Source organism: Apostichopus japonicus, chromosome 9, assembly GCF_037975245.1.
Source record: "Apostichopus japonicus isolate 1M-3 chromosome 9, ASM3797524v1, whole genome shotgun sequence".
Classification (NCBI taxonomy): Eukaryota; Metazoa; Echinodermata; class Holothuroidea; order Aspidochirotida; family Stichopodidae; genus Apostichopus; species Apostichopus japonicus.
This window is the reverse complement of record NC_092569.1, coordinates 10,277,863-10,400,579: the sequence shown is the minus strand read 5'-3', so window position 1 is coordinate 10,400,579 and position 122,717 is coordinate 10,277,863. Positions and strand designations below refer to the sequence as shown.

At 37.7% G+C, this 122,717-nt stretch overlaps 4 protein-coding genes across 8 annotated transcripts; 1 reads left to right on the top strand and 3 right to left on the bottom strand.

Moving 5' to 3' along the window:
• Window positions 1-2,412: 2,412 nt before the first annotated feature.
• LOC139973611 (alpha-amylase-like) lies at window positions 2,413-6,574 on the bottom strand. Its single transcript, XM_071980414.1, has 2 exons — window positions 6,435-6,574; window positions 2,413-3,433 (listed from the first exon to the last, which is right to left on the bottom strand). Exon 2 carries the CDS (start codon window positions 3,428-3,430, stop codon window positions 2,780-2,782), a length of 651 nt encoding a protein of 216 aa, XP_071836515.1. The 5' UTR covers window positions 3,431-3,433; window positions 6,435-6,574; the 3' UTR covers window positions 2,413-2,779.
• An 8,730-nt stretch (window positions 6,575-15,304) lies between these two features.
• Window positions 15,305-77,151, top strand: LOC139974195 (heparan sulfate glucosamine 3-O-sulfotransferase 1-like). 3 transcript variants are annotated; one of them, XM_071981163.1, is made up of 2 exons: window positions 15,305-15,579; window positions 65,716-77,151. In XM_071981163.1, the coding sequence occupies exon 2, from the start codon at window positions 65,720-65,722 to the stop codon at window positions 66,869-66,871; it is 1,152 nt and encodes a 383-aa protein (XP_071837264.1). In that variant the 5' UTR covers window positions 15,305-15,579; window positions 65,716-65,719; the 3' UTR covers window positions 66,872-77,151. The 3 variants fall into 3 exon arrangements, with proteins under 3 accessions (XP_071837264.1, XP_071837261.1, XP_071837262.1); XM_071981160.1 differs by lacking the exon at window positions 15,305-15,579 and adding an exon at window positions 26,890-27,604; XM_071981161.1 differs by lacking the exon at window positions 15,305-15,579 and adding an exon at window positions 62,098-62,249.
• On the bottom strand, window positions 76,783-105,076 carry LOC139974194 (nucleolar protein 10-like). 2 transcript variants are annotated; one of them, XM_071981158.1, is made up of 18 exons: window positions 104,918-105,076; window positions 103,964-104,009; window positions 102,069-102,167; window positions 100,490-100,567; window positions 99,813-99,850; window positions 99,040-99,176; window positions 97,873-97,938; window positions 95,306-95,452; window positions 94,842-94,920; window positions 94,052-94,201; window positions 93,566-93,685; window positions 92,784-92,910; window positions 91,186-91,367; window positions 89,846-89,929; window positions 81,663-81,839; window positions 80,970-81,187; window positions 79,891-79,987; window positions 76,783-79,101 (listed from the first exon to the last, which is right to left on the bottom strand). In XM_071981158.1, exons 1-18 carry the CDS (start codon window positions 104,981-104,983, stop codon window positions 78,994-78,996), a joined length of 2,019 nt encoding a protein of 672 aa, XP_071837259.1. In that variant the 5' UTR covers window positions 104,984-105,076; the 3' UTR covers window positions 76,783-78,993. The 2 variants fall into 2 exon arrangements, with proteins under 2 accessions (XP_071837259.1, XP_071837260.1); XM_071981159.1 differs by having other exon boundaries at window positions 81,663-81,836.
• A 2,732-nt stretch (window positions 105,077-107,808) lies between these two features.
• LOC139973777 (uncharacterized) lies at window positions 107,809-120,385 on the bottom strand. Of its 2 annotated transcripts, none has more exons than XM_071980642.1 (6): window positions 120,195-120,385; window positions 119,082-119,335; window positions 118,101-118,154; window positions 112,156-112,245; window positions 111,307-111,441; window positions 107,809-110,928 (listed from the first exon to the last, which is right to left on the bottom strand). In XM_071980642.1, the coding sequence occupies exons 1-6, from the start codon at window positions 120,202-120,204 to the stop codon at window positions 110,767-110,769; spliced, it is 705 nt and encodes a 234-aa protein (XP_071836743.1). In that variant the 5' UTR covers window positions 120,205-120,385; the 3' UTR covers window positions 107,809-110,766. The 2 variants fall into 2 exon arrangements, with proteins under 2 accessions (XP_071836743.1, XP_071836744.1); XM_071980643.1 differs by having other exon boundaries at window positions 119,082-119,339; window positions 120,195-120,383.
• Window positions 120,386-122,717: the final 2,332 nt, after the last annotated feature.

The window sequence follows — 122,717 nt, the reverse complement described above, 5'->3', positions numbered from 1 at the left end:
GGAGGCAAAAACTTCGCTCAACCCCATGACTTTATGTTGTTTGTGATGATGCTGACTTAACGAAATATATATCTTTGTCCTTAAACAGACAATCCAGCTACTTTGATTCAGTGCATGGTTCCAGATGTCAACGGCCCTTTTTCTCGAGATCCACGGATGGAAAGTTTAAAAAAGTGACCTTCTCCTGACAGAAATGTTCTCAGTTTAAATGTTCCATAATATATCAACATGAATTGAATTCCTTAAGATTGTCATCGAAACATGGTCTTTCCTGTAGTACAGGGGCGTATCCAGGGGGGGGCGCAACAGGCGCGCGCCCCCCTATTGGCGGTCACCAAAAAAAAAAAAAAGTTTAGCAAAAAAAAAAAAAAAAAAAAAAATTGATGACGACCTTTATGTGAGATGTCGGTGATCGCTCAACCCCCCCCCCCCCTCCCGTATGCTTTATTTTTTGTTTGCCAAAAAAAGGTTCTGGCGAAGTTCGGCGGCATAATAGTTTTAGAAACATAGATGGTAATTGTGTTTGTATTATCACTATAAACACTAAGTGACATGCCAGCCATACTAAATTGTGCATTTTGTGTCCATATTTACTGGAAATGTTGCTTATTATTAAGGTCGAAAAATGGATCACATATGGCCATGGGCGGCGATCCTGGGTGGAGGGGGGATATATCCCCCCATGAAAATGGGTGGAGGGGATGTAATGCACCATATCCCCCCCCCCCCACCAAATGCCAGGGATAAGAATATTTTCATGCCTACATTTATGCATCTTCGTTAATGTACGGCTCTTTTTTAGCTTCATTTCTCGCCTACCATAAGCGCAGTGCGATCTTTTCAAATAAAGCGTCTTTATAAAGCAAAAATAGTTGACTGTAGGCTTCATTGGCCCTATAACAACAAAATGTATTATTGCGCCCACGGTATTGATATAGTACATATATGCACCCTCATAGTATTCATATAGGCCCTATAGTAGGCCTACACACGTACATGTTCCCTCGAACAGCTGAGAATCTCATGTAACCAGGGTAATGCTTAATACACGTTTCACCTGGATGCCCTAGCAATCGGTACCTAGGAATGTCACTATGTGTAATTGTGTATTGCATGTCTATAGGCCTATAATAGCCTGCATGAGGCCATTTTCTTCATCGAATAATATAAAAGAGCTCTCGAACATTCTAACGTTGCGCCTGAAACAAGATTGACAGGGGCAATTTTCCCAAAATAACACCCGAAATTTAAAAAAAAAGTATTTTGGATCCTGAATATGAGAAATTTCGGACATGACATCCCTATTTTAAAGTTGGGTATATGCCGCTTGGAAACCTCGGGAAGTGCCGTTTCCGGCCATCTAGAGGGTTTGTTAATCCCAAAATTTTCTTGTACGCTTCGCGCCAACTCATGATGGCGCTACGCTTAGATAGTCAACAAGGTCATATCCCCCCCCCCCCACTCGGAAGTACTGATCGCCGCCCATGCATATGACACCATTTTGCATTTCAGCCCTTCTTCGAAAGCAAAAATTGTACACCCCTCCCCTTAGACCCATCCCCCAGGACGGCGATCATTCATGCCTGGCGCCCCCCCCCCTATTGGAAAATCCTGGATACGCCCCTGTAGTATGATATGTGCTTAGACCTGACGCGAATATAACGTTCATCTACGCTATTTGAAAACTAACATGATTGCGTCAATGAGGTCTTACGATGTCGTAGGCAAGGGTGGCCATCCGGGTGGGAGGTTAAGGCATATAAGTATAGGCGTATAGGAAGCAGTTTAAGGGTACGTAGAAGTTACCTACTCCATATAGGAATATATATATAGCTATTCATTTTACTGTTTATTCTCGTTGTTTGTTTTGATCTCAAAAGGTTGAACAGCATGACCCTTTAATCAATTGGTCAAAATTAAGAGATATTGTTTATTCTCTATAAATAAATGGAAATAAATTCATGTTGTCAGAATCTGATACTAATGATTACTCTCAACATTTGTTGCAACGATAGATTGAGAGGGAGGAGTTGAGGTGTGGTGGGGTGGGGTGCAGGGTGGTGCACCGTCGTTGAGGTTCCAAATGATCTAAACTAATTAACATGACAGTAATCACCAACAGTTAATTATTAAAGTATGGGGCATGCCGCTCGGTGGCATGAAACCATTATTCGGGAAAAACTTTAATAGCTGTGCATCACTATAAAGGGAAGTAAAACACATTCAATTTATCAAAAGAGCGTGATAAACCATTTCACTCGTTCACCGCTTTTGCAGAGGATGCATGATTCTTTGGTGAAGAGCGGCCACCCTTAAGTACCTACGCCCCGACCTCTGATTGTATAGAAGTGCCTATGTCAGTGTCTACCACAGAGGTTTATTTTACAATAAGAAAGCGCAAGAAAAGCTGGAGAAAGTTTTACCGTGGTTATATATTTTTGGAAATAACAACCAATCAAACATATGAGAAGTGTCTATGAAAAGAAAAAGATATGGATCTTTATAATTCGATGACATTTTCAACATAGAGTAACATAGAGAGGAACTGCAGCTGTGTGGTGGGGTGGGGGATTTTGGTAGTTTTAGGAAGCAAGTATATAGCACATTTATAACTATTTGAAACGTTGAGGAAGGGGGGGGGGGGTGTGGAAGATTAGGTTTGATCATGCAATGGGTGATTGTCACCTTTTTTGATATAATGATGAGTACGATGAGTTTCATACTTAGCGTTACAAATATCAGTTAAAAGTGCATGAAATCGCCAAAACATGAACATATTTTATTCGAAGCTGTTAATATAGCAGTCGTTTGATTCAGAAGTAAACACATTGATGAATCCGCAACGTCCAAAGTGGTTGTGAGATGTGTAAGGACGCTCTTCATCACCAGCATCGCCATCACATATCTCATTCTGCCATACGTCACCCTCCCAGCCCTCACCTGGCAAAAACCTCTTCACTTCGAACCATCCATTTTCGGTCTGACTACAGTCCATGTTTACGTCAACCATCCAGTAGTGGTCACCCCATTCATTCAACTCGCTGTAGCCGAAACCATCTTCGCTGACTGTGGCCGAGTATGTCTCGTTATTGGTCGTCCATACCATTGGTGTCCCGGATGCTGCGGTTCCACCAAAGCTACCCTGGCCATTCTCTGCTCCATACCAGTCAAGGTAATTGTCGCCAACCTTCCAGGCTTTGAATTTCTCGTTTTCTCCTCCATCAAGTCGGTGTTCGATGGGGACAGCACCTGTTTCTTCACCGTTGTCGCTACCGCCACGGAGGAACAAGTCTTGTCCGTAGGCAGTTTGCCTTTGGATGAAGATGACGGTCCTTTGAAAATCGTCTGTAGGAGCTGTCGTTTCATCTTCAGCCAAGCTCAATTGAACACAGGCAATGAAAGTAAGGACGAGTATTATACTGGAACCCATTTTCTGTTAATAAAAAATAAAAATAAAAGAAGAGAGAAATGAAATGATATGATATGCAATGAGAATAAAAAATGAGTAACGTCCCCGATATAGTGCTAAATTTATTACTAACAGTAACCGATAGTGCCGATTATCTGTCGACGCCTTTTTTAATTCAAAGTGAAAATCAAACGACCAGACATTTAAAATGAATGAAAGTCGAATTCACGTTTGCCTGCGATCGGTAGCGTCGAGAGTTAAGTCGGGCTCGGGGGACGGTTATGTCCCTGGCCCCGTCTCCTTAAGTAAATTATGAAAAAGAGGATACGTTATCATTTATCCCATATTTTCCCGGGTTCCTCATTGATCCTTACATGTAGGCCCTTGCCATTTCTTGTCAGAGGGCTTGAATTGCCCGGATCTGAGCTTAATACCACGAGATTATGAGCTGGCGGACGGAAAAAAATATGATAGGCTACGTCGGGTACATTATACACACACACGTTGTCCAAAAATAAAATTGATTTGATTTCAAATCCACCCCCACACACACTTTTCTTCAACTCAGTTGCATATAATTTGTGTGATATACCTATGCCCATACAAAATTTCGTGAAATTACAGGGTGCCATCTCTCTAAACCAAAGATTTAAGTTAATTGGGGAGGTGGGAGAGGGGTACTGGAAAACCAAATGTTGATTGCCTGTGATATAACTTTATACTTCAATAGTGGTAAAGGTTTTTTATATTTACATGAATAACTTATTTCAAAATGTAGTTAAGATGAATCGATTGCGTGTACGATTGACTGTATATAAGAGAGGTTGATCTTCGTATCACTGCATGCAAAGTTAGTCAACTTCAAAATACCTTTATAAATTCAATTGATATATCATACAACTAAAACTGAAAACTTTGGCTTACTGAACATGAGTTGAAACCGTATGAAGTGGAATCAAATTAAGTACCACCTTTTCTTTAAAAAACTGTCAATAAATAACGATATCTCACCCCCTGCAGTACGTCGCACATGAGATGAAATAAAATACTTTGCCATGTCTTTCCCCTGATGCGGAACGATTTTACCAGCACGCTCTTGTAATGTACCGGTATATTTATATATATATATATATATATGTATATATATATGTATATATATACATATTCACATGTAGATACATATATTTATCTATATATATATATATATCTATATATATATATATCTATATATATCTATATCTATATATATATATATATATAGACTAAAATTTCACTTTCCGAGACATAGGATATATTTTTACAAGGCGTAATTAATATATATATATATATATATATATATATATATATACATATATATATATTAATTACGCCTTGTAAAAATATATCCTATGTCTCGGAAAGTGAAATTTTAGTCTGATAGACGGGTAGCTTGACAGTATTTTACGTCCCTTGAAAAAACCAAACACATAAGACGTCGATTTAATCGTTTATACTGCTTGTTAAAAATGTCCTATATCTCGGAAGTAAAATTTAAGTCTGAAAGACTGGTAGTTTGACGGTATTTCACGTCCCTTGAAAATCCAAACACATAAGGCGATTCAATCGTTTCTTACTGCTTGTTAAAATTGTCCTTTCGGAACATTGAATCGTTGACAACAGAATAATTATATATATATATATATATTTATATATATATATATATATATATATATATATATATATATATATATATATATATATATATATAAATATATATATATATATATATATATATATATATATATATATATATATATATATATATATATATATATACATATATATATCAATATTTTAATATGTGCAAACAAGTCATGAAACTCAGAAAATTGTGTTCATCTCTCAATCTGAGCCCAATCAGATAGTGATATGTCGAGATATAAGATACCTAAATGTGTGAACATGAAATGAATAAATTTTAAATCTGTAGTTTCATGATGAATTCTGATTGTTTGCATATTCTAAGTTGAAAGTTTACAGTCTTGTTCAAGGCCAAGGTCCTCTGACACGACTTTACAACTTAACCCCTGGTCATCGGTATACTTGTCACACCCACACACCGAAATGAGCACATTTAAAACAATCTCTCCTGGGGCACCACAGTGCACCACATACACGTGTCATCCGGGGACATCCTATAGGGTGCAGCCACAAACCGGTGCACACAACTAAATTCCCAAGTTACCTCACAGGTCCCCATTTATACACCTGGGTGAAGAGAGGCAATGGAGATAAAGTGCCTTGCCTAAGGACACAACGCAATCATCTGATCAGGACTCGAAGTCGAACCTGCAACTCTTAGATTACATGTCCGCCACTGTCTTAACCACTTGACCTTGCCCACCCTCCCACCCTCCCCCATTCTCAATAACAGTGTTTAACAAAAAGTTGACCATAATAAAAAAAATGCAGCCATAAAATAACAATGTAAATTACCACATTTTTTTTTTAATTTGCCTCTTCGAATATTGACTTTTACCCAAATTATCTTATGATTATGATCGAGTGGAATTCAATTATCTCACATTTCCAGATAAAATCGCACTTGGCTCTTCTTTCAGCGGCATCATTAAACTTATATAATTATAAATTCTAATTTTGTTGAACACTATTTTTGTTATAAACATCTATATTAAACAGTTACGCATATCCTCTTTGAATTTTCACGCGTTTAATGTAATCAGGAAATGTAAATATATTTTAGGATATTAAACTGTCCTTTAGGCGAACGTTTATATAAAGCCACTGCATCCGATATATAGGTCTAAAAACTTAGATCACAGGTTATAATTTCTATAGTTATTAATATACTTTATATAGAGTCACATATAGTCTAAATGTAACAATACATTCTTATCCCAGAATACAGAGATACAGCTATTAATTTTGACATCTTAAGAAATTGTATAATTCTGGATAAATCACAGCAAGAAAAGGGTTACAAAATATCTTAGTTTAAATATCATGATAGCGATAAGCAACTTACAAATCTTGCGGACCACTTTAGATATACTTCGTCGTGTACAGGATTGCAACACTGGATTCTTGTTCCGTGGCAACTCGAAGAAAGGTGACAGTTATATCATGACATGTAGTTTTATACCTAATCCCCAGGGTTAGGGCGGTGCTGTGTTTGTGAACTTTGACCGCCAATCAAATATATATCTTACGAGGACGCAACGAGACGTGTCAATATTCATATAAGTTATCCGATCTTGTGCTCGTGTAAAATATCCTGGTATATGACAACAACAACGACGAAGGTTACAACTTGTCAATATCCACGTCTACACAAATATGAGGTATATTATAATAGTTTATACACAATAATGTAACACTCTGTATATTCCAGTATATGTACCTTTATATTTGCTCCCAAGAAAAATCAAACTTACAAAGGTATATACACACACACACACACATGTTTGTATTACATTCAGACCGAGGACCCCACTGTATTTTCCATTGTTCAAATCCACGTACCCTAACCCTAACAATACCCCATACAATAGAATTCTTCCGAGGACGTGGTGATTCTTTAGAAATCACAACCGAGGACCTGGAATTCTTTTGTTCAAGTCCTCGGTCAGATAGAAAAACAAACGCACCCACACACACACACCTATATGTATATACTTATACAGATCATTTTGACCATTGATTTAACTTATGCAAGTTTGTGCAGTTTCGTATTAGTCCTTAATTATTAGTCTTATTATTCCTATCACCATTAGCCACTTGCCTAAGATCATGTGTAGAATTATGTTCCCCTTGCGATGATCACACACTCATGCACTGTCTCGATTAATGGGACTGGGGTTTTGAGAGCGGATCAGTCGTTTAGTTGTTTGATTTTTTCGTGCCCATGCAGGTTCTTTCCTGAGTAACTTTTCTAATACGTTCACCATATGAATCAGTTCATTCTTAATATTTAGAGTAAACCTATACAAATATAAAAAGAGAAGTATTGTTACTTGTGAGTTGTGGGAAGTAATGTTAGTTTAATTACACACAATATAGGCCTATGATCGTTGCTATATTTACGCTGGAAAACTATAATAGATACGGAGCACTACATGTCTGTCAGAGAAGTAACCAATGTATACCTATTTGTTTCAGGTATTTAACGAATCTACTCGGTTGTTACAAGAAATATTCTAAAACTGTCATTTTTTTTTTAAACTTTAACTTGAAGTTGACATTTCGTACATTCCCCACCAGGTAAATTCATTCATTTATTGTAGATCTAAAACGATTTGAGACATTTTCTATATTGGTTCTTACATGATTAGGCTACATTTTGTCGTGGCGAATTGATTATGCAGTTTTAAACTTTCGAATGACTCATGTGTGTATGTGACGGAATGTAAGTAGTGTATTTGTGTCAGTGTGTGTATGGGGAAGGCCGAAGGGTATGGGGAAGTTGCAGATCAAGTTGAACCATAAATGTTACGTTATGTCCGGGACTGTCTTGCAGAACTATATTGTGCCAGTTACACATATTCGTTCATGAAGCCTATTGTTGTGTAGTGTTGGTGGCGGAAAAATCGTTCCTTATTTTCGTTGAGGTGTATATACCTTTCCGTATATTTCATCGTGGTAAATTAGAGTTCTGAACGCTACACCCGTATATATAGCTGATGCCTTGCATGCATCACCAGGCCTCACGATAACAGTGATGCCTATATATTCTGTAACAAGTGAAATTGTTCGGGGTAAAATGTGTTAAAAATTATTTAAGTCGTCCACTTTTGTAAATATATATTTATACTGTATCTTTGTGCAATGCATTAGTGTTAATTTTAAGTATGTGAACCCTCAAGAAAATTGCGTCATACTGTTGCTATACCCTTGATATATACTCTGTCTGTCTGTCTGTCTGTCTGTCTGTCTATCTGTCTGTCTGTCTGTCTGTCTAAGAGCTGTGCGTTATACGTAATATAACCTGCTGTGTTTCATGCCTGTGTTTTCACGAGAAGAAAGTTCTGTACAAAGTAAAGAGAAACTCAGTTGACAGAGTCGTATCTAGCCAGTTAACCGCTAAAGATCCAAAACATCACCAACAGAATTTTCACTGTGGAATTCACTCTAAGGCGACATGAGGATAACTTCCTGTCGTAATCACTATATCACTATAGTGTAATCACTATAGTATAATCACTATGGCGACAGCAGGATATATTAAACTTCCTGTCATAATCACTATGTAATCACTATTGTGTAATCACTATAGTGTAATCACTATGGCGACAGCAGGATATATTACACTTCTTTTTTATAATCACTATGTAATCACTATTGTGTAATCACTATGTCATCACTACGGTATAATCACTATGGCGACAGCAGGATATATTAAACTTCCTGTCGTAATCACTATGAGCATATAGTGACGATAAACAATGTACATATCAGGACGAAAGTTACATAGACCTACATCTTCAAGGGGACACAAAACCCAATTAGTACCATCATCTTAAATATGGTACAGATCTTAACTTGAAGAAAACCGTTACTCTCCGACACAGCTAAGAAGAATCCTGATATACGTTTGAGAGATATCCTTGTTTTAAAAGCTCGTGTGTAACAGTTGTCGTTTTGTAAATCAATGGTATACTAGCGCCACTACGATCTGAAACTTTTTACTTTGTCTATGTTTCTTTTGTTTCATATTTTCAAAGTAGATAAGTTAACATGCATGCAGTATTAAACCTGAAACCAGTGGCATCGTTAGGTCATGTTAACAGCTTCACTATGTTAAAATTTGGCAGTTTCAAAAGTCATCTCCATAAGAGAAAAGAAACATTGCAAGCCATAGGGGAAAAAATGTTAGCATAAATCGAAAGCAAAATGTGGCGCGAAAATGTCATATCATTAGACTTGATCAAGTCGTCTGCCAGGAAGGATAATAGGACAGTTTTTTTTTTAACACGTATAGATAAACTTACACAGCTCCAAAAATAGACTGGCATGAAGCTGTGACGTGCACGTTTGCGTGTTTGCATGTAATGGTGCTGTAACATGCGGGTGCCGTCAAGGAACAGATTATGTGGATCTGAAGATAAAATGACATCAAAAGTTACATTTTATCCTGCAAGAATTTTGTTTCTTCTTTGACTTACATGTACAGCTCCAAAATAGACTGGCATGAAGCTGTGTGGAGCCTACACGCTTGCGTGTTTGAAGGTAACGGTGTTGTAAACATGCGAGTGTCGTCAAAGAGCAAATAATGTGGATCTGAAGATAAAATGAAATCAAAAGTTACACTCTTTTCGCTTGTATTTTGTTTATACCCTTTAACTTATACAGCTCCAAAATAGACTGGCATGAAGCTGTGCGAAGCCAATACGTTTGCGTGTTTGAAGGTAATGGAGTTGTAAACATGCGGGTGTCGTCAAGGAACAGATTATGTGGATCTGTAGATAAAATGAAATCAAAAGTTAAGTTTATTTCTGCTTGAAATGAAATAAACATATTAGAAGTTGCACCAGTAAGTTCTTCGAAATAGACAAAGAATAACCTTTTTGAGTGCTGCATGCATGCAGGTATAAAGTCATCATTGGAAATAACCCGTTTTATAGCTACTATCGTCAGTATGTTGATAAAGGGACTGTCTTCATATTGAAAGATTAGGCCTATCCATGCTTTGCTGGTGATATAACGTTCTACACTACTTGGAAGAGTTTCTCTTTCCGTATCACTTGCATGAAGTTGAACGTTCCCGCGAAATCTAGGGTCGTATATGCCAATTGCCTTTTTATGCGGTGAAATACAATACATAATATCAGTTGCATTGGTAAACTGATCAATATACAGGTATAGAATAACCATAACATAAGGAAGATATGGGCTAGGGTTACTGTCCTCACTGAAAATCGACACCCAGATGACATGGAAGGGGGTTCAATAGGGCAGGAGGGGAGTGATAAAAATAGGAGAGGCACTGGAGCCTATGACTTTGATTGAGGGCCAAACCAAAAGGTTACTGCAAACCTTTCCAATGGGTCTTTTTTGGTTTCGATGATAAGCGTAACCTTTGTAGTCTTACAGGCGGATGAGTAGGTGTATATGTGTATTTGTGTGAGTGTGTGACGCCTTACTTGTATAAACATGATATCTCAAGAAAGGAAGCTTGGAACAATCTCATATTTGGTGTGTAGACACCAGGGGTCAAATTTGTGGAAACCTTTTAAAAAAAATAATATACCGTATCTCCCACCGACCAGCCTATTAGGTAACGTGTGCGCTTCGCCTCATAAGAATACTAGGAGAGGCTGTTGGCAATTGGAAATTAGCGGGCATGCGTATAGATAAGAATCAGAATTCTCGACAAAATCTCCATTGACTTAAGTGTGTCGGTAACTTTTGGAGTTGCCATATACTACCGGTATATGCCTGTGCACAAAGGTGTGTTATGAACGTTGTACTGTTGGTTCTTTCAACGATGCTATTGGAATAGACCATATCATTGTGAATCATCAGTATTATATCTCTGCTTCAGTTGTTGAAGTTTTTTCGTCGTATTTTGCAATTTTAGAGATTTAGTGCCAAATATGGATGTAGTAACGATGGGGAAATGACCAGAAGCCGTTTACGAAATTTATCTGTCGCCTAGTTAGATGTTTCAGAGGCAAACCAGACGCAAACTATTGGGGACCAGGGGATAAAAGTTGCACGGCGCCTGTTTTATGTACGGCTTGTAGGTGTACCACATGGAATAGAAGAAGCCTGTTCTCTTTGGTAGAGAGATCAATCGGTATGCTGAATACAAGAAAAGGTTGACGTTCACGTTTTAAATAACAAAAGGACAATTGTTTTGGCCAAACGGGACTACATAGTATTTATGAACAGCGGCACTTCTTTGGTTTTCCACTAAACTGAGGATGGGGCCGGATGAGGAGTTCTGCCAGTGGCCCCTGGCTGCATCCCAATGTGCTTATAGTGTAACCTGTCTGAAAATTGTCATTCAGGACACTATAGACATGGCTTGCTTGTGACCTAAGTTTCCCCAATTCATGTCATTTCATTTAGACGCTGGGTGTTTTCCGCGAATACTATGGTGATTTGCTTATGGCCTCCTTACAGTAACACCTCTCGTTGCAGAGCCTTGGTCTCCGTGGTATAGTGCCCAACATGGTGCCCTCTGTATATACGTATGCCTCGCCTGGGAACTCTCTGCTCGGACACCAACAGAGGAAACTACGATATACAGAATAACGTACATGGTTTATACTGGAGTTTGCATGGTACTGGCTTGGTGATATGGGTATCAAAATTATCATACTGGATTTCCCAAGTAGGCCTAACATCGTAATTAAAATATGTGGTCTTCTTTGTGGTTGAAACGTCCCTCGAAACAGAGCTATAGACACAGGGGCGGCGATCTGTTTCAAATATTGGGGGGGGGGGGGACATTTGCTTGGATGCAGGCGAATTACTATCAAAGCGGAGCGCCACCATTGGTTGGCGCGCAGCGTACAAGAAAATTTCTGGTTTTGATAGCCCCCCAGATGACCGGAAATGGCACTTATCGGGCTTGAAACTGACCAACCAGATGTACACTTTGCCTGAGAACCAAGTATTTCCTAATAGTTTTTTTCTTTTTCATTCATAACCTTTTTTTCAAGTTTGTCACCAGTTACACATCATGTTCGACCTCATTGCATCTCCTGTGGATCATTGCTTTTGTAGGTAATTCTACGTAACGCCCCACAATACCCATCAGCCCCACTTTTCAAGGTTTTAAGCCCATTATTTGTTCAGAATTTGAATAATAAATTCACTTCAAAACATACCCATAATGTTGTACAAAATTTCATCTATGGACAACCAATATAGAAAACCCCCCCTCAACCACCAACAGACCGGTCAAAATTGCACGAGTAGAGGGAAGTATGATGAAGAATGTTGGTCAAGGAATTTTCGAAAATTCAGACACAGTTAAATTATTGGTATACAAATATTAAAACCTCTTATAACGGCTAATATAAAACTTCGATATCATAAAAAATACCCAAAAAATATGTTCGAGGGGGAGGGCGGTCTCCACCCTTCATCCCCCCCTCCCTTGGCTACGCACCTGCGGTTAGAAATCTTGTAGGAAACAGGCCAAATGGAAACCCGGTGAACCCATATCGATGTGGATCATGTACGTACTTACACAAGATGCAAACCAAATTTCATTACGGATGCGGTCCGTCTAGCTATTCATTTCGAAAAAAAAAGTAAAAACTACTTTCGGTCATATATAGTAACAAATTGTGACACGGTTAGACAGGCACCTTGCGAGGAATTTGCCAAGGGAGGGGCAAAGCTTGTACCCAGACTTTCTAAGCGTAGCGCCCCCATTAGTTGGCGTGAAGCGCGAAAGAAAATTTTGGCCGAAAATGACTCCCAGATCGCTGGAAATGGCACTTCCCAGGCCTTGTAAGTTGCATCTAAGCATTTTCTTTTTTGAAATTACTAGCGATGCCATAAAAAAATACAAAACATATGCTTAAAAAAAATATGCCACCAAATATTGGGGGGGGGGATATTAGATACTATATCCCCCACCTAAAATATTGGGGGGGGGACATGTCCCCCCGTCCCCCCATGATCGCCGCCCATGTATAGACATATACGGCTATACTGCATTACAGAGCCAACATACAGATTTGTGTCGATAACAGAGCCGTATATACGACTCTGGTCGATAATAGAGTTCCTAGGAACACTATAGTCGATAAATTCTAAGGGCGCCCTCTATTTATAAAATATTGCCTTTTCATATGTTGACATAATGTAGATAGCTTTGTAACTTGTTCCGTCCGGGTATTGCTTTGTGTGGGGTTTAAAAACGGTGAGGTTGAAAAAACGGAGGGAAGGGGGAGGGGAGGATACACCCGGAGTGATGGTCAAATTCTTCCCAGGCTGAATGCAAGGCAGCTGAATGCCATTCCCCCCCCCCTCCCGACTGACATTCGGAGGGGGATAGATGGTCCCGGCCCCCTTTTTGCACGCCACTGACCTATGTTCAATCTACAACAAGTATTTTACTACCACCCTCAACTTTTTTTCTTTGTCGTCAGCAGTTTATTGTCTAAAGGGAATGTTATATTAACACTCCCCGATGACTGAGAATGGTTTGCAGGATACGAACATCCCGAAAACTACAATTGAAAGCTTTCAGCAATTTTAGCAATCTAAAATTGATAGCTCTTGGCGCACTGATTACCTTCAAACTATACTGTACTTCAGTTCAAACTAGACTGAACGCTAATAATCTTACTAGAGGTCTTCAGTATATCGTTTTCCCTTTTTGTGGCGAAAATGATCATATTTCGTACATTATCCACTGATCTCTACCACATTCTACATATTTGTATACATTTATGTGATCTCCATGCATGGATTGGAAGCGCCTACGTATCTGATATACCACTGATGTGCGGAGATATCAGTTTGTTTTCCTCTGTGGTCTGAGGTTGTGACCTGGCCTATTCCTACTTCATTACACAGTGGCGGATGTGGAATGAAGATCCTCCGGATACAACATAGGTTTGAAGCTAGCAGCCATTAAGAGCAGACCATAACAGCCGCTATTAGTGTATACCTTAGAGCGTTGCGAACGGTTGGATACTGTGGTTATGTACGCATAAACGAAAGACACCAACTGGATTACAGGTCCCTAGCAGCCATTAGCAGCAGTCAATAGGAGCAGACAATAAGAAGGATCCACAGTTTATTGTCTTATTTAAACGTTCATAATTTGAGTTATGTAGAGGATACAGAGTCCAAAACAGTAACAGTGTAGAGCTAAGACATACCACTTTCATCAGGTATAGATTTAGCTTTGGTAAACAAATCAATTTTAGACCAACTTAACCTCCAATAATTGACCGATAAATTTACATGCAGTTATGCTCATAAAAATACTGAAAATATGATACCTTTATGAAAAAGGTAATTTGAGAGCCGATAATACAATCATAGCAAAGTCGAAATCTGTTTCTTCCTGGTGGCATAAGTCAATTATCAGTGTCAAAGCTAGACTTAGCAAGAAATGACCATAAACAATGTGATCCCATCTGATTAGCATTGATAAATCACAAGTTAATTTGTGAACTACCAACAAGGGAATTTTACTATCGGTAACAAAACTTATTTCTTGACCAAAAATGACCGTAAAAATTTTAGCGCTATTCAAATTCGAAAACTCCCTAAATTAGAGCAAAATCCCTAACACATATTCAACCCCTTTTAAATGTTTTAATAATTTGAGTTATGGTGACATTTGAGGGTCGGACGAAGTACCAGAAGAAAGATGAGACCCTCCTCTTTTACATGGTATAGGTCACTATTGGCAACAAAATTAACCATAAAATGTTACCTCTATATCAAATCCGAAAACATCTTAAATTGGATATAAAAAACCTCAAAGATATGTATTGTTATTTTCAAAATTAAATAAGTCAAGTTATGAAGAGATTTTAGAGGCAGAATATTATCAGGAGAAAGACAAGACTCTCCTCTTTTACATGGCATGAGATTACTATTCCGGCCTCTCAAATACCTCCATAACTGAAATTATTAAAAATTAAAAAAAATAATGCACATTTTTGAGGACTTTTGCTCGAATTTAGGATGTTACATTCTTCTGGTACTACTCCGGTCTCTCAAATCCCTCCATATTCGGGTTATTCAATTTAAAAAAGAAAAAAACATAGAAGCAACACCTGCTTGCTTGATAAGTTGCCCATTTGCCCATGTGGCTTCCCGTGATGTACACCGTTGGCGTGCTATAGTGTCCTTTTCGTTATTATCTGCTGCTAGTGGCTGCTATTGTTCCATGCCACTATTGGTTGCTAGTTTCCGACAGGCGAATGCTATTGTGTGTAACACCATGTATCGTTAGTCTAGCGAGATGTCCTGCTGGGAAAGACATGCCACGATTTTGTTCTTGAAGCTATATATGTTGTGATGAAAGCTGTAACGAGTGGGTTTTGTGATCGAAGTTCCCGAGGTTGCTTTTGAACTAATTCAGTCCTTGGTGAAGCCTCACTGTCTAACACTTAAGTTAGGCTAAGGTCTAGTCTCGGACAGAGCCTAGTCTAGTAATAGTCTAACACTACAGCCAGATACACATCTTCGTAAGTTGTTCAGCTTGTTTACTAAAGTTAGGCCTATCAATCTCGGCAGGAGATTTGCTATAGGCCTACAACAACGTAGCCTATGGCATGGAAATCTGCATACATTGTATTAATAAGTACTATATATTTCCCTATTTAGGCTAATGTAGTAGTGTTTGATAAGTACAGTATAGTCAGTATTGCGAAGTTCGCCATACTGCGAAGTTCGGGCACCCTAAGAAATACACGATTTTCACCATGAAAACCTAGCCTACAGGAAGAGCCAAATTTCACCAAAAAGTACGAAGCTACAGTTATTTTCTCTCCAAAATGACCCGTGTGCAAGAAATTACTTACATATTTGTCAATAAAATGACGAAGATCTATGAAGTCTGTTATAATTACTGAAAAAGCAACTGCGCCCCAATTTTATCACCATCGCCACACTGTGGGTTGCGCGGCCGAACTTCGCAATACTCTAGCAAGAAATACCAGTTCCACAATCACGAAGAATCTTCTTGGAAAACAACGTGAAAACAGTTTGCAGGAAAGAAAGTTTGGCCGTGTATCGTACTATGACAAAATTCTCCCACCATATGAAGTATATTTTCAAATGATTTATACCAGAAGATTTAGTTTTGGGGTGTTTTAAGTCTTAAGTGGCCGAACTTCGAAGTCACCATCCTACTAGGCCTGGGCCTATATACTTGGCTAGACTGACTTCGCACATGCGTCAAAGTTTACCGTATAAATCTGCTAAATGGGTGAAATAATCCACAAAAATTTCTCAATATGAAATTTATGTTTCTTAGTTTCAATGTGGAAATTTTATCCATTTTTGTTTGTAGATTAAGATTGCTATTGAAAAAGTACAGTATTTTCAATTTTCCAAATGATCACAGCAATTAATTTACCATCAGTGCAGCTACATATACATGTAAACACAGAATGCATTTTAAGGGGATACACAGTGGCTGAGGTAGGGGTATTGGTCAGGGGGGGGCGAGAATAGTCTGTAGGGGCGCTTTCGACACTATATAAGCGGAGCGCCACTACAGGTTGGCACGGAGCGGAGAGAATTTTTTGAGTAAAGATACTCCCTAGATCGCCGGAAATGACAAATAGCCTAGGTGTCATCGCCATTTTGTCAGAAAATTACACCAACAAAATGTGACAAATGTCAATAGGTATTTGAGAGCGCAATAAAAAAGTAAATAATCGTGAATAAGTAAAAAGTGGTAAAAAGCTGATAAGGGCGCCAGCAGTCCATTTGAGTCCGTCAGGGGGGGGGCATCCGCCCCCTCTGACTGTATGGACGCTCCGCTACTGGCGATACACAACGTTACCGTACCTCTCCATACTTTCTAAGAAGGCCTGATAGCCCTAGGCTATACTATAGTATAACATAAACATATCCCAAGGCCTAAGTACTAAGAAGTGTCTGAACTTAGCTGGCCTTCAGTAACACTATAATTCCACCGGGTCCTCATGTTGTGAGAAAATCTAGATGTGAATTGAGGAGAAATATATTCACAGCACCTGTTGTAATACAGTTCATGAACAAGAATGTTGATACCATCTCCTGAAGGTTTGATCGAAGTATGATGAGAGGAGAACAAAGCTCATTAAATGTTTTAAGTTTTGGAGAAGATGCATTGAACTGTAAGTTAAATCCATGATTGTCACAGTTGAAGAGTGACTGAATACTAACTCTGAGTCCTTGGCAAGGGATATTGGAGTATAACACTTCAAACTCATCCCCAAATGATCCATTGCTCAAAGGAAACAAGAATTAAGAAAAGTAAAGTAAAGTTCATCATTTTGTAAAAAAGGAGGCCTACAGGATTAATGTGCCAAATATGTATGCATATTGTACAGGTCTCTTATCAGACTTTTGTAATGTGAGTACTGTAGAACGGTATGAATACAGTTAATACTTTTAGCAAACTTCCTAGAGACATGTCAGAGTATGAGCGTACCCTAGAAGCAAAAGTATGAGTACTTTATCTTATACTGCCCAGAGTATGAGTACATATCCATGAGGGTGAGTATAAGTACTTACAGGTACCGCAATGAGGAGTGATTCGAATCACCCTGGTAATGGTTATTTTAAGTTTTTACCTTGAAATTGCCATCTCCGTACTTTTAGGGGAAGTAAGCATATAAGGGATAATGTTTATCCTATCTGCTGTGAAATTATGTAGTTTGTCATTACAGGTATCTGTATTTCCTTTTAGTTTTTTATTGTTCCTATTTTTAGTTTTGTACAATTTTGACACTTTTCTGCCTTTTCCTACATATTTTTATCACTTTTTAGATTACTTATAATTTTTTTGGCATATTATTTATAAATTTCTTACTCATATTTGGTACGAAGCAGGAGGAATGTTATGATTTTCAATGTGTAATATTTTTATACATTGGCTGAATAAATAAATAAATGATTAAATGATATGGCAGAATGTGAGTAAATACATGAATATGGACTCATTTAAAATTTAATCTAAAATACTTAGTTCCATGAAATTGACTACTTTCTTTGTGAAGGGAAAACCTCATTAGGTATTATCACACCAGTTCACATATCATTATAAAATATTCCAAGGTACCCTGTAGTTTTGTGCGATAAATTTTCTGTTAAACATTTTGCCCAAAAAACAACCTACCAACAGAAATGCTTTTTTTTTATTTGCCAGAAGCCCTATGTAGTTCCATTTCAGTGATAGTAAAGAAAAAATAAATATTTTTAATATATTTTTATGATGCTGAATGCCTCCTTCATATGCTATAACTACTGTACATTGGTATTTGACTGGTTTGCTCACCATTATGTCTGTATTTAACACAGGTCTGTGAGACAGCTCTTTGATTTCACAAATGACTAAGTTCTGTACATATAAATGTGAACCAACTTTCTTCCTAAATTCATGATATTTTGGAAATTGGAGCTTTGGGGGTTTCTTGAAAGAGGAAATTATTTGCAGCGTCGTAAATGCCATCATAATTACGGCCAAACTAATACCTATCTGAACATTCTTTTGAGCTCTAATATCATGTATTAAATAATCACACAATCGTTAACCAAAAATCTATTTTTGCCAAAGTTTTGGCCCATCTGAAGCGAACTAGGAAACAAAATATGCGAATGTTAGTCTAAAATAACAAAGCAATGATTCTTTTTCAAAGTATGCATACACAAGCGAACGCCTTGAACTCAACACATAATGTTGGGAAATCATGTGGTTCCTAGTTCCTACGCAGGGAACTGTTTGGCTGAATCAGTCATGGCTTTGGGAGTATATACTGTACCAATAATTCAATTATTTAATGTATCCTTCGAAAAGACTTGCTCTGAGCGACAAGAGAGATGAAGTCCAGTCGGACTGACAGAACATAATAGTGCTACTGTAGGCATGTTAGTGATTGTGTGAAGTATGCAGCCTAATGTACAGTTATGAATTGAAAGGTCACTACATCTGCACAGCCGGCTCATGCTTCCGATCAATTTTATGGGTAAAACAAATGGAACTCGACAGGCAATATGTTGGTCTGAATTTGTCTTTAATTTTTCTATCTCTGAGAGTGAAACAAAACTTTGGCAATAAATGTATGTATCACAATGATTCTGTAATGATTTAGTACTCAATTCAGTAAGAAAAGGATAGTGGTAGAAAGCAAAAATCAGATTTTAGTATTGTGTACAACTGGTTGCATGTTACTCTGTTACATCTAGCCTTCATTTCTTATTGCTCTGTACTGCTACTGTTTAGACTGCCAACCATCAGCAATATAAAATATAATCTAAAATGCTGCCCTCTTTTACAAAGAACTAAAGCCTTTTCATGTCCTGCATCTGTGACAGTGAGGTGAATATATTGATCTGCTTGCAGTACTCATAGTGTATTGAAATTTTATTGTTTCCTAACATGATAAGCAACAATTTTTAACATGGAAATTAAGATAAAAGCAGTGTCCATACAGGAGCAGATTCAGTTATCTTTCCTGGAATCTAGTGCAGATTTTGAATCACAGTGTCTAAGTTTCCACATATAGTATGTACACCGACCAGTCCACAAGAGATGACTCATATATATCGAGAAAAGAATGTTTTAGACCTTTGAGGCACTTGTATGGGGTTGAAATGTGAAAAATTTAACATTTTGTTCTTAATATATATATATATATATATATATATATATACATACATCTTTTTTTGGTCGTCAGAAAGTGATATGTCTGATGAGTCCTAATTTTTGATCCACATATTTTGAGTCTTGATAATAAGGGAACACGAATGAGAGTTTTAATGTCATGTGGTCTGATAGGTTCTGTGACATTAGGAGACTGAACTGAGGAGTGCACTGTGTTACATAGTACAGTAGTTACCTAACAGTATGAGATGGGACGCCATTTGTGTTGTTTATTTGATGTAAAAGAATGTCTTGTCTTTGAGCAATATGTACAGTACAGTGTTTTTTTTGGGGGGTGGGAGGGTGTAGTGGGGAAAGGGGTCTGGGCTATTAAAGGGAGTGAGGTGAGAGGGGGATGGCAGGTCTGTATCTTGATTAAAGGAGAATCAAAGACCAATCATCATCATCTTATTTTGTTTTACTTGAATTTTATAGACAATTCATATAATTTCAAATTGTACTTTCTGAGCTGCTGAACCACGTTGGGTAAAATGAAATGAAACATTGACTTGCTGTGGAATCAACCTTCACCTGATAATCAAAAGGAATTGAATGATTTTGATGGAGGTGCACAAATGCAGAAGACCCTGCATTTAACAGTACTGTACATACAGTATTTAAGCCAAGAGAACTTTTAAAGATGCAGGTGCTGTTTGCTGTGTAATGATTCTGTCAAGCAAATTCACTTGGTCACAAGGTATGCCTAAAAGATTGAAAGTTTGATTGTATCAATGTCACAGCATTTAGCAATTCCAAATCTTGAGGAAATGATGTTACATTGCTTTTCCAGGCTAACAAAAGCTCTACCCATGTCTACACAAATATGTGAGTTCTCTACTGGTCAGAACTGTATCCATATACTGTATATGGTACATTATACTTTTACATTTACTGTAACACATTGATTAATCTGGTGGGAACTGGAGTAAATGTGTTAAAAGTCCTGAGTTAAAATGAGGAAATTTCCATGATTATCCAGTTTCCAGTGAAAAACATCCCATAGTTTACATATAATTTACATTTGGTCATATGTGAGCAATTACAATCTCCAGGCTCTTTGAACGTCTAAACTTGGGAATGTGGGTTGATGAACGTATAGTGTTGTACTGTGCATAAAACCTAAGTATATCTGTTTTAATGTTGCTTCCCAACTATGACTAATGTGTGTGATGTACCTAGGCAGCTTTGTGCCCCTCAATTGCCTCTAGATATATCCATCAATGCTGTTTAATTTATGCATTTATGCTACTGTTGCCTACTAACATGTAACTGTATGCCCCAGTAGGTGACCTTCTTCGCACAGTACACCCTCTCTAGGCTCCTTCATTAACCTAATGTTACCATATGTAGTGACATGTAGATGGCCAATCAGAGATTCAGAGTGTGACTTCATCTAGCCACCCAGTTGGACACAAACACACATTTTCTTTACTAGGAACCACATTTTGATGGGTAAAACTTGTCCCCCCCCTCCACCTCCTTTTTTTTTATCAGGGATTATCTCAAAAGATTTGATAAAACACTAATTTAAAAACTGCATTTGAACATTCTTTTATTAAGAGTGGCTTTAACAAAAATTCTTTCAAGTTTGTTATCGTTTATTCCTCTTTAAAATTGACCAATTTATCTTCTGTGCATATTTAATTTAAATTTGATGAATGTATCAATTTTGTGTAATTCATTTCACTCCTCTGTTATACATATGGTGTCCTCAATAGATGCACCAACAATACAAATGCATTAATATACTAACCCATCTCTGTTTTTCCGCCCTGGCCTCGAAAATAGAAAATTCTAAGCTATTCTTATACCGTCTAAGTCTGTTTTTCATAAAGTTACCAGATTTAACTTTAGGACGTATTGCCCAAGATGTTAAAATGCAGCTGGTTATGTTGGTGTTAACACTATTATGCCCCCCCACCCTCTCTTTTCTTTTCCCTTCAAGGAAGTCTGCCTTGAAGCTAGTCTTGTTCAAACCCTGGCATTCTGCTGTTACTTTGCCCATTACAATTAATATGAGGGCGCCCTTGCATCCTGTTTCGAAAATCTGTCAAAAACGTTTCAAGGCTAATCCCCCTGACAGGCTGATTTGTGGAAGGGCACCCTCAGAAGTGTTATAATTTGACGTTATTTATATAAAAAGAATAAATGTCTTGACCAAGACTACCTTGAAGCAAACGACATGTCAAGAGTTTGACTCATTAATGTCACGACAAATCGTTCAAAGCCTATCAATCAGTTGTTAATGTCGTAATCTGCTTTTAGCCTCAAGCGGCTGAAGTCTGTACATATCCCTTTCATGGCCCTGCCTGTACAATACATCACAAGCTGACTGTCACTTCCTGGGTAGATAGGTAGGTCAGACTTACACTCTGGTATTTACCTAAGTTTGTGGAATAATTAATATAAGTATACTGTACATAGCAGTGCATGAGTTTAATTTTTGAATTGTGAGTGAATTTGGTGGCATGTGTAATATACAGTAGATGAAAATTGAACGTTTAGTGATGACACACGTGTTGCATTAAATAAAACTTCCCTAAGTCTTCTCCAAGTTCTCTGTATATTATATGTTTGTGTGTGTGTTTGTACATGGGTTTGTATGTGTGTCAATATGGTTTATCACAGGTCTATCTAACTGCAATCTCATGATGAAGAGCTACAATATATATACACTGAATGCTTGACGTGCATCACTTTGAATTTGTCAACGTTTCCAAACCGTACAGTTTATATGGCAACAACTGAAAATAAGATTGCAATTTCAAATAAAAAAAAAATCGTAGTAAGACACCTCAGACTACTGTTTTTCCAACAGGAAAAAGGTTAATGAGCCAGTATAAATGAGTGAATCTATTTAATGCTTAAGATTTCTTTGTATAGACTCATATACTTTAATAATCGATTATGTACATGTATGAAAAAGAAACTTGGAAATTCTATGAACTTTCAATTTGAGTAGTACTGCAGTATTTGAAATGAAAGTTGACTGAGTCACTGCTCCAGGTTGTTTGTATAGATGTAAGCCTGTCTGTTACTACTGAGTATGTACATCTAACTACTGTAACTTATCACAGGATAATACTGTAGGATTGAACAAATTATTCAAACTACTGTAACTTATCACAGGATAATACTGTAGGTTTGAACAATTCATTCAAACAACTGTAACTTATCACAGGATAATACTGTAGGCCTGAACAATGTATTCAAATTACTGTAACTTATCACAGGATAATACTGTAGGTTTGAACAATTTATTCAAACAACTGTATCTTATCACAGGATAATACTGTAGGTCTGAACAATTTATTCAAACTACTGTAACTTATCACAGGATAATACTGTAGGATTGAACAATGTATTCAAACTACTGTAACTTATCACATAATACTGTAGGATTGAACAAATTATTCAAACTACTGTAACTTGTCACTGGATAGTACTGTAGGATTGAACAATTAATTCAAACTACTGTAACTTATCACATAATACTGTACTGTAGGATTGAACAAATTATTCAAACTACTGTAACTTGTCACAGGATAATACTGTAGGTTTGAACAATTAATTCAAACTACTGTAACTTATCACAGGATAATACTGTAGGTTTGAACAATTAATTCAAACTACTGTAACTTATCACAGGATAATACTGTAGGTCTGAACAATGTATTCAAACTACTGTAACTTATCACAGGATAATACTGTAGGTCGAACAATGTATTCAAACTACTGTAACTTATCACAGGATAATACTGTAGGTCTGAACAATTTATTCAAACTACTGTAACTTATCACAGGATAATATTGTAGGTTTGAACAATTTATTCAAACAACTGTAACTTATCACAGGATAATACTGTAGGTTTGAACAATTAATTCAAACTACTGTAACTTGTCACAGGATAATACTGTAGGTCTGAACAATTTATTCAAACTACTGTAACTTATCACATAATACTGTAGGTTTGAACAATTAATTCAAACTACAGTAACTTGTCACAGGATAGTACTGTAGGATTGAACAATTTATTCAAATCAACGCAATACTTGACCTTATCCCATGTTGGAGGAATTTATTTAAGCTAAATTTAGCGATCGATCTTCAAAGTTTATCACTCAAAAAACAAAGATGTCACTTGAAAGTGACTTCATATACTTGTGAATTTGGTGCTCAATTTTCGGTAAATCAAGCGAGATGAAAACTTGCATTTTTTTTCAAACGTTTTGAAAGTGAAATGCACTCTGCTTTGAATGTATGCCATTTGATGTGACCTACTGTTAATTACCATATTTAGTCATGGAATGATGCAACATGTTAATGAAAGTACTGTAAAAATTCCCAACACTCACAAGGGAGGTACCCCATGTACGAATAATTAACGTGAAGGGATTTGATTAAAGAAGAAAAAACCTGTTTTTTTACATGATTTTGTATCAGTCCTACGTAGCCTTGAAAGGAATTCTATAATCAAGTTATGTGTCGAAATTCAGCTTTTCTCTCTTTGGGGTATTGCAATTGATGTACATGCCATGAAGTTAAGATGTCAATTTATTTCTCTTCTGAATTTTGCTGTAGTAGTAGTAGTAGCACGTAGGTCTAAAGAACTGAACACATGTCTCTCACTCTCTCTCCATGATGTTGTGGAAACTCTTGAGACTGCTCAGTTGGAGCATATATGGGGAGAACTTTTAACTTTCTTGCAACAATGATATCTTCAATGAAACCTGCAATTCCTGGTTGGATCATTGCTCACCAGTGTACTCACCTCAATGTTAAAGAACACCGTTGATGAGTCATGTTGTTGTTGGATTTTTCTGAAGGTTTATTTATATACTAAATAATATAAGAAGTGTCTGGGCGGCAACATGTAGAGAACAACAGAATCATTACTACTGTAGCTCCTCAAATCTTCTTTGGGTGATAAATTCCTACCTGGAGTGTGTCTCATTAGTCTTATCGCTGTCGTTGCAATCTTAATTTGAGGAGGACTTGGCAGGTCTGATAGAATTGTTGACCAAAATTATAAAAAAATGAAATGGTACTTGAATAACACAATGAGTATGGTGTGAACATCAGTAAGTATATTCAGAATGCATAACATTATTTCTAACACTTTCTACAACATTTTTTTGTATACATATTTTTCCACAATAAATATTTACATGATTCATGATTAAGACTGCATGACATTACTGTACCGAAGGTCTATCTTAGCCCCCCCCCCCACACTTTAAGGAAGTAGGGCATGAGGTTACGAGCCATTTGATCACAGAATGCACAAAACATCTTGTATTTTCTAGTTGGCTGTATCATGGACAAACTGTTGGTATACTTGATTGCAAACTGTACAGGTAAGTTACAGCAGTTAGCGTAGCACCCCCGTACGGACACTTGTTTCGTGCGCAAATTTAGTCCTTTTGGTGCCAGCTGCAGAAAGAATGTTAAGATGGAGAAAGTCTTAATGCAAATCTATTGTTATTCTCGCCTTAGAACACAATATGTCCCCCCCCCCTTGCCTCCACTACTTATAAAAAGATTTTCTTTTTGTCATATGTAAGTTGGTTTTAATCATGAGTAGGCTATAGTGATAATGTCATGCATATAGTTTACTCCACCTAATTTAAAAAAAAAAATGTTTTTTTTCCCCATCATATACAAGTTTGTTTATAATCTTGAGTAGGCTATAGTGATAATGTCAATATAAGTTTACTCGGGCATATTTACTCTCCCTTACAAAATATTTGATGGTTCAACATATATTACTTGGCAGTTCCACCCGACTTCATTGTGCTGCCAGCTAAGACAAACTTAAAAAGCCTCTTGAGGCTCACGTCTGGTACGATGCAGTCGACAAACAACTGTATTTCGATGTAATCAATACAACATTTTCTCAACCGCGGCGGCGAGCCTATGGTACCCAGTCTCTCTTAACAGTCTGTTTTATATATGATACGACTAGTAGCTCTTTCACTTTTTTCTTCTTCTGGAGACATATAATCAACTGAGTGCAAGTTCATACCAGAGCGAAGTACCGGCTTTGTTTCATTCCAGGTAAAAGAGTCTATTCGGCTCTCACATCCATCGCCCTGCAGTTGAAATCACAGCTCGAATTTAAATGAGCCAAATTGTCGGGTTTTTTCTCGTCGCATGTTGATGCCATCTCGGAGGAATTTTGACTTAATTTTAACCCAATCGCTGTCAATCTTCTTTAAGCGGGCTGCATCATCTACGGTGGCATGCAGCGAAGTTTTCTTTAGCCGTGTGTTCAGTGCATTAGCCGACGTCTACCGTAGAGGTGTAGTGTAATCGAGTGTTTCTCCAGAATTCCGCTGGTGTTTTGTCTTGGATGGGTGCTTTGCTTGATAAGTAACGCATTTTAGATTTTTTTTGTCATAATCAGTATAGGAGAGACGTAAAGGTGTTTATGACTGGTAAGTGTGTTGTTTATATGAAATGATATCATTTTGAGTGTACTGGTCAAAGTACAGAGACTTGAAAACAGATTTTCAGAAGGCATGAACATGCAGCCGATCTTATCTTGTGAAGTTGCATAATTATTGGCTAATTAGGTCATATTGCAACGTTGCTTTTTTCTTCAATGGAACAATGGAACAATGGGAGTTTTCTTGTCTTTAGCATTACATTGTACCGCAGGTGTGCACATGTGTACATAGGGATGAACTGTTTAACAAGGGAACTATTACGAGACTGCAAGAGCAGTTGTGTGTAGTGACTGAACATTGCAGTATGTATTGAATAGTGTACACCTGTATGTTGTTATAGTTGTAGCGAAACATGAAAATGCTTGAACTAGCATAATTTTTTATTGTTATTTTGAGTACACATTGTAATATGTACTCTATATGCATGAGTGCTTTTACTTGAAGTTGATGTGAAGTTTGCAGCTGTTGTTCCTTTCAATAGCACGCTAGATACAACTGTTTGTTAGATTCTGAAAGTTCTATAGCAAACCGTTATCAAAAGGTTGATCCCAAAACATTGTAAAGCATTTCCTTTGCAACCAAATCTAAATAGTGTACATAATAAGCCATTGTACTGGCCACCCTACTAAAATCGATCATCTGGGATTAATATCAATGTGCTGTTTGATGAAATGTATGGAACAAACTTCAGGTGATACCATATGTGTCTCACATACGAATTTTATATGCAATTACTCTTTATACAGTCAACTTCAGTTTGATTCAATGCAGAGCTGTGACCAATTTCGCAGTATCATCTCTTTAATGTGGACTAGCGGATAGAGAGCAAAATCTAGTTAACAATTGGGCTTCTCTCCACTGTAAGTATCTCCATGCTCAGTGAAATAAAGTTTGTTACATATCACTGCGGGATTGAAAGGAAGTCGATGATATGATTGACCCTAATGGGTTTTTTCCTGTTGCAGTTTTAATCTAGCTAATTCGCTGTATCCATTCCGTAGAATATTGTGGTGTTTCCGTTTATTCGGAGAACAGCAATCATCAGGTTGTCACCCATGTACAGTATGATACTACACAGGGCAAGAATCAGCAATCTGCCGGACTCTTCCTCTCTTTGTCTTCTCTGCGTTGGAAGTGTTTGCATTTCATGAAGAGCTCATTTGAAAGGACCAGGTGGTTTTGTTTCCAGCCTATTTGATCCTCTTTTGTGTTCTTTGGGTGTTAGTATATACGATGCTTCACCTTCATGCTACAGGACCATACTGTGCCAGTGTGCTCTATCGTCTGTGGCACAACCAAAACTCTTTCCTTCATAGATGTATACATCATCCATGTCCATCTGTGTAGATAGCCCCCTGTTGTAATCTGATTATGGTCACTTATTACACCAGATGCCTGGTTAAAAGGTAAGTTACAAACTGTATTATAATGGTTTCAGGTTAATTTTTGTGTACATACTGTAGATACAGTAGTTATGTACAATATTCAGCAGAATCAAAATTGACCATGTTTTTAATCCTGCACATTGACTACAGGTATGTCAGGTACAGTGACACCCAGGTTTGATTCATACCGAAGCGGTATCAGTGTAGTTATTCGATCTGTATTAGAAGTATACCCTTCATTGTCAGTCAGTGGGAGAGGGGGGTGGGAGTGGGGGGTGGGCGGGAAATGGTCAAGGGGAAGGATTTTACATTCAGTTGGGGGAAGAATTAGACCATTCCTTCTGGTAAACAAGATGTACAACCCTTTTCAACATTTAAAGATTAATTAGTTCAGCCTGGCATTTCATCCTAATTAAAGACCCAATTTACTGTCTAGTATATATTACTTAGAATGCACCATTTGGTTCAACCACCTCCCCCCCCCCCCAAGGGTTACCACCCTCCTTTATATAAGTCTTGGTTCGTCTCTGCTGTAATGGTTTATGCTCTTACCCTGTAAAATCAGTGGTGGGATTTAAAAATTGGCATCCTGCCTTAACTTGGAAATTGTATACATGACACTGAAGGCTACACTGTAGGTAAGATTGGATGGTCTAGTGCCATAATTACCATATAGTACTTTGTCTGCCAGTGACCACTATTTTACACAAATACCACTTTTCTTCTTCTTTATGTGATATTTTATGTGTAAAAGTAAGTTGGCCTGACGTTTCAATCCTAGCAGGATCTTCTTCACAGGCTAAAAATGCTAAAAAATCATTTTAGCCTTTGAAGAAGATCCTGCTAGGATCGAAACGTCAGGCCAACTTACTTTTACACATTCTCTTACACAGGCTCTCTAGTGGATAAGCATTTTGATATTTTATGTGCTAGAGACATATGCCTACTGTACTGTACTGTGTGTAATTTATCTACATTATATACTGCATACGTGGTTAAAAGTTAGAAATAAAAAAATAATTTCACCGTTTCCTTAAGTTCTTGCCTCTTCCCAGTGTTCTTATGGAATATTTTCCTTGTACCAAGCTCACATTACAGTATGCACAGTGTGCTGGATGTATTACTTAAACAGTACCTGATTAGTAAAGCACTAAACAGTTTGGTTTTCAGAAGTATACATATAACCCTACTATACTATAGAGGTACTGTAGGCCTATACTGAGCACAGATGTTCTTACACCCATTGAAAGGTGTGTTGCCATGGTCACACTCCTTATTTGCTTTGATGTTCAAAAGATTACAACAAGTACAGTATAAACTGAGATAATCATACTTGTAAGTGTATATTGTCTACAAACCTTCAGATACTTTGCCACACTATAAGTAATCCACAACGAAAATTTCCGGGGACCAAAGTTGCATCGTTACATTGAAATTTGGTCCTTGAAGATTCTGAAAAATATGTGTGTTTCAAATACTGCTTAAATCTGAATATAAGACAAAGACACGTGGATGATACTTGAAGAATAAAGTGTCAAAGGAGAAAAAATTATCATTGTGTAAATTGTGTAAATTGCATTGTAACATTTAGATGAACGTGTACAGTACTGTACAATATTATTCATTGGTGCATTCAAGAAATGAAACAAGATCTCTGAATAATTATACAAAGAATGGACTTTTTACACATTTATAAATAGTTGCTGAAAATTAAGGTAGAATGTTAACTGTTTGCTGGTCAGAAATAAAATCTACCTACAGTACAGGTGATATTTGAAGAACAAGAATCCTTAAGTTTAAACATTTTAAACAATATTCATGTTTGAAGCACGAGCCTAAAGGATGTCAACTGTTTGCTGTAGGAACCATGGACAAGCACTGAAATATAATCGGTATTGAGTGATACCCCGCCCTCAAACCCCACCCCACCCCCTTCCTGACCATTTCTTTATCCTCTAATGTGCTATCATTGTTATGATACTGACAGGTAATGGCCTGTAATTGTAGAAACTCTGGTTGGAAGTTGAACGTTCCATAAAAATATATTTATATACAAACTTGTACAGTACTGTAGATCTCTTACATTCAGTGATATTTCAATTTTCTTGTGACCTTCAAAAAAACGTTAAATCATATGATCCCTCATAAATATTAAACCAGTTATTGCGATCATTTGGAGTGAAGAAGAAGAAGAAGAAAAAAATAAAACATTTTAGAACCAACATAAGAAAGTAATTATCTTTCCAACGCGATAACATCAATTGATAACATTCTGGTGACTGGTATTGGCATGGGAATCATTTGGATGAAAAGTAGAAAATGAAACTGATGGATGATACACTATATTTCAGGGGTTTGAATGCAATAATAAATCTCTATACTTGCTATTGATGCATATAAATCATAAATTTTGAAAAATTTTGGTCTAGATTTATAAACTGCATAGATATTGGCGTGACTTTGAAATAATGAAACCCATAGCAGTTTTTTTCACACAGTACTGTAGCTCCTATGAAAATGTTTTGAGGAAATGTGATTGCAGAATGTATCAAATTGAGCTGTAATTGACCTTTCACTTTTACTCTAATTTCTAGGCATTACTCCATCAATGTTCTGCTGGCCAGGCTCTGCAAGTTTTCATCAGAAACAAAGATATAGCTTAAACATTAATATTTGACAAACACTTCAGAGATGATCTTTGTAGGTGGTTTCTCTCATCTCTTATTCTCTTTTTCAAAGGTTAAACGAGCTTGATACTTCAAAGCAGCTCTCTTCGTTTGCTGAGCAATTTCACACAACCGATTAAACATTTCTCAAATTGAGATTGCGTTGATGGAAATTATTGTATGACACCCCGCCCATCGCCCCTCCCCCCCTTACATTTTTGACACCATATGAAGGTCAATGAGATGATAATTACTAAATTTGAATGGATTGGATTCTCAACATTTTCTCATCCAAGGTATATTGTACAGATTTGTAAAGTATAGTGAAATTGTACAAGACATGCATCGTTATGGTATCCTAACTGCATCGGAAAATGATATAAATTAAAAGAGATAAAGAAACAAGGAAGCTGCTTTAAGATTGCTTTTACCCTTTGATTATATATATATATATACTAACACTATTCTTGTACCTAGAGCTGATTACACTATTCTTGTACCTAGAGCTGATTACACTATTCTTGTACCTAGAGCTGATTACACTATTCTTGTACCTAGAGCTGATTACACTATTCTTGTACCTAGAGCTGATTACACTATTCTTGTACCTAGAGCTGATTACACTATTCTTGTACCTAGAGCTGATTACACTATTCTTGTACCTAGAGCTGATTACACTATTCTTGTACCTAGAGCTGATTACACTATTCTTGTACCTAGAGCTGATTATATTCCAAAACTATTCTTGTACCTAGAGTTGTTTATATACTAACACTATTCTTGTACCTAGAGCTGATAATATACACTATTCTTGTAAATAGAGCTGATAATATACTATTCTTATACCTAGAGTTGATTATATACTAACACTATTCTTGTACCTAGAGCTGATTATATACTAACACTATTGTTGTAGGTCTAGAGCTGATGATATACACTATTCTTATACCTAGAGTTGATTATATACTAACACTATTCTTGTACCTAGAGCTGATTATATACTAACACTATTCTTGTAGGTCTAGAGCTGATGATATACACTATTCTTATACCTAGAGTTGATTATATACTAACACTATTCTTGTACCCAGAGCTGATAATAAAGCTGATTATATATACTAACACTATTCTTGTACCTCTAGAGAGCTGATTATATACAGTATACTAACACTATTCTTGTACCTAGAGCTGTTAGTTGTGTGCTTGTGTGCTTGTTTCTTTTTTTTTTTACTGAATAGACTATAGTTTTGCAATGTATTAATGGTACATGTGTGATACATCTATAAAGATCTCAAAACATAACTTTACTGTTCTTTTATAACCGACTGGTGCAGTAATTGGTGTATTTACTTTGCTCCTCTCCTACTTGTCTCCACACTACTTATGCACTTTCCTTATCTACCTAACCTACTATCTGGTAACATATTAGCACTGCGCCCTCAATCCTACTCAATCCTAACAGACTCCACCCACTGAATCCTCCTCCTTCCTCATTTGCCATTCAGGGAGTGACCGAACTATGGTTCTGCGGAGTTATTTTCAGGAAACATCGTGATGGTTTTAACGTGGGTGACCTTCGTTGGATCAGCAATCCCATATGAATTAGGTCTTCTTCACGATCTCGAAGCGCTAAATTAGTATCCTTTGATATTTCAATTTGTGGTGTCATTTGATATGCTACTTTACTGTCGGTTTAAATTAGTAGTCAGATATGAAAGAGAATTATTTATCAAAGTAAGAAGCGGTTGATGCTTTGATAGATCAATCCCGGTGGAATCCTCTTTCAAGGTAAACTTTGAAGAAGATCCTACTAGAATTGAAACATCAGCATTTAGATCTTCTATTCTAACATTGATGTATTAACCAACAACAGCTTTCTTCATAAATATAAAGCAGTTTGAGAACACTATTTGAATTCTCTGTACAGGGTGGTTGCAAGGTGTTGACTATACAGAATCAACAGTACATGTAGCACCGTGTAGTACATGCAGCACCAATAGCACCGTTTATCATGTGGTAGTTGACTAGTTATGCACATATATATATATATATATATATATATATATATACAGGTGACAGGTGACTACAGTGGAATTAGGACCTTAACAGGTTTCCAACATCTGAACATTCAATCAGTGTTCATAGCTTGTAGACTTAGTTAGGGTGTCTGAATATAAAGCAGGAGGCATGGGTTTAAATCCTATATATCTATATCTCTCTCTTAATATATAGACCTACTGGATATTACAAAACTCCCAGCACAACCACTTGCACCACTACAGACTAAATACCTCATTCACAGGTTGCTCCCTAGTGTAAAGATATATTATTTCCTGAATTATTCATGAGGTTTAATTTAACAAAAAAATGTATGCAACAGTGGTGACTTTCACTTTGTTTTCAGAAAAGGTGTTAACCTCTGTATACCTGAAAAATAAGGTTGTAAATAAGGTTAGTTAGTTTAGCATTGATTTGTAAAAAAAATCAGAGGAAATATCACTGTTTTTAAAACAATCTTGTACTTACTTAGATAATTGCATTATTCATGCCAATTATTGACAGCTCAATCAGAAATTTGAGTGATCTGTGACTGATGTGTTGCTACATATATAGTAAACTATATATTCTTTCTCTTAAAATTTATAAACGGTAAGTTGCGGTCACCTTCAGTGGTATGCGCAACAGGGGAGGGTCCATTGTCAGTTGGGCAAAAATGGTTCCTGAAGTTGGGGGGGCATTTCACTTTCAGCTCGGGAAGAAGAAGACCACTGCTAGGGGTGTAGACCACCCTTTCAACCACACATAAAAAAAATTAAAAAATGAAGAGAATATTTGAACAACATTGTGTTTAAAGCTAATTATAGACCTCATTTATAGTCTAAATATGCCTAAGAATGCACCATGTAACGTTTAAATATTTCTGGGGGAGGACCGTGAGATCCCCCCTACACGGGAGTCCGTTTCAACGTCCCCATGGCCATAATCCCTTCCTTTATTAAGTCCTTCTTTGACCTCCGGCCCTTGTAGTATGTAGTTTTTGCAAGTTTGCGCCATTTGAAATCTACTTCACACTAGTTCCTCGTGACTGATAATGCAAATGTGACTCCACTCTGCTTTTAATTTCCATGAGACATCATTACATAACAATGGTGGTGAAATTGGAATGAAAGTTAACTGTAATGCCTGTAATATTAGTTACCGGAAAATGTAGAATACACGAATTAAAATTCAACAAGTGAACCTTTTTCCCCCTGTTTCGCCTTTGAAAGTTCTGTACACATACGGTAGCCTTTGTTTCTTGTTCAAGAATGATATTAGTTACATAATCTCTGTCGTTTCATCATCACCCTCCTCCACCCTCCCCCCCCCCCCCTCTGTACTCATCTTACTTTTCTTCCCCCTTTTTGAGAGCCTTTTTTCTTCATCTCACACGACTTCACAGACACTTAAGTGCATGTGCACACCGCATCTCATATTCATGTAAAGTACAATTGGTTATAATATGTACTTGACATTTAAGATATGTAGTAGATGAACTTAACTATTTAGTGTATGATATTCTCATAGACTGATAGAGTTGTACTTGTGTGTAAACATCCATATCATCGTGCAAGCAACCCTTCCACCTGTCAAGATGTCAAACTGGTCACATTTTCCAGGTCTTTCCATCTCTTCTAACTTTTCCAAAAAAATGTATATATATTGGAAGGGATTCACACAGGTTTAAAATTCAGATGTATACCTAATGCAGCATATTTATTCAGATTTAGATCCTGCACGCTTCAAGGTCTTCCATGTGCGTAATTTTTTTTCGCTAAGGGGGACTTTATGCATATTCATATGATGCGAAATCGAAAGGTCTTAAAGGAAATACGGCTTTTAGAAGAAAAGTGCAGATGTTTGCATCTCACCTCACTTGTTAAGTGGAAGGGTTGCATAATTGGCCTGGAAATATATGTCAGAAGTTTCAAAAGATCGGAGAATATGTCATCTTCACCCCCAAATACTATTTACAAAGAAACAGGATTATATCAAGATGGCATTGTATTCTCTTTTATGTTGAAGTTTTTGTCTCTTTTAGTGTTTTGAATTTAAAACACCTCGGAGTTGAAAAAAATGAACACCTTTAACAAAAAGAGAAAAAAATGACTCTGTGTAGAGAAACGTTTAATGTCAAATATTGTAAAGAAAGTAGAATCGTCAAAGAATCTGTTGGTTAAGAAAGATCTTGTGTCTTCAAGCTACGAACAAAGCCAGCTCACTCAATCATGAGAATTAAATGTTCCACATTGTCACTTTCCAACCCGTGAACCCCTCAGATCTCAAAACTACCTGATGAGATTATAAGAGAGTGGAATGAGCTGAATTTGGTCCTTTGGAGACTGTTGATATACAGTCATACCCTTACATGACGAGACATATAATATCCAGTCGGACCTGTACAATATTTCAGAAGCCTGCATCTCGTCGTTGGGTATCAGACACAAAGATTGAAGCAGCTCAGCAGCTGTGGCTGCACACCTTGTGGATAAATTTTCTCACATATTGATTAACTTTTATGTTATTGGTTATAAATTCAGCCATGGTTATGATATGCAGCACTATACACATACTATTCATGAACTGATATATAATATTTCTATGAAAATTTCTTCAAATTTGGTAGCTGGCTGACTGCATACCAGCTGTGTACAGGACATCATAGTTGTCATTTTGTAATACTGTTAATGTTATTGAGTACCTGAAAGCACTGTTTCCCCCACCCCCCCATCCTATACCATGCCCCGGTTCTGTATTGCACTCTTCCTGTGTTAAAGAAGAGTTGCATTGTTTAACATGCTTGAATGTATAAGTGTCACAGATTCAAGGCATTATCAGTATTGCCCTCGAAGGGTTACATCATTGTTCTGGATTTCCCAGGACGTTTCCTCTTTTGCTCTTTCATATACTTTAAGAATCTGTTGGATTAACTGGATTTTGAAAGATATCTGGATTTTTAGGTACAGTTGGTCTGACAAATTTGTAATATTAAAGACAGTGTTAACAAACTTCCTTGAAGGTGAATTGGTCCTCTAGTTAACTTCAAATTTATTAACTAGTCCTAATTCAACTGATACTGCTAGATTGATCCTTTTTTTTAACATCAAGTTTGGTCCCATTTTCATGAAGGTACTATCCTTCAAATTCCATTCCCCCCCCCCATCAGAAAATCAAAGGGATAATCTCTCTAGTTAGGCTCCTTCCCCAGTCCATGACAGCTTTCTTCAGATAAAAATGCATATATCCCGCTACTGAGAGAGAGTATATTGGTCAAGTAATGTACACTCGTGTTCAGACATCACCAAAATGTACAACCACTTTAAAAGCATTTTTCCTCACTGAAATGTATTCCATTGAAAAATATGATTTTTTACTGAATTAATACTTTATTGTATTATTTTGAAATAAAACTTGATAAGTCAAGGTAATGACGTCTTTTAGGTTGCAAGTTTAGCATCAGTGGGAAGAGAAATGATACAAATTAAAAAAAAAAATCACCCCGAAACTGCTTAATTAGGAGTGTAGGAACTTTTGTGGGGGATTTGCAGGAGATTAAGTTTTAAGTCTGCAATAAATCAGGTTGGATCAAACTCTCGCTAAAATCTTTGTCGTAGCCTCGGTATTAAATATTCATGTTGAGATGCTGCTGGGTTTGGTTTTCCATTATTAGTATCCCCCTCCCCCCCACCCCCTAAGTCTGCAATAAATCAGGTTGGATCAAACTCTCGCTAAAATCTTTGTCGTAGCCTCGGTATTAAATATTCATGTTGAGATGCTGCTGGGTTTGGTTTTCCATTATTAGTATCCCCCTCCCCCCCACCCCCTAAGTCTGCAATAAATCAGGTTGGATCAAACTCTCGCTAAAATCTTTGTCGTAGCCTCGGTATTAAATATTCATGTTGAGATGCTGCTGGGTTTGGTTTTCCATTATTAGTATCCCCCTCCCCCCCACCCCCTAAGTCTGCAATAAATCAGGTTGGATCAAACTCTCGCTAAAATCTTTGTCGTGGCCTCAGTATTAAATATTCATTTTTAAGATGATTCTGGGTTTGGTTTTCCATTATAAGGATCCCCCCTCTCCCCCCCTTCAAGAAAAAATTGATGTCATCCATCATGAGACAGTATTCCAAACATCATTAATGATTCATCTGGTTTATTGTGAATGTTGTACATAATACTGCAGTTTAAAATTATGCAAAGTGTGAAACAATGTCATATTTATACGGTAATTTAATACAGAATCTCAGTAAAATCAGGAAACACTGAAGCACTCTGTTGTGATCAAAGAAAGGTCGGGTAGCATGTTGATTGGTTCTTGAAAATGTCCATATATAACTCAATATATGTGAAATTTGATCTATAAGTTGACTTTTTACTTGTTGCTTTATACAGTTGGACTGTTAGCGATGTAAGAAAGATATGTTGGTGGATCAGCTTTTTGCTTTCTCAGATTCTTCACACACTTCATGTAATACTAGTTTTAATAAACAATTGCAAAATTGTTGAAACATATTAATTTGTAAATAACAGATTGAAATGATAATCGTAAGCTCCAAGTCGGGGTAATTGTCCAGACATCATAAAATTTTGTGGAGTATACACACATGTGAACGAAAAAAGTGGATTAGATGTGAACTCTAGAAAGTACCTTTCCTGGAAATGAAGTAGATTTTAGTAAGTACTTTAACCAATCCAATCGTACGAACGAGGAGATGCGCTATAAAGAGCAGGTGTGAGCCAATAAACTGAGTAGAATTTTGCACTGTTGCTTGACATTTAATTGAAACATGATACAGAGATGTAACTCCAAGTATCATTATCAATGTAATATGAGCTTGCAAACTGTTTACGATGAGGAATAAACAGATTCGATGCCAAACAAAGCAGGTCGGTATTCGATGGTTTTGAAATGATCGCAGAGCGGCCGTATTATTAGAGACGGAATATCGTCATAAAGAACATGGAGATCTAGATATTAGGTTAAAACGGGAACATGTCAAGCTTGATTGCGAATGGATCAGCCATGTGCATCCATGTGTCTTGAGGAAGGAGATAAGTGTACATGACCAGTAGTTTGGTTAGATCTACAGTATGCCAGATGTACAGTATATATTGAGGCCCCAGCCCCAGAAAAGATTTAATCCTTCCTTGAGCCATTAACATATATGCCCTGACATGTACAGCAACTTTAATAGGATCAGCTCAGAGCATTCGGCTATTGTTACTTTGTATAGTTAATAAAGTGTGGTTTAATATTAACTTTAACCTCATGAAATGGGGTTTATTTAGGAAATGCTTGATGGATAGGCTTTATCAGTTGGCTTTGAAGCAAGGGTTCCTTTTTAATAATCCTACATGTGCTAGATGTAGGCTGATGATCTTGCTAGAATCGAGTGCTGTCATATGTAATGCTTACTACTACCTTGAGTTTTTACTTATTTCTCTGTACAGCTTGCACAGTGCTTGCTGCAGTGTAATGTATAAATGAAACTGGTTCTCCCAAGGAAAACATTCTTCATAGATTATATTTCATGATCTGATCAGTACCTTTACTCTAACCACACACCACAATTACATCATGAAAAACTGACAACAAATTGAAGAAGCAGCCCTTTTTTTTCTACTGTAGAATAGTCTATTGATTTGACCTAGGATTGGATTAGGTTACTAGTTTGTCTAAAGGGGAAGTGAAGAAAATGTAAAATACCAATACCTATGGTACATTCACATTATGGATGCATCCAATTGTGGAGTATAAACTTAGACATACATTTTAAAGAAATACAAAACATTATTTATCAATGTGCAACAATGACATCACACCTGTGTGCTCTAAGTTCACTTTTGGTACGAAAGGTGGCAACTTCAACTACTATCAATATCTCAAAAACGGTACATAGGAATTGAATGCAAATTTCACCAGAATGCTTAGATTATGTTCCTCTTTAACATGTATCCAAAGAGAAAGTTTGACCTGGAGTATTCTTTTATTAACCCATATATGCAAGTTTACTGCACATGTGTCTGTCTTGGTAGCTACCATATGAGAGAACTTAGCATATTTAATGGACTTTAGTGACTGATGTGATTGTACAGTGCTAAATGTGGGAAACTTCAATTCATCTGGCATGGATGTAGATTATGCAAATCTAGAATGGCATGAGAATCTCTCATTTTGTACTATTAGTTATTAGCTTCCTTTAAACCTAAAGTGGGTGAGTTTTGGTTGGAGAATGTGAAAGTAGAAAAATACTTTAAAGCCATCTTTATGATATATATTTGAATAGGAGTTGATGATCAGTGATTCTGAATAATTACTTCAAATCACGGCAATAAATAATGAAAGGAACTGCTTAAAAAAAACGTGTGAAGCCTGCAGACAATTAAAGACCATGTTGAAAAATCATATGTCGCACTCACACCGACATGTACAGTAAACTTTTTTTGTGACGATTGACATCAGTAGTATACAGGGAATAATTTTGTGATCAAAGTTTGTTATAGCAGTTTTCAAGTCTGTGAATTTGGTCTCTTATATTAAACATACTATTGTTCCTGTGTGTTTAAAAAAAAGAAAAAGCAAAGTGGTATACATTAACTTCTATGGCAATTTGACCATTTTGAAGAGCATTATGTGATGCGATGAAACTGGATAAATCAATACCTGGAATATATCATTAATCTTTTTCAGCATACTTTTCATTCGGACAGACATGATAACAACCCATTATTATGTTGGCCAATCACACAAAGGTAGCTGAACGTCTTTCATCACCAAAAATACACCCTAAACCATGAAAAAGTTGATGGAACACACCAATCACAAAGGTGACCAAACAGATCTTTTTAATAAGAAAAATGAGCAAACCCATCCACCCACCCACCCACTATCAAAGGATGCCAAACCAATCCATCCATTTGCCATAGTGTGTCACTTTATAATGAAGGTATATCACTTACAAAACTGTCAGCAACAAGTTTTATAAATTTGACTATACCTTGATGGAACTTGAAAGACACTAACACCTTATATAAAGATGTTTACTAAATAGGTTTCAGCAAAAAAAAAAAAAAAATCCTAATTCATATGAGATTTAAAATAATTTTAAAATCAATGGTGGAATGATTCACGGAAAATAAGAAATGTATTGTTCTGGGGGAGCTAAAGCTATATAACATTTTCCTATAGATGTATGCAGTGTGGTGTATACATACAAATATGATATATACCTGACCTCGATCCAAGACCAGCCATATTCTGCTGTGGTAATAATGAATAGCTTATAAATATACTGCTCTACTCTAGACTCTGTAGAAATTAAGTGAACAGTGACATTTACAACTCTCGAGATCCCTATGTTTCTTTTTCTTGTCGAAATAATATTGGCCTAAATCTACATACCCATGAGATGCATTCTTCATTGGAATGACAGGTTGGTTCTACTGTATGTTTGTTTCCTTGTTGCTAAATTACTTGATTGTACCACGGGTTAGTAGTGCTTGCTTTCCGCCTAAGGGCAACTTTAAGCACAAAGAGCCATGCTTCAATTTTTAAAGGTTTATCCTGTTTTTTTTTTTAGGCAATTCTTAGTTGCAGGATTAACTGTAACACCTTTAATTTACAGTGCCTCAGGGATCTGAATACATGGCCTACATACATAGGAACGGTAAGGCATGTTAACATCCACTTGACACAATTCTGTTCAAATTATGACAGACAAAACTAGGGAACTATCAAAACATGCAAACAAAGTCTGTACCCATGAGGGCTTTGAGGATCTCGAAGGAAAAATGCGTCCACAGACAAAGGAAGTAGATTTGAAAAGCAACTCGAGTTTTTAGTTAACATATTATAAGGAGGAAGACGTTACGACCAGGAACGACAAACACCGTTCCTCTCAAAATCTAGGCGAGCTGTAGACCATAGAATGATATTTGCAGGCAGAGACAGGCAGGGAATTTTTGAAAATGGTAAGAGGAAGAATTGATTGTAAGTTTACAGGAGCGATGAACTGACTGTAAGGGTGGAACCAGTTGCATGTAGAATCAAAGATTAATTCACAGCTCTCCTATAAGTTAGTTTTGTTTTACCTCCACGGTCTGGTACATTCCTTGGTATGATTAAGATTACCAGCAGACTCTTCACTATGCTCAGATTTCAGTTTGATTTATGTTAATATGAATTAGTTTACTGAGAATTGCAGACAATTGGTGGATGGGGAGGTATGTGAGGGTGATCGGGGATAGGACAAGGGCAGATAAGCTATACATGGTATCAGGTCCTGAAATCCCACGGTGACACTACATGGAGACCAGTTACAGACTACTTTGTCACGTCGTACTGTAGCAAATGGTGTCATATTGCCAGCTTTTGCAACCTGTCCTTGAGATTTCATCCAAGCAGGGGTTAAATAGAAGTTGCTAAGTACTGTTTTTTTTTATCCCTGGATGTGTCCAAAACTTATTCTTTCCTTTAAGATATATGTGTACAGTAAATGATCTTAGACACAGGGAGTGAAGGGTTTACTGTTCCCCCATGTGCCAAGGGTAATGTCATTATTGTTGTGCTTCTCAATACTTTATACAGGTGCTGACATTACAGTACCCTGCTTATACTGCCGTCTCTGTATCACTTTAACCAAGCCAAAATCTGTATATTATCTGCATATACTATACCTGTATATTATATCTGCATCAATCTGTATATTATCTTGATGTATTATATATACTTGTGTATTATGCATATATATAATATCCATATTATGTACTATATGATTCATAGCTATATACCAGGCTTACTTTATCTTGCAGAATGGTGACACACTGTTTGGACTTGACACTTCACAATTTACAGGACACAGATATATTGTACATCTCTATATATTGCTGCCATACAGTACCCTACCCTCCTCCCCCAACCTGCTATGGGCCTGTATAGTAGCTGCTACCTGTAAAAACTATGCAAAGTAAATTAGAATAGAATTAATCTTTATATTTATATTACAAGTTAAACATAATTTCAGTGAGTGGTAAATTAAAATTATATATATTACCCCTGGATAATAAGAATATGTTCGACTCAGTTGTACACATATGCAAAGATATGCATTAATTATATTATAGATAATTTGTTTGGAATTGCATAATGAGTTTTAAGTTTTAAGCTTTGGGTTTGTTGTTTATTATACCAAAACCGAAGGTTACCTTCGTGAGGAGTTTGTCCATAGTTTTGTCCATCACTGACTGAAACATTTGCCCTCACCAAATTTCGGTATATCTCTGTCAATGACCTAATTACCTGTTAATAATAACACATGCACTGCGATCTGTGCCGCCCAGATGTAAAGTGGTAACATTTTATCACGTTACTCGTATGCAACTGTGACCGATATCTGGGTCAACTGCCCACATCTTCCTTCCTGCTGTATCTGAGCTTGATATGTACATGTGTATAAAGCAAATGGGTTAAATGTATTGATATGTAGGTAAGGAATTCTTCCCTTCCAGGATTTGGATCATTCGCTACATTTTTGCTGTCTTAATTCATTTCTGGCATCTAGTCCTCATTGTCAGGTTATAAGTTCCTCTCTGAGCATTTTTTGTGAAGTTGAGTTACAACCTGTCATATTTAACCTCAGATGCATTTGAAGCAATGAGGCTTAGCAATCGGGAGGTTTGGGGTTGGATTCCCGGCCGGGTTATAGTAAGGTGGTTTTTTCATCCAAGAGCAATCTACAGTTTTCCCATCTGAAATGACTTTCTAAATTGAAAAGATTCCAAATTTGAGTTAAAATGTTGAATTGGAAGCCACCTGACGTGTAAGTTGTAATCCATAAGCCCTTGTGGGTTTCTCCCACATTTGTGGTCGCTTAAGCGTCGTAAAAATAGTTCTGCTGATTATTATTATTATTAGATAGTTTATATTATTGTCAACTAACATAATTGATTTTTATTCTGGGTCTTCATTTCTTTTCTTTTCTAAATATCTCCTTTCACACCTGCACTCTGGCCTACTTTATCGTTCTTCGCACTGCACCCCCACATCCTTCTCAAATACCCAAACAATTAAGCTTTCAGGGCTGAGAGTTTGCTTCATATTTGCTGTCATATTATCTCCAGCTTCAATGTTGTTCTCTGGGTTTTGATTACATCCCAGAGGTTTTTCTGATCCTTGGAAAGTGGCGTTCTCACTTACGCCTCCGCCACTAATTGGCTTGTTGAAAAAGAGAAAAAAAAAATGCTGAGATTTTTGCTCATCTTTTTGATACCGATGGCAACCAAACCGTTACTTCATCAAAGAGTTAGTCATGCAATGTACACAAGGTCATAAATAACCGTCAAAAACAACCTCATCTTTTGATCTTCTAATATACCATGATGAAGACATGGTGCCCACTCTGCCGTCTCTAACTTTGTTACTTTTTTTTTCACTGTGATCTAAAAAAAAAAAGGAAATTGGAGAAAAGTCTCTACAGGTCTCAAAACTTAGGAACAAGCGGTTTACTCAGTTTTTGTTTCAAGCAAGGTTCACAGCTCCCAATCAATTTGTTGATAGGAATTTAAAAATCCTTCTCTTTTTTGTTTTAGCACAAAGCTCAAGCGAGCTTCCTAAAGTCGGCAAGTGTAAGTAATGAAATTTCTTCCTCATGCCGTGGCGCGGCAATTTGCATTTCCTGAAACAATCTGACATATGGCCAGAAAAAGAGACCGAAAAGATACAAGTCACAACGGCACATTAGCTCTAACAATATTATAGTACTTGTGATAAAATCTATAAACCCTGTACATTACAGTACGGTATTAAATACAATCTGGGTATGTGCGAATGTATATGGTGGGTTTTATATGTTGAAACCGGCAAGAAACCAAAAAAAAAATACAAACAAAAGTCCAACTTTCTTGTGTAAAAAGTTGCGATATATCTTGTGAGAAAGAAAGTAAAGAAAGTAGAACATGCTTCTTGACTGTTGATTCGGTACGGTATTAAAGCACCAAGACTTTACAGTCTATTAAAGGCAGTCGATCCAGTACAGGTCAACCTGTTCAAGGGATTAACAAAAGGGGGAGAGGGGTACTGTATATTCCCACTTATGAAATTCAAGTGCATCTAAAGTAATATATGCAGACAAATGCAAAATCCACTTTACAGAACGTTCAGGTACATGAGCTCAAGCGCACTGTATGAGCTGCAGGGACCTACATGTATCTTAATAATAATAATAATAGTAATAATAATAATAATAATAATACAATTTAAGAAGCGCAAAACACAAAAAGGTCCTAAGCGCTGTACAAAGAGAACATGAACAACTAAACACAAAATACATATATATAAGACAGAGAATTATTCTTCCCAAATACTACATTGAATGTACGGTTGGATACCTCAGGGACCTATCTAACTCTAGATACTACATTGGATATAGGTTTGGATATTTCAGGGACATATCTTCCCATTTATACTACATTGGATGTACGGTTGGATACTTCAGGGACCTATCTTCCCATTTATACTACATTGGATATAGGGTTGGATATTTCAGGGACCTATCTTCCCATTTATACTACATTGGATATAGGGTTGGATATTTCAGGGACCTATCTTCCCATTTATACTACATTGGATATATGGTTGGATACTTCAGGGACCTATCTTCCCATTTATACTACATTGGATGTATGGTTGGATACTTCAGGGACCTATCTTCCCATTTATACTACATTGGATATAGGGTTGGATACTTCAGGGACCTATCTTCCCATTTATACTACATTGGATATAGGGTTGGATACTTCAGGGACCTATCTTCCCATTTATACTACATTGGATATAGGGTTGGATACTTCAGGGACCTATCTTCCCATTTATACTACATCGGATGTATAGTTGGATACTTCAGGGACCTATCTTCCCATTTATACTACATTGGATGTAGGGTTGGATACTTCAGGGACCTATCTTCCCATTTATACTACATTGGATATAGGGTTGGATACTTCAGGGACCTATCTTCACATTTATACTACATCGGATGTATAGTTGGATACTTCAGGGACATATCTTCCCATTTATACTACATTGGATGTATGGTTGGATACTTCAGGGACCTATCTTCCCATTTATACTACATTGGATGTATGGTTGGATACTTCAGGGACCTATCTTCCCATTTATACTACATTGGATGTATGGTTGGATACTTCAGGGACCTATCTTCCCATTTATACTACATTGGATGTAGGGTTGGATACTTCAGGGACCTATCTTCCCATTTATACTACATTGGATGTATGGTTGGATACTTCAGGGACCTATCTTCCCATTTATACTACATTGGATATAGGGTTGGATACTTCAGGGACCTATCTTCCCATTTATACTACATTGGATATATGGTTGGATATTTCAGGGACCTATCTTCCCATTTATACTACATTGGATATATGGTTGGATACTTCAGGGACCTATCTTCCCATTTATACTACATCGGATGTATGGTTGGATACTTCAGGGACCTATCTTCCCATTTATACTACATTGGATGTAGGGTTGGATACTTCAGGGACCTATCTTCCCATTTATACTACATTGGATATAGGGTTGGATACTTCAGGGACCTATCTTCACATTTATACTACATCGGATGTAGGGTTGGATACTTCAGGGACCTATCTTCCCATTTATACTACATTGGATATAGGGTTGGATACTTCAGGGACCTATCTTCACATTTATACTACATCGGATGTATAGTTGGATACTTCAGGGACATATCTTCCCATTTATACTACATTGGATGTATGGTTGGATACTTCAGGGACCTATCTTCCCATTTATACTACATTGGATGTATGGTTGGATACTTCAGGGACCTATCTTCCCATTTATACTACATTGGATGTATGGTTGGATACTTCAGGGACCTATCTTCCCATTTATACTACATTGGATATAGGGTTGGATACTTCAGGGACCTATCTTCCCATTTATACTACATTGGATATATGGTTGGATACTTCAGGGACCTATCTTCCCATTTATACTACATTGGATATAGGGTTGGATACTTCAGGGACCTATCTTCCCATTTATACTACATTGGATATAGGGTTGGATACTTCAGGGACCTATCTTCCCATTTATACTACATTGGATATATGGTTGGATATTTCAGGGACCTATCTTCCCATTTATACTACATTGGATATAGGGTTGGATACTTCAGGGACCTATCTTCCCATTTATACTACATTGGATATAGGGTTGGATACTTCAGGGACCTATCTTCCCATTTATACTACATTGGATGTATGGTTGGATACTTCAGGGACCTATCTTCCCATTTATACTACATTGGATATAGGGTTGGATACTTCAGGGACCTATCTTCCCATTTATACTACATTGGATATAGGGTTGGATACTTCAGGGACCTATCTTCACATTTATACTACATCGGATGTATAGTTGGATACTTCAGGGACATATCTTCCCATTTATACTACATTGGATATAGGGTTGGATACTTCAGGGACCTATCTTCCCATTTATACTACATTGGATATAGGGTTGGATACTTCAGGGACCTATCTTCCCATTTATACTACATTGGATGTACGGTTGGATACTTCAGGGACCTATCTTCCCATTTATACTTCATTGGATATAGGATTATATAAGTATATCCTCTGCGAGGTTTACACTCACGTACGTCAGTTTGTGCTAAGATTGTACGCACACAGTTGCAAACTGTACATTGCTATAACCTTAAACATATATATGCTAAACATTGTACATACATGTGCATATATGCATGTGCTGTATTACAGACTATGGATACCGTCATGTACTTTACTTCATCCTACTTTGAGAAATATATCAATTATCTTAAGTTGTACTGTACTTGTGTTTTGTTTGTTATCAAGTAGCCTTATGACCCATGAAAGTGGATCCTACAAGCAATCAGTCTCCCTTACAGCTCTTACTGTGTTGGGAGTCATTGTAGCATCTTTCAACAACACCACGAAAATATGAAATTTTTAATTGAAATTGACGGTTGATCCAGAATGATAGTTTTCTCAATCCTCAGCTCTGTATTCTGCAGCCTTCATTGTGATAATGCACACCTACTGCACAGTATAATTTAGCACTCAATAGTTAAAAATAAGGTCAAAGGGGCCTGTATATATGTAGGATAAAGAAGATTTATCTACAGTAGACTTGAAAGCTATTCAAATTGTATTGGACCCGTGATGATAAAAAAATGCAACAGTAATTCCTTCTTGCAAGCATGTTGAACAGCATCAATGAGAAATGAGATCGTATTAACACCATTTCTCAGTGTGAACCGGCCTTCTTTAAACAAACACATCACTTTAACGAGGGTTTGTGTTCTCAATTAACTCACAAATGAGAGGCCGGCTTAATATTCAAGTAAAACTGGTCAGTAATAGATGTGGTCCGTCCAAGCATCTATCATCTTCACGCCTCAAGCTCTTCTCTAAACACGAGATGGACATTGTCAATTTGTAATGTAATGTATGATTTTGTACTATTATTGTAATCAGATTCTTGGAGTTAATGAATTTGGTTATTAACCAAAACACCTCTGGCTTCTCAGAAACTTCTCTGCATGGTAAATACGGTTTTAAAAGCTGTTATTGGGCTGTAGCATGCAGCAGCTGATGAAAATTGATGTCTAGCTGCTTTGACCACAAAAACCTTTTTACCTTGCTTGAGAATAATTGACATATTAATGTCTATCAGCATTCAGAGGATTTAGAGGATTTCTGAAGGTACTGTCTTTTTGGCTGTTGATCTGGTTGTGTATACAATGTAAAGTCTCCTCCCACACAAATAGATGGGAGTAACTTGCAATATATATATTCGTGATTTTTGTGAAGGAATGTTGTCATAGAGTTGTGTGTACAGAAGCTATAATATTACACCATCACACTGTATGTAGATATGCAGATAATCTGATGTGGTCTATGCTCATTTCTCTGCACAACAGAAATATTCCAAGGTAGTGAAGTTTAGTACCAATTATAATATTTAAATAATAATTTCATAATGGTGTTTTAAAATTCATGAAATTGCAGAAATGTAGACATTTTTAACTGTGTAAGTGTGAAGACGTATATATACAGTAGTGTAATTCATAACGTTTGTGTGGAACAGTGTGCAGAGAGTATATATAGTTTACTATAGAGTGGTAATAGATTCACCAGCTGGGAATGTAACAATGACTACTAGTAAACAACACACACCTGGCAACTTCCTCATCAATAGTTACAGGATGAAGGTTCCTTAATATATTATAACCATGTAACCTAACACGACAAGAAGATTAAGGATTTTAGCAGATGAGATGATTTGTATCCCATAGCCCTGTTCAAAACCTGTGCTTACTCACCTAGATACAAATATTGGTATGAACCAGAACTTTAGTATTGGTTTCAAAGGTGCCACTGTAAAATTGTTTGAAAAATATACATTGCTGTATGTATGTATTTTTGGATGTACGTGTGTACGTCATGTATACTGTATGTACATTGGATATAGGGTTGGATACTTCAGGGACCTATCTTCCCATTTATACTACATTGGATATAGGGTTGGATATGCACCAGATATCCGGTCCGGATGGACTATCCGGCCGGATAGTGAGCAATTATCCGGTTCCTGTTCCGGCCGGATATTTTTCAAAATCTGGCCGGATCTTTTTCAAAATCTGGCCTGAAATATTCCTTAAAAAGGTGTTGGTATTAACTTAAATCAATGTACACTTTTTCCAAAAATTAATAAAAACATTTAAGTTAGGAAAAATTAGGTTTAACATGTTTAATTTAATTTTCTCAATGGTCTGACCCACTGTTTCTAAAGATCCAATTAAATAATCTTTTTATTCAGTATAAAGTATGAGATTTGTGAAATGTAGCTTCCTGTTTTAAAACAAACTTCATAGGTAGTACTGTATGCAGTATTTTTCCACCAACAAATTTACATACTGTATCAAGCTTGTCAACAATTATATTGTAGTTATTTTATTAAAGAATGTCGATTACACCACTTTAACTCATATTTAATCTCATAAATGGGGTCTTAATTTCACCTTCTTTATAATATGCGTATACCTCACCTATGATTTGCTCCTTGTTTCATACTTCTACTTCTTATTAATGATTTTCTTTTGTGTAATGAAAAAATCTGGTTCCGGTCGGATTTTATCCGGCGGGATTTCATGTACTATCCGGCAAAATCCGGTTCCGGCCGGATCCAAAAATTTGGATCAGGTGCATCCCTACTCTCTTCCCATATACACATTGGATATAGGGTTGGCTACTTCAGGGATCTATCTTCCCATGTGCGTGTGTATGTTTGAAGCAAGTTGTGCATAATTATCCACTACTAATACTTGTATTTACATTCAACATCCTCGTCGTACAAGTTTTATCTCACCGTAAATTAATAGCTTCAACTTATAATTATTCCCAATGCTTGAAACAATAATAAGAAGGAGAAAAGTGAAAGGTACAAAAACAAAGAAAATAGTATAAGCTTTTACAAATAATTATTTTCACTTTGTTGGTCTAGTGAACAAACATAGCTGGAAACATTGCACATTCACCGTGCATAACAAATCCTTGTTTTCCTCTTATCTAAATTGGTTTCCCCAGCGGGCACAAGTTTTAATTGCTAAGGGATCTCTTGTGTAAAATTTACAATCGGCGGCCGTGTTTGCCCGGACAAGGTTGTGATAGGACTGCACTGGTGAAATTGACCAGTAACAGATAATGGATGGGGTGTAAGCTTTGATGCCGAAGTTTGCAATCAATATATATTACTTCTTGATCATGTCATGGTAGGACTCGAGTGATAGGTTGACAAACATGCACATCTACGTTTTGTTCGATACTTCTCAAGGCAAGCATGTGAAAGATTCTGTTTTTTTGTCAGGATTGATCTTCGGAGGGGGAATCATGCCTTGTTTTTATCACATGGTTGGATTTGGATCTTTGTATGCTCAAAGTATGACTTTCTGCAGCATATATATATTTCACAGTTATTAAACACATTTTGAAAGTACAGTAGGAATGAACAGTGCTAATCTTTCAAGTATGGCTATAGATAGCTAAAAGTGGGTATGCACATTTACTGTAGTTTGCACTGTAAGAGAAATAGCACATGCACACCTCCTTTGATGAAATGTGAGTAGTTTACTGTAGTTCCTGTATCACAATTACTGTAGAGTTGAGTGCTAGAGTATCTGCAGTCAACCATAATTGTGAAGTATTTCAATCATTTCCACACTAAGTTTAGGATGAACATGTGGTGTTAATATGGCCATCTACTGTATGTATGGTTCTCTTCAGTAGATGAATCATGAATGGATAGGCAGTTTAATACTCTGTATTACATATGTAGCCAATGTTGATTTGTACAATGATGGTAGACTGCACACTTTATCTATGTATGACTACCTTCAGTAGATAAATGGATAGCCATTATTAGTCTGCCTATTATACAGCCAATGTTGATTTGTACAATGATGGTAGACTGCACACTATATATATATTTATGTACAGTATGTCTACCATCAGTAGATAAATTGATAGCCATTATTAGTATGCTTATTAGGTATATAGCCATGTTGATTTGTACAATGATGGTAGACTGCACACTATATATATGTACAGTATGACTACCATCAGTAGATAAATGGATAGCCATTATTAGTCTGCCTTTTATATAGCCAATGTTGATTTGTACAATGATGCTAGATTGCACACTACTATATCTATGTATGACTACTCTTAGTAGATGAATGAATAGTGTGAGTTGTTTTACATAGTGAATGCAGCATGAAGAAAGCTGCAGTTGATGATGACATGAAAAGTAGAATGCACGTTTTCATTTGATTTACAGAGTTTGATATGTACTGTACATAGAATCTGTTGGTAGGTGTTGCATGCATTGAATAGTACTGTAAGTTATCACACATCATTTCATTAGTCGTTTTGAGTATATAGAGACCTCTTAATTAACATACAAACAATCTCTGTTAACTTAGAGGCACTGTTATTCTTGCTGTATCACTCAATACATGCAAACTATGAATTGCCAAGCAATCAGAGTTATGACTATCTTGTGCTCAGCTATAATATTTTTAGAATTGTTGTAAAAGCACATATACTGTACAATTTATGCAATTTGTTTAGGGTTTATTAAGTATGGAGTAAGAACAATTCTTTTTTGCTTTTAGCAAAAAAATAACATCAGAGACAGGTGGGTTGGTGAGATACTACATGGCAGTGGGAAAAGGTGCCTGTCATATTTTATTATTTTTTGCCAGGGACCATTATAATGTGCTCTTTGCAAATTACTCAGGCCGTTTGTACACCCACATTAATTCACCCTTGACGGTACATGTGGTTCTTTGCAATGGATTGAAATCCATATGGTGTTTACAGTAGAAGCAGAGATGTGGGTTGAATTATTAAAAGTGGATGCAAGCAGTGCGGTTGCTTCAATTCAAAGTTTTTTACGTTCGTCTGTATAACTGGAAAAAAGTAAGACTCAAATAAAGGCATCGTGGAGCAGCTTGTGATTGCCAGAACCTCAAGAGTTAGAGTTAGTCAGAAGTGGTTTATTAAATTAAACTCCCCTCCTTTTTTCAATACCTTTCACCTGTAGCAGAGCTCAATGTCACATGATCAAACCAGCAGGTGATCGCTTTAGGGTATGCATTGTTTTCAGTGTTGAGGTGCCCTGTTTTGAACGGAAGAGAGATGCATTAGATTTGTAACATTCAAAATCAATGACTGTCAGTCTAAAACTTTTAATCAAAATGGCAGATTTTGGGGCAAAGGTGGAGAGTTTCATTGGATTGCTGCAAAGGTATGCCCATCAATGTGATGCAATCTTTCCCTGTTTCAAGGACGTAGAAGGTAATCTTCACAGGCAAATGTTTGAGGCATTTTGGGTTTGGCAGGTACTGTAGTGTCTGAGAGGGGGGGGGGTGCTTGGCATAGGGAGCAGAGGTGAGTGAGAACTTGGGGTAGAGAGCAGAGGTGAGGGAGATCTTTGGGTAGAGAGCAGAGGTGAGGGAGAACTTGGGGTAGAGAGCAGAGGTGAGAAAGAACTTGGGGTAGAGAGTAGAGATGAGGGAGATCTTTGGGTAGAGAGCAGAGGTGATGGAGAAGTTTGGGTACGGAGCAGAGGTGAGGGAGCACTTGGGCTAGAGAGCAGAGGTGATGGAGAACTTGGGGTAGAGAGCAGAGGTGAGGTAGAGCTTGTGAGAGGAAGTATGAGATGGGGAGCCTGCATTTATATTGATTTCTGTTTGGGGAGAGACAGTTAAGGTTTTCATGAAGTGGTCTTCCATACAGTACAGTAGTTATTCATATGTGCAAAAATGATCAGCTCTTAAGAAGTGATGGTTTTGTTGCATATTCTTGACACAAATCAAAGCTGGTACTCAAATTGTTCCTTTGAGTAATTAGGACAGTAGATGGTCCAAACATAATCGAGGACATGTTTTGATGAAGCTTTATGCCTCTAGAGATATTATTGGATAACTAGAAAATGATGTTTTACAAAATCTTGTAAGAATAAAAAAAGGAGGGAGGGGAGAGAGAAAGAAAAACGTAAAAAAAAAAGAAGAAGGAATTGTGGACGGAAGACTTTTTCGATCTGAAGGAAGTCCCTGGTATAAGATTCATGAATATTAACGATAGGATTATAACTCACTGGTGTATCTCCACAGCTAGTTGTACTTCTCCATTACAAACCTCTTCAAAATGTCATCTATCTAAGACGGAGCACTTACTGTACAACGATCACATTTGCAGTCTATATAGGAAGAAGAATATATGTCAGATAAATTTCATACTTTTCGGCAGAACTTGTAAAACTTGAACTGCCCCAAATCTTCAAGCAACTAATGAAGTTGAAGTAAAGCAGGTTGCATAAATTGGAATATTTATAATAATATCTCTATCCCAATAATTCACTCACTCCAGGGTAAAATTATAAACATTTGGGTGCTTATAGTTAATTTGTGGAAATGTCACAACAGATGTTGTAAACTGTGAGCAGTATTTTGACTTTCGACTCAAAACAGATATGGATATATATATATATATATATATATTTATATAGAGTCTTATAGAACATTAAGACGTGTACATTCAAAGCTTGAAATTATAGCACCTGCATACTCTAAATTACATATGACCTACTTAATTTGCATGTTGCAAGGTGCATAAATTTAGATTTGTCTTGAATTGAACATTTTTTTTTGTCAGCTAGAACTGCACATCTTCAATGTAAGAAGAAAAAAATTGAATGGATTCAAGTTGAGTACCTTGGGTGAAATACATGTTCCTTTGATATTCAGAACTATAATGCAGCATTCAATAAAATTTTGATTATTTATTTGTTTTTTGACTGTGTTTTGCTGTTTATTAGGGTAAAAAAAGAACTTCTGTCACAGGGTGTTAGCTGGACCCTATGTGCAGTACAAGGTATTAAGAATGGCCTATTCCCTGTATTATATGAAGGAATCTAAGATGGCTGTTTGGCAAGCGATGGGGCAACATACATCCCTTTGTCTAATTCACTGACTTAAATTGCTTTTAATTTCCAAGAGTGAATCCTAATGGGAAGTGTTAAATATCATTTTTAAATGATGAATGTTTTCAATTTTAACACATTGCCCATATTTGTATCATATTGCAGCTTAAAATGTGTTGCTTTAACCAAAGCATGCAATTTAATATTTACTTCGTTCCTAGCTTACCTGTTTCCCCACAACCTTAGCACCCTCTATCTACCGTGCCTATTAAAGTTAATATTCACACGCACTGTCCAGTAGCTACATATCTATGTATCCTCAATTTGAAAACTGCGGGTTTTGAGTCTTTGGGTGATGATATTTCATGTGTCACTTTGACTGAAGCAAACATGTAAATATTCACACATAATTGGACATATATGCCTTCCAATCCAGCATTGTGTTTTTGGGTTGTAATTTTGTGTGTCACACATATTGTCGCCCAAACCATTTATGATATGGACAGCTTCACTGTACACCCCTTAGTCTACTGTAACTATGGTTGTTGTGAGTGAAACCTGTGGGCTACTCCTGATAATAATAATGATGCAATATTATATCTATTTTAATACAAAACCTTTGAATTCTTTGTTTTTAAATTTTGTAGCCTGTTGGTAAACTAAAGTAACAAACCAAATTTTTAGTATAACTTAATCGTCTTTTATTTATTTTAATGTTAATTGAATAAGGTACCATCAGATTATAGTGCAAATTCAATGCAAAAATGGGGGTGGGGAGGGTGAGGGGAGTAATATCGTAAGGCATACTGTACCCAATGGCAAGATAGTGTAAAGTATAGCCTCAACAAAAACCGGGTAAACCTTTATATCTTACCTCCCAGAAAGACAACTTACAGTAGCTTGAACTAAAAGTTTCAAATAATGTAGTTATTTAAATATAAGAAAAGAAATGGTGAAATTGGTGACAAAAATGGAACTTCAACTCTTTCTTCTTATTCTAAGCCGGATCTGTCCGAAGCGCTATAAAACCAATTTCCTCGAGCTTATTCACACCAAATTGGCAATTTCTACCTTATATTGTGATCTCACATCTCGATATGTTCAGAGTCAATTTTCAGGTCGCTGTTATTTATTTATTTATTTATTTATGTAACAATCATTTTTCTTAATTTTTTTTGTTTTTTTGAGTCTATGAATTCACACATAGCATTGAATGTCATCACTTTGAGAGCGTACCTGATGTGTCAGACTTCACGCAATCCACAACAGCCCTGCATATACCGTCTCAATTTCATGGCGGAATGTTTGATATGCACTCAGAAAATAATCGCCCCTTCCCTGCGCCCTAATTGTTTCTATTCCCTCCGAATAGTATCGAGGAGTTTTCTGCAATATGCTTTTCTTTTTTTTTTCTCCTTTTATTTTCTCTTGCGACCGTTTGCGGGGTGCAGTATTTTTTTCCTCCTTTTTAAGACATCAGAATTAAGAGAAACGGATATTGTGTTCTCTGCGACCTTCTTGCATTCTCAGAGAGCGTGACACTTGTCATCGGCTCTGACGGATGGTTTCATTTTAATACACTCCGGACAAAAGAGCGTCAGTAACTCGAAACTTAGAGGAGGGGCTAGAGAGGAGGGAAAAAGCTGTTTGGAGTATAATGGTTGATTGATGATATGATCAGACTAATTCTTAAAAAGCAAAGGGTTACAGTAAAAAGAGGTAAAACAAAAGAAAAGAAGAGGAGAAAAATCATGATACGAGTTGGTCACTGCCGGTCAAGCGATGTACGATGTATTTTGTAACTCGTTAAGGTGTATTGATCTCTCTGTCAATCAAAGTCTACCCGAATCTCAACTGTAATGATTGATTTTTTGACGGAAGAATAAAGTAAAAATTAGAATGAAAGAAAAAGACAAACAGAAAACGAAACTTGAATAAATTTTCAGGAAGTCGAGGCACTACTGTAACTCAGTTAATTTTAAAGATGCGGGTTTAGTCAAGTAAAGAAGTGATCATAGAATATAGATATTTGAATTAGGGACACTGAGATATATGCAGTACCTCAAAGGGATGAAAAGTATTATGTAAACCTGTGATGGGAAGTTATTTACAGTACTGTAAGTAGTAAACATGTCAGGGAATAAATTTAGTGTCTACATTCTGTCTAGCAGTTTTGAGATGTTGTTTCTCATAGTGCAATGTACAGTGTCAAAAGTAGGATGCTGGGTGGGGGGGGGGTGGGGTTGAGGTTGGGGTGGGGTGTAGGTGGGATGGGTGAGGAGAGATGCAGTTATCTTTTGTGATGTGTACTTTCACACAATGCAGTTTCACAAAATAGGCACTGCTGGACTGCAGCTCAATAAATCCCTATTTGATATTTGATTCAATCCTAGCTAAGCAGGAATTTGCAGCTGCTCGCAGTTTTGATTTTTTGACACGATGCCTTAATGGTAGTTTTATCCACAGAAAGTGCTCATAATTATTATGCATCTTTGCATTCATGTAGCAACTTGTTCGTTTTACCTACAGTATACATTGCAGCATTCTGAAATGCAACTTTCCCTAGTAGATGTTACCAAAGATGGACTGTTTATTACTCTATACAGGCACATGTAGTGTTAACTTCCTGGTCGTTGACAGTGCTGTACAGTAGCTGATTGGTTGTGTAAGAGGGCTCTACTCATATGTCCAGTGTTTTGTAGTTCAAATGTACCGGTCTGGTCAATCATTACCTCTGACATAAAAAACTGTGTGTGAGCTCATTGAATGATTATAATACCTTTCATTATTGTATCCTCTATCATTATGTATGTACTGTCTAAAAAATATGATCAGTAAATTACGAAAACTATATGATGGGATTATACGGGCAGTGCTAGATGATCATGTGCATGTTAGAAGCAATATGAAACATATAGCATTCTGGGAAGTCATAGGTTGGAGCCCTGGCTGACTAAAGTAAGATGGGTGTTTTCATCCAGGAGAATTGTAAAAAAATTCCAAAATGAACTAAACCTGTGGAATGGATACTGTAGTCACCCATCTTGTAGTGTAAGTTATAAGCCATTGGGCTTTCACCATAGATATGCTCACATGTTGTGGCTGCTTTAGCATTGTAAGAAAGAAAAAGAAAAAAACGGCCTTAATTCCAGGCCGATACAGATCTTAATTTCTACAGTTCACGTAAATCCCGTTCAAGCTCGCGTTGATTGTGATGTATACAAGCTGTATGATCGTTGCGACAAACCTTTTGTCTTTACTGCAAAATAAGTCTTGGAAAGTTATGAGAGCTATGAAGCCCCTGAAGCTAATCTGTTCCAGGTTCAAGAACCAAAATGATTAAAATGTAAGTAGATAAAATTAGATGTCCTTGATAATATTTTTGTCAAGGAATATAGTCCCTGGTAATTGTTTTGGACCTCCACCCGATTAGCCATTCCTTTCTTCATATTGTACGTACACCCCACTTACAGTACTGTCAATGCTTGGTGATATTCATGAAAGTCAGTAGATACAGGTCTTGTGTATGATTATATACTGTATATAAACTATATGCAGCTGTATGAGTGTAGATTGCCGAAGGGGTTCTCAGTTCAGTATTAACAGGAATGCAGTCTTCCTTAATTCTGTTGCCAGTACATTTTAGTGTAAGTTGGTGATTTATTGATTGCATTTATATATGTATGCTAGATTAATTGACAATCTTTTCATTTGGGCGGCCTTCAAGGTACCCAGATTAAGCTATCTATGTCTGAGATCTGTAAGCATTAAGGTAATCAGCCATTCCCTCTCATTTAGGAGAGTAATTTGCATTTCAATGAAGTTTGATTTTCAGAATGTCACATTTTGTCAGCAAAGCAACCTTTCAAATATTATGCATCAGATTTGGAGGAGAAATGAACAACAAGACGATAAAAAAAAGAAAATGTACAGCTCTTGAAGAAAATGTATAGTGATGTTTGTTAACAGAATTCCCATCTTTTAAGTAAATGTTATTTGTGATATTATAAGTTTAAGCAGCGACGGCAATTCAATGTTAGTAGTGTTGTTAATTATATGAAGTTAGTAACAAGTTAATGAAAGAAACAAAAGCAAATAGAAATTATTGAGGAAGGTTTTTTTACCTTATCTTACACATACGTATATGAACATGGAAACCTTGTCAGTGGAAAATATCATTCATTTATTATAGCATCAAATATGAAGTTTCTTGAAAATTGAGATACACTAGGGTAAACAATTTTTTCGGGGTACCCGTATACCCAACTGGTAACGACTCTCGGGTACCTAGGTTCCTGATTTTTGGACCCGTGTAAACACTAGTATACTACCGTATACTGCTGTATTTAGAACTGTGTACTACCGTATACTGCTGTATACTACCGTACTGTAGACTGCTGTATAGTACTATGTAATACCGTATACTGCTGTATACTACCGTACTGTAGACTGCTGTATAGTACTATGTACTAACGTATACTGCTGTATACTACCGTACTGTAGACTGCTGTATAGTACTATGTAATACCGTATACTGCTGTATACTACCGTACTGTAGACTGCTGTATAGTACTATGTACTACCGTATACTGCTGTATACTATCGTACTGTAGACTGCTGTATAGTACTATGTACTACCGTATACTGCTGTATACTACCGTACTGTAGACTGCTGTATAGTACTATGTACTACCGTATACTGCTGTATACTACCGTACTGTAGACTGCTGTATAGTACTATGTACTACCGTATACTGCTGTATACTACCGTACTGTAGACTGCTGTATAGTACTATGTACTACCGTATACTGCTGTATACTACCGTACTGTAGACTGCTGTATAGTACTATGTACTACCGTATACTGCTGTATACTACCGTACTGTAGACTGCTGTATAGTACTATGTACTACCGTATACTGCTGTATACTACCGTACTGTAGACTGCTGTATAGTACTATGTACTACCGTATACTGCTGTATACTACCGTACTGTAGACTGCTGTATAGTACTATGTACTACCGTATACTGCTGTATACTACCGTACTGTAGACTGCTGTATAGTACTATGTACTACCGTATACTGCTGTATACTATCGTACTGTAGACTGCTGTATAGTACTATGTACTACCGTATACTGCTGTATACTACCGTACTGTAGACTGCTGTATAGTACTATGTACTACCGTATACTGCTGTATACTATCGTACTGTAGACTGCTGTATAGTACTATGTACTACCGTATAGTGCTGTATACTACCGTACTGTAGACTGCTGTATAGTACTATGTACTACCGTATACTACCGTACTGTAGACTGCTGTATAGTACTATGTACTACCGTATACTGCTGTATACTATCGTACTGTAGACTGCTGTATAGTACTATGTACTACCGTATATTGCTGTATAATACTGTAGACTGCTGTATAGTACTATGTACTACCGTATACTGCTGTATACTACCGTACTGTAGACTGCTGTATAGTACTATGTACTACCGTATACTGCTGTATACTACCGTACTGTAGACTGCTGTATAGTACTATGTACTACCGTATACTGCTGTATACTACCGTACTGTAGACTGCTGTATAGTACTATGTACTACCGTATACTGCTGTATACTACCGTACTGTAGACTGCTGTATAGTACTATGTAATACCGTATACTGCTGTATACTACCGTACTGTAGACTGCTGTATAGTACTATGTACTACCGTATACTGCTGTATACTATCGTACTGTAGACTGCTGTATAGTACTATGTACTACCGTATACTGTTGTATACTACCGTACTGTAGACTGCTGTATAGTACTATGTACTACCGTATACTGCTGTATACTACCGTACTGTAGACTGCTGTATAGTACTATGTACTACCGTATACTGCTGTATACTACCGTACTGTAGACTGCTGTATAGTACTATGTACTACCGTATACTGCTGTATACTACCGTACTGTAGACTGCTGTATAGTACTATGTACTACCGTATACTGCTGTATACTACCGTACTGTAGACTGCTGTATAGTACTATGTACTACCGTATACTGCTGTATACTACCGTACTGTAGACTGCTGTATAGTACTATGTACTACCGTATACTGCTGTATACTACCGTACTGTAGACTGCTGTATAGTACTATGTACTACCGTATACTGCTGTATACTACCGTACTGTAGACTGCTGTATAGTACTATGTACTACCGTATACTGCTGTATACTATCGTACTGTAGACTGCTGTATAGTACTATGTACTACCGTATACTGCTGTATACTACCGTACTGTAGACTGCTGTATAGTACTATGTACTACCGTATACTGCTGTATACTATCGTACTGTAGACTGCTGTATAGTACTATGTACTACCGTATAGTGCTGTATACTACCGTACTGTAGACTGCTGTATAGTACTATGTACTACCGTATACTACCGTACTGTAGACTGCTGTATAGTACTATGTACTACCGTATACTGCTGTATACTATCGTACTGTAGACTGCTGTATAGTACTATGTACTACCGTATACTGCTGTATAATACTGTAGACTGCTGTATAGTACTATGTACTACCGTATACTGCTGTATACTACCGTACTGTAGACTGCTGTATAGTACTATGTACTACCGTATACTGCTGTATACTACCGTACTGTAGACTGCTGTATAGTACTATGTACTACCGTATACTGCTGTATACTACCGTACTGTAGACTGCTGTATAGTACTATGTACTACCGTATACTGCTGTATACTACCGTACTGTAGACTGCTGTATAGTACTATGTACTACCGTATACTGCTGTATACTACCGTACTGTAGACTGCTGTATAGTACTATGTACTACCGTATACTGCTGTATACTACCGTACTGTAGACTGCTGTATAGTACTATGTACTACCGTATACTGCTGTATACTATCGTACTGTAGACTGCTGTATAGTACTATGTACTACCGTATACTGCTGTATACTACCGTACTGTAGACTGCTGTATAGTACTATGTACTACCGTATACTGCTGTATACTACCGTACTGTAGACTGCTGTATAGTACTATGTACTACCGTATACTGCTGTATACTATCGTACTGTAGACTGCTGTATAGTACTATGTACTACCGTATACTGCTGTATACTACCGTACTGTAGACTGCTGTATAGTACTATGTACTACCGTATACTGCTGTATACTACCGTACTGTAGACTGCTGTATAGTACTATGTACTACCGTATACTGCTGTATACTACCGTACTGTAGACTGCTGTATAGTACTATGTACTACCGTATACTGCTGTATACTACCGTACTGTAGACTGCTGTATAGTACTATGTACTACCGTATACTGCTGTATACTACCGTACTGTAGACTGCTGTATAGTACTATGTACTACCGTATACTGCTGTATACTACCGTACTGTAGACTGCTGTATAGTACTATGTACTACCGTATACTGCTGTATACTACCGTACTGTAGACTGCTGTATAGTACTGTATGCTACTGTACATACTACTATATATACTACTGTATGCTACTAAAGTGCAATATTGTTTCTCATGGTTGTACATCTGTAAAGTATTCTACCTCTTAATATATTGGAGGTCAAATTTATGTTGACATTGTATACATAATACAGGATACTGGTTTAGTATTACAATGTTTATATTCAACATGTGGTGTCAATGACTGCCAGTACTTAGTAATGTATCTAAGCTAAAATTAGAGCAACCCTTTCGAGTTTTTGTCGTTAATTTTTAGCTGGTCTATTTGACACTTTAGTTCCCACAAAACGAATGCAATCTAGGCTGCCTGCATGATCGAGTTTCTACTTGAAATATTGAAGAAGAATAGGTCCGAAAATTGGCACATGTCATATCTGTCACATTTTGCATACATATATATGGTCATTACTAAAAAAAAGAAAAATGTTGCCAGGTGAGGACATATTCAGGATCACCGGAAATTAATACTAGTTACTCGCTAAAATGAGTATTCCCTTGGTGAAAGCTTTCATGATCATATTTGACAGATGACAACCTTACATTGAAAATTACTCAAAACTTCAAAATAATCCAGAACTTGGTGACCTGACCCTATTTTGCAGTAAACCACTGTACAAATTGTCTAGCATTTACAGCACTAGTGCAGTGATGGAGTGATTGTAGACCTACATACTGGTGAATGTTGCCCTCATTTATCTTGACTGTTAATGGTCTGCCTTGCATGTTTTAATTTATTCATTTTTTACTTATTGCAAATATACAGTATATATTTATATATTAGTTCTAAATAGGTTCCATCAGGAAACAAATTCCCTGCTTCAATTCTTTTGTTCAGAAACTGTATATTTCAAAATCTGCTTTTTGTGTTAAATTAATTGCTCAACCTCGAAATATGTGATATTGTTTGTCTTTCTCTGAACCTTTGGAATTAAAAATGTGGGAAATTATGAAATGCATGATTGGTGTACCAGTACTAAAATATTGCACATGTCGAACAGGATTCCCTTTGTTCAGGACATATTATTTACATACAGTAATATTATGCTTTCGGAGGGTATACAGACAATTAGCACTGGAAGGCACCTAGTACGATACTGTGATACCCAATGTGTCGCTCCTCGAGCATAGAAATGGAAACGCATTTAAGAACAACAACTTAGATAGAATGAGACCGTGTTGCAAATGATATATGTATCTGAGTACTTACAAGTGACATAGAAACCACTTGATATTACAATATACTTTATGTGACTTAATAGCCAGGTAGAAAGATAACTAATTAGAGAGAACAATAGTGAGTGTGAAAGAGAGAGAAAGAGAGAGGGAAAAAAAAAGGCGTTTATGCTTGGCAGTGAAAGATGATAGTGTTGACACAGCTTTTAGTGGTTAATATTTAAAGAGGAAGCAGGGTTTGAATGTATTTAGGCTCTGTCCCACTGAGGCCGTAATGCAAGAGCTTCCTACCATAAATAACTGCCATAAACATTGTATAGATACTGTACTACACTGCATGTACAGTAGAGACTGTATTCAACATTGTTGGAAGGTATCAAACAAGGTTGGCATATCGTATAAACTTGAAGTAAAAGTGTACAGTGTGTAGTGTACAGTGTGTTGTGTACAGTGTGAAGTGTTTATCTATATGGATATTTTTGCACACTATACATTTAGCAGATCATTTGGACCATTTCTAAAACTGTTTGATTGTCACTGGGATGGCAGTTGGATCGATGGATTGAACTTATTATAAACACTAGAAAATAGTCGAATGAATGTGATATTTGCATGTTATTGCTGTATGAATAAGGTAGAGTTGCTTTATACGTGATATGATATTGAGACTTGGACCAAGAAGATGGTAAGACTTTTATATTTATATGAACCTGAACTACAGTACAGTAGTATAATCAGTTCTTTGTAAAGATTACCCATCCTGACCGGAAATCTTATCACCCTGGGTGATGTTTGTTGCCAAACTGTCTTGACTTTCCTTGACATTTTCTGTGTTTTGTAAGTCCAGTGTCTGGTCGGCCATTGACCGAACGTTCAGAATTACAAACTTTCAGTAATTATTACATGTAAATTTATGCATGTTGTAAAACAAGACATTGTAGCCTGCGTTTCTACAAGTTTGGTCAATTTGGGATATTTTCCGTGCAGTAATTCCTTGTTGCATCTTGTTGTTGTTGTACATGTACATTACTGTAGCAACTTAAGTTATATCAAAACATTGAGTATGTTGCAGTTTATATAGCCATGTTAACTCAAAGCCTTTCATAACCCAATTAGCTTCCTTCTTCAATCTATTCAAGTTTCATTTGATGCAAATGTGATGCACTGTACCGTAATTCTAATACTGCAAAAAATGAGTCAAATAGCTTTAACGAAAAGATTACATTGCAGTCAAACGGACAGGCAGTGTAACTGATCATTAAATCCAAGGAACTACTTGCTTTTTTTATGCTTTTGAAATATATGTCTATTTTTTTTTGCTGTTTGCAAGAACATGATGTCACATGATATAAATGCATTTTTATATCCCTCAACCTAAGATAAGGATCAGATGTTCCCCCGTTATCAGTGTAATACCCCAGGCTTTGATCATGTAACACAGACTATGGGTTAATACCCTGTGATATTTATGTAAAGTACTATACTCACCAGGGCATAGATTGACCTCGCTGATTTGGCTAGCTGTCAGTGTGTGCTTCCATGGTAACATTGTGAAAAATTGTAAATTTGAATTCTTACATTGCTGTGTGTCAATGTTAAACCTGCTTTATAAAGCAGTGAGGAATTGCTCATGCCAGCTGTTTAAAAAGTCCTGCAGTATTTTGAGGCCATTCAAACTGTAATTAACATACCTTCTACTGTACACTTGGCTAAATTGATTTTTCAGCTACATACTGTAGTCAGTATTATAGTCTCAAATGTGTATTAAAATATAGTTTTTAAACAGAGGTTTTCTGGAGGTTTTTCTACACCCTGCAAATTATTCGTAGATATTCAGGAGTGTTAAATTAGACATCAGTTAGAGAAACTAAGTACTATACACTGATGATGGCAGTTAAAATGGAAATTGAAGTTTGAGTAGGAGTTTGTAACCATTATTTGTCCTACCTGGCATATTTGAGGGACAATTTACTGCTAATCTTCAATAGCCATGCCCAAGTTAACCTGTATCCCAATGATAAAGCTATGGAGTCTTGATATTTTTTATGCAGCCGTGATTTGAGAATGTCAGTCTAGGAGGAATCATTCTGGTTACAACCTTGATGTGAGTGACCACTACTGTATAAGTAAAAGAAGTTCCTGAAATTTTACCTCTGTTGTTCCACTACTTAATTAAAATTACAGAAGTGCAAGCTTCCCCATTTAGTAACCCTTTTTTTAAGCTTATTCCTTGGTTAGTTTCTAGTACAGGTTTGGTGAAAGTCATGAAAAATGTAGCACTGATAGATTATTAATTTCCAAACATCTCATCTTTTGCTTTTCATTGAAAAATACAGAATGTCTAAGCACTGTACAGTATCTCTCTCTGATCTGTCTCTGATTAGTATACATTTTATGACTCTTCTGTCTAGCTACTTTAGTCTAGCAGATTAGTCACTGCAAGGGTTGGACTCTTGACAGTGCATCCTTGCAAGCTTCCTTCTATTGGAGGTATAGTATACTGTAATTTACTTCGTTCCCCACTTACCTGTCTCCCCACAACCTATGCACCACATTCTACCGTGTCTAGAATGCCCTGGTAATCTTTTAACACTGTACACCCTAACTGGCCCTAATGGCCTCCCTTCATTTTTCTACCCACAAAGTGTCTCACTGTGTTTTTCGGAGTTAGAAAAATTTTCGCGAAATTCGCCCGGAATACCTTGGATTTATACTCTAGAAATTTCCTATCAGGACTTCTGCACTTCCAAGTATCCTTTTCTTGTAGGGAAGGGTGTTTTTGGGGGCTGTTTTTAGTGTACACTCTCGCCCATGCGTTCGTTTTTTCTTACGTAACGTACTGTACTACACCCTGTATGGTTTTGAAGTTACTTGAATTACTTACCTTCATTCAAATGGCAATGCTTTAATGGTGTCCCAACTAATTATCCATACATGTACTATATAATTTATGCAGAATCGAACCTGGTAACCTTTCTACCCCTGCCTCCCCTCACCTGTCCTGTACGTGTAAGTGGCTTGATGCCTCTTTGTGTTTTTGATTCAGATCCATTCCTTCTCAAAGTGTTATCAAACTACAGTAAACATCGTATAAATATTGTTGGAAGTGTCTGAGCCACGTATCGGTCGATACAGTTATCACTCATAAATACTGCCTGCTTCAACATATATTGCATTTCTCAATAATTCAGAAGTAAAATGATTCATTATGCATGGGGATTATCTCATTCTAGTTTTTATATCTCTTTTATATCTCTTTACTCACATCACCTGTCATACTATGAGGCTCAGATGGTGTGTTCATTGTAGATAACACTAGTAAGAAGTCATATTGTTGACTCTACAGGCGCTATAATCTTGAAGATCTTACAATAAAGGGACTGCATACATTTTCTTAATAACAGTATACAGTTGATGTGTACAGTAGGTACAAGATGAATCTAGTATGCCTTCAAGTAGCCACAGGTTGGCAATTACGGCCACTGGGTAAATTTTTCTGTAGCTTGCAAGGCTTTGAAAAGCCTGTTTTATGCACCCATTGCAACAACAAATTTTATCTCACTTTCAATCTGGGTGGTTCGTTTGATCAGGATTATGAAGTAGTAACCTCAAGACAATAGATGGACCATTACACATGTTGTACTCTTTGTTGTAATTTCCCAAATAAATGTAACATTTCCATTTTTGTCACAGGAGTAGCCTGTGACAAAAAAAAAAATGGTACATCCTTTAATGTTGCAGCCTGTGGATGATTGGGTAAAACAGTCCACTGTTGTGTCTAGTTTTAGCATAAAAACCATAGAAATGATTTTTTAAAACTCTGTGTAAAGATGTGCGTTACAAATTCCCCATTGATGTATTTTCTTGTTTTGCGTTGAAAGTTTAAACATCCTTTTTTAAAATCTTTTACATCATAATCTGTCCTGAAGATACCTTTTATCAATATTTATACAAAAATGCCAGTGCGCTGTGTACATACAGAAAACGCTATGCATTTTTCCATTCAAGTTGCGGTCTAATAACTTTCTGTTCTATACTCAATAAATTGTTCGCTGTGGTCTGCTTCTCTTCGGGGTGTCCCCGTTCTCGGCACCTTTGCCGTCTCCGTACCTAGTTCAGTAATTATCATTGTTTTTTTATCTCTTCTACAGCACAATGCAAGCAGCAGGGATTTGTCACTGGTTGGTAGGACGGAGGAAAGCTCTCCTGTTTGTCGCAGTGCTGGTTCTCTTTGGATTAATGTTCAGTGCACATTTCTCGTATTCAAAGCATGTCCATAAGGTCATCTGCTCGGTCAAGCAGGCCAACAAATATTACTTTGGCGGGGAGGCCTTTCAGGAGGTGCTCGAAGCCGACATGGCCGACACAAACAGTGCTCTGTCGGTGTCCGAAAACATTCCGGGGTCAAACACCTCCTCCTCTCAGAAGGCTGAAATTTCACAGAGTAAACCTCCCTCCAAGAAGGAGTACCACACATACGTCTCTCACGCCAGGAGAGCTCACAAGTTAGAACGTAAAGAGTTGAAGAGGAGGCTCCCGCAGGCGCTGGTGATCGGTGTCAGGAAGTGCGGGACCCGGGCCCTGCTCGAGATGATGCGTATGCACCCGGACATCGCTGCCGCCAATGCGGAGCAGCACTTCTTCGACGAGAACTATCACCACGGTTACGAGTGGTACCGCAAGAGAATGCCTTTCTCCACTCCGGAGCAGATCACCATAGAGAAGACACCATCGTATTTCATAACGGAGGAAGGTCCATCGAGGGTCAAGAAAATGAATCAGAGCTTGAGGCTCATAATCATCGTCCGGGATCCCACGATCAGGACGATATCCGATTACTCCCAGATCAAACAAACGATGGCCTCCCACGGAAAGGTTGCCAAGCCGTTCGAGGAATTGGTGATTGGCAGCGACGGGGAGATTGACGTCACCTACAAAGCCATACAGATCAGCCTGTACCAAAAACACTTGGAGGCCTGGCTGAATTATTTCCCCATGGAGCAGATCCACATAGTGGACGGCGACAAGCTCATCAGCGATCCGTTCCCTGAGATGAAAGCCGTGGAGAAGTTCCTGAAGTTACAGGATTACATCAAATCCAACAATTTTGTTTACAATTCTACCAAAGGTTTTTATTGCATCCATAGTGAAATAGTCACAAAGTGCCTATCGGAGAACAAAGGGCGACCGCACCCCGACGTGAACGAGGCGGTCCTGAAGAAACTTAGGGACTTCTTCACGCCCTTTAATAAGTTATTCTACGAGAGGGTCGGCCGGCATTTCAAGTGGAACGAAGACAATCGTTGAGACGTGATTGCTTCAATTAGCCCGTTATATGAAAGTTTTATACTTCGAAATTATTCTTGGATGATATATGGAGGAACACGGTTGTTTCGCGAGGTCATTTTCAATGAGATGTGCAGTCGTCTCAGGTTTTTGAAAAGCTGGCGAAAATCTGTAGTGTGAAATAATGTAATGAAAGTAACGTAGGCTTATATAGGATATTCCTGAGGCGTTTATATTCAAGATACATTCTAGCCATTCTTTGCTGTTTTCAAATTTTTTTATAGGTTGCTTCGCTAGTGTGCTGTCTATGCCTTGTGTTGTACATTATAAACATGTTAATACCTTAGAGAAATATGTATTGATAAACAGGACACAATTGCAGTCTTTTGGGTTCAAGGTGCTCTCAAGGGTGAGTTGGATATGTTGTTAACTATGAGACAACACTGTTATTAGTCCCTGGGTTATTTAAATATAAAACTTACGTTTTGATCCATAAAAGTGACTGAACTATGTAGTCTAATAAACAGACCATTAAGACAGCACCTCAGATGCAACACAAAGCATATAGACTATTATGACCTCAGTTGACTTTGTAAATGCTTTACAAAGTTCTTTTTCAAGGACAAATTGTTGTTTGTATAAAATTTGTGGAGGTGCAGTATTACAGATTGTACAAAATAATTGATGAACATTTAAGCCATCAAGAGCTGATATCACTTTGCAGCAGTGTTGCTCTTTGGGAGCATGCCAGAGGTTTATTATGTATTTTAAAGGTATGACCTGCTTGAAAACAAGAATAGCTATCGAAATATTCCTAGCACCCAAAATTATCAGATTTCCTCTCGGACTATCCAGACACATCAAGACTGACGGTCTCCCTCAATTCATCCTTTAAGACTCTTCAAGTTTTTATCTACTGTACTAATGACTCACAAAGAACACAAAGTATTAATGTTTTAATAGGGTATACCAGCCCTAAATTACACCTTGAGATTTTAGCCATTTACCATACTGTACCATATCAGCATCAGTTAATACCTACTGGAAACATTTAGTGAATGTGAATGAGTACCATCTTTAATATTTTTAAATGTTCCCCGCGCCACGTTGCGTTATTGTGTACGATTGATGTGGAATTTTTACATGTGTTCATAGCTGGACATTCATGTTACGGTATTAAACTGCATTGGAATAATGAGTTCCAACTGTACCTGATACGATTTAGTTTATGTTTCCATGTTTGCAACCAAGAATGTCGTCTTTCTGCTGGTTTAAATTAACAGTCCATAGGAATACCAGTGGGAAGAAAGGTAGTGTGACATCTCAATATGCAGTAACATAACCTTCAGAAATATTAGACACATATGTCATTCCTAGCTAGCACAGATATATTCATAAAGCCATATGAGATTGTTTCAACTATGCACCTGTTGCTCATAAGAAAGATAAAAAATGAAGATGAAATATCTAACTAGTTAATATATTATAAGGTCAGTTAATTTGATGAGCATGTCTAGTTTGCTGAGAAGCAGTGTCAATTTTAATAGTGTCAAATTATGCGGGATCCAAGAGGTGCTAGGGGGCTGTGGAATTGGTGACCTGGCCCAGTGAAGGTGGCCTTAGTATGGACACATGGTGACGAGCATTGCCCCATGTTAGTGTTAACACATGGTGACTAGCACTGCCCCATGTTAGTATTAACACATGGTGATGAGCATTGTCCCGTGTTAGTATTAACACATGGTGACGAGCATTGTCCCATGTTAATATATATACATGGTGACGAGCATTGCCCCGTGTTAGTATTAACACATGGTGACGAGCATTGCCCCGTGTTAGTATTAACACATGGTGACGAGCATTGCCCCATGTTAGTATTAACACATGGTGACGAGCATTGCCCCATGTTAGTATGAACACATGGTGACGAGCATTGCCCCGTGTTAGTATGAACACATGGTGACGAGCATTGCCCCATGTTAGTATTAACACATGGTGACGAGCATTGCCCCGTGTTAGTATTAACACATGGTGACGAGCATTGCCCCGTGTTAGTATTAACACATGGTGACGAGCATTGCCCCGTGTTAGTATTAACACATGGTGATGAGCATTGCCCCATGTAAGTATGAACACATGGTGATGAGCATTACCCCATGTTAGTATGAACACATGGTGATGAGCATTGCCCCACGTGAGTATTAACACATGGTGACAAGCATTGCCCCATGTTAGTATCAACACATGGTGACCAGCATTGCCCTGTGTTAGTATTAACACATGGTGACGAGCATTGCCCCATGTTAGTATCAACACATGGTGACAAGCGTTGTGTTAGTATTAACACACGGTGTTGAGCATTGCCTCGTGTTAGTATTAACACACGGTGACGAGCATTGCCCCGTGTTAGTATTAACACACGGTGACGAGCATTGCCCCGTATTAGGATTAACACATGGTGACGAGCATTGCCCCATGTTAACGATGCATCTGGCTTTAGTGCAAGGAATACAACTCAGGATGACCAATGCTTTCAAGCAATTGGTCTCTTCAGGGATTTTGCTCTGAACTTTAAAAGTGTCTGAACAATTTTTTTTTTTTATCTGTATCAGAAAACAGTTTTAGAAATTTCCCTTGTTTCAAGCAGAGTTTGCACTAACAGCCTTCCATGGCTAATAATAGGTCCCACTCAGAGTATATACACTGGGCCACTGGCAGGCACCTCCAGGATCCTTCAGAAAAGAAAAGAATTTATTTTTTGCAAGACGACTATTAACTACCTCTACCAACAAGGATCAGACTTTTTATGCACCCGATATAGGGCTTTGGAAAACCTACTGTGCATTTGGCTTTTGGTGATGATCAAGTTTTAATGACAAAGCATCTTTTCATACTGTACATACATGAGTGGAGTGATTGGTGTCTCTCCGTGGAATTTCTGCACAGTTATGAATTTAGAATTAAAGTAGATGTGGGTAGAGCATAACAGATATTTTGTTGCGATGTAGCTGACCCTTTTGGCAAGTTAGATATAAAGGAGAGATACACCGGCCTCATTTGCATTTTATAGCTGTCACTGAAGATGTACCGCTGCAAACAATCTCGTAGATATTACGTTCTTCCAAATTTGCTTTTCTTTACTTAAATCCTTTTATTTTCTTCCTTAATATAAAAAGTGTTGACCTGTTTTGAGCTATTAGCCATTTAGTTTATGCAAATCTTTGTCTTGGCGATGTAAAAATTCTATGTTTACAATAAGAAATTTCATTTCACAACGAGGAAAAATTTGTGCAGCATTCAAAGTGGGTTAGTGACGATTTGCATCACTTAGTTTGAGTCTGATAAAGCCACATTAATGCCAACTTACAAATGGATTCCTTTGTGCTAAGAATTTCATGTATAGTTAGTTAATATTTATTGAAGATATTTCAGATATAACATTATTGCTGTAAGTTTAAAAAAAAAAAAAAAAAACACCTTCTGCAAGATTTTGTATGTCATATATGAATACTATAATGCCTGAGTGTCATTCTAAAATATTTGACCTTTTTTTTTCTTTTTGAAGGTCAGGAAAAAAATGTGTCATGAAAAATGACTCAACCTATATTTAAAACATCATTTTCATATATTGTTCTTTGTTTCTTTTTGGTTGAAGCTTTAACACCCTTCACAGTCTCCTAAAAAAAATTAAGGATTAAAGCAAAATTATGTAGATGGCCAAATGTTGGTATGACTATAGACCTCATGCTTATCACAACAACATTTGCTTTGTATCAAAACATAAAGTGATATCACATCAAGCATTTTCTCAAAAACATATTATAAACTGAGCCCATTGTCAGCAATTTATTCCAAATGACAAAAATTCTGTTTCATATGTGTACACTGTGATCATAAAGTTAGCAATTGTTGATTTGAACTTTCATACCAAATGGCCACAGAATCTCCACAAGTGAACAGGTTAATGGTAGAATGCAATTGGTTTTGCCATGGTACATAACAGTTGAGTTTCTTCGGGGAAAACATAAATTTCTATACATTTTTTGCTGATTTTTATTTTTCTACAAGTCATTCTCTCATTTCCAAACCCTCTGTACTAACCAAGCAGGAAAATAACATAATTGCATGTAACCAACAAAAAATCTGTTCCGTGTTGGATAAGTGAATTATTCTAAATTGACAACAGCTTGCAAAATATCCTTGGCATATTGGACGCTCATTTTGTAAACTCGTCTGTCTTTTGTTGTTTAATGATTAACTTGATTTCTCCTCATCAATTTATAGATTATTGTTACTGCAGAAACAAGCCTCACATCAGGGGAGTATGTCAAATGAATTATTTCAGCTGCAATGTATGCTATCTAACAGCTGTTCCATCTTCATGCATTATTAACCATCCATAAGTTTGCAACCTTGTTCTACATTCATTGTAACCTTTAAGATTGCAGTTTTCTCTTCCTTTTGTTTTTATCAAATTAAAGCGGCCGATAAACATCGTTGACATGCAGTGCTGGATGTCAACATGATAATTGGTATCAACATAAACAGTAGCCTTGTCACAGATCTTATTGCTATCCTCTGAGGTATTTGTGGTGCTGGGGACACATGTACTGTAGTAAGAATATGTCTAAATATACTGAAAGCGAAAAGTCAGAGTATATATAAATATAAAGCCGTTAATGGAGTAATAAAATCATATTATTATTATTTTTTGACTGTGATATTATGGTATTATACTAAATATTGCAATTTAAACAGTTTTACTCTGTTTAATATTGGAAAATTTTATAGTAGTTCTCTTATTTTTTATTTAGGTTATAGCTTCCAAATATGCTAGTGAGCCAAATATTGGTCATTGAAAGTCTGAAAATGTAAATTTAGCAACCATTTATTAACTACAAATCTGATTTCTTTGCCCAATATTCTGAACGCATTCTTGTTTGTTAATTTACTCATTTTTGGAGGGGGGGAGGGGAATATGGGGGGGGGGCGGGGTTTAATTTGAAGAGTCAGCACTTCTAAGAAAGTGTTTTTGAAAATATGTGGCATGCTGAACCTTGAGGATATAACACTAATTAAAGGGTTACCTGCTTCAATTTTGGTACGTGTTAGTTTAAATCAAGCACATAATATAGAGATGGCAGTGTGCACAGTACAGTCAAAATGACTCGCAACCATGCACACCTTCAGGTCCAATATACAAGATATCTGTACCTTCACTGTGTTTGAGGGAATACTACTGTAAGGCAAGTAATGATTACATTAAAGGCATTGAAGACTCACACCAAACCGCGTGCGTCCATCTGAAAAAGTTAACTTTCCGTTGCTTGCAAATGAAGTTTTGTTTGTGTCGCTAAAAAATGCAGACAGTACAGTAATGACTGTACACTAGTGTCTAATTACCGATGGTAGCAAGCTGTGTGTGTGTATTTTCTGGGATGGATGGAGGTGTCTAAAACTGCTGTAACTTACACCTCATTCAAAACTAGGTCAGATTACCGGCATTTAGACTTTTCTTTTTGCCCGAGTCTTCACACCCTTTATTCATGGTAATACCCCGAATAGTTTAATTGACTAGAAACAGACAGTCTTTCACTGTAAGATCAAGTTTTAGAGGTGAAGTCAACGTCAAGCAACCATCTTGGGTGAAATATTGTAATACTTTGCAATCTCTTAAAGGTGCCCAACCACCGCCCCCCCCCCCCATCCCAATACCTCTCTTCTTATGAAGCTTCAGTATTTAAATGGAACAAATAGGTGATTGACAAACTTTGGTTTGTTTTTGGTCTCATGTGCATATTATAGAGTAAATGTTTCATTAATTTGTTGGCATTTTATATTTTCTTTATAATAATATTGATTTGTTTCAGATGCTTCCAACCATCCATAGTGTGTTCTTATTTACCAGTCACAATCTTTCGAATTCTCTCCCTCATATGGTAAATTTCAAACCAAATCACACATTCACGGATTAACAATTTGTATTCATACCCTTTAAAAAAAAAAAATATTTATTTTGAGTTATTCTTCAGGAAATTGTGCAAATGGCACAGTTGTCATGCATAATCAAAATGTTAAACAAATTTGCCAATATTTTCTGCGAACCTTCAGGTGTGGCCACAGTTAGTAGACATAAATTGTGCTTTTTAAATTTTTGTTTTTAATAATGGACAATATTTTGTAGAAGAGGCGCTTGGACGTTTTTTGGGGTTTGCAATCTCTTTAAGTTATGATATATCCCGGAATATGGCAAATATAATTACCTCCCAAAGGTTTGTTTGAGTTTTACACTGACCTGCCTAGGCCATCTAATCCTCGGTTTAAGAACCGGAGATGGATATCTCAGACAATTTATGATGAAGTATTTATATCCTAATTTTCTTTTTCAACTCTGGTAATTCTGATGAAAGCATTCTGATAGAAATGGATCAAAAAGAGATTGCAATATTCATAAGGAAGAGGATAAAAACATTAAAATTGAGAAGTTAGAATTGAGAAGTTATCGATGGTTCAGCCACTTCGGAGATATTATGCCGTAAATTGGACTTAAAGAGTCTTTAATAGACGTTGGACTTAGGAAGGTTTAGTACTTAAGAGTGAAATTATCAGTTGAAATGGCAGTTGGTTGCCAGTTAATTGCAGAATTTACACAGCATGTTTCATCATGAAAGCAAAGCTGAGTTTAAAACGCTAGTTTGTAAACAGCAAGTTTCAGCAAACAAAACAGGCTTGGCGGGGAAAACCCATGTAGTCCTCTTCAAACTTCAATACTTTCTTCAAAGTGGGTCGAGAAGAGGGCACTTGGTGTCCCATTTTTCAACCAGAGAAACCCTGTGCAGAAACCGCTAGTTTTATTAACTTGAATGAGGTATTTTTACCTCTTTGGTGATAAGCTTTGTATTTCCTCTGTGTAAGTCTTATCACCGAGTCTGCAGATATTTTGATTTTTCTCCGGAAAACTCATCGCTTCAAAGGAGACTTGTGATACTTTAATTTTGCGAGATCAATGGTAAACAAAATAACCCCAACATGGTTTGTATTTGACCCGAAATCAGTTATATTTTTAATCTCATGGCCACAGAAAATTGGGTCTTTCGGTTGTAACTGATGCAGCGAGAAAGGTATCAAGCCAGTAAATGGGTTAAGACATAGATCAGTGTTTAATGGCCGAATAAATTTGAAATGTTCCCTCATCGATTATCAATAGATTTACATTAAAGTGGATTTTTGTTTCACATGTGGGTTTTGGCAAAAGTGTGGCAAATTACCAAATATAAAGACCATGCTAGGTTTCTCACCCATCTTAATGTTCATTGGTTAAAATCATTAATGAATACGTCAAATGGAAAAATTGTCTCATCCTGATGATAATTCATAAAATTATTCACACACAGAGGATAATGAGAAAGTTCCTCATTCTACTTCTCATTCAAAGCTGGAAGCATTTGTCTTTTGAAAGGGATATTCACTTTGGAGGGAAAAATATTCCATACTGCTAGTAGAACACCCTATTTAAGCATCTTGTCCTTAATAAATATATGGCTGATTGAATGAAACCTATTATGACTGGCTAAACCTTCAACTACAGGCAAATTATCAAGAAAAAATAAAGTCAGTTCTCAGTTTAATTGCCCTAATGATAACATTCATTCTGCTGTTGCTAAATACAGTTACAAAATATCACCAAATTTGAAGAAGAAAAAAAATCACATTTTTGTGATACAAAATGCTTTGAGGCTCTGGTTCTGACAAAAAGATGAAGGAAATTTCTGTAATGTTGCTATAAAGCAATCAACTGTACCCACCAGAAAAAAATCTTTTTTTTAAGTTGTTTTTTTGGTCAAAGTGGGGTGAAACTTGACTGGTCAAACTATAAATCAAGTTTAATTTTTTTGAGGTTGTATTTACTGTTGAACCCTGCCAAAAGGTTTATCAAAACCACGGCATTGCTTTAACGTTTAATACTTACATTGACTTGACACGGTAGTTGTATTGATTAATTCTGCTTGTTTTGTACTTAATACGCACAAGAAAGAAATTGTAGACCCTTGAAAATGTCAAAAAATAACTAGTTGATAGGAACTATTCTGAGCAGTCACATGCTTGGTTAATAATCAGTGACATCACTATGTTCTTGTTCTTTGTGGACTAATACAATATAAAAGCAGTGCAGTTGAATGTCATGAATATGCATTAGCTTGATTGAATATGTATCATATTAGAATATATCACTCTTCTAATGGGGTTTGACTTGCAGCCACGCAAAGATGAAATTGGTATTATGTAGCTGTTTCTTGCTGTATGTGTTTTATAAGGTACAGTTGTGAATCTTGAAGTAAAATGTATGGTTAAAGTTTGCCAGATAGATCCAAAATGGTTGCCTAGTGATTAAGTTGTAGATTTAAGCCAAGATTATTTCTTCCCGTTTGAAAGCATTTCTCCAGAACTTAATTTCTTAAGATGTGACATTTAAGAAGAAAACATGTAAATATAGAATAGGAATGAATAGAATCAGGTTTATCTGGAGTGGTACCAGCATTTTACAGCTTATTTGTGCCGTGTCAGTTCTCATGTTTGGCATAAGGTCTTGATTGCTGTCTTGCGCTCTGTAAATGAAAATTCTACTTGGATCCATTACGTAATATTACAAATTTGTATCTAGGGTAAATCAGATAGAGGAGTGAGGTGAATGGATGGATGACCAAATGGCCTCCAAAAATTTCTTCAATTGAATTAAACGCTGTAATAATGGCAGAGCATGTGTGCTAATGTGCCTAGACTCTCACAAACTCTGTGTGTTATATGCCCCCCCCCCCCAACCACCCTTCTTTGGTATGCTTAAATCTGTCCCAGTTGTTGTTTGTTACAATGCTGTGGATATTATTACATAATAGCAGTTGGAATTATAGCTATTTTGCTTGTTTAGTCTCTAGAAGATTTGCAGAGGACAATTTTCAGAATATTTCATAGCTTTCTTGTGTCAAATCATGTGAAAATAAAGAATGTTTTTTTAATTAAGTAAAATGAAGAAATTCATCATTACTGTTTCTTCCTAATAGTAAGGGATGGTGTATAAAGCTTGTCAGTGATGTTACATTGACATGCATTGATTTAGTTTTGATTATCAGCCATTAGAATATATTATTATTAGTATGATTATTTAGTAGGAATTGTTTTGTATTTTGTGTTAATATCAAATATCAGGTTACCCTCATATGTATAAATATCATCAAAAATCTCTTCTTTTTTTTTTACAGGATGTCTTCTGTCTTATTATCATTTTGTAAATACATGACACAAAGAAGTTATCTTTGGCCCTCTTTTATACCATGTGTAAAATAGTCTCCCTCATCAAGGAGAAGGAATATTTTAAGACTGGCTGCACTAGAACAAGCTACAATAGCTGATAAAAGCAGCATTTGAGTTCTGTTGCCAAACTTTCTATGTATTCCTCACATAAAAAGTCTGCAATTGAGGTACTGCTAAACTTTTCCTTCAAGAAGCACTAATGGGGAGGGGGGGGGGGTGCTGTAAGGCTATTTGCTTTAAAATTTCCTCTTGTTGAAATTAGTACAAATGACAAGCACACTATTTGTCAATATTTGAATTGAAGGAATTTGTCAATATTTGAATTGAAGGAATTTGTCAATATTTGAATTGAAGGAATTTGTCAATATTTAAATTGAAGGATTGCCTATGATAAGCCAGTTATGCAAATTTGCAAATGCTGTATTACCACGCTATGTACTGTCCTGCCATAGCATGCTTTCACAGCACCCGTACTGACAGTATGAACAGTTTGTAAACCTTTGTTTGATAAAGACGTGAATATTCATACTGCTCATACTCTCAGTACAAGTGCTTTGAAGCAGGACATCAAGTACAGTGTAACAAGAATTGTCCCAACTGGGTGCAATGATCACGCTCGTACCACCCTGCACTGTTATATGATATTAGTATTTATGTAACTTTTTTTTGTACCAAAATCAACGATGCTCTAAGTTTGTTAGAAAATAATTCCTCAATTACTTTAAATTAACATTTTTGGTGCTATTATTGGATTGTAGTCATTACATAAATGTCGTAGGTAAAATAACGCTTACTAGAATTAATACTTTAAGAAGATTAGGTGACCGACCGAGATAATTCCGAACGTAGTGTACAGTCTACTTTAGGGATATATATATATAATATATATATATATATACATATATATATATTAAATTATTGAAAGCTGCTTTTTGTTAGAAAAATGTTGCAAAATAAAATTGCCAAATAAAATAACAGTCAGAGTAAAACTTGTGTTGTCTACATTCTTTATTTCATTTGCTTGTTTTAAAGATATATTCATCAGCTATAAAAAGAATTCTTCAGTTGTTTTACTTATCTAAGCCCTTCTTGCCCACTAACACTGTACCAGCAGACTGGATTTGCTAGTGTATACTCTTTATTTCCATCTGCACCTGAGAAGTGTACAATCTTCAAAGTTTGTCTTATCCTATTCGGTCTTGCTAATTTGTAGCTGAATATCCCCTTAACAATTAATGTCCAACCCTGATCGATAGCGAGGTTATGCTTTCAAACAGCTGCTGAGCTGGTCCCATTTTTGTTGAGGGGGGGGGGGGAAGAGTTGCCCTTTCTTCATAAAAAGTATTCATACTTTGTAATTTCTCCCTGAAATAAGCCTATCACTTTCACCAATTACTTTGAATACTCTGATAAATTGGACAATAATTTACCCCATGTGCCTTACATCTAGTTTTTCAAAACTATGATGTTTAATAATAATTGGTTGATGCCTACTTGACCAGCCAGCAGGGCAGTAGTAACCCCTGCAAGCATATTCTTGATGTACAGTATACTCCACAGTCTGTTTTCATGTAATACATGCACAATGGATGAAGATAGAATTATTGGACAACAGTGAGTATCTGTCAGGTATTACAATGTACTGTAGTAGCTATCTTTGACCACTGACCAATCCAATCAAAAGCTTGTCTTCTTTATCATGCACAATATTAGCTTTCTTTACTTGTAGCATGACCCAAATTCTTCCTTAACTAAGAAATTGAAAGTTTTGTCAGAAAGTTTGTGGTGCCCTTGAAACATTTTAGACTTAACATTTTTAGCATTCCAAATTCAGCCCGTCCGTGACCCCATCTTACACCACTTATTCCACTAAAGTCTGTTATTTGCCTCTGAACTCTGAAGTTGTCATACCCTATACAAGCAATACACAACCTCCTCACTCTGTGCAGATAACACTCTCCTGCATTCCACTCTCTCCTCCAACCCACTCTCATCTAACCCACTCTCTCCTCCAACCCACTCTCTCCGCCAACCCACTCTCCTTCAACCCACTCTCTTCATCCACTCTCTCCTCCAATCACAAGACTCCACATCCTCCTTAATCTACCTCAAACAACAAGCACTAATAGACTCCACCTCCTCCTTGGCCTGAGAGCCAAACTTGCATCTGCTCTGACACTGGTGGCTCATACACCAACACACCAGCTGTTTCAAGACCCCAGTGGCTAATTTTGTGACATCCTTTCGCCAATCCATTCAAAATTACTTGAAATCCGCTCCAGGAACAATCCACCCTCTGTTGCACCCTCAGGCTCCAGTACCATCCTCTCTGTATTGCCTTCTCAGGCCTCAGTACCATCCTCTCTCTATTGTTTCCTCAGGCTCCGGTACCATCCTCTCTCTATTGTTTCCTCAGGCTCCGGTACCATCCTCTCTCTATTGTTTCCTCAGGCTCCAGTACCATCCTCTCTCTATTGTTTCCTCAGGCTCCGGTACCATCCTGTCTCTAATGTTTCCTCAGGCTCCGGTACCATCCTGTCTCTATTGTTTCCTCAGGCTCCGGTACCATCCTCTCTCTATTGTTTCCTCAGGCTCCGGTACCATCCTGTCTCTAATGTTTCCTCAGGCTCCAGTACCATCCTCTCTCTATTGCTCTCTCAGGATCCGGTACCATCCGCTCTTTATTGTTTTCTCAGGCTCCGGTACCATCCTCTCTCTATTGTTTACTCAGGCTCCGGTACCATCTTCCCTCTATTGCTCTCTCAGATTCCGGTACCATCCTCTCTCTGTTTCTTCCTCGGCCTCTGGTACTATCCTCTCTCTCTATTGATCCCTCAGGGTCGGTATTTTTTCTTTGATAAAGAACCCGCTGATCGTCTCAATTTCTTTCTCTCCTGGTGGTGAAGCCGATCCTTCTCTATCTGCCTTTGGACTTTCTCATCCTGGTTTTAAATGAAATGCAAAAAAAAAAAAGTTGGACGTTGATGCTTCTGCACCAAAGTGAACTTGGAAGTAGATGGGTGTAATTTCATTGATGCACATTGACAAAAGTATTCTTCATTTCTTCAAAAGTTGACATCCCAATTGGGATGCACCACAATACATTCATTGGTATATGGTTAACTTGGGTCGCAGATTTCGATGCGCTTGCAAGAAGTAAAAAAACCAACTGGTCTTCATCTTTCAGGCTACAGGTGACCGACACTATGTTTATTTATACACTACGAGCTACAGAGGCATGTCTGTTCTATTTTGTTTGTACATAGGAAAAACCACATTTTACAATTGCTCATAAATGAACTTAAGCAGGATTATTCGGGGCTTGTGATTCCTATGCTCTGCAATCTCAACTCTTTTGCAGGCTTAAGACTGCTAAACCTTTCAAGGACAACCAAACATTAAAATTTTGTTTTAGATCCCACTTTGCATTTGTAACAACACAATTGCAAACGTCTCTTTAAGAAACTAGCTCGCTTAGGTAACTCGGGAACGGTAGGATATGTGTTTAGCAACGTGACTAACAGGTGTCACAAGATTCACCGAGATTCTCACTTCCTCCTAAAGTATTTTAGTGGCGAGCAGCAAAGTTTGCAAACAGCGCCAGACAGCGATCTAACTTTGATATTAAAACTGCGGGAGACAAAGACTATCGAGGACGGCACTGCTGTGAACTGCGTCACATGACCCATTTATTAGTTATTCATTATAATCCGTGTTGAGCAGTCACTTACCGCACCCAGATGAAATGTAGATTCGTTGACTGCTGCAGCAGATTTGCCTGTGGCAGGTCTTCCAACAGAGAGGGATATTCTCTCTCCAAATGACTTCCTACGTTGAAACAAGTAGAACAAACAAAATAATAATAATATAATAATAATAATAATAATAATAATAATAATAATAGTAGTAATAATAATAATAATAATAATAATAATAATAATAATAATAAATAAGTTCTTAATATAATGCCATATACCAAAATGCCTCTAGGCGCTTTACAAAACTTTAAAAAAAAAAAAAATAATAATAAAAAAAAAATTAAAAAATTAAAAACAAAAAATTAAAAAAAATGCTTTATGCCAATAATTACATTCTATTGAGACAATTCCTGTAACATTTCAGCATATCATATATGTACGTTGCCAGCAGGAGTTGACAGCCTTTATAAAAATAGGGTCATTATTGAAAAGGAAAATTAACAACTTGAGTTAAAAGGATAACTTAAGGCAAAACATTATTTATGGCAGTTCATAAGAATAAAAGAAAAAAATATTTCTAGTAGTCTAATTTGTATTTCCTATAACAGATATTTTTAGAGAAATGACCCTATAAACTTTCCAGGGCTTATAAATGATAATTCTATTTAGTCTAACACACAGACCATTCACTCATTTCCCTAGATGCAACCCAAAACTCTTTGAGATTACATAAAGAGTTTTTTGGTCGTAAATAACATGCTTACATCGAATAACGAACAGACAAGGATGCTCTGCTGTAAATACAAAGTTAAATAAATGTTTTATTCGAGTTATTGGAACTTACAAAGGAATTGGAATAAAGCCAACATTTAGGTCTGCACTGAGGACCCAACATCATTATCAATTTAAGGAGCATCCCATAGTTATAGCAGTGTTTAAACGTGACACAAAGATGACTACAGCCATCAATGGGCGGAAAACATGCTACATAACCAACTACCAGAGCCATCCTCAGTCTTAAATGCCAACAATCCCATCTTCATATAGGATATGATCATGAAAGTCAAATGTGACTCATGGTAATGTTAATGACATTTGACCTCTAAACATACCTAGCTAATTTATTGGTCTTCTTATGATCATCTTTCTTCTCCTCTCCTTGATCGACCTCGTACATCTTGGTCATCTCATCCATTTGTCGTCGGAGTTCTTTAACCCGTCTCTCCTGTTTTATCTTCTTCCTTTGTTCTCTCATCTCCTCCAGCCATTCTTTGTCGTCATCCGAACTGCTGTCTTCATCACTGCTCGCTCTCCCTTCCATCTCCTCCACCTGGGAATTTAAAAGCAACGTATATGACTCTTAGCTCATGAGCACACAATGAGAGGTGTGGTGAGGGGGGGCACTGTGAAGAAATCTGTTTAGGTACGGTCCAAATGTTTCTTCCACCTGGTATATTTTGAGGACTATTTCTATAGTACATTAAAGGAGGGAATGTTTCAATGCGCAAAGGTATGTATGATTGCAGACTGGTACATCGCAGCTAAACCGAGACTTGTGAAATGATGTTGTCCATCTTGTATATTGATATTACAATGACTTCACTACCAGAAAATTGCTAGCATCTGTGATCTAGCACAAGATTAGTGTATGACTCTACGCTACTCTCAAACACTATACCATCTCGAAGTCTGTATAAAGAGAGCAACTTCCCCCCCCCCACCCCCCTTGTTTTCATGACTAGTTCCAATATGATGATCCCTCCAACAGACAATGAATCTAAGACCAGTGCATGACCGCAGCTCACCTCATCTTCATCTCGTGTCTGAGCAGAGGCGGTGATCTCTTTGTCTCGTCTCTTCTGCTGTTTGCTGATCAGTGGTTTGGCTAGACGGTATTCCTCACTTTCCTCATCCACTTGAAAGTCTGGATTCTCAAAGAGAGCAGAGAAACGGCTGTCCTGGAGAATTCCATCTGCAGTCTTCTTAGAGTATTAATAAAAAAATAAAAAAATAAAAATGATGCACGAAAGTAAGTGGAATATAATAAGTCATTTTCTAACATGCCAATAACAATAAAATTGCTTGGTCAACAATATTTCAAAAAAAAAAAAAAGACTATAGGAACAGAATTATGAAAAAATATTAATAGCAAACTGCAAACAAGCTAATTCAAGTAGCGTGTTGAATTCTAATACTTTGACGACCCTTTTCAACTACCAACCAGACGGGATTATTCTTGCAACTCAAACATGATGAATTTAATAGAACAATACCCCTCTGTCATTGGCTAATATTGTAAATTCCCTGTGACCATTTAAACTTCATGATACAAAGAGCATCCATGGGTTTAGTATACTGTTCGCATAAAACCTAGACTAGGTCTTCAATGTGTGTGTGTACAACTGACACATTAGGCTATAATCATGTAAACATGCATCTTGTTCATAGATTAAACTTTGTTGTGAAAACAAATGCAATAAAGTGACATCTCACACTGCGTTTTGCACTCAAGCCTTTGAGAAACGGGAGAGCTTAACATTATAAACAGTCAGCTGCTGAGACCTTTCAGGGTCTGAGGAGTCTTGGAAGGATTAACCTCTCAAAATTATCTAAATAACAGAGTTTTTTTAATTGGTTGGAAGTCATTTGACAAACTCTTAGCTTGGTAGATAGTTCTTTTTTCTGTTAGATGTACAAAAGGCAAAGGAGATAACCTGAAATCAGGTCGTGAATTTGGGATATTCTGTTTTCTTCTAAAATCGCAATGATGATGTAGCTGTGGAAAATTATGCAACTGCGGCTAAGGTTTACAGAAAATATAAACAGAAGCCCTAAATACTGTACTTTTGAAGCCCCCCCACACCCAAGCCCCCCCCCAAAACACATAAGAAAGAAAACACATTGTGTCAGTGACAATATACATTATAACAAAATGCACAACTATCAAGTTTCTTTATTCATGTACTTCCACTGTGGGAAGCAATTACGTTACCATACGAACCAACCAAGTTTTGAAATAAAAGGTTTTTGCAAGGTTTTAAATGTTTCGCTGTATATAAAATTAATATGTTAAGGACTTGGAGTTTAACGCCAAGAGCAACCAGCTGTTAAATTTAACGATGGTAATGTACTGCTTCTGGGATAAAACCAACCGTTTTATCAAATCTGACCAAAGTTGACTCATAAGACCAATGTTATTGTACTTAAAGACAATAAAGTCGAGTCAAAATTTCTTTCACATTAACAATTTTTTTATCTCCAAATTACCCCTACAGGTTCAAAATGGTCCTAGAGTGGCTTACATTGCATGACTCATGACATAAAATGTTGCTAGACTTTTCAAATACAGAAAAATACTGATTTAATCAACAAACCCAGAATGCCCACAGGCTTTTGTGATTAAGGTTGCCTTAAAAATGTGTCATTCAGTTATTGGATTGGTAAGGCAACTGAGTTAAATTTGTCCAATAAACTTGCTGCTAGAAATATCAAAGCTTTCTTATGATTCTAAGGTGACTTCAGCTAAATATATCTGTAAAGTGTGCTTGTCAAATAAAACAAAATATGTCAGAGGCAATAACCATAGATGACAGCATTCTTTGCCAGAGTCCAGCAACAAACAGCTTTTGAAACAAATGTGAAAGACAGACAATTACATATATGTTCTGCCATTATTAGCAGCTGTTTCATATCCAACTTGAGTAACTTAAATCAATTAAGTCAGTTTCTGTATACACAAAAATCCTTCAGAAAATCATTACTACTGCTAAATAACTGTACAGTTTTGACTAAGTCATTGGGATATAGATTAGCAACTTCTGCCACACAGGTTTGTGTAGGCTCATATAGTATGTGATAATGTAACAGGCCATCTCTGTCCGTCTAATAACCTCCTCCTCATCCTCCCCACCCCACCCCAATGCCCCCCACCCCACCCCAATGCCCCTCACTCTTGTAAACACCCTTGACCTTACCTTATCCTTTGCTGTCCTCCCCATCCTCCCCACCCCACCCCAATGCCCCCTCACTCTTGTAAACACCCTTGACCTTATCTTATCCTTAACCTTTGCTGTCCTCCCCATCCTCCCCGCCACACCCCAATGCCCCCTCACTCTTGTAAACACCCTTGACCTTATCTTATCCTTAACCTTTGCTGTCCTCCCAATCCTCCCCACCACACCCCAATGCCCCTCACTCTTGTAAACACCCTTGACCTTACCTTATCCTTTGCTGTCCTCCCCATCCTCCCCACCCCACCCCAATGCCCCCTCACTCTTGTAAACACCCTTGACCTTATCTTATCCTTAACCTTTGCTGTCCTCCCCATCCTCCCCACCACACCCCAATGCCCCCTCACTCTTGTAAACACCCTTGACCTTATCTTATCCTTAACCTTTGCTGTCCTCCCCATCCTCCCCGCCACACCCCAATGCCCCCTCACTCTTGTAAACACCCTTGACCTTACCTTATCCTTTGCTGTCCTCCCCATCCTCCCCACCCCACCCCAATGCCCCCTCACTCTTGTAAACACCCTTGACCTTATCTTATCCTTAACCTTTGCTGTCCTCCCCATCCTCCCCGCCACACCCCAATGCCCCCTCACTCTTGTAAACACCCTTGACCTTATCTTATCCTTAACCTTTGCTGTCCTCCCCATCCTCCCCGCCACACCCCAATGCCCCCTCACTCTTGTAAACACCCTTGACCTTATCTTATCCTTAACCTTTGCTGTCCTCCCCATCCTCCCCGCCACACCCCAATGCCCCCTCACTCTTGTAAACACCCTTGACCTTATCTTATCCTTAACCTTTGCTGTCCTCCCCATCCTCCCCGCCACACCCCAATGCCCCCTCACTCTTGTAAACACCCTTGACCTTATCTTATCCTTAACCTTTGCTGTCCTCCCCATCCTCCCCGCCACACCCCAATGCCCCCTCACTCTTGTAAACACCCTTGACCTTATCTTATCCTTAACCTTTGCTGTCCTCCCCATCCTCCCCGCCACACCCCAATGCCCCCTCACTCTTGTAAACACCCTTGACCTTATCTTATCCTTAACCTTTGCTGTCCTCCCCATCCTCCCCGCCACACCCCAATGCCCCCTCACTCTTGTAAACACCCTTGACCTTATCTTATCCTTAACCTTTGCTGTCCTCCCCATCCTCCCCGCCACACCCCAATGCCCCCTCACTCTTGTAAACACCCTTGACCTTACCTTATCCTTAACCTTTGCTGTCCTCCCCATCCTCCCCGCCACACCCCAATGCCCCCTCACTCTTGTAAACACCCTTGACCTTACCTTATCCTTAACCTTTGCTGTCCTCCCCATCCTCCCCACCCCACCCCAATGCCCCCTCACTCTTGTAAACACCCTTGACCTTATCTTATCCTTAACCTTTGCTGTCCTCCCCATCCTCCCCGCCACACCCCAATGCCCCCTCACTCTTGTAAACACCCTTGACCTTATCTTATCCTTAACCTTTGCTGTCCTCCCCATCCTCCCCGCCACACCCCAATGCCCCCTCACTCTTGTAAACACCCTTGACCTTATCTTATCCTTAACCTTTGCTGTCCTCCCCATCCTCCCCGCCACACCCCAATGCCCCCTCACTCTTGTAAACACCCTTGACCTTATCTTATCCTTAACCTTTGCTGTCCTCCCCATCCTCCCCGCCACACCCCAATGCCCCCTCACTCTTGTAAACACCCTTGACCTTATCTTATCCTTAACCTTTGCTGTCCTCCCCATCCTCCCCGCCACACCCCAATGCCCCCTCACTCTTGTAAACACCCTTGACCTTATCTTATCCTTAACCTTTGCTGTCCTCCCCATCCTCCCCGCCACACCCCAATGCCCCCTCACTCTTGTAAACACCCTTGACCTTATCTTATCCTTAACCTTTGCTGTCCTCCCCATCCTCCCCGCCACACCCCAATGCCCCCTCACTCTTGTAAACACCCTTGACCTTATCTTATCCTTAACCTTTGCTGTCCTCCCCATCCTCCCCACCACACCCCAATGCCCCTCACTCTTGTAAACACCCTTGACCTTATCTTATCCTTAACCTTTGCTGTCCTCCCCATCCTCCCCGCCACACCCCAATGCCCCCTCACTCTTGTAAACACCCTTGACCTTATCTTATCCTTAACCTTTGCTGTCCTCCCCATCCTCCCCACCCCACCCCAATGCCCCCTCACTCTTGTAAACACCCTTGACCTTATCCTTAACCTTTGCTGTCCTCCCCATCCTCCCCACCACACCCCAATGCCCCCTCACTCTTGTAAACACCCTTGACCTTATCTTATCCTTAACCTTTGCTGTCCTCCCCATCCTCCCCACCCCACCCCACCCCAATGCCCCCTCACTCTTGTAAACACCCTTGACCTTATCCTTAACCTTTGCTGTCCTCCCCATCCTCCCCACCACACCCCAATGCCCCCTCACTCTTGTAAACACCCTTGACCTTACCTTATCCTTAACCTTTGCTGTCCTCCCCATCCTCCCCGCCACACCCCAATGCCCCCTCACTCTTGTAAACACCCTTGACCTTATCTTATCCTTAACCTTTGCTGTCCTCCCCATCCTCCCCGCCACACCTCAATGCCCCCTCACTCTTGTAAACACCCTTGACCTTATCTTATCCTTAACCTTTGCTGTCCTCCCCATCCTCCCCGCCACACCCCAATGCCCCCTCACTCTTGTAAACACCCTTGACCTTATCTTATCCTTAACCTTTGCTGTCCTCCCCATCCTCCCCACCACACCCCAATGCCCCCTCACTCTTGTAAACACCCTTGACCTTATCTTATCCTTATCCTTTGCTGTCCTCCCCATCCTCCCCGCCACACCCCAATGCCCCCTCACTCTTGTAAACACCCTTGACCTTACCTTATCCTTTGCTGTCCTCCCCATCCTCCCCACCCCACCCCAATGCCCCCTCACTCTTGTAAACACCCTTGACCTTATCTTATCCTTAACCTTTGCTGTCCTCCCCATCCTCCCCGCCACACCCCAATGCCCCCTCACTCTTGTAAACACCCTTGACCTTATCTTATCCTTAACCTTTGCTGTCCTCCCCATCCTCCCCGCCACACCCCAATGCCCCCTCACTCTTGTAAACACCCTTGACCTTATCTTATCCTTAACCTTTGCTGTCCTCCCCATCCTCCCCGCCACACCCCAATGCCCCCTCACTCTTGTAAACACCCTTGACCTTATCTTATCCTTAACCTTTGCTGTCCTCCCCATCCTCCCCGCCACACCCCAATGCCCCCTCACTCTTGTAAACACCCTTGACCTTATCTTATCCTTAACCTTTGCTGTCCTCCCCATCCTCCCCGCCACACCCCAATGCCCCCTCACTCTTGTAAACACCCTTGACCTTATCTTATCCTTAACCTTTGCTGTCCTCCCCATCCTCCCCGCCACACCCCAATGCCCCCTCACTCTTGTAAACACCCTTGACCTTATCTTATCCTTAACCTTTGCTGTCCTCCCCATCCTCCCCGCCACACCCCAATGCCCCCTCACTCTTGTAAACACCCTTGACCTTATCTTATCCTTAACCTTTGCTGTCCTCCCCATCCTCCCCGCCACACCCCAATGCCCCCTCACTCTTGTAAACACCCTTGACCTTACCTTATCCTTAACCTTTGCTGTCCTCCCCATCCTCCCCGCCACACCCCAATGCCCCCTCACTCTTGTAAACACCCTTGACCTTACCTTATCCTTAACCTTTGCTGTCCTCCCCATCCTCCCCACCCCACCCCAATGCCCCCTCACTCTTGTAAACACCCTTGACCTTATCTTATCCTTAACCTTTGCTGTCCTCCCCATCCTCCCCGCCACACCCCAATGCCCCCTCACTCTTGTAAACACCCTTGACCTTATCTTATCCTTAACCTTTGCTGTCCTCCCCATCCTCCCCGCCACACCCCAATGCCCCCTCACTCTTGTAAACACCCTTGACCTTATCTTATCCTTAACCTTTGCTGTCCTCCCCATCCTCCCCGCCACACCCCAATGCCCCCTCACTCTTGTAAACACCCTTGACCTTATCTTATCCTTAACCTTTGCTGTCCTCCCCATCCTCCCCGCCACACCCCAATGCCCCCTCACTCTTGTAAACACCCTTGACCTTATCTTATCCTTAACCTTTGCTGTCCTCCCCATCCTCCCCGCCACACCCCAATGCCCCCTCACTCTTGTAAACACCCTTGACCTTATCTTATCCTTAACCTTTGCTGTCCTCCCCATCCTCCCCGCCACACCCCAATGCCCCCTCACTCTTGTAAACACCCTTGACCTTATCTTATCCTTAACCTTTGCTGTCCTCCCCATCCTCCCCGCCACACCCCAATGCCCCCTCACTCTTGTAAACACCCTTGACCTTATCTTATCCTTAACCTTTGCTGTCCTCCCCATCCTCCCCACCACACCCCAATGCCCCTCACTCTTGTAAACACCCTTGACCTTATCTTATCCTTAACCTTTGCTGTCCTCCCCATCCTCCCCGCCACACCCCAATGCCCCCTCACTCTTGTAAACACCCTTGACCTTATCTTATCCTTAACCTTTGCTGTCCTCCCCATCCTCCCCACCACACCCCAATGCCCCCTCACTCTTGTAAACACCCTTGACCTTATCTTATCCTTAACCTTTGCTGTCCTCCCCATCCTCCCCGCCACACCCCAATGCCCCCTCACTCTTGTAAACACCCTTGACCTTATCTTATCCTTAACCTTTGCTGTCCTCCCCATCCTCCCCACCCCACCCCAATGCCCCCTCACTCTTGTAAACACCCTTGACCTTATCTTATCCTTAACCTTTGCTGTCCTCCCCATCCTCCCCACCACACCCCAATGCCCCCTCACTCTTGTAAACACCCTTGACCTTATCTTATCCTTAACCTTTGCTGTCCTCCCCATCCTCCCCGCCACACCCCAATGCCCCTCACTCTTGTAAACACCCTTGACCTTATCTTATCCTTAACCTTTGCTGTCCTCCCCATCCTCCCCGCCACACCCCAATGCCCCTCACTCTTGTAAACACCCTTGACCTTATCTTATCCTTAACCTTTGCTGTCCTCCCCATCCTCCCCACCCCACCCCAATGCCCCCTCACTCTTGTAAACACCCTTGACCTTATCTTATCCTTAACCGTTGCTGTCCTCCCCATCCTCCCCGCCACACCTCAATGCCCCCTCACTCTTGTAAACACCCTTGACCTTATCTTATCCTTAACCTTTGCTGTCCTCCCCATCCTCCCCGCCACACCCCAATGCCCCCTCACTCTTGTAAACACCCTTGACCTTATCTTATCCTTAACCTTTGCTGTCCTCCCCATCCTCCCCACCACACCCCAATGCCCCCTCACTCTTGTAAACACCCTTGACCTTATCTTATCCTTAACCTTTGCTGTCCTCCCCATCCTCCCCGCCACACCCCAATGCCCCCTCACTCTTGTAAACACCCTTGACCTTATCTTATCCTTAACCTTTGCTGTCCTCCCCATCCTCCCCACCCCACCCCAATGCCCCCTCACTCTTGTAAACACCCTTGACCTTATCTTATCCTTATCCTTTGCTGTCCTCCCCATCCTCCCCGCCACACCCCAATGCCATCTCACTCTTGTAAACACCCTTGACCTTATCTTATCCTTAACCTTTGCTGTCCTCCCCATCCTCCCCGCCACACCCCAATGCCCCCTCACTCTTGTAAACACCCTTGACCTTACCTTATCCTTATCCTTTGCTGTCCTCCCCATCCTCCCCGCCACACCCCAATGCCCCCTCACTCTTGTAAACACCCTTGACCTTACCTTATCCTTAACCTTTGCTGTCCTCCCCATCCTCACCACCCAACCCCAATGCGCCCTCACTCTTGTAAACACCCTTGACCTTACCTTATCCTTAACCTTTGCTGTCCTCCCCATCCTCCCCACCCAACCCCAATGCCTCCTCACTCTTGTTAACACCCTTGACCTTACCTTATCTTTAACCTTTGCAGTCTTTTTAGCTTCTCCCTCATCTTGCAGTTTCAAAGCCAGAGCTGCATTAACCTTTGGCAATTTCTGAGAAAGTATAAGATGAGGAAAAGTTAGCAATGCATAACCAAAAAAAAAAAAACCCAAAAAAAACCATAAACCAAAACCCCAAAAACAATGATTGATTGATTGTAATAAAAACACATATAGCAATCCCTACAAAGATAATTTAATCTTTAAATTATGTGTGGTAACATAGAGGTGTGCAAATGTAGAAATAGCTAATACAGAGGGAAGAATAGCATGACATATTGTAATGGGATAACACCATCTCAACATTATTGTGTCAGTACCTATTGTAAAAGGGCACCGATGTGTGATATCACTAAGAATTGGGTTGATGGATGAGGAGAGGAAAGGAGGGAGGGGGTGGGGGGGGGAGAGGAAGACAGAGCAAAACCCTTCATGTGCAAATGATTCATATTATACTCTCAATTTGGACATCTAAAGATATGGTCCTAAATTTAAATACTTTAATTAGAGAGTGGAGTGGGTGAGGGATGGAAGGGGGAAGGGTGAGGAAAGGGGGATATGGTTGCCTTGACTTATATTACCATCAATGACCACAAAGGGTTGAATACTTTATTTCATCAAGTGAACCTGAAATATTTAGTTACTACTGTTTACTTTCACAATTCAAAGTTTGGGGTATTTATTAATAAATTTTATTATTAACAAATTATATGCAACAACACCAAATTGTGAATGTTCAAAATTGAAGATGAGTTGCCATCGTTAATTACTTGAAGTGGAACGTGATTGGTCGAGCTAGTGAGTTTTCTTTTGGATGGTATTTTGGTATTGATATTGTATCAGTGTTTTCTCTAAAACCAACACAAAAAGCCGTTATTAAACAGCTTTCAGAGTTAAGTTGCTATATTGCAGTAATTTCACCAGACGCAGACCAGACCAGAAAATGGTTAATATTGATCAAGCCAAGACATATACCCAGACATTGTCATTCAATGAACATCTGTTAGTGGGTGTCTATTGATTCCACAGAATTTCTATTATGTCCAGATGCAGGGCACCTTTATTCAACTGGAACCTTAATTAACCGATTCCAGAAATGCAAAATGAAAGTTTTAAGCTTTCTCATCTTTGTTTGAGACAACCATTAACAAATCAAGACTTTGAATGTGCTTGTTCATGTATTCTGGAATCAAACATTATCGAAACATTAATACACAAGTGGATGCAAACGGCCTCTTTTTTGCTACTGACTTAAATAATTAGAAGATTTTTTTCTGATATCACTTTGCATTCAAGTTTCACTGATTTACCTTAAGTTTCTTGACCCTGTTGGACCTAGCTTCTTCAATCTTCTTCTGAATTAAGTTTTTCTTGTAGTTATCGTAAGCGAATGGATCTGCGATGGACTTTGCTTTGTGGTAGAGCCTGATATCCATAAAGTAACCGTGCATGTATGCTCGTAGTAAACTGGAGCCAATCAAATGGCCCAGTCCTGTGGAAAGTTCAAAAAAGAGAGAGTTAAAGACCGTGATTTCGCTGTAATAACGATGAATTTAGCCTTGGGATACACTAGAACCACTCAAATGGATCATTGTTTGCATAGATATGCAGGGGCGTAGCCAGTATGTAGCACTGTAGGCCCGGGCTTACACTTTTTTGTCCAAGTTATCTTTTTTTTAAAACACCCATAATTCAAATCCATAAGATTGCATCATATGGCAATCGTCGCATAGCTCTCGCCTTCTCTTATTAGGCTAACTTAAACATTTACTAGCTACAGTTGTATCAAAGGCAATTACTGGCTATAGTTGTATCAAAGACATTTCTGGCCTATCTTTGTATCTACATTCTACAAGTATCAGAAGCTGAAAAGTAAGAATACTCTGTACATGTACCTTGCTTATTTTAAATACATGTATTATTGAATTACGTACTATTTTAACTCATTTGTTTTTTGGGTTTAAAAGTGATATTGAATGAGGTGTCTCAAGTTAGCAAGAGGCCAGGGAACCAGAATGAACACTCGAGAAGGGCCGTTTCCGGCCATCTGGGAGGTTTGTAAAACCAAAAATGTTCTTGCACACTCCGCGCCAACCGATGGCGGCGCTCCGTTCAGATAGTAGTGCCTACAGTACAACTTTGAAAATCCTGGCTACGCCCCTGATATGGTTAACAATGAGAGTGGTAAGGTCCTGATGGCCATGAAATAACAAATGAATGTAGGCTTGGAATACACTAGAACCACTCAAAATGGCTCAGTCCTGTGTAGATATGGTTTGAAAGGACAGAATTCAGTCAAAGATAGTTCTATTTGAGGCATTAAATTGTATCTTCTTGCAGGACCAATCCCACCAATGGCCTAAGCCAAGCCTCCTACAATGGAGTTACAACTGACGTTAAGTATGATGTGACTTCCCTCACATACAAATACATTATCCCTCAATACTCAATATTGTGCCAAGTAAAGTTACCATTCAGGCTAATCATGTCTGTAGTTGGTAATGTAAGTTTTACCATATTGTTCTGTACCATCATCCTTGACTGCATTAATGCTGTGTACAGAGGGGAACAACAAGGACAAGCCCCCTCCCCCATCCCTCATTCCTTAATAGAACACTCAAACACGTTGTTTGTGTCTGTAATACCTTGATGGGATACAGGGATATTTTGTATTGAAACTGTTATTTGTTTGTTGCCAAAAACCAATGGTTTTCATTATCTCCAGTTTATCAGCTAAATTTGGATCTAAATATGCAAATGTTTATGACTTTGAATGCTCAAAAATTCTTATCACATAAAATGTATCATGGATACTTCACAGAGATCTTTGGTTCAATAACCTGTGAATTGATTCACCAATAGGCAACACCCTGATTGGTGGAAGTATAAATGTATAAGTCCTACTTACCTAACCCATCCAGCTCTGATTTGGTGACAAATTTGTAATCGTCGTAGACCTCCGACTGAGGATTCTCCTCCAATTCTTCCGTCAAATTATCCAGAAAGGAGCACCACTTGGGAGCTGGACCCAGAGACTAGAAGAGAGAACAATAATATCAAATCTCAACACACTTTTTCTCTTTCCGTAAAATATATAAAATTAAGCAATTTTCAATCAAATCAATCTTGTCAGGGTATACACTGAAGGAAGAAAACATACTTCAATTTTCTCTGTTAACATTTCATCCAGCACTGTTTGGTGCAATGCATATTTTATCACTTAATTAGTTGTTGTAATAGTAACCGGTACTTCCTGAAGGTACAGTAGTTGGTTCACCCCTGCCTTGTATGTTTCCTTCCAACATCACCTCTAATCACACACACTAGGATAGTAATGACCCACTGCCAATCAAATGTAAATATGAACAGCAGCACAGTTTCATACCCAAATCATGTAGACTAATAGGTAAATCATGATTAGTGTCAAAAGCATGCAAACTCAGTTGGCAGTATTTCATTTCAGTGCAACAGGTAATGTTGCAGTTACAGCAGGTTTGTACCTGCTCCAAAGCAGGGCAAGAAAAAACAAATCATGGTTAATATTTCTTTAAGTGTGACAGGCAATACTGAAGTTGCAGGCATGTTGTACCTGCTCCTCAATAGGGTTGCAATAACTTGTTGCACCTGACTAGACTGATCTCCCCTACCCCCCCTCCCCAATCCCTACTAGGGGTACCAGCCTGTACTTACTGGAGTGAAGTATATAGACATCTTGGGGGCTTCATTGGCCATCAATACTAATCCTGAGTTTGGTACCACACACACATCATTGATGTCTGCATCAGGTTCTATCGTTACAAAAGGTTTTCCCTGTTAAAAAAAACACAAAAGGAGAAGAAAAAAACAACAGAGTGAAGAAGGTTGGAAACTAATTTCACGAGTGTTCTTATTATATCTTACATTGACAATGGTTAACAAACTTGAAATAGTATTTCTACATGTACCAATACTCAGAATTGATAGGATTGAAAGAAGGTGGGAAAGTTGAAATATATTCGCTTGACATAAATAATTTGCAGCTTTGGTAAATAGCCTGGATATTGCTCTTTACGTTGTGTTTGTTTTCATATGTTCATTTCGATTAGGAACCTGACAGTAATTGGGCATACATCAGGTTTTAACAGAAACTCTCCCCCCCAACAAAAAACACACACCAAAACACCCATAGCTGCTTACTGTTTTCTCATTCCACATTTTGAGTCCTTTTTTGTCAGCCGATAGCACCAAGTCCATGTCTGCTTTGTAGTGGATACTCTTGATTGGTAACTGGTTGCGATGATCCTTGACCAAGATGGGCTTATCCGATCGGATATCGTACAGCAAAATCTGCAAATTTACGTGCAAATATGAAAGTCACAAAGATTTAATTGATGCGTTCAGCCATTAAAAGATATTACCATAACAACAGAATTGGGGAAATGATTAGAATACGGATAACGGTAAGAACGTTAAATGGTACGAACACTGAACCATTTAATAGAAACTGTGGGGTTGACCATTGCTATGGTCAAGCAGCACATGAAGATGAGTTTGTTTTTAAAGTGATGTCTAGAATCTGGGCTGATGCATAATTTACACAAGATATGAAAAGCAAAAGTAGTCTGAGGTAGTTTGCATCCAGGACCGATTCATTGTTTTTGTTGTCCGAAATGATCTCCAATGTTCTAAGACAATCCTCAATGAGAAGAACATTGTAAGAAATAGAAGTTTATCAAACCAAAAATCAGTCCAACCAATAACTTTACCAAGAGATCGTCCATATTGATGATATACTGTAACTTTCCATACATTCTCCTGACAGACGGATATCATGATATCAGCTATATTATATCAGCTATATGTAAGTATATGGGTTTATTTACCTACAGTACTGGAACCTTGAAAACTGTCACAACAGTAGACAAGATGAAATGCAATTAACTGAGCACTACAAATAGCCTTTATTCGAGTTTCTCTAAGTCCTTACCTGTCCTGTGGATGTTCCTACAGCAAAATGTAAGGCATCTTTGAATTTAAAGGCTGTCACTGATGGCACTCTCAGAATCCTGAAAATAAGACCACAATGTTAGGAACAGAAATTATAGTAGAAAATACACCCAGTAGATAGGGATTACAACAATATTTACAGAAATGATAGAAAATACAGCGAGTAGCCAAGGATTACAACAAAAATTAACAGAAATCATAGAAAATACACCAAGTAGCCAGGGATTACAACAACATTAACACAAAGATTGGCTGAAATGGATTCTAGAAATATTCAGATTTTCTATTTTGGTGTGTGTGTGTGCTAAGGGTTAAGTGATGATGCCTGCCCTATGGAAACAAATAAATTATTTTAATGATGAGAATAGAATTCAGCTCCATTTTGCCCTCCCCCTCTCCCTTAAATAACAGATATTGTTGCCATGGTAACACAGTCCAACTTACTCTGTTTGTCCATTGACACTGCTGAGTGCACAGTCCAGTTCTCCAACTTGATCTCTAGTCCTTGGATCCCAGCAGATAACTTTACCCTCTGCTGTACCTGCTGCTAGCAGATGGTGTGCTGGGTTCATGTCACAACAGTTCATGGCACTAGGACACAAACAGACAAGAAGATTTAATGAAACAACACTAAAAACATACAGTGTCTTGCTAATGTATGTATGCATGTATTTTAGATCCTCCTGCAAGCAGTGAATTCGTGAAGAAGCCTCATTGGCTAATCAAAGCTGCAAGCTGACCGAGGTCAATCTCTTACATTCATATTTATGAATATTATGAATTCTCAGTTGCCAACAACTCTGTAACTGGACGACATACATTAATCTTGCAGTAACTCTAACAGGGGACCTTATGATTGGAAGGCACCAGTGTTGTAACAGTGGGGTGTATGGCAAAAATCCAGGCCTAGAAGTTAAGGCTCTTTACTGGACTAAAAGCCAGTGGATTTTTCTGTTTTTCCAGTAGAATGAAGAAGGCACTTGCATGTTGCTGCCAGTAGATATTAAGAATATGAACATATGAAGGGTCGGGTAAAAACCATTCGTCAAACAATGAGCATCAGTTCAGTAGCTAACATACTGTATAGGCTGCATTACCTATTGCTTATTATCAGCAAACATTATTGGGCTGATCTCATAAGCCAGTGTACAGTAAGTATTGTGTGCTGTAATTCAGGGAAATACTTGATATTAGCCAGTTGTGGAAATGTTAGCTGAAAGCTATTATACTGTATTCATGTTAAACTCAGTAAGTACTAGGCCCTTATAGCCTGGGAAGACATTTCACTATCGTTAAGGCGATAGGTATTCCTCTCGACAGGTTTTTGCTGATCAAACCATTAATGACTTGTACAGACTTTTAATCAGTGATTCATATCATGCCTTGATTGCATGATAAGAACTCCCTGATGTGATCAGAGTGCAATTGCTCAATCCCTGAGGAAGGCCAAAACTAGAACATGGAAACAGTTTCTCAAAGTAAAAGAAGGGAGACTTATATAAGGCTAACCTGTAGTAGTAAATGTCTGCAGTGCAAGTTATTTTTTCCCAAAAAAGAAACAAAATACTCTCTTTTTTTCTTCATTTTAGATAAAAACCAAACGAGAAGAAGATATAGAATCATTCACAAGCTTGGAACAGACAAAATGACAAATTATCAATCTTCTGACCAACCGATCATTGACTGACAATTCCAACTCAATAACAACAAAAAAGCCATCTTTAAGCAGGTCTAAGCAGGTCCATCTTTAAGCATCCTTAAGCATTATAAACTTTCTTCTCGAGACCTTCTTGTGCGTGCTGCTGTTCCACCTCTAACTTCTAACCCTACACCCATTCAGCATGGTACTTTCAAATGTGATCGTACTTCGAGATGCATCGTCTGCAGCCACCACATTGTTGAATCAAATGCCATCACCAGCCACAGCATGCAACTCACACACAACACTAAGGGTCACATCACTTGCACTACACCAACGTCATCTATCTGATCTCCTGTAGAGTTTGCGGCATCCAGTTTGTTGGCGAAACCAAAACCACCCTCAAGAAGCGATTCTATGGTCACAGATCCACAGTCAACACCATGAAGACTGAGACCTTAGTTGGAGAACATTTTAACCTTCCCAACCATACCATTAACGACATGTCCCTACAGGGGATTGAATCCTTAGGTAGCCGTCCTGACCTAGTACGAATCAGCAGAGAGAGACTGTGGATGCAACGCCTTCGCACCATTCACCCTTATGGGTTGAACATTCAGGAAGGACATGACTAACTTTTCTTCTGCCCCCCACTCCTTGTTCCCTCCCCCGTCCCCCTTCACTCATCCTCTCACAGCTCTCTTCCCCTCCTTTTTTTCTCCACACCTTTCTGTCTTTGTCTATTTCCAGTTTACTCCCTACCCTGTTCCTTTAATCCTCTCTTTGTCCCTCCACTGACTTTATCTCCTACCTCTCCTCTTCCCCTGTTGCTTTCTTCTCTCCATCCCTTGTCTACTTATAATCCCCTTACATCTATCTCATTGTGTTCACCGTGCTCATTAACCTGTCTGTATTCTGTGTGTGTTTTTGTCCCTTCTGTTACTGTAACTTGTCAGTTAGCCTCTGAAGAAGATCCTGCTAGGATCGAAACGTCAGGCCAACTTACTTTTATACATTATAAACTTTGACAGAATTTCAGCCACAAAGACCAGAGTGACTGGAACATGCTGTGACAGTTAAGCTCATAAAGTAGCCTAAATTGCCCAAAACTCAGCACATTTGTTGTGCATGATAACCTCATTCAAAATCTATTGAATCTTTTTCAAAAAAGCTCTTTTTTTCTCTCCAAGATATACACAATTTGAAGTTTTGATAAATCTGTGAAACTCATTAAATATGTGCAAACTATGACGTGGAGTGTTGCATTCATCAATATTTCTTATCTTAGGCCTTAATAAGTTAACCTCTAATTACAAGCCCACATGTATCATTCTCTGTAGATGGTCATACGATACCCATTTGATAAACGTACATTGCTTTGGTCGTGAAAGGTTTCAGGAATCTTCCTTGCTCCAGGTTGAATCTATATATCTCCGGACTGGGAAATCAAAGAAATAAAAATGACAAATATTATAAAGCAAATTTTAATAGAAATTTATAGTAGTAGTTGAAAAATCCATTACTGAGTGACAAATTATAATATGAGAGCAAATAAAAGAAAGATGAAGAAGATAATCCCCACAAATGAAAAATTTGATTGTTTTCTATCTGTTTTATATATAGAGTGAAAGACAGTGAGTGATAAGTAGCTGTCTTAGGGAGGTTAATCCAAAGCACAGTAATTCCGATCCTTTTCTTGTCAGAAACACAACAGTTGGCTTTCAAGTATGACACATGAAAAGTGACATGTGCTACATAATGCCCTGTGCCATTTTAAGATATGACTCATATTACCACATGATACATAATCCACAGAGTCAATGTATATATTATATATTTATACATTGATCTCAGGAAATTTAAGTTTACAACATCGCACCTGTCAAATTTTATGTGGACTTTTTGTTTAAGGTCATATAAAAAGTGATGCAAAAAAACTTAAAACTAGTTGTAAGTTAGTTGAAACTTGATGGAAACTGACAACCATGTACAGTACCCCACATTGATGCTCTGATATCAAGAAGAAAAAAACTTAACAAAATTGTGTAAAAAATGTCATAATTAAAATAATAATAATAATAATAATAATCATAATAATAATGAAATAAAAATAATAAAAATGATAATAATAATGATGATTAATCATGATGATAACGATGATAATGGAAATAATATTGATAATTAATGATTATTTTTATTAAATGTGGTGAGTATAGTATGCAAATATGGAAATGCATATATGCATACCATTTTCAAAGGCAGTATATGCCTCTCTATTTGACGTGGAAACTGGCCAGTTCAAAAGTATTTTCCTGAAGGGTTTGACCCTCAAAGTTATTCCCATTAATTGAGGAAACTAAAAAGTCTGATGGGGGAGGGAGGGTGGGGGCATATGCTTTGAGGGTGGCAGTAAAATGATCATTTAACTTTTAACACAAAGTGACCATTGGTTAACTTTCATAACTAGCATTTTATAGCTGTTTTTAGGCTAGCTTAAATTCCAGCTGATTGAGGAAAAAGAATTAGCCAGAGTATTTACCTTGTCCCAACAAAGAACAGATCACATGATGGGTCATGATAGGCAAGATCTCGACCCACCCTGGGAATTCTTAGACGGTGATGCACGCCAAATCGGGTGTGGAACTCGACGTAACGGTCACACTGCATGAATACAACCTGAAAGCATAATAGGTCAGAGTTAAGTAGAAAACATACAGTAAATAAATGTTACCATTGACCACACGCACAACCTCAACCTGAAAGCATAATAGGTCAGAGTTAAGTAGAACACATACAGTAAATAAATGTTACTGTTGACCACACGCACAACCTGAAAGCATAATAGGTCAGAGTTAAGTAGAACACATACAGTAAATAAATGTTACCGTTGACCACACGCACAACCTGAAAGTAATATAACAGGTAAGAGTTAAGTAGAAGACATACAGTAAATAAATGTCACACTGCATGAACACAACCTGAAAGCATGATAGGAAATCTTGAGTTAAGTAGAACACATACAGTAAATAAATGTTACCGTTGACCACACACAACCTGAAAGTAATATAACAGGTAAGAGTTAAGTAGAAGACATACAGTAAATAAATGTCACACTGCATGAACACAACCTGAAAGCATGAAAGGAAATCTTGAGTTAAGTAGAACACATACAGTAAATAAATGTTACCGTTGACCACACACACAACCCAATGACAATCACAGATTAAATGGTGACATATATTGTAAGCTTCCCTCTGAGTGTTGGTATTCGATGGGTAACGTTGGGTCTTTTAGTTTCTTTGCATGGCTTACCTTTGAGTAGTCCTCTGAAAGGATGCGCAACTTCACGACTATGGAAACAAGGAAATGAAGAGAGACTGAATTCCAAAGAGAAAAACAGATTGTTGTCGGCATTTATCTCTTAACTCCCCTTCTCCTGAACTAACAATCCCTCTTACCGCTCCCACCCAACCCCAACCCAACCACATCATATCTTCTCTTTGACTTACTACCACCATGGATACCTCATTTTGTGAACTTCCTAAACTAAACCTAACATCAATTGTTATTTCACAAACTATCAAACAATCTGTTCTGTTTGCAAGGTACTTTGCTATATACAAATTACTGTTTGTTCTGAACCAGCTTTTTGTGTTTGGTTTGCACTTTTAACATTTCTCAGCTCAAAGTTTGCAAGTGAGGAAACTTGGACATTCTCCATGATTAATTTTTCTTTCACCAAAGATGAAGGCTGTTGAGCAAGCTAGGTAACGATTGCATTTGGTTCTAAACAATCCGTCGCCCAGATACATTTTATATCGGTTCTGCTCAAATGTAAATACAATTTTGGACTTTCGCTGCATCTACTAGTCAAGCTAATGAACTACATCAGTAATTGAGTATGAGAAATTTATATCAATAATTTTCGCCTTTTTTGCCACCCTGAAAATCAAGGCAAACGACTACTTATTACTATAAAGTATTCTTACCTTCTGCATCCAGTCCTCTCTCAAACTTCATTGATAACTGAGAGAGATCATAGCACCTTACCCTTGGCTTGTAGATCCCTGAATTTTAAAAAAAAATAACAAAAATATGAATCATGTTAATGACAGGGAGCACGTACATGTTAGAGGCCATTGGCATTCCCTTGCAAAAAGGAAATTACAAATGTTTTTTTGGGAAGGTACTATTGAAAACCATGAATCCAATATTGAGGATGGTCCACTAAGACAACCCACAAATACAGTATCCCATTGGAGCAGATTGCTCAAAGGATGGCACTGAAACAGGTGTCAAATTTTGACCATGGGTGGTCATTGTTTTTATCGCTACAGAATATTGAGGGCGACAGTGATGACTCCTTGAGTGTGTGCAGTACAGAATCTAAATGGTGCAGTAACATTCACAATATAGAATATTAAAATTAAACAGATGCTAGTAAGAACTCATGTATAGTATGAGCTGTTTCATTGTCCCAACAGTGCACATTGCACATAATAATTCAAAGTCAGATCACTTTATTAAAACACACTTGTACTGTACATACCATGGTATGAACTAATTGACGATGAATGAAAAGTGGTTTTATGTGAGTGGTTCATTTTTGAAGGATTTTTGGTCTACAAAATGAGAAATTCAGTCAAGTGTGAAATGCTGACTGCTTACAAAGACTTGACTACAAATATATAGATCCATATTAATAATAATAATTATAAGAATAATAATCAGCAGTTATTTTTACGATGCTTAAGCAACCACAAATGTGTAAGAAACCTTATGGGTTACCACTTACACGTCGTATGGCTTTCAATTCAACATTGATACTCAAATTTTGAATCTTTTCAATTTAGAAAGTCTTTTCGAATGGGAAAACCGTAGATTGCTATTGGATGAAAAGCCCACCCTACTATGATCCAGCCGGGTATCGAACCCTGAACTTCCGGATTGCTTAGCCTGATTGCTTCATATGCCACTGCTTTTATCCACTCAGCCACAGCACCTATTAGATTTCACTCATTCTCTAGGTCTATCTTGTACCTAACAAACAATGTATTGAGGAGTACAAGGTATGGAATGATGGCTTGATACCAACAAAGTATGATCAGTGTATGTCATTGAGTTGTTGAAAATTGACTATTCATAATCATGGACGTTAAATATGAATCTATGAAGCTTGACTTCATATGAAGCTTGACTTCATATGAAGCTTGACTTCATATGAATTCATATGAAGCTTGACTTCATATGAAGCTGACTTCATATGAAGCTGACTTCATATGAAGCTTGACTTCATATGAAGCTTGACTTCATATGAAGCTTGACTTCATATGAAGCTTGAGTTCATATGAAGCTGACTTCATATGAAGCTGACTTCATATGAAGCTGACTTCATATGAAGCTGACTTCATATGAAGCTGACTTCATATGAAGCTGACTTCGGTCAGCTTGCAGCTTTCATAAGCCATTGAGGCTTCTTCGCGAGTGCCTGCTTGCAGGAGGATCCGTTGAACTGGAACTACGCTCCTGATGGGCTAAGTACTCCTCTTGACACAAACAGTAACTCACCTGCGGCTAAGATGTGCTGTCCGTCCTCAGAGACCCTCACACAGTTGCTCACAATTGGCATTTCAAAGTCTTGGATCAACTCGATCCGGTTCTTCAAATCTGAAAGAAAAAAAAATCAAATAAAGAAAAAGAGAGAGTTTCAGTTTTCAATTAGTTCATAAACACCTTTGAGGTTACACACCAACTTGGAGACAACAACTACTGTACTGCAGACCTACTCATCAGAAGTTGAAATATTTAGCCAAAAAGAAACGACACATCCATAAAGTTAATCTGCCGTTGGAGGCCTGACATACAAAAAGTTTACTACTTTCTATTAGGAATGTTAGCACAAAATGTCAGCTAGATTGTAAGTAACTCTATAACACAAGTAACACTGTAACACAAGTAACACTTACATTTGAAAGTAATGGGAACTGTGTGTTTTGAAATATAAAATCTGAGTGAACATAGACATCTAGATGCATTTCAGGAACAATTAAGCTTTAGAATAAACAATCAAATTCTAAACATAAAAGCCTCAAAATCCTCCCATCTATTCAGCTGATAGATCTTATTTATCTCTCCTCTGATGCCCAACTTTGTTACCATGGCTACTTCAGAAAATTGTTGTAATCAAACACACAGTATTGGGGGAGGGGGGTATTTCTTTTCTTAAAATGGTGTATGTCTGATTCATCTCATAACATTGAAGTCACAAATGTGCCCAATGGGCACTATGTAACTTTTCAAGAAGACACTCATTTTTGCAAAACTTGTTCAAATGTTTCTGGCAATGACAGTGTTGAGTGACATTACCACGGTAAATGAGTCAAAAACATCTACTGTTCTTAAAAGGGATGCACCGGATCCAAATTTTTGGATCCGGCCGGAACCGGATTTTGCCGGATAGTACAGTACATGAAATCCCGCCGGATAAAATCATTACACAAAAGAAAATCATTAATAAGAAGTAGAAGTATGAAACAAGGAGCAAATCTTACTGTAGGTGAGGTAGACGCATATTATCAAGAAGAGCTTCATATTATTACAGTAGTAGTATTATTTTGGTTGATCTTTAGAAACAGTGGGTCAGACCATTGAGAAAATTAAATTAAACACGTTAAACCTAATTTTTCCTTACTTTGAATGTTTTGATTAAGTTTTGGAAATAGTTTACATTGACTTAAGTTAATACCAACACCTTTTTAATTCAGGCCAGATTTTGAAAAAGACCCGGTCGGATTTTGAAAAATATCGGGCCGGAACCGGATAATTGCTCACTATCCGGCCGGATAGTCCGGCCGGACCGAATATCCGGTGCACCCCTACCGTTCTTTGTAACATAGGTCTACTGTACAGATCACTTTTCAACAGGGAAAGATATAAAGGTCCTTACAAAAAGTTGCATTTTGATATACTGTTGCTCCTAGAATTCTGAATGCATTGACATACAAGCTAACAATCCAACTGGTTTGCATTCCCAAGATTAATTGATCAACAACCCGATTATACTTTGAGAAAGTAAAGATTTTGAAGATCGTGTACCAGGATGACATCACTGACTACCTACTGTGACACACTTCTTGCAGTGATGAAGGGTAATATCTGGCAGCTGAACAAAAAAATCATCTCCTGAGTTTAAGGCACAAGAGCAAATTAACTAGCAATGTTGGATAAAGTTTTTTTCTCTGTACAATAAGTGTAGAACTGCCAAATGGAAAAGTATAATCAAACCTTCTGTGATTTAATTTCATTCTTTTGTATCTGGGACTACATTATACATGTCTACAGTATCTTCTTTGTTTCTATGTACATGAATGACCACTTGCTCTCTAGATGCTACCTAGCATAAAACGTGTGGTCATAGCCAAAATGTACCGTTCAACCGTTGTGCCGCATCAAGTTTAACTCACCTGAATCTGCATTTTGTAATGCTCTTTTCTTCCTATCAGAGAGCCACTGAAAGAAAAAGAAGAGATCTGATATGATATTTGATGTAAATATGTACAGTATGACTACTATACATGATGAAAACTTGGATGTCATTTCATATTAAGAGATTCCACATATACACACAGGGTTGCTGTCTGACGTCTGCTGTAAGGTACAGTGATTCCATGCAAAATCATCAGGTTTTTACTCCACTGGCAGAATCAGATTTTAATGAAATGCCACCTTTCCCTGAGGATTTCTTGAACAGTTACTATATGTTGTAAATTGTAAATTGTTGCTTTCCCACAACACATCATAAAGTTGTGTTATTCAGTACTGAATCTCAAAATGCTGCACAAAATGGTCAAATTAGCACTAGCCTACAGTATACAATTTATGCAAAGGTGTGTACATAGGCTATCAGTTTCGTACACCGGAAACATATTACTTTATGAGAGACAAAAAGTTCAGAGCTCTCTCAAAAGTGCCACACAAAATTTGAACAATACGTTATTCGCTGACTAGTGCTTTTATTCCAACTACTGTAGTATATATATACTGTATGCTATCACATATTGGTGTACAACATAATTCTCCAAGCTCTACTCTGAAAGATCAACCCTGCTGCTGGCCAAATAGAAATCACCAATTGCAAATGCTGCCAACCAATGGCAACAAATGCACAAAAAGGCTTTCATAACTAAACCAAAGAATTAACATGGATGTAGGATATTACTGTACATACTGTACACTTCCACATCACCCTCAGAACCTTACTGTACCTTAGCAGAATTACAGCCTAGGCTAGGGTGCCTGTCCTATACCTATGTGATCTCTAGCCCAACACAGGCTACACTACAGTATGTGTATTTTTCTGCAATTTTAATCAGTATGTAATCTAGTCTGGATAGCATGCTTTCAGTTCGTATACTTACGGCGGGTAAGCTTTTCCCTGAACTCAAGTTATATACTTTGACATTATTTGTATTGGAAACCTGCATGATGTTCTAAAGGAGAAAAACCACTAAGATCGCATTTGCACGTGTATACGTTTTTCACTTTTTTCGCACAACTGGTTCTTAGAGTAAAAATATAAGGGAGTACCAAAATGAGTTGACAACCAATCCAATTACAAGATGTCACGCGATTCCTCCCTCGGTATTTTCAGTTCCGCGCGAACGTTGGAAATACTCTAGCCCAGGCAAGAACTTGTTAATTCTAAATGTAAGCTAGAATATTTTAGTAACATCCACAAAACAATAAATACAAAGATTTTAAAACGCTACGGTACCTTCAAAATGTTAAGGTCTTTTCCTGCAGTTTTACTGCAATTCATCATTGCGACAGTAATGAACATTTTGTTGCACGAAAGTACACAAAAATAATGAGGATATAGTTTAGTTAAACACAAGGATCAGTAAGCCTTACAATAGCTTATTTGAGACCCTATAACTGTGTTAGATCGTGGATGAACACCGGCTTATTTCAAGCCTTTTCTTTTCGATAAGTGTTCAGAGGATACAGGGGCAGGGGTTTGAATTCGCTCACTTTCCTGCTCCCGGGACCGCCATTTAACGTCCCCATCCGACGGACGAGAGTATATGCCCCAGCCATGGGCGGCGATTTGTTTCAAACATTGGGGGGGGGGGACATTTACTTGGGTGCAAGCGCGTAGCAACTTTCATCCCCCAAATTGTTCTCACGCTCCGTGATATGTTGTATATATATATAGGCGCGTATCCAGGATTTTGTAACCATGGGGGCGAATAACTATCAAAGCGGAGCGCCACAATTGGTTGGCCCGCAGCGTACAAGAAAATTTCTGGTTTGATAGCCACTCCCTCCCCCAGATCACCGGAAATGGCACTCCTCGGGCTTTGAAAATGACCAACCAGATGTACACTTTTGCCTGAGAACCAAGTTATTCCCAATAGTTTTTTTCTCCACCCATAACCTTTTTCAAGATTGTCACCAGTCACACATCATACACCTCATCGCATCTCCTGTGGATCATTGCTTTTGGGTAATACTACGTAACGGCCCACAATATACCCGTCAGCCCCACTTTTCAAGGTTTTAAGGCCATTATTTGTTCAGAATTTGAATAATAAATTCACTTAAAAACATACCCATCATGTTGCAAAAAATTTCATCTATGGACAACCAATATAGAAAACCCCTTTAACCCCTAGCAGACCGGTCAAAATTGCACGAGTAGAGGGAAGTATGATGAAGAATGTTGGTCGGGGAATTTTCGAAAATTCAGACACAGTTAATTTATTGGTGTACAAATATTAAAACTTCTTATAATGGCTACTATAAAACTTCGATATCATAAAAATATAAAAATATGCTCGAGGGGGGGGGGTCTCCCCCTTCGTCCCCTCTGGCTACGCGTCTGCGGTTAGAAATCTTGTAGGAAACAGGCCAAATGGAAACCCAGTGAACCCATATCGATGTGGATCGTATATATGATTGTACGTTCTTATACACTCATACACAAGAGATGTACAGAAATTATGATAATAATCATGAGTGACAACATGCTATACGGTCACAGGTCACAGAAACGACCACGAAGAGTCATTTACCTCATGCAGCATGTGTTGGATGAAGTTTTAGTAACCGCCAAATATGATTTGGATAAATAATCTCACGTATTATTTTCTATTTATAGCCACATAAAAAACTATGCCACCAAATATTGGGGGGGGGGATATCAGATACTATATCCCCCACCTAAAATATTGGGGGGACATGTCCCCCCCCCCTCCATGATCGCCGCCCATGGCCCCAGCATCTGACAACTAGTCTCAAATACTGAGGTAGACAAAGGCACCCAATTCGCAGTGCAGCTATGACGAACAAAGTTGTTTCGAAACCAAGTGAAGAACAGAATCAAACCCCTTTTCCCAAGTTCACAAACCAGAAATATCAAATCCACGAAAGACTCCGCTTATCATCACTGCCATGATTGCAGCGATTTTTGAATAGGTCAAGAGAATCTGGTTCCTGGCGGAATTTTGAACCTGAAACCTGAGGATTAGTGAGGTGGACACTCTAACCGCTGAACAAAGCCTTTACTTATTGTGGGCTAAAGTGAGTTCGTTTGAACCGTGATCAAGTTGTTAAATAAATGTCACCTTATAATGGTACCCAAGTAAGTTACTTTTCTAAGCTCTATAAAGCCACTCCGTTTGAATTGGGCATAAACTCAAATTAAATCCCCTTAATGAGAGCCAGTAAATACATCACAATGACAATCGGATACTTGTGTAACGGTTTGTTATAATATTTATATGCAGCCTATATGGTTCTCGCACTTGCATGCTAACAGATTATACAATAAAAGAACATAAAAAATACCGATCGAATGTCGAATTGAAGTTATGCTGACCCTTATCCTTAAAAATTGTACCTCGAAAACCCGAAAAGTTAAAATAAGGCCAAACAATACTAGTACAGCAGTTTGTCTCACGGGTTAGGCTATACCTATAACTGGGTGAAGGTTAAGAATATATATATATATATATATATATATATATATATATATATATATATATATATATATATATATATATATATATATATAAATGAAAATCGTAATGAGTTGGAAAATCAAGAACAGTGAAAAAACTTTCAGCCTCCACCGGGATTCGAACCACGGGCCTCCCGCTATATATATATATATATATATATATATATATATATATATATATATATATATATATATATATATATATATATATATATATATATATATATATATATATATATATATATATATATATATATATATATATATATATATATATATATATATATATACCGGCACCGTGCATGAATGACGGTGAGTATAGCCTATCGTTGATAGAAACCGTACATCAATTACATTCCTTCATCAACAACACTTTTTATTTACAATATGTCTCATTTGAAGATCATTATATGAGACACACTATGAAGGATTGTATTCATTCACCAAATATATGTTAATTGTTAGTATAAGTAATGAATGAATTAATATGAATTAATGAATCGATTCTATAAAAATTTCCTCGCACCTCGTTTTCCTTCGCTTTCCTTTCGCTTTCCTCGCTTTCCTCGTTTATATATTATATTTTGCACTAACATGCAAAAGCAAAATAGAAAATTTTCCAACTTTCGAGTTCATTTTTCTTGAAAAATTGATTTAATACGACAATGAAGCTGCACCTGTTGATATTAGTAAACATATGAGTCAAGGCTAAGTAAGAGTCTGTTCATTCATTAATTTTTCCTCGTCATACTTTACTTTACTTTCATTCATTTGAAAATTCAATAAGATGCAAATATTAGTAAGTATCAATCATGTGAAAACTCGCTATTCATTAATATTCGTCGTACATACTCGTGTATTAACACCCACGAAGTAAGTATCCATGAACTATATACATGAACTTCAGGTGGGATAGTAGTATTAGAGTCTATATCCATCCGCATCAAGAAGAATCAGGAAAAGTCCCAAAAAGCAGCAGGAGAACATTTTTTTCCTTATCAATCAGGATCGGGTTTTTGTGGCTTGCATGTAAATGAAGAGCATGAACAGAAATACATGTGGTGCAAACATTGGGTCAACTCAGGCAATTTTGGACCACTTCAGGCTACTTAGAATTGTGGTATTCTTTCCTTGGAATACTTTCATGAATCCAAAAAAAAATTGATAACGTGACAGGGCGGTACATGTGACAGGACGAATATTGTTCATTTATCGATTTATATGATAATAGTGAACTTCAGTTTGATTAAAAACTTAAATGATTGTTTTTAGACGTTGTCAAGCTATTTTAAATGGTAAGACAATATACATTTGCAATAACCAGTGTTAGTGCCACATATATGTTATTACTAATATTGTTCCCTGTTTACTATCACTGCCCACTCCCCCGCTCGCAGATTTTCCCGGGCTAATTCGTCCCAAACTCTGAAATGTTCATTATTCAATAGTACGATATAGTGTTAAATGTATATAGTACATGTGTAATGTGCATGAAAATTGTTAGTTCTATTTGAACATTTAACTGAATTATAGCACCCTCAACATATACAGCAAAACTAAAATGATGAAGATAAGATTGTAGCTTTTACTCTTGACTGTACTGTGACCCACAAATGAAATTGACAGTTTAAAATTGTGATTTCTATATCATGAAAACTGACATTCAAAGTGAAATTAGTAAGGCCTATACTGCTACAATGGTGTTTTTCAAAAGCTGGAAGGTTGTGGTAAATCAGAACTTTACATTTTATAGTCAGTCAAATGATTAAGTTGACTGGCAAATATTATTCACTGACCCAGGTCAATGCATTTAAACTGACCTCTTGACCCAACTGGGACTATGATGTTTTCCCCTTTACTTTTTCAAGAGAATACCACAGCAGATTCCTTTTCAATTTCCTCTGGCCACTTCCAGTATCCCCACACTTGGTGAGTGTACCGACTTCAGTGTTTGATCCGATAATGGACACCACCCCCCCAGGATAAGTCATACATCGTATTAAACTTTCACCCAATCGCTGTGTCCATATTTCCTGTCACCATGCCAAGTTATATCTACACAACACAGAGCATATTATAGTGAGTATAGTTTATTATGGTTAGTACTCTGAATACAATCATACAGTACAGTACAGTAAGGGGGGAGGGGGGGGGGGGGCTGCGCAAACCTGAATCCCTTGTATCGCCTTGTAAATGATTATCATGACATTTAACCTGAAATAAAAACAAACATAAATTATGCAATGCCTGATTATCTGTAAAACAATTGCAGCTTAAAAATAATTTAAAAAAAAATCCATCGTTTTATATTTGTTGTCCATCCTGTCACACCATTTTCCAGTCCCGTCGCACTTTTTCCCCGTCCTGTCATGAAAAAGTCTGGTTAATTTTTTAAGTTAACTAGAGGAGCTAATTAAAAAACATATATACTTAAGGTGTGAATTACACATGTCATTGATACTTTGGAAGGTTTCACCATAAATAAATACAATTAATTCACTCCCATATCGAAAATTGCGATAGGAGGGAATTTAACTGACTTAATTTGGATTAACACGCCACTGATACAGAGGCTAACAGTGTCTTTAGATTTGTTCATTTGCATAACTTGTTGAGGCCCTCAACTCAGTATCAACTATGTATTTACTAGCAGACGGAAGGATAATATATAGTATGTTGAGTGGGCATCCAGTCCTTCGTCTTTTGTCTCTGCCTGAATGTTTGCGACAAGGTTTTTTCTAATGTAAGTCGAAAGTAAGACAATTGAAAGACCAATTAGTGAACCTTTGGGAAAGCAACTATACATTACGATGTTTTCCAAGCAATCCAAAAATAATAACATGGCGGTTCACAACCTTACAAATACGCGGTAACTCTACATACGTTATGCAGAATTTAAGAAAAGAAAAGAAAAAATAGAAACATGTTGATGATCCAAATCCTAGAAGTTGAAAAGAATCCTAGAAGTTTAAAAGGTATCATTTTTAAGCATACCTTTACTTCATGCATTTATATATTTATAGCATTTATAGCATTTATAGCTTATATCAACTTGTACTCACAGTAAAGTATAACTTTATGACAACAATATCACCATGGGGTTCATAAATTTCAGTGTCAATGCCTTTTATATAAGGTAAGCTCAGATTGATATGGTGCCATGAAAAATATATTAAAAGGTAATCATTTTTTCATTTTCTTTTTTGTATATACTAAACTACATTGTTTCGTGAGTTCAGTTAAGTCTTATGCATAAGTCTTATGCTCTGGTTGAGACGTGGCGAACTCGTAAGTTGGCGGGCTGCCATAGCTACCGGAAGCTGGTTGGTTGGCCATATAGACTACACCTGGATACAGATTCGCTGCATTACCGTGTCCTGGCGGCATGGCGTAAGGTTGGTAAACAATCTGTTGGAAAGACAATAAAATAACAAAAAAACTCACTCTTATACAATATCATACACACAGAACAAAAGAAAAATAACCAACAACAACACAGGCAATACACTGGGCTCATGTAATAGCTGTTTGTTTGTTGCAAGTGGTCTTTTAAAAGTTCATTTCATTTGTTGTTTACTCGGTATGGTAATATATTGTTTTCAACGTAGGATATACTGAGTGTAAATGGAAAACTAATTAAGGGTGTACATGCTGTACCATATGATATCGGTAGAGCTAATGCCATTTCATTGCTCAGTGGATTATCAACCTTCTTGAATATATGTTACACGTCATCAGTCATATTATATGCAAGGACGTGGTATTTCTAAGCAGCAGCAAACTTACCACGTGTTGCAGTTCTTGTGTATTTGCACCACAGAGAGCAACACAGGTGTAACTAGCCCCGATAATGCACGACAGGAATTCCAGTCCATACGCAAGACATATTATGATGTAAGCGGCGCGGCGACCGTATCCTTGCTAGAAAAATGAAGGTGAAAAATGAATAGCAGACCTATGTTGAATTCATGAAGGGAAAGTGACTGCTATTTCGCTTCACCAATTAAATTCATCATTAGCTTATCACTTTATAACGTCACAAAGTTAGTTCCGGCATAGCGGCAATTTAAAATTGGACAAACAAATTCTAAAACACTCAACTCGTTGTTTAGCAAATTTGAGCTAACTTTGTTCTTTATTAAGTTATTACGTATATTTGTGATAGTCGAATGTTTCTGAGAAGCACAGAGGTAAAGATCGGCAGAGAGAGAAGTAGGTAGAGAAAGAGAGGGGAGCGATTTTTTGGGGGGGGGGGTGGTACTCAGGATGTGACGTACTATAGACAAGTATAGGGTCTACTGTTTTATCATATATTATGCTCAATTGGTTTGAACATATGAAGATATTTAAACCAGTAAAATGGAGTAATATTGTAAGTGTCCGGCCATGTTTATCTGACCGCCGATTATTAGATCCATTGCAAGTCTGTGTTACGACCATGATGTCAGCTACTGCATTCCTCAAAGCTGGCTGTCTGACATTATCATTTCGAGAGTGACGGTTTGTAAGCAACATTATCTTTCACGAAATGATGTCATTGATAAGATTTGTGATTCTTTTTTCCTCAAAAGAATGTCATTTATAGACGACTGAGAATCCTTTGAATTATATACTGGGTTTTGAATTGGTCCTTACCCGATAAAAGGCAGCTTGTAACGCCTGTGCACAACAGCAACTTGCACTCATTAGAGTTGCAATTATGGCGAGAATCATAAAAGTAATGACCTGCGTATAAAGTAAGGAAAAACAAAGTAATAATTGATTAGTTTATGATTAGTCGCCTTGACATCAGAGCGGAAACATCTCTTCAACGGCTCTCGATTATTTACTTATTTTCTGTCTTTCGTGCATTTTTCTGGCCTCATTCTGAGGTATTTAACATTATCCTGTGAAACAGGAGGATTTTATTACGAATTTGGCATAACATTGATATAATTTGTACAAGTTTTTTCAAACGATACAAGTGCCAAGGCGCCACTTGGCGCCAGGCTTTATCTCAGAAAATGAGTACCGGATCTGCGAAAATGCCGCCAAGCAGTTTCGTGTTGAAAACCAACAGTGTGAAGCTTGTTGATGCCAATTTTAAATCTACGGACATATTGAAGTCTTTGGCCAACGACATTGGAAAGAAATATATTCTCGGGTGTGTTAAGACTCAAGGACAGTGGATCTTAACGGTAAAAAACAAAGAAGAGGCAGAACTTATCCAAGAAACTGGATTAAAAATAGGGAACGAGGTATGTGACATCATGGGAGTGACCAAGACCATAATAACCGTAAGTGTTTTTGGAGTCCCAATGTACATTACCGATGATGAAATCTCCGGAAAACTGGAAGAATACGGATGCAAACTAAGATCCCCATGGGTACGTAAATATTACGAAGACTACCCCGACATAGAAAATGGCATCAGATACGTTAGACTCGAATTACCAAACAGTGTAAAGTCTCTACCGTACGCAATCACTATAGAGGGAACTCACTTAAGATTAAAGCACAATGGACAATCACGGGTGTGTAATCTCTGCTTATCAGATGATCACATAATGCGAGAGTGCCCACAATACACGTGTAGAGAGTGCGGTCAACAAGGGCATTCAAGGAACCGCTGCCCTGAAATCCTCTGTTACAAATGCAACAAGCTGGGCCACACGAGTTACCACTGAGATGAAAAGGACGACACGGAAACAATGGATGAGGACACGGAAATCGAGAACCCAATTGACAAGCCAACGACTTACGAGGACACAGAGAAACCAACGACTTATGAAGCACAGGAAAGTGAATCGAGACCTGCGAATACTGGGGTATTAACAAAAGATAAAGATGAGGAATGTATTAGTGACCTGAAAGAGAGAAGTCGGCAGACTAAAGTTCAGCCGATAACGGAGAGCGAATTAAATCAACAAGTCGGCGCAAAGATAAAGCGAACCCTATCATCGAATGATGGAGCAGACTGGATAGTCGTAAAAAAGAATAGCACAAACCAGCAACAGAGGAAGAACATCCCCAGGCCCAACGTCACAACCACCAGGCGATATCACACAAGGGAAAGGGAACGAACAGAACCAAAATAAGATTTATATTCTCTTACTTACCAATTTTAATGTTATCACTAATGGCGTCAACTATACTCAACGATATTAACGGCCTCAGGGAAAATAACGTCTCGTGTAAGTACCATAACATAGACTCTTATAACAATCTGCCCCCTCATTACGGTATATCACTGTACCACCACAACAGTCGTAGCCTAAACAATAAGTTTGACGATGTTAACACTTTCATTTCTGTATTAAATAATGACTTTACCTTAATTGGATTCACAGAAACCTGGTTTAATGATAATTTTTCTCCCCTCATAAAATTGGATAATTACAAACTTGTTGAAAAACATCGTAACAATAAACGGGGCGGTGGAGTCTGTCTATTTGTATATAAAGATATAAGTTTTATTTGTAGACCCGACCTATCAATTTTTAATAATTCTATAGAATCTCTCTTTATAGAGGCTACTGACATAAATTCAAAAGATAAATTTCTTATCGGCATAGTCTACAGACCACCTAATGGTTCTTTAGATGAGTTTAATGTTAATCTGGAAAATATTTTCAATATCATTTCGAATAAAAACTGTAAAACCTACATAATGGGAGATTATAATATTGATTTAACGAATGCAATCAAATCAACTACGTTTTTAAATATTCTCTATTCGAACGGATTCATCCCTACAATAACTGTCCCAACTCGTATTAGTAGCATTACTACAAGCCTGATAGATAACATCATTACAAACGATGATTCTACGATTACTTCAGGGGTTCTCATCAGTGGTATAAGTGACCATTTTCCGATATTTCTAAAAGTGGTAGGGAAGAAAATCATATCTAACAACACCATCTATAGACGTAATTACAATACTAACAACGTAAAGCGGTTTACTTCTGAAATAAGGGACACATATTGGGATAATGTTTTAAACGAAAATGATGTCAATTCTGCTTATAATACCTTTTTTAATTATCTCAGTTCAACTTATAATAATTGTTTTCCTATTCGCCAAATCAATCATAAACAGCGTTTTAGAAAGAAACACCCATGGATTACGAAAGGTATTTTGACTTCCATTAAAAGGAAGCACAAACTTTACAGACGTCAGTTAAAGTCTCCTACAGTTATGTACAAGTCTATGTATACAACGTATCGTAATAAGCTTAATCAAGTAATCAGACTTTCGAAAAAGCTCTATTTTGACAATAAATTTAATGAGAGCAGAAATAACACAAATCATACATGGCGTACTATTAATGAAATGTTGCACAATAACCGTAAAGAATCATCATATCCTGCTGTTTTCAAAGATGGTGACCAAGAAACCAGTGATGAAAATATCATTGCGAATAACTTCAACAATTTCTATGTAAATCTTGGACCATCGCTTGCTAGTAAAATAAAAAACAAAGGTAAATCACATGAAACCATCTGTGATAACAATAGTCATTCAATATTCACATTCCCAGTCACTGAAGAAGAACTAATTAAAATCGCAACTTCCAACTTGAAACCCAATAAAGCAGCAGGATATGATGATTTCAAACCTGGTATTATAAAAAATGTTATTCCTTTCATTGCTAAGCCTTTGACCCATATATGTAATTTATCATTTAACACTGGCGTATTCCCAGATAAACTTAAAACGGCAAAGGTTATACCAATCTATAAAAAGGGAGATTCAAATGTATATGAGAATTATCGACCGATTTCATTGCTTTCCTGTTTTTCTAAAATCATAGAACGACTTATGTTCAATCGCATATTTAATTTTCTTAACCAATATAATATTCTCTGTAAAGAACAGTACGGCTTTCGACCCGAACATTCTACTGAACTGGCTTTGGCAGATGCACTTAACAGTTTACATACTAGTCTGAATAATGGCAAAAATTGCATTGGTGTATTCCTAGACCTTTCGAAGGCGTTTGACACGATCGATCATACCATCCTTATCAATAAATTATTTTCATACGGCATTAGAGGAACTACTCTCAACTGGCTTGAAAGCTATATTTCGAACAGATATCAGTATACCTTGTATAAAAACTCTAGATCCGATCTTGCTAAAATTCGTTGCGGCGTTCCACAGGGTTCAGTCTTAGGTCCTCTGTTATTTATTCTATATATTAACGATATTTGTCATGTCTCCAAACTAGCCAAAATCATTCTCTTTGCTGATGACACCAGTATTTTCTTCGAGAGCGACGACATAATCACATTATCTTCCAACGTGTCAAATGAATTAAATAAATTCTGTAATTGGTTTTCAGCCAACAAATTATCACTAAATGTACAAAAAAGTAATTACATTGTCTTTAATACTCGTAATACACTTATTTGGAATAAAGATATATGTATGGATGGTAAAATAATTAAGCAAGTTTATACTACTAAGTTTTTAGGTGTAAATATTGATTGTAAACTTAGCTGGCGCAACCATATTTCAACTATTTGCAGTATAATTGCACGGAATGTTGGCATATTATCTAAGTTGAAATATTATCTATCGGAAAACATACTCAGAACACTATACCAGACCCTGGTTGTCCCGCATCTCACTTATTGTTCCATTATTTGGTCTGGTACATACAACACCAACCTTAACAATCTTATAATACTCCAAAAGGCAGCCATTCGCCACATAACACATTCAGCCCCACGTGAGCACACCAGTCCCCTATTTAAGAAACTCAACTTACTAAAAGTGCACGATCTCATTAAAGTTAAGCTTGCATTATTTGCCTACAAGACCTGGAATGGATTACTACCAGCTGCCTTTGACAATTTTTTAACCAGTAACAGAGATGTAAATAATCATAACACGAGGCATGCTAATCATGCCCACTATAATCTCTACAATACCACCATTGGAACTTTAAGCCTACAAAACCGTGCAACAAAAACATGGAATCTTCTAATGAACGATTTAAAGAGTAAAAAGTCAGTCACATCCTTTAAGTAGTGGTTTTGTAAGGAAATAATAGCTAGTTACTGACTAAAACTAAATTATACCTGTATGTAATTACTATATATATATATATATTGAACATTTAATTTGTACTTATATCTATGTATGTATTCATACACATATATATATTTTGTTTTTTCTTTTCTTTTCTTTTCTTTCTTCAGGGAGTCTTCCACATTGTTAAGCTTTTAAGCTTTATGGAAGACTTCCTCCACTTTGTACTTTTGTGGCAAACAAATAAATAAATTATAATACGTTTGTTGTCATGTGGCCAGTGAATTAATTGTTTCAGTGTCGAAATTAAAATGCAAAGTTTCTTTTATAAATAGCTACGGCATAGCGTGCTCGAAATATATCTGAGACAATAAAAGAGCTTTTGTGTGAGTTTTTATGCCTTCTTATATTGATACCCATTGAACTTTGTAATGTATATAGTCTTAGACTTTGAACGCCATTTTTTGGACAAGCTTACAAAACAACCATTTATATTTCTTCATATACGGTTAATGGTTTACTAAAATTCATCGTGTTTTAAATCCCACATAATCGAAGCAATATATGCTTTACAAAACAAGTCTTCACACGACTTCATATCGTGCTTTTCCCCAGGCATCATAACATGTTAGTAAGATATATACAATTTAGTATAATGTCGTAGTAAAAATATACAATGTTCAAAACGAGACCGGCTATAAACATTTGTCTTTGTGAACGAAGATACTGGCAACGACCCGCCCGGTGTTATCAAGGGCGTAGGAACCGGGGGGCTGGGGGGGGGGGGGGTGGGCGCCAGCCCCCCAGTGAAAAATGTGGGGGGGGGGCGGAAGTATCATTCCGCCCCCCCACTTCGCAAGTCAAAAAACCCCTTTTCATTTCCAAATGAGAAAAAAAATCTCATTTGGAGCACCAAAATGCATCTAAGGCCAGGTGAAAATACAAAATTAAGTTTACAAAATGGAGTGGGTGTTGAAGTGAGCTATATTGCACCAAATTGCATCTGAGGCCACCTGGAAATGCAAAAAACACCCCCTCCCCTGAAACCCCTCCCTCAGGCAGGCCATCAGTCTTCAGCCCCCCACTCAAAAGTAACTTCCTACGCCACTGGGTGTTATAGATCATAATTACACTGTAATGCATGATATTTATGTTAACATACCTTACCCAACCCTCCTCCCTTCAACGATTCATTCGATTTCTAACAAATCCATTATAATTTAGGAGTGTTAGCTCAGTGGTTGACGCCGATGCCTTCCAATCATAAGGTCCCCGGTTCGAGTCATTCGAAGATTAAGGTATGTCGTCCAGTCACAGAGTTGTTGACAATTGACAATTCATAATCATGGACGTTTAATATGAATGTAAGAGACTGACCTCGGTCAGCTTACGGCTTTGATAAGTCAATGAAGCTTCTTCGCGAGTTCCTGCTTGCAGGAAGATCTAAACTACATACATACACCCATACATACATTCAATATATGACTACCTCGTGGACATGTTAGGACAAAATGACCGATGAGCTTGTAACATCTTAGTAATTGGTTCTAGCATAACTTACCATGCTTTTCGCTCGTCCACTTTTAATCCCGAAAGACCCAGTTATTATGGCAAACTGTTAAGAATGAAATATGTATGAAGAAAGAAAACAGTGTATGGAAGAGGATACTTAGTTTTTAAATACTGATATTCGAAATGAAAGGTAAAGTTTTAACCATCATGTTTGCTTCACACAACAGCTCACAGAAATGTAGCATTGGGGGGGGGGGGAGGGGGTCAGTAAGGGGGTGAGGGGGAGTAAGAGGGTTAGGGGGATGTCAATTCTGTGAGTTGGTTGAATATGATAACATTTGTTGCAAGACAATCTCTAAATATTGTACTTCCAAGTTGCTATTGGTCGAGGAACATCTAATCGAATATGATTATATTCGGAGATATTTGATTTGTTCCAAAGACTAAGTTCATATTCATGGTGTGTAGCATTGCGTGTTGCTGTATGTGTAAAGCTGTATGGTGTTCTTCTAAAAGGATATCTACCTTATAAAACTAACACATCTCTGAATGAACCGAATGACTGTAAAACAACTAACATACGATCATGGTTCTGTTCGAATTCGGACCTGATGTGTTTTTGGCCTTACATGTGAATGATTTCGAATTAATAATTAGTTGCTTCGTTTTTTCTACAAAATACTTTTTTTGTACACCTTTTTTTCGAATACCACTTAAATATATCGAGCAGGGCAAAATACACATTAAACTGAGACTATACATTCAGTAAGAGGCACATACATATCAGATTAAATGTTGTTTTATTGTAGCGCTTTCAACGGGAGCCTATTTCGCCAGTCGTCCTATAGTGGGTTCGCACATTATTCACAGAGATGGAGGCGAGGGAGGTAACCAAGTTTCTAAATTCACGAAAGAAACGAATACAAAATAGTGGGTGGTTGAGTGCTGGGTGATATGTGGGGGAGTGGTGGGTTTTGAAGAATATAGAATCTAGTACATAAAGTACGTAATGTTGGCAAAATTCACTTACCACTCCATTCCATATCCCCCAGCCCACACAGTCCGTGCCGTTGCGTTTCGGCAAAACTAGTAAAACAATGCCGAGTATAATTTGAACAATGCCACAAGTAATAATTAGGCTTCCCGTCACTTGACGAGGTCCTGATCCTCTCAGCCTGCCGACATTTTGAGGAACCTGTTGTGGACCGATGAAAATGGGCTGATGATTCAAAGGAAAGCCTGGTTGAGTGGGGGCTTGAGCCATGTTCGTATAGCACAACCGTTCTGTCTAGAAAAAATACATTAATGAATTTATGGTCACTGAATCTGATGTTGGGCGAAATAAGGGTGATCGATCATATATATGACGTCAGAATGATTTTTTTTTATAATTCTACGATCATAATTGAGTGTGCGTTATTGCTTTATTGTTCAGGGAGCTCAATTATGTCACAAGTATGTTGTGAGTTGTAGTCTATACGTTTCCACCAATACAATGTAATTACCAATATAATGTATATTATAACTTAATGAAACTGCAGTATTAAACCCTTGTAGTTTCTGTAACAATTCGACAAGCCAACATTAAAAAATATGAACTTTAAAGACTGAACCATCAGTTAATGTTGTCTTTTAATAGGTCTACCAAAGTCGCAAACCATCAGGAAAGATTTCGTCTTAACCAAAAGTTTGAATTGTTTGCAAATGAATCAATACTGCACACTTTCCACAGTTGCATTTCGATTACTTTGTATATTAATATATATCAAGATTAAGTGATCCTATTTATCCTAAGTATCCTTGGTGGAGTACTGAATGTGACGAACAAGTCCGTTAATAATACATTTGAATTTTGTTTATATAATTTATAGCTTAAAACAAAGAAGCTATACTGTTAATATTTGTATCACCATGTAGCACTTGACTAAATGTGTATATTTTTTCTTCTGTGGCAAGACTGGACGCCAGTGTTTCATAACTTCAACTCACTCCATGCATGCAATACATATGTACAGTGTAGCTTGATAAACTAACAACTATATCGAAGTAGACAAGTTATATACTGGAGACAACAGTGACGGTGGCATAGAGGAGTCCTGATGGTACTTTCTAGCTAAACTAAAGAAATATCTAAGAATATCACCTTGTAACATTAATCGCAAGTTCACAACATTCCTGTAGTATATCAATCAGGTTAACCCACGCGATACTTGTATCCGAAGGTTAGTACAAAACTTGCGTCGTGTTATCTAACAATAGAACATTTCCTTATACGTGCAACAGCTGTAGTTCAATGATGTTGACACTTACAGAACATTTGATATAAGGAAGGTTGTAATGGGTCTCAACTTAACGAATCAAAACGTCATGTGACTTTACTTTACTGGAAACGTAAGTGCAAAGTACAAATCAGTGCCAGGTTATTCTTGTCGTGGGATACACTTAAAAGAGAATTAGTTTGCGATAACCAAATCGTATCGACCAGTGTTGTGATCGAGTGGATTAAGATACAAAGGCTTACAATAAAACCTACCTATATATATTTATATATATATATATATATATTATATATATATATATATATATATATATATATATATATATATATATAGCGAAATAATAAATCGAAATATATATATATAAGTAAACCGCGCCTTAACGATAGTGTCAATGATAAAGTGAATATTAAATGTCGTTAACTAGAAATGTTTATGCATTGCATGCACATTGTTGCCTTGTCTCGAAACGAGCAGCGCACAACATGCTTAATTATATACTATCAGTGTTGCATACAATTCCAGTTTCGGTACCATTGTAGACCGTTGGTGATTTTGTATCGTCCCTTTCAGGAAGCTTCTTGCAAAGTCCTAAACATAGCTAACCTTAGCCTTAGAAATTTAATGAACGCGACACTAAGATGATGGGACCTGTTTGGAGTCATAAGGCAAATTTGTTACTGAAATCGTTTTTTCTTTTTAGATCATGAAACTGTAGACCGTTGCTACATTTTCTCATGTTTACAACCACTATGCGGCGAACAATAGAATAATTTTCGGAGAAATATTACATACATTTGTTCGAATCGAAAAATGTTTATCGCACGCCATTACTTCTTTTGTTTACCATAGTAATAAAGAGCCAACAGCGCCATGATTCAGTACACTTTGCAGGACATCATTCTCCTTCTTTTCTATTCCTATATGCAATGAACAGAATTAGAACTTACGTATTATAATCGCGGTAACCAGCATATACAATGACGTGCAGTGGTGTCACATGCAACTAATCGACCGCAATTTGCAGGCCTCAAACGAACAGTTACTTCAGATTTCCAAACGTTTATCGACACACAAAAAGTTTTGCTGATTTTCGCCCTCGATGTACTTCGAACATGGCTCATGCAACCGACCAACAAACTTCTTCTTTGAACCAACAACAATCTGTCTTCATCGGTCAGCAGCTGGTCCCTCAGAATGTGCTGAGAGGATCAGGACCTCGCATGCCAATGGGATCCTTTATTATATTCTGCGGTGAGGTTCAAGCCATCTTTGGGATTGTGGTCCTTTTCTTGCCCTACTCGTATTGTTCATACCTCGATGTATCATTTTTGTTATTGTGTGAACTTAGCAATAGATATTTGGGAGGGTGGAGTGCGTATTTCATTGAAATGAACATGTAGAATACATACTTGTATTAAGTCCTCTCTTGTTATTATTGCTTTTGGGAGTAGACCTATACTAAGTACTAACTCTCCAGCTCTGTCTATCGAGAACTTATCACGACTAATAGCAACGGTAAGATTTTTTGTGTGCAAACACCACGATGCATCTGCATGCTTACTTATTTCGCACCATGCAAATACTCAACACTGCGAGAAATCAATGCATATATATATATATATATATATATATATATATATATATATATATATATATATATACCTAACCTGGCTTAGTCCTCTCACACTTTTATGACAGGATTCAATTCAGGCATCTCAATATTTGCAAAACATTTAAAACATCGACCATTTCATTAACAGTTTAATTTCCATCTTCGTATGAAGAGTTTATAAAGCGCCCAATTTTTCAACACCTTTGCTCGCGTATATCCGAAGGAAATGTCCCTGTTTGTGAAGGATTACTACAAAAGAAACGAATTGTTTTGTTCGTATTTACTTAGATATATTGATATCTAACTATGACAATAAAGTATTTGAAGGACTTAAAAATATCATTACTTCTAATGAGTGATAAATAGCAGATATTGCACTTTGTTATGTTATTTTTATCAACGATAAAACATACTTTTCTTCCCTTATTTTAATTTTCTTAGAGTGGAGATAGTCGCCCCATAATTTACATCATAATATGTTTCGCATACCTTATGAACGCGCTGTTTTGCATCATAGGGGCCAGTTTCACTTGCATTGCGATCTGTCCTGAGAATGGGCAACAAGTGGTGAGTTGAAAGTTTAAAAATGTCACAGCAATGAGCTTAACCTTTACTTCAAGTCAGTGATCAACGCCGTGATGAAATACCACGATTAGCAGTGGCGGAGCTAAGGGTATTGGTCAGGGGGGCGAAATGGTTTGTATGGGCGCTTTCGACACTATATTCAGGCGTCACGCTGTCCCGAGGTTGACACCAGATGGCCATACGAATATGG

What these genes read in the sequence shown, in the direction of transcription:
- LOC139973611 (XM_071980414.1), bottom strand. Translation starts at nt 3,430, where the DNA reads ATGGGTTCCAGTATAATACTCGTCCTTACTTTCATTGCCTGTGTTCAA.
- LOC139974195 (XM_071981160.1), top strand. Translation starts at nt 27,570, where the DNA reads ATGGTCACTTATTACACCAGATGCCTGGTTAAAAG. An exon ending in ACCAGATGCCTGGTTAAAAG is followed by an intron (nt 27,605 to 65,715) that starts GTAAGTTACAAA and finishes TCTCTTCTACAG; the next exon opens with CACAATGCAAGCAGCAGGGA.
- LOC139974194 (XM_071981158.1), bottom strand. Translation starts at nt 104,983, where the DNA reads ATGCAGGTTTCCAATACAAATAATGTCAAAGTATATAACTTGAGTTCA. An exon ending in AAATGTGGAATGAGAAAACA is followed by an intron (nt 93,686 to 94,051) that starts GTAAGCAGCTAT and finishes TTTTTTTAACAG; the next exon opens with GGAAAACCTTTTGTAACGAT. An exon ending in ATCAGAGCTGGATGGGTTAG is followed by an intron (nt 91,368 to 92,783) that starts GTAAGTAGGACT and finishes AACTTTCCACAG; the next exon opens with GACTGGGCCATTTGATTGGC.
- LOC139973777 (XM_071980642.1), bottom strand. An exon ending in GGGGGATATGGAATGGAGTG is followed by an intron (nt 118,155 to 119,081) that starts GTAAGTGAATTT and finishes CATTCTTAACAG; the next exon opens with TTTGCCATAATAACTGGGTC. An exon ending in GTGGACGAGCGAAAAGCATG is followed by an intron (nt 112,246 to 118,100) that starts GTAAGTTATGCT and finishes CTTTATACGCAG; the next exon opens with GTCATTACTTTTATGATTCT.